This window comes from Tachypleus tridentatus, chromosome 6, assembly GCF_004210375.1.
Source record: "Tachypleus tridentatus isolate NWPU-2018 chromosome 6, ASM421037v1, whole genome shotgun sequence".
NCBI classification, from domain to species: Eukaryota; Metazoa; Arthropoda; class Merostomata; order Xiphosura; family Limulidae; genus Tachypleus; species Tachypleus tridentatus.
The window spans coordinates 157,724,514-157,868,692 of record NC_134830.1 but is presented as its reverse complement, the minus strand read 5'-3'; the positions used below and the strand labels follow the sequence as shown (position 1 = coordinate 157,868,692).

Genomic DNA, 144,179 nt, shown 5'->3' with positions numbered 1-144,179 from the left:
ACCAAACATGCTCACTCTTTCAGCCGTGGGGGCATTATAATATGACGATCAATCCCACTATTCGTTGGTAAAAAAGTAGCTCAAAAGTTGTCGGTGGTTGGTAATGATTAGCTGCCTTTCCTCTAATCTTATGCTGTTAAATTAGGGACGGCTAGCGCGGATAGCCCTCGTGTAGCTTTGCGTGAAATTCAAAAAAACAAGCAAACAATAACTTTGCTCCGAACTGGTCATGCACATCAATTACACTTCTCATAAATTAAAGAAAAGGGTGAGACAGCAATAAGTTTACGGATTTTTGACGCTACAATCCGGGATTCGATTATTTTAGATGGGCACAGCAGCTAGCTCAGTCTAGTTTTGCTGAAAAAAATGAAATTCTTAAAAAAAATAATGTATATTAGACTGATTCCTGTAACTTGGTTTTGATTTCGCTCATTGTAACACCAATAAGCCTTTTTTCTTTCTGTTTTATCTATTTAAACACATCGTGTGAATTTCAACATAGGGATGAACTATTTTTTATACGTACAGATGTCTTCATATGATGAGTGGACCAAGATCTATTTTTGTTTGCTTTTATTTCTTTATTTTGCGTACGAGGGAGAGTGATGGTGGTTGTTTCCATACTTAACCAATACGTTAACCCTTCTTAAGAAGTGAATTCCGCCTCCCCGGAAGTTAAAGCGAGCCCACCAGTTCCTACAGTCTTATCATTGATTCATCTTAACGAGGTCAGAACATTTCGCCGCCAATCGACCCAGAAATCATTGTTCGTCAGACCTGGTTCTGTTCATCACATCAGAGTTTAAGACTTTATTGACTAGTCTATTCAGACGACTTGGCATAGTTTTTCTCTGACTGCGGGCACAGAAACCTACTTTTGTTCTCCCATAAAGCGCCTTTTACTGTCTCTCCACACTTATTGTTTACTATTCGTCACTTTTCCTTGGCGAGTTGGTATAAATCGTAAGCTTACCAAGTTTCCTCTTCAAGTTTCATTTTGCATGTTAAGGTTAATTTCAAATAATTCCTAATGTATAAAAAGCAGGTAACATTTTTTACACTGTTTCAGTAAAGCGATAGAGGAATATTACAAACTGATGATGTTATCGAAAATTAATATTTTTATTGTTGTTTAACGTCCATGAAAATATTCAACAAGCCAGTCATAATTTTGTTTTGTTTTTCTTATAAGCAACGGCCCTCCAATGGTATGTCTCCAGACTAACAATGCTAGATATGGGCTATTCTTTTACCAACGAATAGTGGGATTGACCGTAAATTATAACGCCCCCAAGGCTGAAAGGGCGAGCATGTTTGTGGTGACGGGGATTTGAACTCTAGACCCTCGGATTATGAATCAAGTGCCTCAACCACCTGGCCATGCCGAGTCAGTCCATTTTATAGTTTTGTGCTTAGTTCTAAACTAACAAAAATATTTATAAAAATGATTCATTTTGTGTAGGTGGTAGGTTGGTTGGTCTTGTTTTAGAATTTTATACCGAGAAGACAGTTTAAAACACCTTTAAATAGTGTGTATTTTCACTTTTTATAAGCTCATAGTTTTGAATTTAAACACATAAGTAATTCAATTACTTTAAACAAAGCAGGGTATGTAATTAGCGTCTAGCTAATGACGTCATTATAGATTTAATGACAACAGAAAGGAAGGGTAACATTATCTCATGTTGTACTTGATTTCCTGAACTTGTATCCTACGTTAATATATGTCCAGTTTAAAACACGGATTTAATAATTGTTTTCAACTGTAAAATACGATTAGAAACAAATTTATTTGTTATACAAATTGTTATGAAAAACATCAGTTTATTCAAGTGATATATCTTACTTGATTGTAGTCTTTATTGTTATTCAACGGTTAACATCTGAATACAGATTTACTCTGGGTATTCACTTGTTAACAGAAAACCTGGCTACTCAGTTGTTAATGGTCAATAACTGGTTATTTTATAAATCTCGGAAGCTAATAACACTGGGGAACACTTTTTCAGTAACTTTGAGTTGCATTAGATATTTTAACTGATTCTGAAGGAGTTTTAGGCGCTGATTTCAAATCTGAAATTAGTTTTTCTCTACAAGCTCTAGTTTGTATGTAATTTGAGGTTAATGAAATTGTACAAATGTGAACTTGCGTAAACCATGTATAAGCATTTTCACGTCCATTTTTTGAACAGTCACCTTGATAAGTTCCCTGACAACCTGGGGGCTGTGAGTGACGAACAAGGAGAACGATTCCACCAAGACCTAAAGGTCATGGAAGAACGCTACCAAGGGCGCTGGGACAAAAGTATGATGGCTGACTACTGCTGGAGCATTAAACGAGATTGTCCAGATGAAGTGTACAAACGCAAAAGTTACAAACGCAAATTCCTACCTGAATAAAATACACAAACAAATTGATAAGCTATTCCTATAATTTCCTATAATAACGAAAAATTAAAAAATAAATAAAAATGTCAAATTGCATATAATCTGTAGCTTGCAGACAAAAACCGACTTCAGATTTGAAATCAACACACTCAAATTGACTATAGAAAGGTCTTTTTTAAATGCAACAAAATGAGGGTTCCCCTCTCTAATATTTTGGAGGAGCCGGGATTCGAACCCGAGACTTCTCACCTGCGAAGCGAGCGCTCTTCCTCTGAGCTACACCCCCACGATGACAATAACCTACGTTAATCCCAGCTACTATTGTTATAATAATAAGTTCGTTAATCCCAGCTGCTATTGTTGTAATAATAAGTTCGTTAATCCCATCTATTATTGTTGTAATAATAAGTTCGTTAATCCCAGCTACTATTGTTGTAATAATAAGTTCGTTAATCCCAGCTACTATTGTTATAATAATAAATACGTTAATCCCAGCTACTATTGTTATAATAATAAGTTCGTTAATCCCAGCTGCTATTGTTATCATGATAAGTACGTTAATCCCAGCTACTATTGTTATAATGATAAGTACGTTAATCCCAGCTGCTATTGTTATCATGATAAGTACGTTAATCCCAGCTGCTATTGTTATCATGATAAGTACGTTAATCCCAGCTACTATTGTTATCATGATAAGTACGTTAATCCCAGCTACTATTGTTATCATGATAAGTACGTTAATCCCAGCTACTATTGTTATAATGATAAGTACGTTAATCAAAGCTATTATTGTTATAATGATAAATACGTTAATCCCAGCTACTATTGTTATAATGATAAGTACGTTAATCCCAGCTACTATTGTTATAATAATAAGTACGTTAATCCCAGCTACTATTGTTATCATGATAAGTACGTTAATCCCAGCTACTATTGTTATAATGATAAGTACGTTAATCCCAGCTACTATTGTTTTAATGATAAGTACGTTAATCCCAGCTACTATTGTTATTATGATAAGTACGTTAATCCCAGGTACTATTGTTATAATAATAAGTACGTTAGTCCCAGCTACTATTGTTATAATAATAAGTACGTTAATCCCAGCTGCTATTGTTATAATGATAAGTACGTTAATCCCAGCTACTATTGTTATAATAATAAGTACGTTAATCCCAGCTACTATTGTTTTAATAATAAGTTCGTTAATCCCAGCTACTATTGTTATAATAATAAGTACGTTAATCCCAGCTGCTATTGTTATAATGATAAGTACGTTAATCCCAGCTACTATTGTTATAATGATAAGTACGTTAATCCCAGCTACTATTGTTATAATGATAAGTACGTTAATCCCAGCTACTATTGTTATAATAATAAGTACGTTAATCCCAGCTGCTATTGTTATAATAATAAGTACGTTAATCCCAGCTGCTATTGTTATCATGATAAGTACGTTAATCCCAGCTACTATTGTTATAATGATAAGTACGTTAATCCCAGCTGCTATTGTTATAATGATAAGTACGTTAATCCCAGCTACTATTGTTATAATAATAAGTACGTTAATCCCAGCTACTATTGTTTTAATGATAAGTACGATAATCCCAGCTAACATAACCACAATGAGTATATTAATAACAGCTAATATAACAAGCATTAGCGTTGTGAACATCTCCCACTGACATCTCCTGTGTTACATTGGATAAAAACATGGCAAAGGCTAAAACGTTGACAGAATTGAACTTGGCAGAATTGTCGAGCTGCAAAAGCAAGTTCTCTCTCAACGTGTCATGGCTGGTGAGATTGAGTGAAGTAAAACTGTGGTTGTAAATTTCTTAAAAGACCCTGAGAGATACGGAACGAGAATTTCAAGTGTTAGGCCCAAGAAAGTTTCGCCAGCGTTGAGCAGGAGGATTCGACGGGTTGCCCAGCAAAACAACAGCCGATCGTCGTACCAGTTTCAGGTCCTTACGGACGCAGAATACAGCTCAAGAACAATAAGACGCCCCCTTTCACATCACTAAATAGCTCGGTTAAACTTTGCTGAGAAGCACCAAACATGGGACGTAGAAAAGTGGAGGAAGGTTTTGTTTTCTGATGAGAAACAATTTAACCTGGATGGTCCAGTTGGTTTCCAACGTTACTGGCACGATAAGGATATCCCACCGGAGACATTTTCTATTCGACACAGTGGAGGAGGTTCCATTATGATCTGGGATGCTTTCTCCTTCCATGGAACAATTGAGCTTCAGGTTATACAGGGGCGTCAAACAGCATCTGGCTACATTGGCATGTTGGAGAGAGCATCCTTATTGACTGAAGGCCCTCGATTGTGTGGAAATGACTGGATTTTTCAGCAGGACAACGCTGCAATCCACAATGCCCGCAGAAGAAAGGATTTTTTCATGGCGAATAACGTGGTTCTTTTGGACCATTCAACGGGTTCGCCCGAACAAAAGTCCGTTGAAAATGTTTGGGGGTCGATAGAAATGGACGTCAATTCCGAACAGTGCATGATCTTCGTGAAGCCATCTTCACCACTTGAAATAACATTCTGCAAGCGTTTATATCGACCATGCCAAAGCGAATGTTTGAAGTTATTCACAATAATGGCTGTGCAGCTCACTACTGAGACCTCTTGTTGGGTATTTCCTACCCTGTTTAGGACTTCATTTTGGCATAGTCTTAAACTTTTGGTAGACACAAACACAGACGTAAATTTATTGGTAATGTTTACGGTTCCATCATTTAATTCGATGTTTTTTTGTCACTAAACAGAAAGCGACACAAAAGGTTGAATGTCACTATTTTGTAAGAAAATATGTTTTATAAAACGAAAGAAAGTTTATTAATAAACTAGTAAACAATAGTTTACTTTTTCTTCACAAAGGCAAATATTTGTAGGTGGAAACAATATGGAGGAGCCGGGGTTCGAACCCGGGACTTCTCACATGCGAAGCGAGCGCTCTTCCTCTGAGCTACACCCCCACGATGACAATAAAGTACGTTAATCCCATCTACTATTGTTATAATAATAAGTTCGTTAAACCCAGCTACTATTGTTGTAATAATAAGTTCGTTAATCCCAGCTACTATTGTTGTAATAATAAGTTCGTTAATCCCAGCTACTATTGTTATAATAATAAGTACGTTAATCCCAGCTGCTATTGTTATCATGATAAGTACGTTAATCCCAGCTACTATTGTTATAATGATAAGTACGTTAATCCCAGCTGCTATTGTTATAATGATAAGTACGTTAATCCCAGCTACTATTGTTATAATAATAAGTACGTTAATCCCAGCTGCTATTGTTATAATAATAAGTTCGTTAAACCCAGCTACTATTGTTGTAATAATAAGTACGTTAATCCCAGCTACTATTGTTATAATAATAAGTACGTTAATCCCAGCTGCTATTGTTATAATGATAATTACGTTAATCCCAGCTACTATTGTTGTAATAATAAGTTCGTTAATCCCAGCTACTATTGTTATAATAATAAGTACGTTAATCCCAGCTACTATTGTTATAATAATAAGTACGTTAATCCCAGCTGCTATTGTTATCATGATAAGTACGTTAATCCCAGCTACTATTGTTATAATGATAAGTACGTTAATCCCAGCTACTATTGTTATAATGATAAGTACGTTAATCCCAGCTGCTATTGTTATAATAATAAGTTCGTTAAACCCAGCTACTATTGTTATAATGATAAGTACGTTAATCCCAGCTACTATTGTTGTAATAATAAGTTCGTTAATCCCAGCTACTATTGTTATAATAATAAGTACGTTAATCCCAGCTACTATTGTTATAATAATAAGTACGTTAATCCCAGCTGCTATTGTTATCATGATAAGTACGTTAATCCCAGCTACTATTGTTATAATGATAAGTACGTTAATCCCAGCTGCTATTGTTATAATGATAAGTACGTTAATCCCAGCTACTATTGTTATCATGATAAGTACGTTAATCCCAGCTGCTATTGTTATCATGATAAGTACGTTAATCCCAGCTAGTATTGTTATAATGATAAGTACGTTAATCCCAGCTGCTATTGTTATAATGATAAGTACGTTAATCAAATCTATTATTGTTATAATGATAAGTACGTTAATCCCAGCTGTTATTGTTATCATGATAAGTACGTTAATCCCAGCTGCTATTGTTATCATGATAAGTACGTTAATCCCAGCTACTATTGTTATCATGATAAGTACGTTAATCCCAGCTACTATTGTTATCATGATAAGTACGTTAATCCCAGCTGCTATTGTTATCATGATAAGTACGTTAATCCCAGCTACTATTGTTATAATGATAAGTACGTTAATCCCAGCTGCTATTGTTATAATGATAAGTACGTTAATCAAATCTATTATTGTTATAATGATAAGTACGTTAATCCCAGCTACTATTGTTATAATGATAAGTACGTTAATCCCAGCTGCTATTGTTATCATGATAAGTACGTTAATCCCAGCTACTATTGTTATAATAATAAGTACGTTAATCCCAGCTACTATTGTTATCATGATAAGTACGTTAATCCCAGCTACTATTGTTATCATGATAAGTACGTTAATCCCAGCTGCTATTGTTATCATGATAAGTACGTTAATCCCAGCTAGTATTGTTATAATGATAAGTACGTTAATCCCAGCTGCTATTGTTATAATGATAAGTACGTTAATCAAATCTATTATTGTTATAATGATAAGTACGTTAATCCCAGCTGTTATTGTTATCATGATAAGTACGTTAATCCCAGCTGCTATTGTTATCATGATAAGTACGTTAATCCCAGCTACTATTGTTATCATGATAAGTACGTTAATCCCAGCTACTATTGTTATCATGATAAGTACGTTAATCCCAGCTGCTATTGTTATCATGATAAGTACGTTAATCCCAGCTACTATTGTTATAATGATAAGTACGTTAATCCCAGCTGCTATTGTTATAATGATAAGTACGTTAATCAAATCTATTATTGTTATAATGATAAGTACGTTAATCCCAGCTACTATTGTTATAATGATAAGTACGTTAATCCCAGCTGCTATTGTTATAATGATAAGTACGTTAATCCCAGCTACTAGTGTTATAATAATAAGTACGTTAATCCCAGCTGCTAGTGTTATAATAATAAGTTCGTTAAACCCAGCTACTATTGTTGTAATAATAAGTTCGTTAATCCCAGCTGCTATTGTTATCATGATAAGTACGTTAATCCCAGCTACTATTGTTATAATGATAAGTACGTTAATCCCAGCTGCTATTGTTATAATGATAAGTACGTTAATCAAATCTATTATTGTTATAATGATAAGTACGTTAATCCCAGCTACTATTGTTATAATGATAAGTACGTTAATCCCAGCTACTATTGTTATAATAATAAGTACGTTAATCCCAGCTGCTAGTGTTATAATAATAAGTTCGTTAATCAAATCTATTATTGTTATAATGATAAGTACGTTAATCCCAGCTACTATTGTTATAATGATAAGTACGTTAATCCCAGCTACTATTGTTGTAATAATAAGTTCGTTAATCCCAGCTACTATTGTTATAATAATAAGTACGTTAATCCCAGCTGCTATTGTTATCATGATAAGTACGTTAATCCCAGCTACTATTGTTATAATGATAAGTACTTTAATCCCAGCTACTATTGTTATAATGATAAGTACGTTAATCCCAGCTGCTAGTGTTATAATGATAAGTACGTTAACCCCAGGTACTATTGTTATAATAATAAGTACGTTAGTCCCAGCTACTATTGTTATAATAATAAGTTCATTAATCCCAGCTACTATTGTTGTAATAATAAGTTCGTTAATCCCAGCTACTATTGTTATAATAATAAGTACGTTAATCCCAGCTGCTATTGTTATCATGATAAGTACGTTAATCCCAGCTACTATTGTTATAATGATAAGTACGTTAATCCCAGCTACTATTGTTATAATGATAAGTACGTTAATCCCAGCTGCTATTGTTATAATGATAAGTACGTTAATCCCAGCTACTATTGTTATAATAATAAGTACGTTAATCCCAGCTGCTAGTGTTATAATAATAAGTTCGTTAATCAAATCTATTATTGTTATAATGATAAGTACGTTAATCCCAGCTACTATTGTTATAATGATAAGTACGTTAATCCCAGCTACTATTGTTGTAATAATAAGTTCGTTAATCCCAGCTACTATTGTTATAATAATAAGTACGTTAATCCCAGCTGCTATTGTTATCATGATAAGTACGTTAATCCCAGCTACTATTGTTATAATGATAAGTACGTTAATCCCAGCTACTATTGTTATAATGATAAGTACGTTAATCCCAGCTGCTATTGTTATAATGATAAGTACGTTAATCCCAGCTACTATTGTTATAATAATAAGTACGTTAATCCCAGCTACTATTGTTTTAATGATAAGTACGATAATTCCAGCTAACATAACCACAATGAGTATATTAATAACAGCTAATATAACAAGCATTAGCGTTGTGAACATCTCCCACTGACATCTCCTGTGTTACATTGGATAAAAACATGGCAAAGGCTAAAACGTTGACAGAATTGAACTTGGCAGAATTGTCGAGCTGCAAAAGCAAGTTCTCTCTCAACGTGTCATGGCTGGTGAGATTGAGTGAAGTAAAACTGTGGTTGTAAATTTCTTAAAAGACCCTGAGAGATACGGAAGGAGAATTTCAAGTGTTAGGCCCAAGAAAGTTTCGCCGGCGTTGAGCAGGAGGATTCGACGGGTTGCCCAGCAAAACAACAGCCGATCGTCGTACCAGTTTCAGGTCCTTACGGACGCAGAATACAGCTCAAGAACAATAAGACGCCCCCTTTCACATCACTAAATAGCTCGGTTAAACTTTGCTGAGAAGCACCAAACATGGGACGTAGAAAAGTGGAGGAAGGTTTTGTTTTCTGATGAGAAACAATTTAACCTGGATGGTCCAGTTGGTTTCCAACGTTACTGGCACGATAAGGATATCCCACCGGAGACATTTTCTATTCGACACAGTGGAGGAGGTTCCATTATGATCTGGGATGCTTTCTCCTTCCATGGAACAATTGAGCTTCAGGTTATACAGGGGCGTCAAACAGCATCTGGCTACATTGGCATGTTGGAGAGAGCATCCTTATTGACTGAAGGCCCTCGATTGTGTGGAAATGACTGGATCTTTCAGCAGGACAACGCTGCAATCCACAATGCCCGCAGAAGAAAGGATTTTTTCATGGCGAATAACGTGGTTCTTTTGGACCATTCAACGGGTTCGCCCGAACAAAAGTCCGTTGAAAATGTTTGGGGGTCGATAGAAATGGACGTCAATTCCAAACAGTGCATGATCTTCGTGAAGCCATCTTCACCACTTGAAATAACATTCTGCAAGCGTTTATATCGACCATGCCAAAGCGAATGTTTGAAGTTATTCACAATAATGGCTGTGCAGCTCACTACTGAGACCTCTTGTTGGGTATTTCCTACCCTGTTTAGGACTTCTTTTTGGCATAGTCTTAAACTTTTGGCAGACACAAACGATAACCTACACGTGAATTTATTGATATTGTTCACGGTTCCATCATTTAATTCGATGTTTTTTTGTTACTAAACAGAAAGCGACACAAAAGGTTGAATGTCACTATTTTGTAAGAAAATATGTTTTATAAAACGAAAGAAAGTTTATTAATAAACTAGTAAACAATAGTTTACTTTTTCTTCACAAAGGCAAATATTTGTAGGTGGAAACAATATGGAGGAGCCGGGGTTCGAACCCGGAACTTCTCACATGCGAAGCGAGCGCTCTTCCTCTGAGCTACACCCCAACGATGACAATAAAGTACGTTAATCCCAGCTACTATTGTTATGATAATAAGTTCGTTAAACCCAGCTACTATTGTTGTAATAATAAGTTCGTTAATCAAATCTATTATTGTTATAATGATAAGTACGTTAATCCCAGCTGCTATTGTTATCATGATAAGTACGTTAATCCCAGCTACTATTGTTATCATGATAAGTACGTTAATCCCAGCTACTATTGTTATCATGATAAGTACGTTAATCCCAGCTACTCTTGTTATCATGATAAGTACGTTAATCCCAGCTGCTATTGTTATCATGATAAGTACGTTAATCCCAGCTAGTATTGTTATAATGATAAGTCTGTTAATCCCAGCTGCTATTGTTATAATGATAAGTACGTTAATCAAATCTATTATTGTTATAATGATAAGTACGTTAATCCCAGCTGTTATTGTTATCATGATAAGTACGTTAATCCCAGCTGCTATTGTTATCATGATAAGTACGTTAATCCCAGCTACTATTTTTATCATGATAAGTACGTTAATCCCAGCTACTATTGTTATCATGATAAGTACGTTAATCCCAGCTGCTATTGTTATCATGATAAGTACGTTAATCCCAGCTACTATTGTTATAATGATAAGTACGTTAATCCCAGCTGCTATTGTTATAATGATAAGTACGTTAATCAAATCTATTATTGTTATAATGATAAGTACGTTAATCCCAGCTACTATTGTTATAATGATAAGTACGTTAATCCCAGCTGCTATTGTTATCATGATAAGTACGTTAATCCCAGCTACTATTGTTATCATGATAAGTACGTTAATCAAATCTACTATTGTTATCATGATAAGTACGTTAATCCCAGCTACTATTGTTATCATGATAAGTACGTTAATCCCAGCTGCTATTGTTATCATGATAAGTACGTTAATCCCAGCTAGTATTGTTATAATGATAAGTACGTTAATCCCAGCTGCTATTGTTATAATGATAAGTACGTTAATCAAATCTATTATTGTTATAATGATAAGTACGTTAATCCCAGCTGTTATTGTTATCATGATAAGTACGTTAATCCCAGCTGCTATTGTTATCATGATAAGTACGTTAATCCCAGCTACTATTGTTATCATGATAAGTACGTTAATCCCAGCTACTATTGTTATCATGATAAGTACGTTAATCCCAGCTGCTATTGTTATCATGATAAGTACGTTAATCCCAGCTACTATTGTTATAATGATAAGTACGTTAATCCCAGCTACTATTGTTATAATGATAAGTACGTTAATCAAATCTATTATTGTTATAATGATAAGTACGTTAATCCCAGCTACTATTGTTATAATGATAAGTACGTTAATCCCAGCTGCTATTGTTATAATGATAAGTATGTTAATCCCAGCTGCTATTGTTATAATGATAAGTACGTTAATCCCAGCTACTATTGTTATAATAATAAGTACGTTAATCCCAGCTGCTAGTGTTATAATAATAAGTTCGTTAAACCCAGCTACTATTGTTATAATGATAAGTACGTTAATCCCAGCTACTATTGTTGTAATAATAAGTTCGTTAATCCCAGCTACTATTGTTATAATAATAAGTACGTTAATCCCAGCTGCTATTGTTATCATGATAAGTACGTTAATCCCAGCTACTATTGTTATAATGATAAGTACGTTAATCCCAGCTACTATTGTTATAATGATAAGTACGTTAATCCCAGCTGCTAGTGTTATAATGATAAGTACGTTAACCCCAGGTACTATTGTTATAATAATAATTACGTTAGTCCCAGCTAATATTGTTATAATAATAAGTTCATTAATCCCAGCTACTATTGTTGTAATAATAAGTTCGTTAATCCCAGCTACTATTGTTATAATAATAAGTACGTTAATCCCAGCTGCTATTGTTATCATGATAAGTACGTTAATCCCAGCTACTATTGTTATAATGATAAGTACGTTAATCCCAGCTGCTATTGTTATAATGATAAGTACGTTAATCCCAGCTACTATTGTTATAATAATAAGTACGTTAATCCCAGCTACTATTGTTTTAATGATAAGTACGATAATTCCAGCTAACATAACCACAATGAGTATATTAATAACAGCTAATATAACAAGCATTAGCGTTGTGAACATCTCCCACTGACATCTCCTGTGTTACTTTGGATAAAAACATGGCAAAGGCTAAAACGTTGACAGAATTGAACTTGGCAGAATTGTCGAGCTGCAAAAGCAAGTTCTCTCTCAACGTGTCATGGCTGGTGAGATTGAGTGAAGTAAAACTGTGGTTGTAAATTTCTTAAAAGACCCTGAGAGATACGGAAGGAGAATTTCAAGTGTTAGGCCCAAGAAAGTTTCGCCGGCGTTGAGCAGGAGGATTCGACGGGTTGCCCAGCAAAACAACAGCCGATCGTCGTACCAGTTTCAGGTCCTTACGGACGCAGAATACAGCTCAAGAACAATAAGACGCCCCTTTCACATCACTAAATAGCTCGGTTAAACTTTGCTGAGAAGCACCAAACATGGGACGTAGAAAAGTGGAGGAAGGTTTTGTTTTCTGATGAGAAACAATTTAACCTGGATGGTCCAGTTGGTTTCCAACGTTACTGGCACGATAAGGATATCCCACCGGAGACATTTTCTATTCGACACAGTGGAGGAGGTTCCATTATGATCTGGGATGCTTTCTCCTTCCATGGAACAATTGAGCTTCAGGTTATACAGGGCGTCAAACAGCATCTGGCTACATTGGCATGTTGGAGAGAGCATCCTTATTGACTGAAGGCCCTCGATTGTGTGGAAATGACTGGATCTTTCAGCAGGACAACGCTTCAATCCACAATGCCCGCAGAAGAAAGGAATTTTTCATGGCGAATAACGTGGTTCTTTTGGACCATTCAACGGGTTCGCCCGAACAAAAGTCCGTTGAAAATGTTTGGGGGTCGATAGAAATGGACGTCAATTCCAAACAGTGCATGATCTTCGTGAAGCCATCTTCACCACTTGAAATAACATTCTGCAAGCGTTTATATCGACCATGCCAAAGCGAATGTTTGAAGTTATTCACAATAATGGCTGTGCAGCTCACTACTGAGACCTCTTGTTGGGTATTTCCTACCCTGTTTAGGACTTCTTTTGGCATAGTCTTAAACTTTTGGCAGACACAAACGATAACCTACACGTGAATTTATTGATATTGTTCACGGTTCCATCATTTAATTCGATGTTTTTTTGTTACTAAACAGAAAGCGACACAAAAGGTTGAATGTCACTATTTTGTAAGAAAATATGTTTTATAAAACGAAAGAAAGTTTATTAATAAACTAGTAAACAATAGTTTACTTTTTCTTCACAAAGGCAAATATTTGTAGGTGGAAACAATATGGAGGAGCCGGGGTTCGAACCGGACTTCTCACATGCGAAGCGAGCGCTCTTCCTCTGAGCTACACCCCACGATGACAATAAAGTACGTTAATCCCAGCTACTATTGTTATAATAATAAGTTCGTTAAACCCAGCTACTATTGTTGTAATAATAAGTTCGTTAAACCCAGCTACTATTGTTGTAATAATAAGTTCGTTAATCCCAGCTACTATTGTTATCATGATAAGTACGTTAATCCCAGCTACTATTGTTATAATGATAAGTACGTTAATCCCAGCTGCTATTGTTATAATGATAAGTACGTTAATCAAATCTATTATTGTTATAATGATAAGTACGTTAATCCCAGCTACTATTGTTATAATGATAAGTACGTTAATCCCAGCTGCTATTGTTATCATGATAAGTACGTTAATCCCAGCTACTATTGTTATCATGATAAGTACGTTAATCCCAGCTACTATTGTTATCATGATAAGTACGTTAATCCCAGCTACTATTGTTATCATGATAAGTACGTTAATCCCAGCTGCTATTGTTATCATGATAAGTACGTTAATCCCAGCTAGTATTGTTATAATGATAAGTACGTTAATCCCAGCTGCTATTGTTTTAATGATAAGTACGTTAATCCCGGCTGCTATTGTTATAATGATAAGTACGTTAATCAAATCTATTATTGTTATAATGATAAGTACGTTAATCCCAGCTGTTATTGTTATCATGATAAGTACGTTAATCCCAGCTGCTATTGTTATCATGATAAGTACGTTAATCCCAGCTACTATTGTTATCATGATAAGTACGTTAATCCCAGCTGCTATTGTTATCATGATAAGTACGTTAATCCCAGCTACTATTGTTATAATGATAAGTACGTTAATCCCAGCTGCTATTGTTATAATGATAAGTACGTTAATCAAATCTATTATTGTTATAATGATAAGTACGTTAATCCCAGCTACTATTGTTATAATGATAAGTACGTTAATCCCAGCTGCTATTGTTATAATGATAAGTACGTTAATCCCAGCTACTATTGTTATAATAATAAGTACGTTAATCCCAGCTGCTAGTGTTATAATAATAAGTTCGTTAAACCCAGCTACTATTGTTGTAATAATAAGTTCGTTAATCCCAGCTACTATTGTTATAATAATAAGTACGTTAATCCCAGCTGCTATTGTTATCATGATAAGTACGTTAATCCCAGCTACTATTGTTATAATGATAAGTACGTTAATCCCAGCTACTATTGTTATAATGATAAGTACGTTAATCCCAGCTGCTATTGTTATAATAATAAGTTCGTTAAACCCAGCTACTATTGTTGTAATAATAAGTTCGTTAATCCCAGCTACTATTGTTATAATAATAAGTACGTTAATCCCAGCTGCTATTGTTATCATGATAAGTACGTTAATCCCAGCTACTATTGTTATAATGATAAGTACGTTAATCCCAGCTGCTATTGTTATAATGATAAGTACGTTAATCCCAGCTACTATTGTTATAATAATAAGTACGTTAATCCCAGCTACTATTGTTTTAATGATAAGTACGATAATTCCAGCTAACATAACCACAATGAGTATATTAATAACAGCTAATATAACAAGCATTAGCGTTGTGAACATCTCCCACTGACATCTCCTGTGTTACATTGGATAAAAACATGGCAAAGGCTAAAACGTTGACAGAATTGAACTTGGCAGAATTGTCGAGCTGCAAAAGCAAGTTCTCTCTCAACGTGTCATGGCTGGTGAGATTGAGTGAAGTAAAACTGTGGTTGTAAATTTCTTAAAAGACCCTGAGAGATACGGAAGGAGAATTTCAAGTGTTAGGCCCAAGAAAGTTTCGCCGGCGTTGAGCAGGAGGATTCGACGGGTTGCCCAGCAAAACAACAGCCGATCGTCGTACCAGTTTCAGGTCCTTACGGACGCAGAATACAGCTCAAGAACAATAAGACGCCCCCTTTCACATCACTAAATAGCTCGGTTAAACTTTGCTGAGAAGCACCAAACATGGGACGTAGAAAAGTGGAGGAAGGTTTTGTTTTCTGATGAGAAACAATTTAACCTGGATGGTCCAGTTGGTTTCCAACGTTACTGGCACGATAAGGATATCCCACCGGAGACATTTTCTATTCGACACAGTGGAGGAGGTTCCATTATGATCTGGGATGCTTTCTCCTTCCATGGAACAATTGAGCTTCAGGTTATACAGGGGCGTCAAACAGCATCTGGCTACATTGGCATGTTGGAGAGAGCATCCTTATTGACTGAAGGCCCTCGATTGTGTGGAAATGACTGGATCTTTCAGCAGGACAACGCTTCAATCCACAATGCCCGCAGAAGAAAGAATTTTTCATGGCGAATAACGTGGTTCTTTTGGACCATTCAACGGGTTCGCCCGAACAAAAGTCCGTTGAAAATGTTTGGGGGTCGATAGAAATGGACGTCAATTCCAAACAGTGCATGATCTTCGTGAAGCCATCTTCACCACTTGAAATAACATTCTGCAAGCGTTTATATCGACCATGCCAAAGCGAATGTTTGAAGTTATTCACAATAATGGCTGTGCAGCTCACTACTGAGACCTCTTGTTGGGTATTTCCTACCCTGTTTAGGACTTCTTTTTGGCATAGTCTTAAACTTTTGGCAGACACAAACGATAACCTACACGTGAATTTATTGATATTGTTCACGGTTCCATCATTTAATTCGATGTTTTTTTGTTACTAAACAGAAAGCGACACAAAGGGTTGAATGTCACTATTTTGTAAGAAAATATGTTTTATAAAACGAAAGAAAGTTTATTAATAAACTAGTAAACAATAGTTTACTTTTTCTTCACAAAGGCAAATATTTGTAGGTGGAAACAATATGGAGGAGCCGGGGTTCGAACCCGGAACTTCTCACATGCGAAGCGAGCGCTCTTCCTCTGAGCTACACCCCCACGATGACAATAAAGTACGTTAATCCCAGCTACTATTGTTATAATAATAAGTACGTTAATCCCAGCTACTATTGTTGTAATAATAAGTACGTTAATCCCAGCTACTATTGTTATAATAATAAGTACGTTAATCAAATCTATTATTGTTATAATGATAAGTACGTTAATCCCAGCTACTATTGTTTTAATGATAAGTACGTTAATCCCAGCTACTATTGTTATAATAATAAGTACGTTTATCCCAGCTACTATTGTTGTAATAATAAGTTCGTTAATCAAATCTATTATTGTTATAATGATAAGTACGTTAATCAAATCTACTATTGTTATCATGATAAGTACGTTAATCCCAGCTACTATTGTTATCATGATAAGTACGTTAATCCCAGCTACTATTGTTATCATGATAAGTACGTTAATCCCAGCTGCTATTGTTATCATGATAAGTACGTTAATCCCAGCTAGTATTGTTATAATGATAAGTACGTTAATCCCAGCTGCTATTGTTATAATGATAAGTACGTTAATCAAATCTATTATTGTTATAATGATAAGTACGTTAATCCCAGCTGTTATTGTTATCATGATAAGTACGTTAATCCCAGCTGCTATTGTTATCATGATAAGTACGTTAATCCCAGCTACTATTGTTATCATGATAAGTACGTTAATCCCAGCTACTATTGTTATCATGATAAGTACGTTAATCCCAGCTGCTATTGTTATCATGATAAGTACGTTAATCCCAGCTACTATTGTTATAATGATAAGTACGTTAATCCCAGCTGCTATTGTTATAATGATAAGTACGTTAATCAAATCTATTATTGTTATAATGATAAGTACGTTAATCCCAGCTACTATTGTTATAATGATAAGTACGTTAATCCCAGCTGCTATTGTTATAATGATAAGTACGTTAATCCCAGCTACTATTGTTATAATAATAAGTACGTTAATCCCAGCTGCTAGTGTTATAATAATAAGTTCGTTAAACCCAGCTACTATTGTTGTAATAATAAGTTCGTTAATCCCAGCTACTATTGTTATAATAATAAGTACGTTAATCCCAGCTGCTATTGTTGTAATAATAAGTACGTTAATCCCAGCTACTATTGTTATAATAATAAGTACGTTAATTTCAGCTGCTATTGTTATCATGATAAGTTCGTTAATCCCAGCTACTATTGTTATAATAATAAGTACGTTAATCCCAGCTGCTATTGTTATCATGATAAGTACGTTAATCCCAGCTACTATTGTTATAATGATAAGTACGTTAATCCCAGCTGCTATTGTTATAATGATAAGTACGTTAATCCCAGCTACTATTGTTATAATAATAAGTACGTTAATCCCAGCTACTATTGTTTTAATGATAAGTACGATAATTCCAGCTAACATAACCACAATGAGTATATTAATAACAGCTAATATAACAAGCATTAGCGTTGTGAACATCTCCCACTGACATCTCCTGTGTTACTTTGGATAAAAACATGGCAAAGGCTAAAACGTTGACAGAATTGAACTTGGCAGAATTGTCGAGCTGCAAAAGCAAGTTCTCTCTCAACGTGTCATGGCTGGTGAGATTGAGTGAAGTAAAACTGTGGTTGTAAATTTCTTAAAAGACCCTGAGAGATACGGAAGGAGAATTTCAAGTGTTAGGCCCAAGAAAGTTTCGCCGGCGTTGAGCAGGAGGATTCGACGGGTTGCCCAGCAAAACAACAGCCGATCGTCGTACCAGTTTCAGGTCCTTACGGACGCAGAATACAGCTCAAGAACAATAAGACGCCCCTTTTCACATCACTAAATAGCTCGGTTAAACTTTGCTGAGAAGCACCAAACATGGGACGTAGAAAAGTGGAGGAAGGTTTTGTTTTCTGATGAGAAACAATTTAACCTGGATGGTCCAGTTGGTTTCCAACGTTACTGGCACGATAAGGATATCCCACCGGAGACATTTTCTATTCGACACAGTGGAGGAGGTTCCATTATGATCTGGGATGCTTTCTCCTTCCATGGAACAATTGAGCTTCAGGTTATACAGGGCGTCAAACAGCATCTGGCTACATTGGCATGTTGGAGAGAGCATCCTTATTGACTGAAGGCCCTCGATTGTGTGGAAATGACTGGATCTTTCAGCAGGACAACGCTTCAATCCACAATGCCCGCAGAAGAAAGAATTTTTTCATGGCGAATAACGTGGTTCTTTTGGACCATTCAACGGGTTCGCCCGAACAAAAGTCCGTTGAAAATGTTTGGGGGTCGATAGAAATGGACGTCAATTCCAAACAGTGCATGATCTTCGTGAAGCCATCTTCACCACTTGAAATAACATTCTGCAAGCGTTTATATCGACCATGCCAAAGCGAATGTTTGAAGTTATTCACAATAATGGCTGTGCAGCTCACTACTGAGACCTCTTGTTGGGTATTTCCTACCCTGTTTAGGACTTCTTTTTGGCATAGTCTTAAACTTTTGGCAGACACAAACGATAACCTACACGTGAATTTATTGATATTGTTCACGGTTCCATCATTTAATTCGATGTTTTTTGTTACTAAACAGAAAGCGACACAAAGGTTGAATGTCACTATTTTGTAAGAAAATATGTTTTATAAAACGAAAGAAAGTTTATTAATAAACTAGTAAACAATAGTTTACTTTTTCTTCACAAAGGCAAATATTTGTAGGTGGAAACAATATGGAGGAGCCGGGGTTCGAACCCGGACTTCTCACATGCGAAGCGAGCGCTCTTCCTCTGAGCTACACCCCCACGATGACAATAAAGTACGTTAATCCCAGCTACTATTGTTATAATAATAAGTTCGTTAAACCCAGCTACTATTGTTGTAATAATAAGTTCGTTAAACCCAGCTACTATTGTTGTAATAATAAGTTCGTTAATCCCAGCTACTATTGTTATCATGATAAGTACGTTAATCCCAGCTACTATTGTTATAATGATAAGTACGTTAATCCCAGCTGCTATTGTTATAATGATAAGTACGTTAATCAAATCTATTATTGTTATAATGATAAGTACGTTAATCCCAGCTACTATTGTTATAATGATAAGTACGTTAATCCCAGCTGCTATTGTTATCATGATAAGTACGTTAATCCCAGCTACTATTGTTATCATGATAAGTACGTTAATCCCAGCTACTATTGTTATCATGATAAGTACGTTAATCCCAGCTACTATTGTTATCATGATAAGTACGTTAATCCCAGCTGCTATTGTTATCATGATAAGTACGTTAATCCCAGCTAGTATTGTTATAATGATAAGTACGTTAATCCCAGCTGCTATTGTTTTAATGATAAGTACGTTAATCCCGGCTGCTATTGTTATAATGATAAGTACGTTAATCAAATCTATTATTGTTATAATGATAAGTACGTTAATCCCAGCTGTTATTGTTATCATGATAAGTACGTTAATCCCAGCTGCTATTGTTATCATGATAAGTACGTTAATCCCAGCTACTATTGTTATCATGATAAGTACGTTAATCCCAGCTGCTATTGTTATCATGATAAGTACGTTAATCCCAGCTACTATTGTTATAATGATAAGTACGTTAATCCCAGCTGCTATTGTTATAATGATAAGTACGTTAATCAAATCTATTATTGTTATAATGATAAGTACGTTAATCCCAGCTACTATTGTTATAATGATAAGTACGTTAATCCCAGCTGCTATTGTTATAATGATAAGTACGTTAATCCCAGCTACTATTGTTATAATAATAAGTACGTTAATCCCAGCTGCTAGTGTTATAATAATAAGTTCGTTAAACCCAGCTACTATTGTTGTAATAATAAGTTCGTTAATCCCAGCTACTATTGTTATAATAATAAGTACGTTAATCCCAGCTGCTATTGTTATCATGATAAGTACGTTAATCCCAGCTACTATTGTTATAATGATAAGTACGTTAATCCCAGCTACTATTGTTATAATGATAAGTACGTTAATCCCAGCTGCTATTGTTATAATAATAAGTTCGTTAAACCCAGCTACTATTGTTGTAATAATAAGTTCGTTAATCCCAGCTACTATTGTTATAATAATAAGTACGTTAATCCCAGCTGCTATTGTTATCATGATAAGTACGTTAATCCCAGCTACTATTGTTATAATGATAAGTACGTTAATCCCAGCTGCTATTGTTATAATGATAAGTACGTTAATCCCAGCTACTATTGTTATAATAATAAGTACGTTAATCCCAGCTACTATTGTTTTAATGATAAGTACGATAATTCCAGCTAACATAACCACAATGAGTATATTAATAACAGCTAATATAACAAGCATTAGCGTTGTGAACATCTCCCACTGACATCTCCTGTGTTACATTGGATAAAAACATGGCAAAGGCTAAAACGTTGACAGAATTGAACTTGGCAGAATTGTCGAGCTGCAAAAGCAAGTTCTCTCTCAACGTGTCATGGCTGGTGAGATTGAGTGAAGTAAAACTGTGGTTGTAAATTTCTTAAAAGACCCTGAGAGATACGGAAGGAGAATTTCAAGTGTTAGGCCCAAGAAAGTTTCGCCGGCGTTGAGCAGGAGGATTCGACGGGTTGCCCAGCAAAACAACAGCCGATCGTCGTACCAGTTTCAGGTCCTTACGGACGCAGAATACAGCTCAAGAACAATAAGACGCTTCTTTTCACATCACTAAATAGCTCGGTTAAACTTTGCTGAGAAGCACCAAACATGGGACGTAGAAAAGTGGAGGAAGGTTTTGTTTTCTGATGAGAAACAATTTAACCTGGATGGTCCAGTTGGTTTCCAACGTTACTGGCACGATAAGGATATCCCACCGGAGACATTTTCTATTCGACACAGTGGAGGAGGTTCCATTATGATCTGGGATGCTTTCTCCTTCCATGGAACAATTGAGCTTCAGGTTATACAGGGCGTCAAACAGCATCTGGCTACATTGGCATGTTGGAGAGAGCATCCTTATTGACTGAAGGCCCTCGATTGTGTGGAAATGACTGGATCTTTCAGCAGGACAACGCTTCAATCCACAATGCCCGCAGAAGAAAGAATTTTTTCATGGCGAATAACGTGGTTCTTTTGGACCATTCAACGGGTTCGCCCGAACAAAAGTCCGTTGAAAATGTTTGGGGGTCGATAGAAATGGACGTCAATTCCAAACAGTGCATGATCTTCGTGAAGCCATCTTCACCACTTGAAATAACATTCTGCAAGCGTTTATATCGACCATGCCAAAGCGAATGTTTGAAGTTATTCACAATAATGGCTGTGCAGCTCACTACTGAGACCTCTTGTTGGGTATTTCCTACCCTGTTTAGGACTTCTTTTTGGCATAGTCTTAAACTTTTGGCAGACACAAACGATAACCTACACGTGAATTTATTGATATTGTTCACGGTTCCATCATTTAATTCGATGTTTTTTTGTTACTAAACAGAAAGCGACACAAAGGGTTGAATGTCACTATTTTGTAAGAAAATATGTTTTATAAAACGAAAGAAAGTTTATTAATAAACTAGTAAACAATAGTTTACTTTTTTCTTCACAAAGGCAAATATTTGTAGGTGGAAACAATATGGAGGAGCCGGGGTTCGAACCGGAACTTCTCACATGCGAAGCGAGCGCTCTTCCTCTGAGCTACACCCCCACGATGACAATAAAGTACGTTAATCCCAGCTACTATTGTTATAATAATAAGTACGTTAATCCCAGCTACTATTGTTATAATAATAAGTACGTTAATCCCAGCTACTATTGTTATAATAATAAGTACGTTAATCAAATCTATTATTGTTATAATGATAAGTACGTTAATCCCAGCTACTATTGTTTTAATGATAAGTACGTTAATCCCAGCTACTATTGTTATAATAATAAGTACGTTTATCCCAGCTACTATTGTTGTAATAATAAGTTCGTTAATCAAATCTATTATTGTTATAATGATAAGTACGTTAATCAAATCTACTATTGTTATCATGATAAGTACGTTAATCCCAGCTACTATTGTTATCATGATAAGTACGTTAATCCCAGCTACTATTGTTATCATGATAAGTACGTTAATCCCAGCTGCTATTGTTATCATGATAAGTACGTTAATCCCAGCTAGTATTGTTATAATGATAAGTACGTTAATCCCAGCTGCTATTGTTATAATGATAAGTACGTTAATCAAATCTATTATTGTTATAATGATAAGTACGTTAATCCCAGCTGTTATTGTTATCATGATAAGTACGTTAATCCCAGCTGCTATTGTTATCATGATAAGTACGTTAATCCCAGCTACTATTGTTATCATGATAAGTACGTTAATCCCAGCTACTATTGTTATCATGATAAGTACGTTAATCCCAGCTGCTATTGTTATCATGATAAGTACGTTAATCCCAGCTACTATTGTTATAATGATAAGTACGTTAATCCCAGCTGCTATTGTTATAATGATAAGTACGTTAATCAAATCTATTATTGTTATAATGATAAGTACGTTAATCCCAGCTACTATTGTTATAATGATAAGTACGTTAATCCCAGCTGCTATTGTTATAATGATAAGTACGTTAATCCCAGCTACTATTGTTATAATAATAAGTACGTTAATCCCAGCTGCTAGTGTTATAATAATAAGTTCGTTAAACCCAGCTACTATTGTTGTAATAATAAGTTCGTTAATCCCAGCTACTATTGTTATAATAATAAGTACGTTAATCCCAGCTGCTATTGTTGTAATAATAAGTACGTTAATCCCAGCTACTATTGTTATAATAATAAGTACGTTAATTTCAGCTGCTATTGTTATCATGATAAGTTCGTTAATCCCAGCTACTATTGTTATAATAATAAGTACGTTAATCCCAGCTGCTATTGTTATCATGATAAGTACGTTAATCCCAGCTACTATTGTTATAATGATAAGTACGTTAATCCCAGCTGCTATTGTTATAATGATAAGTACGTTAATCCCAGCTACTATTGTTATAATAATAAGTACGTTAATCCCAGCTACTATTGTTTTAATGATAAGTACGATAATTCCAGCTAACATAACCACAATGAGTATATTAATAACAGCTAATATAACAAGCATTAGCGTTGTGAACATCTCCCACTGACATCTCCTGTGTTACATTGGATAAAAACATGGCAAAGGCTAAAACGTTGAGAGAATTGAACTTGGCAGAATTGTCGAGCTGCAAAAGCAAGTTATCTCTCAACGTGTCATGGCTGGTGAGATTGAGTGAAGTAAAACTGTGGTTGTAAATTTCTTAAAAGACCCTGAGAGATACGGAACGAGAATTTCAAGTGTTAGGCCCAAGAAAGTTTCGCCGGCGTTGAGCAGGAGGATTCGACGGTTGCCCAGCAAAACAACAGCCGATCGTCGTACCAGTTTCAGGTCCTTACGGACGCAGAATACAGCTCAAGAACAATAAGACGCCCCTTTTCACATCACTAAATAGCTCGGTTAAACTTTGCTGAGAAGCACCAAACATGGGACGTAGAAAAGTGGAGGAAGGTTTTGTTTTCTGATGAGAAACAATTTAACCTGGATGGTCCAGTTGGTTTCCAACGTTACTGGCACGATAAGGATATCCCACCGGAGACATTTTCTATTCGACACAGTGGAGGAGGTTCCATTATGATCTGGGATGCTTTCTCCTTCCATGGAACAATTGAGCTTCAGGTTATACAGGGGCGTCAAACAGCATCTGGCTACATTGGCATGTTGGATAGAGCATCCTTATTGACTGAAGGCCCTCGATTGTGTGGAAATGACTGGATCTTTCAGCAGGACAACGCTGCAATCCACAATGCCCGCAGAAGAAAGGATTTTTTCATGGCGAATAACGTGGTTCTTTTGGACCATTCAACGGGTTCGCCCGAACAAAAGTCCGTTGAAAATGTTTGGGGGTCGATAGAAATGGACGTCAATTCCAAACAGTGCATGATCTTCGTGAAGCCATCTTCACCACTTGAAATAACATTCTGCAAGCGTTTATATCGACCATGCCAAAGCGAATGTTTGAAGTTATTCACAATAATGGCTGTGCAGCTCACTACTGAGACCTCTTGTTGGGTATTTCCTACCCTGTTTAGGACTTCTTTTTGGCATAGTCTTAAACTTTTGGCAGACACAAACGATAACCTACACGTGAATTTATTGATATTGTTCACGGTTCCATCATTTAATTCGATGTTTTTTTGTTACTAAACAGAAAGCGACACAAAAGGTTGAATGTCACTATTTTGTAAGAAAATATGTTTTATAAAACGAAAGAAAGTTTATTAATAAACTAGTAAACAATAGTTTACTTTTTCTTCACAAAGGCAAATATTTGTAGGTGGAAACAATATGGAGGAGCCTGGGTTCGAACCCGGGACTTCTCACATGCGAAGCGAGCGCTCTTCATCTGAGCTACACCCCCACGATGACAATAAAGTACGTTAATCCCAGCTACTATTGTTATAATAATAAGTTCGTTAAACCCAGCTACTATTGTTGTAATAATAAGTTCGTTAAACCCAGCTACTATTGTTGTAATAATAAGTTCGTTAATCCCAGCTACTATTGTTATAATAATAAGTACGTTAATCCCAGCTGCTATTGTTATAATGATAAGTACGTTAATCAAATCTATTATTGTTATAATGATAAGTACGTTAATCCCAGCTACTATTGTTTTAATGATAAGTACGTTAATCCCAGCTACTATTGTTATAATAATAAGTACGTTAATCCCAGCTACTATTGTTTTAATGATAAGTACGATAATCCCAGCTAACATAACCACAATGAGTATATTAATAACAGCTAATATAACAAGCATTAGCGTTGTGAACATCTCCCACTGACATCTCCTGTGTTACATTGGATAAAAACATGGCAAAGGCTAAAACGTTGACAGATTTGAACTTGGCAGATTTGTCGAGCTGCAAAAGCAAGGTCTCTCTCAACGTGTCAAGGCTGGTGAGATTGAGTGAAGTAAAACTGTGGTTGTAAATTTCTTAAAAGACCCTGAGAGATACGGAACGAGAATTTCAAGTGCTAGGCCCAAGAAAGTTTCGCCGGCGTTGAGCAGGAGGATTCGACGGGTTGCCCAGCAAAACAACAGCCGATCGTCGTACCAGTTTCAGGTCCTTACGGACGCAGAATGCAGCTCAAGAACAATAAGACGCCCCCTTTCACATCACTAAATAGCTCGGTTAAACTTTGCTGAGAAGCACCAAACATGGGACGTAGAAAAGTGGAGGAAGGTTTTGTTTTCTGATGAGAAACAATTTAACCTGGATGGTCCAGTTGGTTTCCAACGTTACTGGCACGATAAGAATATCCCACCGGAGACATTTTCTATTCGACACAGTGGAGGAGATTCCATTACGATCTGGGATGCTTTCTCCCTTCATGGAACAATTGAGCTTCAGGTTATACAGGGGCGTCAAACAGCATCTGGCTACATTGGCATGTTGGAGAGAGCATCCTTATTGACTGAAGGCCCTCGATTGTGTGGAAATGACTGGATCTTTCAGCAGGACAACGCTGCAATCCACAATGCCCGCAGAAGAAAGGATTTTTTCATGGCGAATAACGTGGTTCTTTTGGACCATTCAACGGGTTCGCCCGAACAAAAGTCCGTTGAAAATGTTTGGGGGTCGATAGAAATGGACGTCAATTCCAAACAGTGCATGATCTTCGTGAAGCCATCTTCACCACTTGAAGTTTGAAGTTATTCACAATAATGGCTGTGCAGCTCATTACTGAGACCCCTTGTTGGGTATTTCCTACCCTGTTTAGGACTTCTTTTTGGCGTAGTCTTAAACTTTTGGCAGACACAAACGATAACCTACACGTGAATTTATTGATATTGTTCACGGTTCCATCATTTAATTCGATGTTTTTTTGTTACTAAACAGAGAGCGACATAAAAGGTTGAATGTCACTATCTTGTAAGAAAATATGTTTTATAAAACGGAAAGAAAACTTATTCAAACTAATAGATTACTTTTTCTTCACAAATGCAAATATTAGCAGATGGAAACAATATGGAGGAGCCGGGGTTCGAACCCGGGACTTCTCACATGCGAAGCGAGCGCTCTACCACTGAGTTACACCCCCACAGCCAAGTATATCCAAATATTAATTATTCTGTATACTTTGATTTAAAAGCTATATTTAAATATTAGTTCTTTACCTTTTCCTTATGACTACGTACGTTTTAGCCAACCCGCATTTGTGAATTTCTAAAGTTCAGTTCTTTTAACATTTCGTTTATTACTCTGTAAACAACTAAACTAATGTTGCTTTTGACAATCGGTGCAAAGTCGCACAGTGGTTGTCTACCCTCTGTTCTTTGTTTGGTATCGAACCCCGTATTTTAATTGTACGTCAATGAGCTTACCTCTGAGAAATATGTAAACTTGCTACGTCATTTGAGAAGAACACTATATTATATTTAACTAAATCAGTTGTTCAGATAAAGTCAGAATATTAGTTTCATTCTCTCACGTGCTTAAAGAAAAGAATTAGTCCACTGGTGGATAAGTGGGAATTATAGAAATTGTAACGCTAAAATCTGGAGTTCGATTTTTCTGCTGATAGACCAGTATATGTATTTAGACTAAAACAAACAAAGAAATTGTGTAAGTATCAGAGACATATTTGGACGTGGTTACTGGAAGAAATGTTTGTGTTTTTTTTTTTTTAATTTTGTGCAAAGCTACACGAGGGCTATCTGCGCTAGCCGTCCTTAATTTAGTAATGTAACACTAGAGGGAAGGCAGCTTCTCTTCACCACCCACCGCCAACACTTAAGCTTCTCTTTTACTAATAAATAGTGGGATAGAACGTCACATTACAATACCCCCACAGCTGAAAGGACGAGCATGTTTGGTCTGAAGGGAATTCGAACCCACGACTCTCAGATTTCGACTCGAGTTCCTTAATCACCTGGCCACGCCGAGCGCGGAAGAAACGTGAATAATTATACAGATTTCAAACATACAAACACCAGAGAATGACGAAATATTTTAAAACGTTGTTGAAAATAAATTGACTTCTGTAACAAGCTCTATTAATAACGTGTGTGTGTGGTAAAAAAATAAAATGATAAATGTATACAGTAACTTTCCGTGCCTTAGTAGAACGAGAGCCAAAAAAAGCAAAAAAAAACAACCTAGTTCAACCCACAAAAACACCACCACGAAAAATCAAATAAAAAGACATTTTTATAATATAAAAAAGTTTTTTAAGTCTAAAACACAATATTCCGACAATAAATAGTTATAAATATAATGGATCATTATAATTTAATATATTCTATAGGCGTGTTGTAATTTGATCCGGTTACAGAAATGGATGAAGAAGTTTGAGGATCATTGTTTTGGACTATAAACAGTTTCACGTATGTCATTACAGCCCAACGAATTTTCTAAGGCAGTAGTTTCTAAGTCCACATCTCCAGAGCTCAAGCCATAGAAACTTTAAATATCCTCGTATTTACATGTTGCCTATAAACAGTATGAAAATAATGGTGAATCTTTTAAGAAAACGAATTCAATTTTCTCAAAGGTTTCCTTAATGTTCTCCAGGAGAATGCTCCGTATAAAGTCTCTAACTTGAACAAATAGAGTAACGTCTCTTGCGTCTCTCGTTGGGTTTGTTTGTTTTTGAATTTAGCGCAAAGTTACATGAGGGCTATCTGCGCTAACTGTCTCTAATTATATATAAACACTAATATGTAAACATGAGACTTTATAAACATAAAACACGAAACTTTATTAAGATCAACAGAAAACATGATACTTTATAAGTATGGTGTTTAAGCAGAAGTAACATCTGAATGCTAGAACATTAAATAACAGCATTATAGAATGTGAAATTGTAATATATTAAGGATTTGTTTTACACACGAGTGTAATATTTATATATTGAAGATTCAACGTTTTCTAATACTGACTAAAATTTATAGTAATAATAAAACACATTTAATGTCGTAATTCTTTTAAGATTTGTTTTCATTTCTTTTAGTTTTAATATAACCATGAACACAAATTTCACTGTGTTTATAAATTCACACCCATTTCGACTCTTACCTTGTCGATATGTGGCGCATTATTTTTGTTGGATTTGTTTTGTTTGTTTTGGAATTTCGCACAAAGCTACTCGAGGGCCATCTGTGCTAGCCGTCCCTAATTTAGCAGTGTAAGACCAGAGGGAAGGCAGCTAGTCATCACCACCCACCGCCAACTCTTGGGCTACTCTTTTACCAACGAATAGTGGGATTGACCGTTACATTATAACGCCCCCACGGCTGGGAGGGCGAGCATGTTTGGCGCGACTCGGGCGATTTTGTTGGAATCATCACCTTTGTTACGAGTGTGCTACACTTTCGCCCTGGTGGAGTGTTAAGAAATCCTGTTATAAGTATTTCGTCATACACTAACTGAAATGTTGTGGCTTTGCAAACCTCATAATAATTACGTGGTATTTTAGCTTTGCTATTAGCGTTTTTTTCAGCAATTGTTTTATAAGTAAAAACAGAAAATTTAAGGTTCTTCTGTAGGATCCTATAAGATGGCGTTATAAACTTGTAGAAACACATAAACAGTAACCGAATCTCAGCTTCACATGTCTGATCTCGAGCATTGTGACATTTACCACATTCATTCCTTTACATCACGCAACTTACCTTTACAACATAACAACATGTAAATTCTTATAATGCTGACGGAGCATTTCTAACCTAAATCGATTTTTTTAGTATATAAATAAATAAATATATGTAGCTTAACATTTTATGTTAAATAGTTTGTGAATATAAAACAATTGAAATGCTTTCAACATTTTACTTTAATAATATTTTACTGTTTCAAGTTTTAAAGAAAAATATTAAATATTTTAAAGTCATAAAAAGGGACAATATGTGATGTGTTTAGTTTGTTTTTTTCATTAAAATTCCTTTTATATTACATGTGACTCAAAAATCCAAATTCGTCCTAAACTGTGATTGTTTACTGAATCAATGATTTTTTTTTTCAGTCATCAAGTGGAACACTGTTGAAATACAACACCAGAAAACTCCATTTCTTACAATCTAATGGACGTAAGTTATACATACATATATATTAAACTTGAGGGTTGCGGATCCGGGTCAGGCAGAGCTTTAAATTTTGGAGTTGAAGCGCTGGTTTCGATACTACAAAATATTTTCCACACTGTAAACTGTAAGTGCGTAATAGAAGTGACAGACAATCTCTTAACGTCGATGGTAATGACATTATGTGCGTTTTATTTATATAGTTTTTAAAGGTGACTCGACTATTGTTTCGGTTCTTTTGAATTTCGACAATTAAATTGAAATCATTCCGTGAATGCCCAATGTTAGTTGTTGCTTTGAGAAGACATGTGAAAAGCACACACACTGATAGATAGTTAAACTTTAAAAACAGTCAAACATTTAAAGAAAGGTCTATATCGCCATCTGTAATTCTAAACTGGAAGACTGCAGTAAAGGCAACTAGTCAAGAACAACCACCGCCAACATAAAGGATACTCTCGTCTGACGGAATAGTGGGTTTTGACAGTCATTCTTGTAACACACACTGACCTGAGAACGTGGGGCACGTGTTAGTGGTAACAAATTGCGAAACAGGAATCTTCGGATTTACAGTTTTCGTACGCAAAACAATAGGTTATCCCTGGCTCTTTAAAAGCAGTAAATAATATTATGGAAGGAACATATTACAAAAGCGTTCACAACTTGTAAACAATGAAATATACACCTCTGGATACGAGTTAAAATATCTTCCAGCAAAGAAACGGAAACAATCTATCGGAACTTTAGATAAAAATAATTTAACGAACATTTTTAAATAAAACCGTGAACTACAAACATTATTTGTTTTTAGACGGAATACACTTATAAGCATTATCCATGTTGTATAGCAGAGAGGTTGCTTGGCGGGCTCGAATACCGTGTTTATGGGCTGTCTTGTTTTAGGATTTTTAAGTAGAATAGGGTTAAAAATACCCTTAAATATGGTGTATTTTCACTTTTTATAAATCTTTAGTTTTAAATTTAAACATATATGTAATTTAATTACTTTAAACAAAACAGGGTATGTAACTAGGGTCTCGCTAATGACGTCATTAGAGATTTAATGACAACAGAAAGGAAGGGTAACATTATCTCATGTTGTACTTGATTTCCTTAATGTGTATCCTACGTTAGTATATGTCCAGTTGAAATACACGGATTTAAATAATTGTTTTCAACTGTAAAGTACGATTAGAAACAAATTACCTGTTATTTAAAATAAGACTATAATTAGTATTAGAAACGTCAGTTTCATCAAGTGATATTCCGATATATCTTATCTGAATACAGTTTTTATTGTTACTCAAGGGTTCGTTTTAACACGTCGAAAGAAAGTGTTTTTACTCAGCGGTTCGTTTTTAATGTCTGAATAAAACGTTTTTCTGGTTAGTCATTTGTTAACAGTACCCCGAGATAAAAACTTCTGGTTGTTTGATTGTTGATGGTTTGTTCCAGAATAAGAACTGTGACTCAACTGTAGGTGGTTAATAACTGAACAAGAATTCTAATATTAAGTGACTTGTTAACAGATAACATTCTAACATTCATTTGGTTACTCGAGCGGTAATAATTGAGTTAAGAATTATTTTTAACCCCGATATCGATAGTTAAAAAATTGAACAACATTGAGAAACTGATAGTATGTTGGAGAGGCCGGGGTTTGAGCCCGCGACTTCCCACACGCTAAGCGAGGGCTCTACCACTGAGCTTCACCCCCATGTAGAAATATGTACAATTAGTAAATATTCTGTAAAATGTGGTGTCAGAGACCTATAGGTGCTACATTGTTACAAAAAAAGGTTATCTTATTGTAATGTAATTTGAATCACATAAGTTGTTATAAAAGACAATAATTAGCTTAAGTTACTTTGATTTTAAAATTATATTTAAATATTAACTCTTTACCTTTCCCTTATGACTATTTTAGCCAACCCGCGTTTGTGAATTTCTAAAGTTCAGTTCTTTTAACATTTCTTTTGTTGCTCTGTAAACAACTAAGCTAATGTTGCTTTTGACTATCGGCGCAAAGTCGCGCAATGGTTGTCTACCCTCTGTTCTTTGTGTGGTATCGAACCCCGGATTTTAATTGTACGTCAATGAGCTTACCTCTGAGAAATATGTAAACTTGCTACGTCATTTGAGAAGAACACTATAATATATTTAACTAAATCAGTTGTTCAGATAAAGTCAGAATATTAGTTTCGTTCTCTCACGTGCTTAAAGAAAAGAGTTAGTCCACCGGTGGATAAGTGGGAATTATAGAAATTGTAACGCTAAAATCTGGAGTTCGATTTTTCTGCTGATAGACCAGTATATGTATTTAGACTAAAACAAACAAACAAAGAAATTGTGTAAGTAGCAGAGACATATTTGGACGTGGTTACTGGAAGAAGCGTTTGTTTGTTTTATTTCGCGCAAAGTTACGCGAGGGCTATCTGCGCTAGCCGTCCTTAATTTAGCAGTGTAGGACTAGAGGGAAGGCAGCTAGTCATCACCACCAACCGCCAACTATTAGGCTACTCTTTTACCAACGAATAGTGGGATTGACCGAAAAATTATAACGTCCCCACGGCTGAAAGGGCGAGCATGTTTGGTATGACGGGGATTCGAGTTCCTTAACCACCTGGTCATGCCGGGCGCGGAAGAAAGGTGACTAATTATACAGATTTCAAACATACAAACACCAGAGAATTACGAAATATTTTGAAACGTTGTTGAAAATAAACTGGTTTCTGTAACAATTTCTATTAATAGCGCACGTGTATGCGTGTTTGGTAAAATTAAAATGATAAATATATATACAGTAACTCTCCGTACCTTATTAGAACGAGAGCAAAACAAAACAAACAAGCATAAGGTTCAGGCACAAGCTGTCAGCTCAGTGACCCTAAGGTTCAGGCACAAGCTGTCAGCTCAGTGACCCTAAGGTTCATGCATAAGCTGTCAGCTCAGTGACCCTAAGGTTCAGGCACAGCCGCCCTTACACTTTAAGGTTGAAGATCCTTTCGTTCACAAGTTGTTTCCTTGGATATTTTTAACCAATAAAGAAGATATACAGGGCTTAGTGGTAACTTCACGTCCCCATAATGAACAGAGTGAAGACAGCTTACTGCATAGTTTTGCACTAAAACAAATAAATCAAAACCCTCTTAGGTCCGAACTACCAATGGCCAACTTGTCCGGTCTTTGAGTCCGACAACTGATGGCTAGCAACCTGTTACTGTAAAAGATATTCTGCACCCTGGGGCTGGGGGTACGCTTATATGAGTGACGATTAGAAAAGAGTAGCGTAAGAGATTATGATAGAAGCTACTGGTCAGTTGTCTTCCTTGTACACTACCATTTCAAAATTAGAGGCGGTTAAGCCCAAAGCTATACAATGAGCTGTCTGTGTTGTACCCACCACAGGTATCGAAAACAGGTTGTTTTTTTAGGATTATGAGCCGTCTAATTTTGCTTAAGGAAGACTTTGCGTGAGAAACAAAAATTGCAAAAAAAAAATTAAGAATTTCGTCCCTCTCAAAACTGTCGTTTAAAAAGTTGTGACAACATCTCTCTCTCTCACACACACACACAAAGAAGAGACGAGATTAAATAAAATAATTTTTACCACTTTCCCTTCTTCGTGTTGTTAAAATACGTTACGTCATGATGTAAGAGTCGTCAATAGGTACGCGTCATTAAACAGTAAACACTACTGAATTAGCATTCTCATTATACTAAAAAATGAAACTTAGAAAACAAAGAAAATGATATATTTGAGATGTTTAGACGATCCCGTTCTGCTAAATTACTCACTTGTGAATGTTTGAGAAGTACTATAACTAAGCCGGATTGAAAGCGATGCTATTTTCAACCACACCTGTCAAACTAGCTGATGCATTGGCAATGAAATAATAGAGTTTGGGTTTTGTCTCAAAAGAGAGCTTTGGGAGATGGGCAAACACGTGTTATTGATGCGAGCTGAAGAGTTTTTAGCGAGTAGAGGAACACGGACGTCTTAAGAAATTACGTTTGTTTTCGCGGAAGAAGAGGGGGCTTTAAGATGAATGCGAGGTGGACCATTGAGTTCCAGTTTTATAGTCTCTCAAACAAACAATGAAAAATAACGTAGAATAAAAAAACAATCGTAAATATTTAATGTCTTAACATTTCCACACAGTACGTAAAAAAGTGTTTGGAGACACCAATCCACAGTTACTGACGATAGAAACTCACTTTACAATGACAGCAAGAATACAACCCAAGAAACAAACATTGGAATATAAAAACAAAACCTTGAAAATAAACTTACTGGGAGAAGTTGTGTAGATTGAAAACTGTACACCCACTCAATGATAGCACTTTGTGTAGCTTTGCGCTCACCAGCAACAACCTGAAATTTGCAAGAAATCTCACTGAAATCATTTATAAGAAAGACTAAAATAATCTTAATTATTGGACTATTCACAAGATGCTGTGCACGTCTCTGTTTGTTTACTATTTGTACAAGTTTACGTGTTTAAGAAACCTTTCTCAAACAACTGAAGAACAAGCCACACAAAGAGGAATATTTAAAAAAATTCAACCTTTCATTCTTTTAACGTAAACACTTATTTGTTGTTAAGCCCAAATCTACACAATGGTCTGTCTATGATATACCCACCACGAGTATCGAAACTGGACTTTTAATGTTATAAGTCCGCAGCAGGCTGTGCCACTGGAGGGGGGGATGAAGCCTTAGTTAAAATAAACAAGTAAAAATATGCTATTCTTTAGCTTAATAAATCTTTTTAAAACCAATATTTTTGTATGTTTGCTAATTATGATTAATAGACTCAAGTAATTATTTTACAGCACCAGCCGTCAACTCTTACATTACATTTGTCTGCCCCAAAAGTGGTATTGACTCTTACTTTTATATTACATCTATGGCAGCAAAGTGTAGAGCCCCTTTTTTTATTGAAGGGTCGCAAACGATTAATTATCGAGTTCACAGATAGGGGTGGCGCGGACCATTAGGTCACTCCTGGCCCATTTAATAAATTATATGTAATATATAACATCAGTGACTAAACATTAAGTCTGAAGGCTTATAATTATGGTTAAAACTTGGGTTTTGATACCCGTTGGGGGGCAGAGCACAGAGAGGCCATTGTTTAGTTTGGGACTCAACAACAAACAAACATAAGGGGAGTTGAGCTATATAGGAGTTGGAAAATAATTAGAGATTAGACTCTAGCGTTTAAAATGCACTATTATCGAATTCACAAAATTAGTTTAACTTGCTTTGGGAAGGAAGAAAAAAACGTTGAATATTTATCTTTACTTTGTTATAGTAAAGTTAAAAACAAACAAACAGTAGATTAATTTGGATTTCTTAATCTCTGAAAACAAAGATTTCAGGTTTAGGTTTGTATATTTTATTAACAATCTCAGCCATGAGAAATACTTTAGGGAACTCAGACGAACATTCTTTCTGAAAAAAAATAACATTTAATTATAACATTCTTTACTTAATGCCACACTTGGGCATTATTATTAAGAAATGTAACACAGTGATTACGAAAGACTCTGGTCGAAACGTTCTGCATTTGTTATAGTAATTAACTTGTAGCACTAAGGTTTCTTCGCTACTTGTTCAAGACGTATCCAACTTTATTGTTTAAATTCGTTTGTTTGTTTTCAATTAAACAGAAACCTACAGGCAGAGCACAAAATATCGATTTTTTAGCGTTATAAGCCTTTCTTAGTTTGTTGAGCGCATAGTTATACAAAGGGCTCTCTGTGCTCTGCCCAGTTTCTAGCGTTGCAAATCCGTATATATACCGCTGTGCCACTGGGGGGGCATTCGAAATGCATTCCATGTTGAGCGTTTTTTCGAGAGCAAAACGAAATAAAAAGCGAGCGGTAAAAGTTTCTGTGTCTTATCGATATAAAGACCCTTACTTGAGGGACACAAACCTAATGAACTCGGGTGATTTAGAGGTTCAACCTATTCTTTACATGTCTGTATCTCTTCTTTTATATCGTTGTCGCTTTAGCGCAGATCTACAGAATAAAATATTTGTGCTTTCTCCACTACTCACTTAGTGGGGACTCTTGAATTATGACTTTAGTTTGTCTTTTTTTTACTGTTTACTAGAAACTATAATTTTTTTCACTATGGATATCAGTTCTCTATTTACAGACTTTCAACAGATAACTGAACGTGGCTTTGATTCTCTACACATTGACAGAAAAATACAAAAAGGGCGCAAACACTATTATTACCATCCAAACCTTTGTTTGTTTGTTTGTTAAATTTCGCGAAAAGCTACACGAGGGCTATCTGCGTTAGCCGTCCTCAATTTAGTAGTGTAAGACTAGAGGGAAGGCAGCTAGTCATCACCACACACCGCCAACTCTTGAGCTACTTTTTTTACTAACGAGTTGTGGCATTAATCGTAACATTGTAACGCTCCCACAGCTGAAAAAAATGGTCATGTTTTGTGGAACAGGGATACGAACCCGTGATTCTCAGATTATGAGTCGAACGCCCTAATCGCCTGGATATTCTGGAACGTTCTTGTCCTTTTGTTTTTAAACTACTTGGTGTTTTATTCTCAATAAATTCCATATTGTTAAAATCAAATGGTTTAACCTATCCTAATATTTGTTTCTCAGTTGGAAAACTACGAGTTGGCGGTGGGTGCCTTTCTCTAACTTCCCTCCCTCTTGTCATTGAATGTCATTACAGCTCTAGCTAACAAAAGGATTAGGGACCCTCGTGAATCTGTGAAACGTTATGAAATTGACACGGCGAAACGTAATTTTGAAGGAATATTTTAATGAATCCTGCTTATATTATAAGTAATGACCCAATAGATACAAAATACGATATGCAATATTTAATTTTATGAAAGCACGTGACGTGTCTTCTCATTTCATGAAAACACGTGACATGTTGTTATCACTCTACGAAAGCATGTGACGTGTCCGTCTCATCCTATTACGAATCTCGAGAATTGTTTGTTATATTCTGCCTTCATTCTTTTGATAACCTATATTATCTGCTCTCTTTTTTGTTTCAAATCACTGCGCCTTATTACGTGTAAATAGCTTTGGGAAATCACGTATTTCTGATTGGACTGTAGCGTTTCCCAGTTTGTGATGCGTTGCTTGTTCACCAGTTGAGATGAAATTAATTTCTTGTGGGAAATGGGCTAATGCGAAGTTTGGATGTTTGTGCTTGTTTGTATTAATAAGGTAGAATGGTACGACAAACAGATAACAGTTTCAAAAAAAAGTTATAACTGACTCTAGGGGCTACTCTAAGGGAACAGGGTCGTTAATTTTGCAATCTATCATCCCGTCGTTGCAACTTCATGAGTTATTCGATGTCTTAGTTGGCCCCGGTATGGCCAGGTGACTAGGGGGCGCTCGACTAGTCATCTGATGGTCGCGGGTTTGAATCCCCGTTACTCTAAATACCCTCAGCAGTGGGGCGTTATAATGTTCTCAGTCCCACCATTCGTTGATAAAAGAGTAGTCCAAGAACTGGCGGTAGGTGGTGATAACTATCCGCCTTCCTTCTTGTCTTCCACTGCTAAATTCAGGACGATAGACCTCGTGTAGCTTTGTGCGAAATTAAAAACAGACAAGGCTGAGAAATATAAATAATATTTTATACAGATATTTGAGGATATAAAGGACAGCTAACTCATTTTACATGCGCCAGTATTTCCGTTTTCCACTTACCAAAAACTTGCTTGTGTAACGGCCAATGACCCCAAAAGATTGAATGAACATTCAGGAGAACATTTCTAAACATGCAGGAAAACATTTCTAAACATTCAGAAGAACATTTCTAAACATTCAGAAGAACATTTCTAAACATTCAGAAGAACATTTCTAAACATGCAGGAGAACATTTCTAAACATGCAGGAGAACATTTCTAAACATTCAGAAGAACATTTCTAAACATGCAGGAAAACATTTCTAAACATTCAAAAGAACATTTCTAAACATGCAGGAAAACATTTCTAAACATTCAGAAGAACATTTCTAAACATGCAGGAGAACATTTCTAAACATGCAGGAGAACATTTCTAAACATGCAGGAAAACATTTCTAAACATGCAGGAAAACATTTCTAAACATTCAAAAGAACATTTCTGAACATTCACGAGAACATTTCTAAACATTCAGGAGAACATTTCTAAACATTCACGAGAACATTTCTAAACATGCAGGAAAACATTTCTAAACATTCAGAAGAACATTTCTAAACATTCAGAAGAACATTTCTAAACATTCAGAAGAACATTTCTAAACATGCAGGAGAACATTTCTAAACATGCAGGAGAACATTTCTAAACATTCAGAAGAACATTTCTAAACATGCAGGAAAACATTTCTAAACATTCAGAAGAACATTTCTAAACATGCAGGAGAACATTTCTAAACATGCAGGAAAACATTTCTAAACATGCAGGAAAACATTTCTAAACATTCAAAAGAACATTTCTGAACATTCACGAGAACATTTCTAAACATTCAGGAGAACATTTCTAAACATTCACGAGAACATTTCTAAACATGCAGGAAAACATTTCTAAACATTCAAAAGAACATTTCTGAACATTCACGAGAACATTTCTAAACATTCAGGAGAACATTTCTAAACATGCAGGAAAACATTTCTAAACATTCAAAAGAACATTTCTGAACATTCACGAGAACATTTCTAAACATTCAGGAGAACATTTCTAAACATTCACGAGAACATTTCTAAACATGCAGGAAAACATTTCTAAACATTCACGAGAACATTTCTAAACATGCAGGAGAACATTTCTTAACATTTCCCCTGATATCTCAAAATGAATAATGGAATAAAATCTTTCAAAGCCTGGCGCTTGTCGCTTTAAAATGTGTAATGTTTTCAGCTGCGCCTCTCGCATCGGCGTATCGACAGTGAGGTCTCATGTACTTGTATTATACCGTACACTTCTTCCTCATTAGAGGGCGTTTGGTCGCTATGATGGTTTGTTTGTTTGTTTTCGAATTTCGCGCAAAGCTACACGAGGGCTATCTGTGCTAGTCGTCGCTAATTTTACAGTGTAAGGCTAGAAGGAAGGCAGCTAGTCATCACCACCCACCGCAAACTCTTGGGCTACTCTTTTACCAACGAATAGTGGGATTGACCGTAGCTTTATAACGCCCCTACGGCTGAAATGGCGAGCATGTTTGGTGTAAAGGGAATACGAGCCCGCAACCCTCGGATTACGAGTATAACATCTTAACCCACCTGGCCAGGAAATGTGTCAATTCACTGACTGAATGTCTTTGAAAGGTTTTATATCAGTACCATACGGTTTATGTTTGTTAGCGGAGAGGAGTAAAACCCCGGATTTTAGTGTTGTAAGTCCGTCAACTTATCACTGACCTACCAGGGAACGTACGTACTGTTGGCTGATTGTTCACACGTTTTAAAAATTCAAAAAAGTTTTGAGATATGGGCTGAGATAAATCTCACATTTTATTTAACTTAAATAATAATATGTAAATTTGTTGTATGTGTGTAGTTTCTTATAGCAAAGTCACAGTGGGCTATCGGCCGAGCCCACCGCAGGGAATCGACCCCTGATTTTAGTGTTATAATTCCGTAGACTAACCACTATACTAGCGGGGAACATTATGGGGTAGAAAACAGGTTCTATTTTTATCCATATTAACGTATCTGTAAAGATAAGTAAATTTAAATGACTTGACAAATAAACTGAGTAATACGATTGTCAATGCTCACGATTTTAGTGATAAACTTACTACAAATTACGGAAATGAATTAGGGCAACAAATTATGTTTCTGTCACATTCAGTAATGATTTCCAACATCATCTGTTCATTCTTTTAACCCATCAGTCCTTTCTTTGTCAAAAAACAAAGACAAAAGAAAAAAAGAAGAAAGACAAATGCATTGTAATAACAGTTTCTGTTGGATTATTCATGTAAAATGCGTTGTAATAACAGTTTCTGTTGGATTAGTCATGTAAAATGCGTTGTAATAACAGTTTATGTTGGATTATTTATGTAAAATGCGTTGTAATAACAGTTTCTGTTGGATTATTCATGTAAAATGCATTGTAATAATAGTTTCTGTTGGATTATTCATGTAAAATGCGTTGTAATAACAGTTTCTGTTGGATTATTCATGTAAAATGCGTTGTAATAACAGTTTCTGTTGGATTATTCATGTAAAATGCGTTGTAATAACAGTTTCTGTTGGATTATTCATGTAAAATGCGTTGTAATAACAGTTTCTGTTGGATTATTCATGTAAAAACAAGAACCTGAAACGCAGCTTGCTTTACGAAAGCGAAAGGGTTTTATTTATTGAAATGCAAGTTAAAAACTTCAGTTTATTTAATGTTCTTTGATTGGCTTAAAAATCAGAATAGAGGCTAATACGTGAATTTCACGTGCTTGTTAACTTCCTTCTGGAATATTTGTGTTCTTTGGCGAAACACAAACTCAGTATTCCCAAAGTTGATATGTGGAATTGACTAGCAAACGGCCCGGCACGGGCAGGTGAGTTAAGGTGTTCGACTCGTAATCTGAGGGTCGCGGGTTCGAATCCCGGTCGCACCAAACATGTTCACCCTTTCAGCCGTGGGGGCGTTATAATGTTATGGTCAATACCACTATTCGTTGGTAAAAGAGTAGCCCAACAGTTGGCGGTGGATGGTGATGACTAGCTGCCTTCCCTCTAGTCTTACACTGCCAAATGACGGACGGCTGGCACAGATAGTCCTTGAGTAGCTTTGTGCGAAATTCAAAAAACAAACAAATAGACTAGCAAACTCAATAACTCAGCAATCAATTGACCGCGTTAATAGTCACAAATTAATAAATAATCTAATCTCGAATTTTTATACTTCAAACTTGCTTTTAGGCCTCAGTGAACAAGCAGTGGTTAGGTGACGTCAGGACTTCCGCTGGCTAACAACGTAAATATAACAAACGCCAACGATATAAAACACACTTCTGAAACTGCTTACACCTGCTCAAAAGGTTAGCTAAGTACAAAATCACAAAGAGAGCTATTAAACGAAACAACAAAGTAGCCGTGAGAAAAACATATTAAAAATTAAATTGAAGAACATTCTTAAACTATGAGATTCTAAAGACGGTCTGCAGAAATTCATTTGAAACAAACAAACACCCTAACATTAAGTCCATCTGTGAACAGGAAAAAACTAACCAAATAGCATTTCTTAACTTCAAGACCACCAGAACTGATACACAATTCAAAACAGAAATCCACAGAAAAATCACCCACACTTGATTATACATTCCTTGGAACTCAGCACATGAAACAAAACAAAAACTCGACATATTAAGAAACCAAATAAACACAGCCATAAAACTATGTTCACCTGATAAAAGTAACAATGAAACCAACAAAATAAAACAACACTTCATCAACATCAACAAAGTTCCTCAGAAAACCGTTGATAAAATTATACACACACACCTAGACAAACAACAACAAATTCCAAGATACAACAAATTCCAAGATACAACAAACTACAAACCCATATACTGTTTCATACCATATGTTCCCGACATCAACGAAAAAATTAACCAACATTTGGAAAAAAATTTAAAACACAACATTCCAGTAAACACCAAATTTATTCAAAAACCAGGTATAAAACTAAAGTCCATACTATGTAAAAACTACACTGACAAACACACCAACATTGTTTATAAAATACAATGCAATGACTTCTGTATTGGAGAAATAAGCAGAAAATGGAAACTAGATTCAAAGAAAATAAACACACACACAAACCTTCACATGTTTTTGAACACTGCAAATCAAATAAACACAACATAACCGTAGAAAACACCCAGATACTAAGTAGGGAAACAAATATAAACAAACGCAAAATCAAAGAAGCCCAACTTATGCAGCAATTAAAACCACTACAAAGGAACACCTTTATACTAATTAATAACCTAAAATCCAACTGCAACGACCCTACAATCACGTACCCGTTTATATTTTCTTCCCTGAGACGTGTGTCCGGCAACGGTCAGTTGCAAACTCTCTTTCTTAACCTTAAGATGACCTAGGAAGGTTGAAGCGTTGTTCTCTCCTTATCAATAAAAGTGTTAATACCAATATCAGTCGTTCTGAGATACAAATGATTGGATTGTTCCAAACAATGTGAAAAGAGACCATCAGGTGTAAAAATAAAGTTTCTGAGACGAACTAAAAATTATGAACTATTTTTAGGTTCTGTCGTGCGACGTCATACTTTGTTCTTTGTCTTGGTGGACTGTAGATTTCTTTTTATTTACCATTCACATGACTTAGAAGTTTTGGTTCATTGTTGTAAGTAACAGGACAAGACACAACAATACCCATGTTCTAGGACTTAGAAGTTCTGGTTCATTGTTACATGTAACAAAAGACAACAGTGTACGTGTTCTGGCCCATCTTTGTAGGTAACAAGAAACAACAATACACGTTTCTTAGAATTTTTCGTCCATTGTTGTTCCTAACAAGAGACAACAATTTTAAACAACAAATTTATGAACATATAAATTATCTCACATTATTCGTAAATATTACAGTAGAATAACTTAGAGTAAAGCAGAACATAGAAAATGGGTATTGAAGATTGTTTGTTTTCGAATTTCGCACAAAGCTACTCGAGGGCTATCTGTGCTAGCCGTCCCTAATTTAACAGTGTAAGACAAGAGGGAAGGCAGCTAGTCATCACCACCCACCGCCAACTCTTGAGCTGCTCTTTTACCAACGAATAGTGGGATTGACCGTCACATTATAACGCCCCCACGGCTGAAAGGGCGAACATGTTTGGCGCAACGGGGATGCGAACCCGCGACCCTAAGTCGCACGCCTTAACCCACCTGGCCATGCCGGGCCGGGTATTGAGGAATCAACTTATTTAACCGTATAATACTGTACCTTAAACTAGTGAATTATGAAAACTCAAAATGTATTAAATGTATATATCATTCATATTTTTATCCATTACCCACCGACCTATTTCTTTTACTTCCACTACCCAAGTATTAATGTTAATTTCCTATCAGTTCAAGGTACTTACTTAAAATCAACCTGCTAATGGATGTAGTTTTCTAAAAAAAAATACTTTTAAAAATTTGACTCTGTTATCTTATCAGTTGAGTATTCTTGCTGTTGAGGACATTTTCAGTTGTAAACCCAATAGTAACTATTGAGATATGGTCAGCTTAAGAAATTTAGATTATTCTTAAATCCATGCACTAAACCAACAACGATAAACAATATTTACAATGGAAGCAATTTGTTAACAAAAATAAGAATAATAAAAACTAGACATGTTAAAAATTCTAACAAATTCTGCTCAGTGAGTAAAATTAATGAAAGAATATGGAATATTACAAAATATATCAAGTGTATTAGAATTTGTACTCATTCACATCAAGTTCGTATGGTTCTTCATTGTTCCAAAAGTGTAAACAGTTTCTTAACCAAACACTTTCAATTTTGGATGTGTTATAAGAATCACAGTCAAACTCTTGCCTTGATTGGTGGATGGTAGGGTGCTTCTGATTGGGTACTTTCTCTCTGGTAAGCCCGGCATGGCCAAGCGTGTTAAGGCGTTCGATTCGTAATCCGAGGGTCGCGGGTTCGACATGATTGCCCTTTCAGCCGTGGGGGCGTTATAATGTTACGGTCAATCCAATTATTCGTTGCTAAAAGAGTAGCCCAAGAGTTGGCAGTGGGTGGTGATGACTAACTGCCTTCCCTCTAGTCTTACACTGCTGAATTAGGGACGGGTAGCGCAGATAGTCCTCGAGTAGCTTTGCGCGAAACTCAAAACAAAACAATCTCTCTGATAGGTAGTTGAGAATTAGGGATGACCGTAACAAAGTCAGTTCACTGTTAATGTCAATTAACTTTTGTCAAAATATGATAAAACACTAATTTGGTTCAACAATAATTTATAAGTCTTCGAACTTTTCCATATTAATGTCAGCCACTAAACAATAGATCTCCGAGCGTGTTCCATTTAGTGTTGAATGGAAAAATAAATAAACCTAAGTCGACATATCCTGTAAGCGAAGATGCAAGATTTGTTTTTATTTATCTGTGACAAGACTATAAATAATTCTTAAACCGACTTATTGAAATATTAAAAAAAATACTTCGCAAGTAACAGTGCTAACATCCAATTATCCAAAACTCTATTAAAAGCCCTTACTCGTTCGACCTTAGCAAAGTTTTAAACACAATTCAAGATTCATGCCTCACTTCATATACGTATAGATGTTTTTGTTTCTCTTTTATTTATTTTTTGGGGGGAGGAGGTGACGAGACCCAACTTTTAGCTTTATTTAAATTGTTACACTCAGGAAAATTTTGAAAACTTGTAAAAGTAATACAACCTAGTTTCCATTATCTTCTACTTGTTAAGTACCTTGTAAGTTTCGTAAGGTTATGAAGGCGACAAGGCCTAACTTTCAGCTTTGTTTAAATAATTAAACTCAAAAACTTGGAAAAATTATAAAAATAATACAGCCTAGTTTTCCGTTATTTCTGTTAAATACCTTGTAAGTTTCGTAAGGTTATGAAGGCGACAAGGCTTAACTCTCAGCTACATTTAAATGTGAAGCCTCACGCAAATTTTGGAAATTCATAAAGACAACATGCTCTAGTTTTCAATTATGATCAAGATGTTAATTAAGCCTTTTGTTATTTGGGACAAAAATGCCATTGAAGCATGAGCTGACATTCAATTTGAATTCATTAAAACATTAACATCAAGAAGTAAAATACGTATAAAAATATAATAAAATCTAGAAGCAAACCAATTAAACGAATGTTCACGACTTTATACTGGTTTAATCGAATATAAATAGCCAGGAACAATATTCTGTTTTTAGGATGAGTTATCTAACAAGCTATTTGCGCTTTATCTACACTGGAGAATGGTTTCTTTGTTTGTTTCTGAATTTCGCGCAATACTACACGAGGGCTATCTGCACTAGACGTCACTAATTTAGCATTGTAAGAATAGAGGGAAGACAGATAGTCATCACCACCCACCGCAAACTCTTGAGATACTCTTTTACCAACGAATAGTGTGATTGACCGTCGAATTATAACGCCCCCACGGCTGAAAGGGCGAGAATGTTTGATGCGAAGGAAATCGAGCCCGTGACCTTCGGATTACGAGTCGAGTGCCTTAACCAACTGGCCGTGCGGGACGCTTGAGAATGGAATCACGAAAAATATATTACTACATTTCTTTTATATATAATCAAGAGATGTATATTTTCGAACAGATTAAATTAAAGGTTTTTAATCAATCATATTTTCACAAAATGTTTGTACTTTTATTCTAAAACAAGGGCTTTAGCCTTGTATAAAACAATATTTTCTGTATAATATAAATTATATATGTACGTATTAGTGATAATTCATAACTTATTCTGCATGCAGACGGGTTGGACAGAACTTGCGAATCACGTTTCCATACAGCAATGTACGTTGCTGTTTGGACCGAAATGTCGAAATATACTTTTCTGTGTGTGTGTGTGTGTGTATATATATATACATATATACATACATATTATGTTTCAAACTGAATTGTAACGTCATACTAACTTTGTTTCTTAACATTAATTTTGTTCTAGATAATTAATCTTAAAATTATGGTACCATAAATGCTTTACAATAAATATGATACTAAACTTTATCCAATTAAAATAAACCGTAAATATTGTATTGAATATTAAACTGAACTTATTGCATAATTAAATAAACCTAGATAATTACTGAATTTTGGTTTAATAAACAAATTAATTAATCAATCTAATTAACTCGTCAACGACGTATTGTGTGTTCGATCTAGATTGCGTGCCATACTATTTTGTATCATATTTATATTGGGGGGGGGAGATCCTCCTGCAAGTTTACCATAAGCCTCTTCAAGGACTACCCTTCATGGGCGAGCTAATGAAATTAAATCTAAATATTTCTTATTCACGTTCGATAGTTGTTAACAGTGTTTTATTAATCCATTCATTTCTAAACTTATTTTACTTTTTTTTTGAAATTATTTAGTATTTCTTATTTTCCGACAGAGTTAACGGTTTCCCTTGGAAACGCTAGCTCATGCGCAATACGGTTACAGTTTTTTCGTGCTATCTTGTTCGGCTCTTCGTCTAAATTTAATAAGCGGCTAACGGTTCATTTTATTTTTTACGTGTACTTTTAACATTTTATTTTCAAAGCCAATGTGTATATTATACATATATATATAAAGAACCACTCTTATGAATAGCATTATTATCTTTCTTATATGAATGGTAATATGTGAGGATTAAAAAAACAACAATTGTTACGAGGATTTTTGTTTGTAGACCCTTCTATTACTTTAACAGTGTAGTTCAACCCGAAGAAGGCTAATGAGTTCTATAGAAACCAATTTTCTTTTAGTGTGTGGGTGTGTAAAAAAAAAAAGAAAATAAAAAGACGACCACAATAAAGTACCACAGAGAAAAAAAAAAAACATTTTAGAATCATGAAAACCAATATATTCACATACACGCGCATGTGGCCATCGTTACTGAGGATTTCGTACAATAATGTTTTAACCTAGAAACGAGAATATACTTCTGGCGGCAGTTGCTAAGCAACGGTTCGTCATTGTAATTGGAATATCTAGTTTATAAATATATATATCAACGGCTTTGCGTTTTGTTCTACTCTCTACAGTTTCCCATGTTAACATTTCTGGTGCATGTAGACGAATGTAATTCAAATAAACTAACTTTATTTTTGTAACGTCTTAGATATACAGGTTAATTCTATTGTGCTTCCTTTGTTTACATGTTATAAGACGTGACGGTAGAAAATAAAAAACTAATTCCATTTTTTAAAAGGCTTTTGTTTTGACAAAAACAAATTACACAACACTTTCTTAAAGTTTCTGGAATATTAACAAATAACTCACGGAAGTAGGTGATAATAACCTCTTAAATTAAACACTGTAAAAGACGGTAAGCATTCTCAGGTGGTAAATTTATATTCAGAAGACACATTATCTCAGGTCTCAACTTCTCAGGTGTCCAATTTCCCCAAGTCTGCGTTTTTGCAAGTGACGTATGTCGGAGGTTCGATAAACGTTGGTTTATTTTGTTTGAAACTAAAGCTAAAATAGCACCGATAATTATTTATCAATCATTTTATCCTGGTTTATCACCTCTCTTTAGTTTTCGTTACGAACGGACAATTCTCATGGTGATATCAGGTTAGCCTAAGGGCTTATGAGGCTAAATTTCTGGGTTAGATTCATGTAGAAGACACGGCACAGATAAGCTTACCGTGTAGGTTTGTGCTTGAGTAAAACAAACACGGCGCTTACAGGTGAACTAAAAAAAAAATATATAATATGTATCATAATATAAAGTTACCGAAAATAGTTTTGTTACACACCAGAATACATATATCCATGACGTACATGCCAGAGCTATATAGTTCTGAGAAATGACTGTATTAAATATGAAACGGAGAAGACAGATAAATGATGGATACTATCCATTACACTTTCCACCGAGTTTTAGTTTCACTCTGCTAATGAAAGTTATTTCCATGATCGTATTATAATTCATAATACCAATGGATTTCTCTTTCTAAGAACAGACCAGTATTTTGTGACTCAAAACTTTATGAGTGTTTGTGAAAAGGTAAACAAATACTTCATGACGTTGGGCGTCACAGGACTACGCAATCACATAGTGCAAACGGACGCCGCTAGGTGCACTGATTTTAAAATATTTCTTCTCGCGAACTAACCATTGCGGTGATCGATCAACTTCTGTTTTTCACCTAACTTTTTAGATTTGATTTATCTAATTTTTTTTACTTCGACCTCTATAGTCTGAAATGAAAGATAATGGTCACACACATAAAACACAGCGATTTGTTGATACTTATAAACACGCATATCTATCTATAGTCGATTTGTTCTTATGTTTATGTTCTTTCCTTTGTTTTAGTACAAATATTACAATGTGCTATCTGCGTTCTCTCCAACAAGGGGAATCCAACTCAGGATTTTAGTGTCATAAGTCCGTAAATTTACCGGAAGGGCTAGTTTTGTTTTCACAACTGATATAAAAATAGATTATGTTTCAATTTCAGTAACATATACTAGTTTTAACTGTTAAAACATTCATATGTTAGTTTGAAATATTTCTGTAAACGAGGTTTGTTGATTAATGGACACCTGTAAGATAACAAATTCAATTTCTTTATGACAATGGTTTTGATTATCATTCATTTATTATTTACTTCTATGGTTCACTTTGTCTGTGAATTTTTAGTTGTATTAACACGTTTACTTGCTTTCTAGCTAATTGTTCGTATTATGAGTAAACATGTATGTATGACGAAACTGATACTAGCTTCCCTGGCGGTGAGGCCCGGCATGGTCAGGTGGTTAAGGCACTCGACTCTGGTCAGTAGTTCAAAATTAAAGATGACGGATGACAGCCTTAGTAGCTGGTGCTTTCTGTTTAAATATATTTAGATTACGTTTGATAGATAATTAGGTTAAGGTTTTGGTTTCAGTAAACACTGTGTATCTTAACAACGAGACCCTTTTTCTGATACCGTTACTTATTTTGAATATTACATTATACAGACAAATATTACATTGTTTGTACACAGAAAAACGGGATACGTCAAACAAAATACAGCGACAGCTCTAGTTCCTTTTATTGTCGCTAGAGGTCTTATATAATATACATGCAAGTGTATATATTCACTTAAATAGAATGTTTGTTTGTTGTCATAGGATCTTCTCTTGTACTTCAAGAAAATTACATGACAAATATGATCAAACTGTGTCATTTTGATATGTTTTATATTTCAGTGTTTAGGAAAAACAACACAGGTAAAGTTTAGGGTATAAGTTTCTGTGTTAAAAGCTTCAATCACTTAAACAGACAGAACTAACATGTTTGCTCATTGCTAGATTTTAAGTCTCTCTGAACCAGCATGCTTAAATGCAATACATATCTCAAGCTATTAAAGATAGTCATATTGTATCATCATACAGGAATAAACATAATGTTATATCCTTAAACCTTTCTACCCTCTGATTCCATCTTTTATCATTCATATTGAAACGCACACTGTGTTTCATCACAAGGATCGAACGTTGAATTTGGGTGTTATAACTATCTTCCTTTTTTGTCTCTGAATGACGGAGCTAATTAGCAAACCGAATCTATTTTTTTATCATTTGTATTGAAATACACATTGGACAAGTTACGATGTGACAGAGATCGAACATTGGATTCGGTTTTTATAATACTTCAAACTTATTGCTCATTCACCATGGAGACAAAAAAGTCTTGTCAAGTAAAATTGTTTCTAAAGTGCCGATAATTACGAAAGTAATGTTATGTAATCTCTTAACACTACTTACCAAAATAAGTGGCTCTGCATGGCCAGGTGACCAAGGCAATCGACACGTAATCTGAGGGCCGCAGGTTCGAATCCCTGACACACCAAACATGCTCGCCCTTTCAGCCGTGGGGACGTTATAATGTGACGGTCAATCCCACTATTCGTTGGTAAAAGAGTAGCCCAAGAGTTGGCGGTGGGTGGTGATGACTAGCTGCCTTCCCTGTAGTCTTACACTGCTAAATTAGCGACGGCTAGCGCAGTTAGCCCTTGCGTAGCTTTGCGCGGAATTCAAAATAAGTAAAACAAAAAGGCTTTCACCCTATGTTCGCCTTTATAGAAAACAAAATAGGAAATGGTGGACGTAGAAGACATACATAATTTTAATTTCAGACAGTTGTCAGTGTTGACGTTTTATTATAATTACTTATTTCCCCATAAAAAGATATTAGGTACATTAGATTTATGTCTTCAAATGGATCATGATTCTTCTCGTAAAAACCTTCTAAGAAACTATATTATATTCCGTGAATAAAGCTTGTTATTTTTCGTACTTTTTGTGTAATCACTGAACTCTATTGTTCAAAGTATAAATGACACTTTCTAAGTATTATATATGACAAACAATCGAGCGAACTTGATGTCTATTGCATGTATCAACTGCGCACACAATACGTGTAAGATAATTAGATCGTCTTTTCGGAAACATTATGCATTTTGGTATAATGACTAGAAGAGGGAAAAAAAGGTTTTGGTTCTAATAGCTGAAATGTTATAATAACTAACGATTAGTAGATGCAGCGAATTTTGGTGAATATAGCTGGTTATATAGTAATAAAACATAAGGGTACAACACTAGCGAGCTGTGTACGAAGTGATGTGTTTTCTTATAGCAAAATCACATCGGGCTATCTGCTGAATCCACCGAAGGGAATCGAACCTTTCATGTTGGCGTTGCACATCCGTGGACTGTGCTACCAGGGGACGTACGAAGTGATAGAAGTTGTTTACAAAGCAGTGGAAAACTAGATGTAGTTCGTAAAGTAATATTAGCTGTTGGTAAAGCGAGGTCAAACAGAATGGACTACATGGTTCCACTTGTCCACAAATCAAGCTAAAATTCTGTGTGATCCACGAAACGACACCAGCTGTTTATACAACAGAGTAAAACAGTGTTAGTGAAAGTAGTGGTATCACTTAGTAACGTATTGGTCAGTTTAACAGAACAGAGAAATGTCCGGTGTCTTATATAGTGGGAGAAGGAAAACTAGTTTTATTTTAAGTAGAAAACAAGGGTCTGGGGTATAATAGTAAAAACAAGACGGTTTGTTTATTTTTTGAATTTCTCGAAAAGCTATACGAAGGTTATCTGCGTTATCCGTCCCTAATTTAGCAGTGTAAGACTAGAGAAAAGCCAGTTAGTTATCATCACCAACTCTTGGGCTACTCTTTTACCAACGAATAGTGGGATTAACCGTCATATTATGACGCCCCCATGGCTGAAAGGGCGAGCATATTTTGGTGTGACTGGGATTCGAACCCGCATATCTCAGATTACGAGTCGGGCGCCCTATTCACCTAGCCATGCCAGGTCGCATAAGATGGAACACAGTGACCAGGGTCCATCGATGATATAAAACTGGTTTACTCAAAGTAATCTCGTATTCGGATCTGCATGGCCAGATAAATAATGCATTCGACTAGTAACCTGAGGGTCGCGGGTTCGAATCCCTATCGCAACAAACATGCTCGACCCTTTCAGCCGTGGGGGCGTTATAAAGTGACAGTCAATCCCACTATTCGTTGGAAAAAGAGTAGCCCAAGAGTTGGCGGTAGGTGGTGATGACTAGCTGCCTTTCTGCTAGTCTTACACTGCTAAATTAGGGATGGCTAGCGCAGATAGCCCTCGTATAGCTCTGTGCGAAACTAAGAAAAACAAAACAAACGCCTCTAATCCAGAACAGATTTGGAGAAACGATAGTCGATTTATTTTCGTATACATATATATATATTGATCAATTTCACAAAGTTGTTGAAACGGGATTATTATGATGGAAAAAAACATAGCTGTTGATCACGTGAGTTCTTCCAATACTGATCATATCATGCTAAACTGGTAGCGTAGATTAACAACCAACCAACTATCTGTTCAATAAACTTACGATAGCTAAATACTATATCAATAAGTGTACAAACCACCGCTCTGATACAGAACAATAAGAATATTTAATATCATATAGAATTATCCAGAAACAACACACACTGCTGAGCCTAACGAATAATAAACACTGGTGGTTTGAACATACACACACGATCCGGCATGGCCAAGTTTGTTAAGGAGTTCGACTCGTAATCCGAGGGACCCGGGTTCGAATCCCGGTTGCACCAAGCATACTCGCCCTTTCAGCCGTGGGGGTGTTATAATGTTATGGTCAATCCAATTATTCGTTGCTAAAAGAGTAGCCCAAGAGTTGGCGATAGGTGGTGATGACTAGCTACTTTCCCTCTAGTCTTACACTGCTAAATTAGGGACGGCTAGCGCGGATAGCCCTCGAGTAGCTTTGCGCGAAATTCAAAAACAAAACAAACATACACAAAGCTATCGAAAGTCTACGCAGCGACATCTTCGTTGCATTACAACATCGAAAAAAACATTTGTTACCCTTCGCTTTCAGAGCAGAGCTGTTTCTGGGACAAATATAACATGTTTAAGTTTCAGGAAGTAAAAACATTTCAACATCTAAGAACAGAAAGCTTTAGATGCAAGAAATATTTCAATATATGATAAATGAATATTAGGTGATAAGAACGTTAAACACCCGAAAAAGAGAGCCTATCAAAGTTTCTAAAGAAGAAAGTTTTAAGTTTTAAAAATGTTTCAGTAGCTGAAAAAAATGGAGCTTTAAATGCTAAAAATCTTGAAACATCCAATAAACTGAGCTTTCGGTGCTAAAATGTTTCAGTTCCTGAATAATGGAGCCTTAGGTGTTAAAAACAACGTTTCAGGACCTGAAAGGGGAAGTCATGAGTGTTTACAATGTTTGAATGCTGAACACATTGCAGAATATTGATTGATTCCTGTTCGAAAAAAACACAGTGGAACTTCTAGCAATTTCCTTCTAGACGTCGCTGCTGAAAGTTTCATCGCAAAATGTGTTATTATGAAATAATTATTGTGAGTAGTCGTAAACATAAACATCTAGTTGGATTACTAACTAGGCGCGAGTGAACATTTACAACACAGGTGCAAATTACATATAGTAAAAAAACAACAACAACAAGAGGTTCTTGTTTGAAATGTTTGTTTGTTTGTTTCTAAATTTCGCGCAAAATTACACGAGAGTGATCTGCGCTAGCCGTCCCTAATTTAGCAGTGTAAGACTACAGGAAAGGCAGCTAGTCATCATCACCCACCGCCAAATCTTAGGCTACTTTTTTACCAACGAATAGTGAGATTGGTTACATATTATAACGTCTCCACGGCTGAAAGGGCGAGTATGTTTTGGTGTGATTGTGATTCGAACCCACGATCCTCAGATTACAAGTCGAGCACCCGATCCACCTGAAATGAGAGATCTTGAAGGATAACTTCATTGCTCTCAAGTTCCTTTCGAAAATAAATATGTTTTGGTTATCAATATGTTAGGACTACTTTGCTGCTCCCATAACCTTTCTATTAAAATACCTCAGCTTTGAAGACCTGCGTTGCAGGATCACTCTGTTACCTTTTATGTTACTGTTTAAAGAACAATATTCAAGGTTGGGTATGTCAGCTCATTTTGTCACCTATCACGTTTTTTTTTTTAATTTCGCACAATAGTACTTGGGAGCTATCCGTGCTAGCCGTCCCTAATTTAGCAGTGTAAGACTAGAGGGAAGGCAGCTAGTCATCACCACCCACCGCCAACTCTTGGGGTACTCTTTTACCAACGAATAGTGGGATTGACTGTCACATTATAACGCCCCCTTGACTGAAAGGGCGAGCATGTTTGGTGCGACCGGGATTCGAACCCGCGACTCTCAGATTACGAGTCGAACGCCTTAACTCCTCTGGCTATGCCGGGCCATATCACATCTTCGTTTAAAGAACAGTATTCAAAGTTGAGTATACTGGGTCACTTTGTTGCCTTTCAAGTCTTTGTTTATAGAACAATATTTAAGGTTGGGTCATGTTGTTACCTTTCAAGTCTTTGTTTAAAGAAAAGTATTCAAAGTTGGGTATGCTGGATCACTTTGTTACCTATCAAGTCTTGTTTAAGGAACAATATTCAACGTTGAGTGTGCTGAGTCATTTTGTTGTCCTCGGAACCGTTTTTAACCTTACAACTCATAATCACTTCGCTATTCTTAGATTCCCTTTAAACAAACAGTAAACTTTGAAAATTTATATATGAAGATTATTTTACTGTAATTATATCAGTTTGTGGAAGTATAGACTTTGAAGATCTTAATCTCACAATCCCATTACTGTCCTCTTCTGTTAAAGTTTATGACCTTTTGAAGCTCCCTCCATATTTTACGATCACTTTACTTCCAAGGTCATTGGAAAAACTTTTATTTTTCATTAGTAGTTTTTGAAATGTTTAGTATTGATGTAGTAGGATCATTTTCTAGATATCTGTTTAAAGTACTAAATTTGAAGATTTATATTTCGGGATTACTTTCTAGGCCTATGTTTTAAGGACTAAATTTGAAGATTTATATTTCGGGATTACTTTCTAGGCCTATGTTTCAAGCATTAAATTTGAATAGTTATATTTCGGGATTACTTTCTAGGCCTATGTTTCAAGCACTAAATTTGAAGATTTATATTTCGGGATTACTTTCTAGGCCTATGTTTCAAGCACTAAATTTGAAGATTTATATTTCGGGATTACTTTCTAGGCCTATGTTTCAAGCACTAAATTTGAAGATTTATATTTCGGGATTACTTTCTAGGCCTATGTTTCAAGCACTAAATTTGAAGATTTATATTTCGGGATTACTTTCTAGGCCTATGTTTCAAGCACTAAATTTGAAGATTTATATTTGGGGATGACTTTCGACGTTCTTGTTTAAAGTACTAACTTCTGGATCACTTTCTTATTACTTTTCGCACAGCGTGAAGTTTGAAACAGGTATATCAAAGAAACACCTTGTTCTTAATGTTTCGAGGTGAGTCACATATATTTCCATCTTAACAATTTACTCTCCCCTCCTCAGTGGGTGGAACAAAGTGACAACATTTATTGAGTGTCATATTTGACTTCATGTATTTTCTGAAAGGTTGAGTTAATACACAGGTTATATGTAAAGTTCCGATCGAGTAAAGGGCATTTTCTAAACCACACGTGTATCTGTGTTCGCGAGTGAGGTGCGTTTCATTAACTTACCACATAAACTGTACCTGTAAATAAGGTTGCGAATAAAATCATTTTATCACCTACAACGTATAAAACACACCTCTAGGTACATTTGTAAACAAAGGGTACTGCATGAACTTCGCCACATAAAACACACCTCTAGGTACGTTCGAGAACAAAGAACGCTTTACTACCCGCATCGTATAAAACACACCTTTAAAGCACGTGTTTTAACAAGTACGTGCAAGAGACCCTGGTCAATGTGGATGTTGAATTACAGTCGAGTTTCCTTTACATATTTAACAACTTAAAATCTGTTTTATGATATTGTTTATTACGTCTAGATTTATATTAATAGATAAGCTTAGTTAATGTATTTCTTAGTCGTTTTCGAACGATATTCTATAGTTTATTACAGATTATCGATTTTCGAAAGAAATATTAAACCTTGTTGTTGGAGCTACTGTATCGCGTACGTCATATGTATGTGTGTGTATTAAAAGCAAAGCTGAGTAATAGGTTATCTGCGCTGTACTCACAGTGGAGATCAATTCTCGAATTTTAATATCATAAGTCCTGGAGAATCCGCTGGTAGAGGGATATATAGATTAATAATATGGGTTAGTTTTCACAAAATTGTTGAATGAAAAGAAATCGTCTCACTAAGTGGTACAGAAAATTAAAATACTTTGATAAATCCGAAGTTTAAAATGTTATTAGACAAGTGCACTATTTATGTCAATGGAAGTTTAGTAATAGTTCAGAAGTCCGTTATTTTCGCACTAGGGGCATCAGCAAATAAAGTTAAGTCAGACAATGGGTGACACCACTGCAAATTCTGTAGTGTAGGTTTAGCAAACAGTTTATTCTTTATTCATTAACAAAATGAGACCTTTCGTACAACACCAAGACTCACTCAACCGGCTGCGATAAATGGGCGCTGCACGAACAAGTGTTAAGGTACGATTGTTTGTTTATTTGGGATTAAGCACAAAGCTGCACAAAGGGTTATGTATGCTCTGCTCATGAAAGGTATCGAAATCCATTTTCTAGCGGTGCGAGCCCGCAGATATGCCGCTGTGCCACCAGGGGGCGTTACGGTGGATTGAGAAAATGAGGAAAATTGTTTGGTTTTCTTGTAGCAAAGCCACCTCGGGCTATCTGCTGAGCCCACCGAGAGGAATCGAACCCCTAATTTTAGCGTTGTAATTCCGTAGACTTACTGCTGTACTAGCGGGGGCCATGAAGGTAATTACTATCGGTACGATGTAGGTGAGTTAGACAGCACAATAAGGGCAAAAAATATTATTATTGGATAATATACATTGTTTCCATAAAATGTATTTAAAATGAACTCTTGATTGTCTCCCAATAGATATTTTTAAATATTTTTGTAAAAAAACAACTAACGTGTTAAAATATATATTAGAAAAATTCAAATTAATGTACATAACACACCGAGACCGATATTACGTGTAAAATATGTAATATTAAAATTCTTCTGTTTAAAATTTCTTGAATATATGTTGACCTGATGTTATCACAGAAATACGTGGAGTTGTTTAGGTGTTTGTCCTCTCCCTAATCATTTCTTCGTTTTACTTCATTCACTGATATTATAAGCTTGGATGGAACTAGCATGTGACAAGCTCTCGTGTTTCATGCACTCTCGTGACGTTAAAATAATATTTTTAATATTAAATCAAGCCTTTCCGATATGTATGAATTTAAAACTCGGCACATGTAATATTATGTTATAGATTTTATTTCTACTCATAGGAAAAAGAAACAAAGAAATATTTGGTTTTTATCTTGAGAAATAATAATCTAAGCACTTTTTTTTATATTTTCCTTTTCTTTAAAGAAACATAAAACTTTAGGGAAATTCGATTTCACAACACAACAAAAGTGAGAGAATAGAAAACTGGTTGTTTGTTAACATTTGCTCTTTTAGATTATGTAGTAATGAAGTATTGCGCAATATTATTTAACGATAAAATTAATAAACTCTAATTAATTCCAATTAGCGGGAAATTAATGTACAGAAGCAGTTAATAATCCATTTATTACATCGGTTAGACGCTTTTGTTTTCAGAAATTATTGACAAACCAACAATTATAAAGTAAATATAATTTATCTTCTACTCGCACTTGTCTTTGAATCGCAAGGCTTATATAGGCTTGTTCCTTTGGAACATTTATTTTTACTGGAGTATTTATGTTTCAAAGATCTCTAGTACATCATAGACGAAGAAACCATGTAGATGCGAGGGTGAAGGCCATCATTATGTACCTTTGGTTAGTGAGATGAACATCTCCTATACGTCCGCGTTTTACCTTATATTTTTGAAATTACTTCAGGTATAGTTTAGCAATTGCACATTTTATGGGGACCATAACCCTTGATTCTATTAGTTCTCCTACGCATTTTACTTCCCCCTCTTCTTTGCTTCCTTCTCCACCTGTGTGTAGTATCAAAAATAAAACATTTTTGATACTTTGTTCTTGGTAAAATAGTATATTGTCTCAATACGTCCAATCAGAGATTTTTTTCACGATAGCTCGTGAAATTCTGACGCATATGAAATGATCTTAATTCAGTTTATTGTTAAAGGGTTACAGTAGTTAAATCACGGGATAGTTATTAGTTAATAACAATGTTCAGTTAGTTTCTAAACAAACAAAAACGAATTATTCGATCAGTTGAAAGAATTTTGAATATCTCTGAAACTGAACAATTAAAGGTGAAACAAAACTGATAAAGGTACATGATAGATGGTTCTGTGTCATCGTCGAAGAACCCAAACACTAAATTAACAAAATACGTTGCTACGTGAAAAGTCAGCCAAGAATGCATCTACGCTACACGTACAAACACGTAAAGAACGAGTTATAGACCGTACAACCATATTATACATCAGTAGGAATGTACTGGCAAACATTAAAGACGGCTTACAATCTATGTCTAACACAGAGAGCTGGGGCTGGCACAAACACAGGGGCACAGACCGTCTAGAATAGAGAATTAATATCAATGGGGGTTTCTGAAGAATGGATTATATGATATATATTTATACATATAAATTATTTGTTACTTTCTAGACAAATATCGGATTGCTTATTTAACTAATCTCAAAATATAAGCACTTTTTTTCACGATGACGTGAAGCCCACTTGATGTAAAAACGTATTCTGAAGATGGCTGATATAGGTATTAAAACGTCAATTAGAATGAAAGCATAGGACAACGTTTCGACCTTTTCAGGTCATCTTCAGGCTAACAAAGACAGTTTGAAACCGTTCAGCAACGGTAAATTTCAAACCTTCTTTTGTTAATCTGGAAATGATCAAAGAAGGTCGAAACGTAGTTTTGTACTTTCATTCTAATTGAAGTTTTAATACCCATAACAGCCATCTTTAGAACTCATAAATACCTTCTTCAAAGCGTGAACCGTTCTTGGCACTCTCTGAAAGTTAGAGCTCAATTCTATCTCCTTCTAACAGTCAATTAGAAGTAAAAATCGGATAATTTTATTTTTGAATCGTAAGGCTAACTCCTCACTAGTGTTACTATGTGTTTAAACACAGCTTCAAATGATAAGTTGTTACATGTGTGTTTGATCTTGATGCTAAAATTAAACAAATGTCTGTCATTGTAGGTGGCGCTATCCGCGCTTTGCTGGCTGGTTTTAGTTACAAATATAGAAGATAGGAGAGAACGCACTGATTGCACCCAGTGTTTAAGCGCCAGCTGCTACGTATAAGCCTTTGTAAAAGTGTCTGTGCAGTCACTTCTCGCGAGAAGATGATGTTATATTTTACTTTAGTTGGTTCTCAAATTAGGTAATAATCACATTCAGCTAATTTCTTTTACCACTCTCAACTACTCAATGGCTGCTTCTAAATGTGTATTTCAAAGCGGTACAAAAGTTGTTAGCCCATAGGAGGGTGGTCAACTAATTCTTCACCCACTATTTAGAGAGCTGTGGTTCGTAAACGCTGGTCATTTATTTGTACAACAAGAGACTTGATATCTTCTGCGCTTTTGACCTTGCGTGGAATGCCTTGTTCGACGAACAAAGATGACCGATTATACTGGTTTCCAACGAACACCGAATTCTGTCTTGGCCTGGACCGTTGCGTCGAATATCCGGGGACAGAACTCATCCACGGAAGTTCTCGTTCCAAGAAGGACGACGTCTCCGCCATATTCATCCGTGGGGGTTTTGGGATGGTGGAGTTGTAGGGCGGGCTTCTGTATTCTGGCTGGTACGGCTCTAACATTCGTATCTTACCCCACTTGTTGAAAAACAGAAGAATAACGGCCACCCACACCACGAGGACCAGGACGACGATCACTATTTCTTCTTCATGGACCTCAAAACTTCCGTTATACACTGCTTTCGATTGATCTTCCGTTTGGGGGACTTCCGGTTTACTCTCATTTCCTGCGAAAGAAAGTTACAAAATAAAAACTAAATAATAATATATTTTTAAAATACATTTTTCTGAAGCAGTTATGCACACACACACACACACACACACACACACTCAGTTGTTTACGAGACTGTGACTTTGTTGGTTATAGATCCTTACATGATTCACGTAAAACATATCAAGCATGCAAAAGTATTTTCTGACTACAATAATATCCCCTCGGACGAAAAGCAAACGTTCGCCATTCTGTTTCTGTCGACCCCACTGATCTGAAATTTATATCTCAAAATTAAATATACTTTTTTCATGTATTTCAATGGTATGTTACTGACCGTTAGGGTCAGGTGGTTAGGACTACTCGAATCTCCGTCCCCACAAACACCCTTTTAGCCATGAGGGCGTCATAATGTGACGGTAAAAGAGTATCCCAAGAGTTGAGGGTGGGTAGTGATGACTAGTTGCGTTCCCTCTAGTCTTTCACTGCTAAATTAGGACGGCTAGCGAAGATAGCTCTCGTGTATTTTCGCGCGAAATTCAAAACAAATCAAACTGACCGGTGGTTAATAAGCTAGCTTGTCCTTCTGACGTAACATGGTAAAATATGTTGACGCTACCTCAAGCGAATAAATCGGTAATTTGAAAGTTAAATAAAGGACCAAAACTGTCTCAATAAAACAGAGTGAACAACAGTTACAACCACGATTGTAAAAAATCAGGGTTGAACTAAAATACGTCCAAACTCACAGGGTATAATATTATACTTACTTTTGTGAACTTATAAAACAAAATCGTCTCATTGTAAAAGTGGTTATAGTCAGTATCCATGTTGCAGGAGGAATAAAATGACCAAACCTACTCGATATCCGAGAATGTGGATGGCTAACCAGAAGCAGAATTCCTTTTGCAAAGTTGCCCAATCCACAAGATACCCAAGGAAGACACTGGTTAATCAAAAGCGGCATGGCATCCTAAGTTAAAGGCTGTCTGAACCTTTCGACATCTGAGAAGAGACCTAAATCATTAAAAGTATGATATAATACCCTACTTTTAAATTAAAAGATGACCAAATGAAGTCCAAACCGGACACCAGTAAAAAGTTTATCTACAAAACGGAAAAAGTACGTTGGAAAATACGGTGCTTCCATCCAGAGGGCGAAGGACATGTTTTTGAAGAATGGGCAATTCCACCTACAGGACGAAAGATATAGGCTGGAAAGATAGATAATTCCATCCATAGGTCATAAATCTAACAATTATATAAAGGTTTTCGTGTTCACCAAATGGATGTCTCCAAGTCAGATATAATACGCAAATCACGCGCAAAAATGACGTAAAATAAAAAACAACAAAACATTATAATACTAAAGGAAACTATCGAAAACAACAACAACATTGTTTCGAACCCCTCCTGACTGCTACTTTAAATTCTTAGTTACTGACAAGTGACTGTAGTTATGCAGTATACTGGTATACTATACAGGTTTTCATGGTGGTTTCTTTTTCTCGCAAGAAGAACAAATTCAGGGAGATTAACCCAAAAGTATAGTATTGGAGAAATATCAGTTAGTGAATTAAACAATAATAAAACGTCAGCAGAAGGTTAACCGAAATGTGTTTGTTGCTGTTCCAGACCTTTCAGCCATCTTGGGCCCGGCATGGCCAAGCGTGTTAAGGCGTTCGACTCGTAATCCGAGGGTCGCGGGTTCGATTCCCGGTCGCGCCAAAATGCTCGCCCTTTCAGCCGTGGGGGCGTTATAATGTTACATTCAATCCCACTATTCGAGGGTAAAAAGAGTAGCCCAAGAGTTGGCGGTGGGTGGTGATGACTTGCTGCTTTCCCTCTAGTGCTACACTGCTAAATTAGGGACGGCTAGCACAGATAGCCCCCGAGTCAAAACAAACAAACAAACAAACAAACAATTCAACCATCTTTCTTTCGGAAAAAAAACTGTTTTTTTTATTATTTTTTTAAGCGTGGCTATAATGCTGTAAAGCTTTGACTCATGAACTTTTTTTCATTTAACAAAAACTGAAGTTAAAGAAACGTGGTCAGGATAAAAGAACTTACAGTAGCATCAGATACAAAGTATTAACAATAAATAACTCTAACATACCCTCGTTAAATACCAGTTTAAGGAAAAAAAAACCAACGGTTTAAAGTTATCATGACAAACAAAAAATTAACACATTCTTTAATTTATGTTGTGCATAATGGTGCATAAAATACATTTTAATACTAGTAATAAATACCCTTATAATGTCAAATTTGTTATTTTTCTTTAATTGGTGTGTGTGTGTGTTTTTTTTTTCTTTTAGCAAAGCCACAAAGGCTATCTGCTCAGCCCACCGAGGGGAATCGAACCCCTGATTTTAGCGTTGTAATCCTTAATTGGACACGAAACGTTTCACAATACAATTCTTTCAACAATAAACTTTACTACTTAATATATCAATGGTTCACCATATAAATGGACGTTATAGATTCGATTGGAATTTATTACCGAAGTTATTTGAAGATTTGTACTGTCAGTAACGGTTTTATTAAATAAAATAAAGATACATGTGGTATTATAAGACCGTTTATTTCTAGTTAAAAACAAACCCAACAAAAACATGGTTTATAAAGCAGGTAATCCTCTTGCGTTTAGGTTTCTATTTATTCATCGTTTAAACTGGTTACTAAAATAACGTCTTTCTTGAGAATAAATGACAGAGACACGTCATGGAACAAAGACAACAACGTGCCCAGGTTTTAGTTAAACGAAGCAGTGTAGCTTTATTCAACAAAGATAGGGGTGGTCAATTAGTGAAGATAAGAACTACTTCCCTTATCTAAGACATCTTGAAGTGATTGGATGTGTCGAGAGTTTAATCACCAGCTGTAAATGACACGATGATCGCCAGTTTCTGCTGAGCCACTCAGTATGCACATGCTAGATTATAGGCTTGAAGCCTTGTTACGTCACGCAAGTGTTTTTTAAGAGAGTCACTTACTGAACAGTACACTCTTGTGGCAGTCTCAGAAGTTATAGAATCCAAAACTCTGTGTGTGGTAAGTAAGCAGAATCACGCCTTTCTTTAAATAAGAAGCTCATATGAGATTGGTGGTATCAGATGAGGTTCGAATATCCATATTGTCCGTCAAGTCGTTAAAAAGTTACTGAAAAGTTAACCATCCAACATGTTCGTTAGGTTTAGAGCCAAACCACCGTAGGTGAAATATAGCGCTCGGAATAAGCATTGAAACACTGTCGTAGAGTTTACATTTAGTCTAACCAAATATAGTCTGAGGATGAATACACACACACACGTATTTCTTAATATCTTCATTTAGCGACTTTTTAGAATAATTCTCACACAAAATCGACGTGATTTAAGTTTCGAGTTTCAACAACAGAGAATGCGGTTTTGAGAGAACGAATGTTTACTGTGACCGAAGTTAAAGCCAACAAATCATGTTGCAGTCACGTGACATAACACATCAAGTAAAACTGAAGGAAGTATAAGAAACAGACGACGTTTCCTTCTGCTAAGTTTCCTGGCTCGTGATGTAAGTTACTTTCCCATTCTGTTGTGAGTGAGGGCTAGCAGTCGCTGCTAAGTATTGTCGTTGCTTCCTGCTGCTCCCGAAAAAGCCTTCACAACAAATTACTATTGATCATAATGACACAGCGGGACAAGTTTGAAACCGTAACTTACATACATTCGCGTAATCCAGTTATGCGTGTAGCTTCCGAAAATATCAAAAGTATGCTATTAGTAAGAATTTACGGTAATATAAATCTTCCGCTAAGAGGATAAATATGAAAGAAATTAATTACGCAGGAAACGACAGTGAAAATGCACTCTTCCAAATAGAACGAATAATTTTAAATCAGTAGAAAATAATGAGGTTTTTACGTTTCGGTCCAATAAACCGTACTGTAATGTGTTTGGAACATAGTGTACAGCATCAAGAGTCTCCATAGTTTTAGAGAAAGTTTAGGTTGAAACATATAAGAGTGTGCAGTAGAGGACGTCCAACGAAAATAAATGTTTCTTTCAAATGCATGTCCCATAACTATTCACTTGAATACTGTAAGTAACATCTACAGTTAAACATCTGTGAATGTGTTCGGATAGAAAACCCTACATTATTACGATCCTTTATATGTTAACCCTTTCACGGTTCTTTATACGTTAACCCTTTCATGGTTCTTTATACACGTTAACCCTTTCACGGTTCTTTATACGTTAACCCTTTCATGGTTCTTTATACACGTTAACCCTTTCACGGTTCTTTATACGCTAACCCTTTCATGGTTCTTTATACGTTAACCCTTTCATGGATCTTTATACGTTAACCCTTTCATGGTTCTTTATACACGTTAACCCTTTCACGGTTCTTTATACGTTAACCCTTTCACGGTTCTTTATATGTTAACCCTTTCACGGTTCTTTATACGTTAACCCTTTCACGGTTCTTTATACACGTTAACCCTTTCACGGTTCTTTATACGTTAACCCTTTCATGGTTCTTTATACACGTTAACCCTTTCATACGTTAACCCTTTCATGGTTTTATACGTTAACCCTTTCACGGTTCTTTATACACGTTAACCCTTTCACGGTTCTTTATACGTTAACCCTTTCACGGTTCTTTATACACGTTAACCCTTTCACGGTTCTTTATACGTTAACCCTTTCATGGTTCTTTATACACGTTAACCCTTTCACGGTTCTTTATACGTTAACCCTTTCATGGTTCTTTATACGTTAACCCTTTCACGGTTCTTTATATGTTAACCCTTTCACGGTTCTTTATACGTTAACCCTTTCATGGTTCTTTATACACGTTAACCCTTTCACGGTTCTTTATACATTAAAAGGTTTGAAACTTAAATAATTTAACTGAATAAATAAATTTCGTTTTCCATTGAACACAAATCTAGGCAAGGGGTTAGTTATCTATGCGCTCACCAGGGGTTTAGAAACAAAGTTTGTTTTGACCCCCCAGTGGCTCAGCGGTATGTTTGCGGACTTACAATACTAAAAACCGGGTTTCGATACCCGTGGAAGGTAGAACACAGATAGCCCATTGTGTAGCTTTGTGCTTATTTCAAAACAACAACAACAACCAAGTGTTTAACGTCATAAGCGCGCGCACACACACACTAATAGCTAAGTCACAGGAAGGCAAATAAGTGAAAACTTTAACTACTGTCAGTAATAATCGAAATTTACCAGTTATATATATTATAAAAAAAACAAAATATAAACACATTTATTTTTAAAATGTTTACAGTGACGTCATATTATTTTCACATGGCGTGGAACTACGCTAAAATGAAGTAATGTTAAGCCAACATAGAATAATGTTAGTCAGTCAACAGTATCCTCTGCCAACTGTTGGGCTACTATTGTCATACCGAATAGTGGGATTTGACCGTCATTCTTATAACGCAACACAGGCCTAAACTACGCAGAATTTTTTTTTTGGGGGGAGGGTACACAGACAACATTACTTCAACTCCTCTGTGCGGCCACTAGGTCACACTTATACATACAGTTATCACGTGTTAACCTCTTAGTTACCGTTTTGTATACCGTAATAATATGAAGTACTCGAACCCAGATAATATAATCTCATCTTTAACATCATCTTTGTCAATGTCATTAAGAACCAGAAAGTACTGAATTCTGGGTAACACAAACCAATCAAAGTAAAACTAACACGTTACCGTTTATTAGCTATGCCATTCTCACCACTAAATAACAGTTTAGATGTCACCAACACGACGAAACTGAATTCTGGGTTGGTTAATTTTTTTTTTAGATTGAGTACATTTTTTTGTATCATAAATTAATTTTTGGTGCCCTCTCCTACTTGATGAGATATGAACACATTTTACCAATACCTCTAATATTATCAAACCTTGAAACGTCCACAACTCTTGAGCTATTCTTATCCGAGTAATTAACGAGATTCAATTGTCACTCGACTCGTAATCCGAGGGTCGCGGGTTCGAATCCCTGTCAAACCAAACATGCTCGCCCTTTCAGCCGTGGGGGAGTTATAATGTGACGATCAATCCCACTATTCGTTGGTAAAAGAGTAGTCCAATAGTTGGCGGTGGGTGGTGATGACTAGCTGCCTTTCCTCTAGTCTTGCACTACTAAATTAGGACGGTTAGCACTAGCGCAGATAGCCCTCGTGTAGCTTTGCGCGAAATTCAAAACAATCAAACAAACTCACAGCGTATAAACGGCCCTCAAGCACGGAATGCGTTTTTACGGTAATGAAATGCGGATTTAGAATTATCGGATTCTTACTCCGGGCCAGACAACAAATTAACCACGGCCCTCCATTTTTTAATAACATTTTACATGTTATATTAAAATTACGTTATAATTTGAAATAAACATAACATAGCACAATGTTTAAGGACAAAAAGGACTTGTTTGTCCATCTCGACTGTCCCATCCTATAAGCCAAACTAAAAACTATTAAATTAATTCATTAAAAAAAATTAAAGCCAGATCTTATTATGATATATCTATCAAGCTTTCTAAAACTCACTCAAATTCACTGCTTCCACAACATCCAGAGGCAACGCATTCCAAAGATCAACCATCCTGTTAAAAGAAAATAACTGTCTTAGCTGAAGATAACTTCTACCCTGCCAAAATTTATACTTGTGTGTCCTAGTCCCACTGTTCTCACTGTTAAGTATCAAACAATGTGATTAATCGACATCATCAATTCCATTTACAATCTTAAACACTTTAATCGGACCTGCTCTAACTCATCTTGTTTCATTCTAGTAACCCTTTTCTGAGACCTTTCCAAACATTCAATGTAAAGAACCGAAGACTGAACACAATATGCAAAATGTGGCTTAACCAGTGTCCTATACAACTAAATTATAACCTCTTTATACTTTTATCCAATATTTCTGTGGACACAACATAAAATCCTAGGTAGCCTGTCTCTAGCAACAACACTCTACTTGGATGGTTTAAAGTTTGATCGAGTATTAGATCAAGATCCTTTCCTCTCATGACACCATCCAAGTTATAATTCAAATTATGATAACCCATATGCATTATCTTACATTAAGACTCATCTGCCATTTATTTTTCCAACTCACTGAATGAACTAAATCCTTTTTGTAAATTAGTAGCATCCTCTTCACAACCAGCAACACTCAAGACCTTAAATCATCAGCAAACTTATTAATCATTCTGGCATCTACGTCATTAATGTAAATCAAAAAGAGCAAAGGTCCTAAGATTGAGCCCTGAGGTACCCCACTTGTGACATTGATCAAGTTTGACTGAACTTCATTTATACCTTCTGCTTTCTTCCATCAAGCCACTCTTCTATCCAATTATTTAAATTATCCAAGACACACACACATATAGAGATAAGTTTCTTGTGTGTGTAGGACTGTATCATTGTATTCACGTTTGTTATGTAGTAATGATTCCATGTTGATGTTTAGTTATCTGGAAAATTAAGGGTCTTTGGTGTTGTTCTTCAGAGAGGGGTCCCGAACTAAAAGCACATGACAAATCTGTTCTAAGGACCCATAACTAAATCTTAAGATTGAGATTTTGATAAGAAGGATTTGAAGTTCCGTTACAAAAGCAATATCTAATGCTACAAAATTGGAGAAACTGGTACAGACCTTTTAATATTTCGGGCCGGGTGTTCCCGCAATATGAAACCGTAGTCTTATTATTCACTCCCACCTTACCGCAAAAACGTGTTCTACATTTTGGGTACTTTATACAATTGACTGTCAAATCTCACTATTTGGTCAGACAAAGGTGGCTCAAGACTCGGCAGTTTGCGTTGTTGACTAGTTGCATTCCCTCTGGTTAATTACTTGAAAACTAGAGACTGCTATGCGCAGATGTTCCTTTGCATAGCTTTACCAAACACACACACACAAAAAACGAAAATAAAACGAACTGTTCTTCCCCCGCTGACGAAGCCTTATCGACGAAATGACATATATAATACTAATTGTAAGTTCTTAGCACTTTCCGGAGCCATTTGTCACGACTTTCTTCAACCATCATTAGCCACGGAATGGTTTCTATGTCATCTTTACCACAAGCGAAACGTCTGTCAAAATCCCAGAATGAATGCAGACGAAACTAAAGAGTTTTCACAGATTCCCTTCCCGCTACGCCATTACAAGGATTAAGAAATTCCAAGTTCTCATTACCTTCTTTTAGTTATTGGTCGTTACCTGGATTAACGTACGAAGAACAGTTTGTCAATGTTAAAGCACTTTAAGAAAACCACACGTTTTTTGCTTGCTAATTAACTGCACAGCAGAACCACGTTTCATTTTGTATATAGAGCTTAGCTTTATCTACGTAAGTTGTACGTAATAAATGACTCCCCCATAAACATACACATATATACAAACATATACATGCTTATGGTGGAGAATTTTTAGTTACTGGATAACGTTTGACAGAGAAAGTTGTTCTGTTTTAATAACGCGAAGCCGCTATCTATTTGGTTGTACCATTAGCAAAGGTCAAATTCATAATCGAGACGAATCAGTGCTATAGCCTAGACTGATTAACATTATGACCTAGACAGACCAGTATTATACCTTAGATAAGTCAGTATTATGAGTTAGATCAGTATTATACCGCACAGATAAGTCAATATTATAACTTAGATTGGTCAATATTATTAACTAGACTTATAACTTAGACCACTGTTATAACGAAATGGATATGTATTACACCTCGTATTGATAAATATTATGACCTATATATGTTACAATCTAGATTGACCAACGTTATATGTTAAATGTATCAATATTATAATCAAATGCCTCATTATTATAACTCGGATTAATATTATACCCTGAGTGTATCAGTACTAAAATCATGATGGATCAATACTATAATATAGAAGGATTTAGGGCATAATCTAAATAGTTCTATAAAAATAAATGACGTATCATGGATGAATATTATAATAAAGTTAGGCCTACAATATAATTTAAAAAATCTACACTATAATTTAGAGGAACATGTAGTTAAATCTTGATGAATCTGTTTGAAAAATAGAGAAAAACATTCTCATTTATTTTTGAATATTTTGGGTGCACTTTTTGTACCCTGTCTCTTAGCAACAGAATTTTGGTTCAAACAACAGTTAATAAGCATAAGAAATACGTGATGAACACTTTTAAAACTTAAGCTTTAAACAGTGGCCATCACCGACTGATGCCGCTATCTACAACACTCCCGCTGTTTAAGGGCTGAGATTAGAAAGGAGTTTGTTTTTGAATTTCGCACAAAGCTACTCGAGGGCTATCTGTGCTAGCCGTTCCTAATTTAGCAGTGTAAGACTAGAGGGAAGGCAGCTAGTCATCACCACCCACCGCCAACTCTTGGGCTACTCTTTTACCAACGAATAGTGGGATTAACCGTCACATTATAACACCCCCACTGCTGGGAGGGCGAGCATGTTTGGCGCGACTCGGGCGCGAACCCGCGACCCTCAGATTACGAAGCGCACGCCTCAACGCGCTAGGCCATGCCAGGCCCTTTTTAGAAAGGAACCAATGTATTTAACTTGTTATTAACACTTCTAGCAGCCCCACCCCCAGGAAGTGAAATATTTGTTAATTGTAAATAATTATAAGTTTCACAAGATCTTGTCTTTGTTTGGTGATTTTTTGTTTGTTTCACGTACGTTGTCAGCTGCTAGAATCTTCATTATAGTTTCATGGATACAAAATGTATATCATTCAAATATGTATTTTGTTTGTTTTATTTAGCCATTAAATGTCGACTCCTTTTGTAGTTTGGCTGAAGAGCAGTTACAAAGCTGCAAAAATACAATAACCAATAAAAAAATTAATCAACCAAAAACACGAAAACTAATCAAAAATAAAATAATTAATCAATCAAAAACAAAATAACCAATCAAAAATAAAATAATTAATCTACCTAAAACACTATAGCCAATCAAAACTAAAATAACCAATTGAAAAAAACAATGAAAAATAATATATTTAGTAAAAAACGATATAACCAATATAAAACTATAACCAATCGAAAACACAAAAGTTAGCTTTAGTTTTTGAAAAATACAATATACACATGTACACACCTCTTCTTTTAGAGGCATTTCCTGCAGTGTTCTCACAAACACCACGGTTAGATTTTTGTGTATATTTTAACAAAGAAACACAGTGATGGTGCATGCTATTTTGTGTTGTTTAATACATTGTTTACCCACATAAACTCAATGCCGAGGTAGAACACAAAGACATAAATACCTAAATCCTCGTGTTTCGTCAAAACGGCAACACTTGGGAATAATCGCAAACCAGCTTTGTTTTATTTTTTATGGTTATGCGGTGCGCACGAAGCCTAACCTTTGATCTCAGTGTACGTTGTAGGAAATACTTGTTATTTGTTAATAGGACGAAACGTTCTTAGCAAACCGAGGCAGTTTTACGAGTAATCCACGAGAATCACCGCGCTCTTTCCGGTATCATTTGCGATAACTACCCACAAAAAGCAAATTTATCGGACGAGTTTAAGGAGAGAAGACGTATACCATAGCGAGCAAAAACATTAACGAAACATAACATTGCGGGCGAGTCACTGAACGTGTAGTTGTTGTGGACAGCGGTAAGGTTTTAATGGCAAGTGGCGAATAACAAAGAAATCAACCAATAACCGTTAACAGGCGCGCGATCATCACAACTGCCACATTTGAGCGATTTACAGAAATCTGTTTGGACCGAATAATTTGGAACTCTCGGACTGCTGTCTCTGATTCTGGATCTTTGTAGCTGGGATGTTAAACGATGATTAATTATATTCTCGTGACAATCGCTCACTGGACCTTTTCTAGAAATCACAATGTTCTGGTTGTTGTTGTGTTACAACTGAAGGTTTATCTACTGATTCAAAGTAGCGAACACATCTTCAAAGTTAAAACTGTCTCCCGCACCTGTATAAATATATATAGATTTCGGTTTGTTTGTTTGTATGTTAAGCACAAAGCAATACTATGGGCTGTCTGTTCTGTCCACCACGGGTATTCAATCCCAGATTCTAGCTTTGTAAGTCCGCAGACGTACTGCTGTGCCATTGGAGGGAGGGTTGGGTTTTGTACGACAACATAAAAAAATCCCCGTACTTTAAGCTATGTATGCGTTATAAGAGTGACAGTCAACCTCTTCCTTCCTCCCAGTAATTCGAATTTAGGGACGGCAGGAGTAGTCTTGCTATTAATACAAATACTCTACGATTAAAAGTTTACAGTGTTTTCGATTTGTACTATTGTTTCAATTGGTTATAGTGTTTTTGGTTGGTTATATTCTCTTTTACTGGTTATGGTGTTTTTTGGATGCTTATTTCGTTTTTGATGGTTATAGTGTTTTTAATTTATTATAATGTTTTCTATTGGTTATTTTCTTTTTGAATGGTTATGGTATTTTTGCAGCTTAGTAACTGCTCTTCAAACTACAAAACGAGTCGGCACTTAATGACTAAGGAAAACAAACAAAATAAATATTTGAATGATATACATTTTGTATCCATGAAACTATAATGAAGATTCTAGCAGCTGACAACGTACGTGAAACAAACAAAAAGTCATCAAACAAAGACAAGATCTTGTGAAACTTATAATTATTTACAATTTAAAAATATTTAACTGCCTGAGGGTGGGGCTGCTAGAAGTGTTTATAACAAGTTAAATACATTGGCTTCTTCGAGTTTGCTTTGTTGAGGCCCGGCATGGCCAAGCGCGTAAGGCGTGCGACTCGTAATTCGCGGGTTCGCGCCAGCGTTGCGCTAAACATGCTCGCCCTCCCAGCCGTGGGGGCGTATAATGTGACGGTCAATCCCACTATTCGTTGGTAAAAGAGTAGCCCAAGAGTTGGCGGTAGGTGGTGATGACTAGCTGCCTTCCCTCTAGACTTACACTGCTAAATGAGGGACGGCTAGCACAGATAACCTTCGAGTAGCTTTGTGCGAAATTCCAAAACAAACAAGTGCAGAGCACAATGTTGCAGTAAGAGGACTCAAACCATGGACTCTCGGATTTAAATTCCGGCACATCGTCTGCTAACCTATGCCCGGTCTAAAATCAAATGTATAATTAAAGTGAACTTATAATTAACTTTTTATAATTACATTCACTGGCTGCAACACAAAGCGAATAAATATTAACATAGTCTGTTGTCTCTTTCTTCATCAAAATTCCTGTTTCAGTGAACCTAATCCACTAACAGAAGATAATTATAATACTCAACGTTACCTGCTAATCCTACGAAAATCTGTTTCCGTTCTAGTTTGTCAGTTGAATATCTCTTGTGTAGTCTTGCAGAAACATTTTAAAGCAATAATCAACGAAACAAATAATTTGAGTCTTATGAATTTAATCCATCTGAGTATTAAACTTAATATTTATTAACGGTTATGAATTCGAAATGTGAAATTTTAAAATATTTTCCATGATTAAAAGATGTGAAATAAACAATATTCATGTAGCCAAGGAAAGAGCTATCTCATTAAGATCGCAAAATATCTCGAACGCAAAGTTTGTTTGTTTGTTATTAAGCACAAAACTATGCAGGGGGCTATCGGTGATGTGCCCACCACGAGCTTATCGAAACCCGGATTTTAGCGATGTGAGCTCTAAGGTTTTCCGTTTGAGTGTAGGGCGGAGAAAAGGACCTCCGAATTCAAAGAGAATCTGAGAAAATTTAGATACAGACAAATTTTTGCAGGACAAACAGGTATAGAACCTTGTATTTTGGTGGCATAAACTCCGTTCTTATGGCTCAGTCATCGGATTTGGGGCGCTTCATTCATTAACCAGAACAGTTAAACGTGACGACATAACTAGCCAATAGAAAGCACTAAGAAAACTACAGAATCGTTGAATAAATGTTAAGGCATTACAACTTTTTCACTAAGTTTTGTTCATTTCCCCTAATAGTCCTCAACAAACTGTGTTTCCGCCATTTTGTGAATTCCTGCGAATTACGTCAGCTTCTACAGTGCTGTATGTGTGTTTTCTTACAGCAAAGCCACGTCGAGCTGAGCCCACCGAGGGGAATCGAAACCTTGATTTTAGCGTTGTAAATCCGTAGACATACTGCTGTACCAGCGGGGGGCTGCAGTGCTGTTTGCACGTGCAAGCGGAATTTATAGATCACATACACCTTATTATAAATAAAGATATAAAAACTAACAACAATCGTTACAGTTAATTGTACTCGTGTTATGTCGTCCTTATCCGTTTAAAGTAAGTACTTCAGGTGTAAAAAAAATATGTGGCTATATTTATTTAAAAATGAGATTTCAAGATAAGGGTTGTACTCATGACAAGCTGTTGAATTACTCTCACGTATAATGTCTGGGTTAATATCTGATGTAATAAGATAGAAATATTGACAAACCTGAAGCTGGAAACATGTCATAACAGAAAGGAATCAGATATTCAAAACACGCGTGTTTTAACAGTTAGTCCTAACACCACTTAAAGCAGTTAAAACCAAACAAAGGACAGACGTGAAAAGTTTAGTAATGTAGTTTCCGTTACTTCACATTGTTTAGTTGATAGTCACTTCACATTGTTTAGTTCCTAGTCACTTCACATTGTTTAGTTGATAGTCGCTTCACACTAGCGCAGATAGCCCTCGTGTAGCTTTGCGCGAAATTCCAAAAACAAACAACAAAACACTTCACACTATTGAGTTCCTAGTCACTTCACACTGTTAAGTTTCTAGTCACTTCACATTGTTTAGTTCCTAGTCACTTCACATTGTTTAGTTGATAGTCGCTTCACACTAGCGCAGATAGCCCTCGTGTAGCTTTGCGCGAAATTCCAAAAACAAACAACAAAACACTTCACACTATTGAGTTCCTAGTCACTTCACACTGTTAAGTTTCTAGTCATTTCACATGTTTCTTTTCTAATGATTTCACATTGTCTCGTTACCAATCACTTCACATTATCTAGAAACCTCCATAACATCCAACATCTAGGCTCAGGGATTGACTGTTATTTTTATAACGCACCCTTACCTTCATATTAGTGTAAAAATATTTTATGGCGTCGAATGTATTTTATTCCAGAGCCGCCAGCTCTACCATAGGGCCAAACAGCGCCCTCTTAATCATGATTATTTGCATGTTATACAGGGTGTTCGGAAAGTCTCTCTGCAGTTTTGTAATCATATTTTATTCAGTCTATTTCAAGCCAGCAACTGATAGCAGTGTTTAGAAACAAAATAAGAAGGATCCAGGCCTGTATTGATGCCAACGGGAGTCACTTTCAACATTGTTTATAATTGTCATTCATATTTACCTCCTGTATTCTATATTGAAACATGTCTGTTAATAAATATATAAGTGCACAGTGACTTTCCGAACACCCTGTATAACGTTTAGAGATAATAAAATTAGTCCGAGAAAGGTAGGGGCAAAAAAAGATATTTCCTTCCACCTGATTTTTACTGGACAAATCTTGAATAAAACCTTATATCTTAAATCATTCTGTTACTTCTAAGGCCCCTTTCCCCGTGACAATGGGTTTCTTACTCCCAAACTACTTGAGCCTTAATATGTAATCCAACAGACTTGCCCAGTTAGAGCGGTTTTTAATTTCTACACTATTTAAATAGCTAGTAAACTCTGTCGTTTTACAGCATCTTAAACGCAACTTGTGATAATGTTAGTTGCTAGGTGACGAAATAGCAAAATGCTGGTGTGGGTCTCGTTTGTGCAAGTTAAAAATGGAGTTCTAGCGAATTGTACTCACGAAATGACTTACGGTATACCTTATCAAAATACCTCGGTAAATATCTTATACTGAGTGTTCGGTAAATACCATATACACTTTACGTGAATCAACTTTGTGGTAAGTAAGTATTTTATTCAAGTAGGTGCATTGTCTCGAGTCACGTGCTTCAACAACGAGATGTGTGTTTTATAATTTTAAAATTTTTAATAATACAAGTTGATGCCTCCCATACCCTTCATGTACACATACATACTGAAAAAAAGAGAGATATGCTGAATTCTAAAGGATACGTTTAGCCAATGTCTGGTTGAGAATTATCACCAGAAGCTGAAACATTAGATTTAATTCTCCAAAGTTCCTCCAGGGTATGACATTCCGCTAGAGATTTCTTGGATTAAAACAAAGCTTTACAAGCAATAATAAAATCCGTTAAAAACATTTCACATTATTAATTTTGTCAACAATGCTCCTATTGTGGCAGAAATTATTTCAGCTTTACGTTTGTTTATCTGGTGACTAGAGGACGCTTTAATATTATATAGAACAAAATCATTTAACAAACTTTGTTGTTGAGTGCAAAGCCATACAACAGGCTATCTGTTCTCTGTCCACAACGAGTATCGAAGCCCAAGTTCTAAAATTACCGCTGAAGATTAATTATAAGCTTTTTTCATGTTTTCTTTTCCCTTCTTAAGCACAACGTATTACCCACATTTCTTTTCGTCGCGGGTATCTAAACCCGAAATTTTGAGTTACAAGCTCTGAGACTTGCCTCTGAGCCACCTGTAGGCTATTTAAAAGACTAAATAAAGTGTTTATTGAAAACCACTTTCGCAGATTTAATAGTCGACTAAAAATCAAACTTTTCTTTTTATACTGTTTTAAATAACTTATTGAAGTCGTAAACGGTTTCCACAGCACACTCCACATGTACATTGTTTGGGCGACCTCTACTTTTTGAAACTGTGTAAATAAAAAAATTTTGATTTTAAATAATACACACGTGCCAATAATACATATTTAACTTTCGCAGATGTTACGGACACGAAAAAATAATTTAGTTCATCAACAAATAATTTTAGAAATTCATCAAAATTTTCGCAGATGTTAAAGACATCAAAGGGTAATTTAGTTCACAGACAAAAAAGTAGCTATTGACTTGACTGAATGTCTGATTTAAAAGCTATTTTAAGTTAAACGAAAATTAACCCACTCTCTCACTCGAATCATATTCACGTAAAATTGAAACAGAATTAACAATCAGCGATGTCGAGAAAACCCACTTGTAGAGAAATCTATATATATGTAAAAACGGCTCGTATGGGTTGAGAAAATATTTTACGTAAAATATTTTCTCAACCGAAACGAGCCGTTTTTACACATATAGAATTAACAATGAATTTATTTGTACAGGACACAGAATTGTTACGAGGAAAGTTGGAAATTCCAGTGTTGGCAGAGCGTGTGATAAACAAAAGAAGTGTCCAAGAAAATTATATTTCTGCAAGGAAACGCCATTATTAATGCTTCAATGAATGACACTTAAATAACGACTGCTAAGTAGTGGTTTCTATCAAGATGAATTGAATGCTAGAAATTGGAGAAAAGAAAGCATATTCTTTCTCATTGGGTAAGATAGTTAATCCAAAGATCAATAATTACCAAATCAATCATCGTTTGTTGTATTGTAGCAACGTATTAATTTCAGGTGGCCCGACGTAGCCGGGTGGTTAGGGCGCTCGACTGGTAATTTGATGGTCGCGAGTTCGAATCTCCGTTATCCCAAACATACTCGCCCTATCAGCCGTGGGGCGTTATAAAGTTACGGTCAATCCCACTAATCGTTGGTAAAAGATTAGCCCAAGAGTTGGCGGTGGGTGGTGATGACTAGTTCCTTTCTTTTAGTCTTACACTGCTAAATTAGGGACGGCTGGAGCAGGTAGCCCTCGTGAAGCTTTGCAAAAAATTCGAAAAACAAACAAAAATTGATTTTAGGCTTAATACAGCTACGCTTCATTGTGCTGTAAGCTAGGCAGTATCGTCATAAAGACAGTGATTCATAATCCACGCTCTATCTTCATATAACCGTTTTACGATTATTTGTATAGCCCAGGAATTTTATAGGGAGAAATAATAGCAGAAGAATCCTAAATTACGACTCACTTTTGTTTTACTAATTAACACCAAGCAACGATCAAACTCGAAGTAACAATAATATTACTCTATAACAACATTCAACAATACAGTTTTGTCTTGTAAAACTAACAATATTACTCTATAACAACATTCAACAATACAGTTTTGTCTTGTAAAACTAACAATATTACTCTATAACAACATTCAACAATACAGTTTTGTCTTGTAAAACTAACAATATTACTCTATAACAACATTCAACAATACAGTTTTGTCTTGTAAAACTAACAATATTACTCTATAACAACATTCAACAATACAGTTTTGTCTTGTAAAACTAACAATATTATTCTATAACAACATTCAACAATACAGTTTTGTCTTGTAAAACTAACAATATTACTCTATAACAACATTCAACAATACAGTTTTGTCTTGTAAAACTAACAATATTACTCTATAACAACATTCAACAATACAGTTTTGTCTTGTAAAACTAATAATATTACCCTATAACAACATTCAACAATATAGTTTTGTCTTGTAAAACTAACAATATTACTCTATAAAAACATTCAACAATACAGTTTTGTCTTGTAAAACTAACAATATTACTCTATAACAACATTCAACAATACAGTTTTGTCTTGTAAAACTAACAATATTACTCTATAACAACATTCAACAATACAGTTTTGTCTTGTAAAACTAACAATATTACTCTATAACAACATTCAACAATACAGTTTTGTCTTGTAAAACTAACAATATTACTCTATAACAACATTCAACAATGCAGTTTTGTCTTGTAAAACTAACAATATTACTCTATAACAACATTCAACAATACAGTTTTGTCTTGTAAAACTAACAATATTACTCTATAACAACATTCAACAATACAGTTTTGTCTTGTAAAACTAACAATATTACTCTATAACAACATTCAACAATACAGTTTTGTCTCCTAAAACTAATAATATTACCCTATAACAACATTCAACAATATAGTTTTGTCTCGTAAAACTAATAATATTACCCTATAACAACATTCAACAATATAGTTTTGTCTCGTAAAACTAATAATATTACTCTATAACAACCTTCAACAATAGTTTTGTCTTGTAAAACTAAGAATATTACTGTATGACAACATTCAACAATATAGTTTTGTCTTGTAAAAAATAATATTACCCGATGACAACATTCAACAACATAGTTTTGTCTTTTAAAACTAATAATATTACTGTATAACAACATTCAACAATAGTTTTGTCTTGTAAAAAATAATATTACCCGATGACAACATTCAACAACATAGTTTTGTCTTTTAAAACTAATAATATTACTCTATAACAACATTCAACAATATAATTTTGTCTTGTAAAACTAATAATATTACTCTATAACAATATTCAACAATACAGTTTTGTCTTGTAAAAAAATAATATTACTGTATGACAACATTCAACAATACAGTTTTGTCTTGTAAAACTAATAATATTACTCTATAACAACATTCAACAATACAGTTTTGTCTCGTAAAATTAACAATATTACTCTATAACAACATTCAACAATATAGTTTTGTCTCGTAAAACTAATAATATTACCCTATAACAACATTCAACAATATAGTTTTGTCTCGTAAAACTAATAATATTACTCTATAACAACATTCAACAATAGTTTTGTCTTGTAAAACTAAGAATATTACTGTATGACAACATTCAACAATATAGTTTTGTCTTGTAAAAAATAATATTACCCGATGACAACATTCAACAACATAGTTTTGTCTTGTAAAACTAATAATATTACTCTATAACAACATTCAACAATAGTTTTGTCTTGTAAAACTAAGAATATTACTGCATGACAACATTCAACAATATAGTTTTGTCTTGTAAATCTAATAATATTACTGTATGACAACATTCAACAATATAGTTTTGTCTTGTAAAACTAATAATATTACTGTATGACAACATTCAACAATATAGTTTTGTCTTGTAAAACTAATAATATTACTGCATGACAACATTCAACAATATAGTTTTGTCTTGTAAAACCAATAATACGTTATTCATTCTTCATTTCATTGTCCAGCCGAGTTTGGCCGTAAAACGTGTAGCCAGAGATGTGTTATGAACCATAACAGAAAAACGTAACGCGAAGAAATTACACAGTTAATAGCATCGTACTTACTTTGTTTTGAATATCGCGCAAAGCTACACGAGGGCTATCTGCGTTATCCGCCTCTGATTTAGCAGTGAAAGACTAGAGGGAAGGCAACTAGTCATCACCATTCACCGCCAACTTTTGGGCTACTCTTTTACCAACGAATAGTGGGATTGACCGTCACATTATAATGCCTTCACGGTTGAAAAAACGAGCATGTATGGTGTGACGGGGATTCGAACCCGCGACCCTTAGATTAGGAGTAGAATGTCATAACCATATAGTGATGCCAGGCTATTAAATTGTATTGATTGTCACCAGTCCTACTTTTATTTATTATGGGGAGTTTGGTATTCACATTTGCAAATTGCTAACTATCCTTACACTAACGAACATGGACGCTTGCAGAATTTATTCCAGGCGAGGACAGGCTGTCACCTCGAAGTTTAAATGTAATACCCCGGCATAGCCAAATGGTTAAGGCACTCGACTCGTAATCCGAGGGTTCGTATCCCCGTCACACCAAACATGCTCGCCCTTTAAGCCGTGTGGGAGTTATAATGTCACGGTCAATCCTATTATTCGTTGTAAAAGAGTAGCCCAAGAGTTGGCGGTGGGTGGTGATGACTAGCTGCCTTCCTTCTAGTCTTACACTGCTAAATTAGGGACGACTAGCGCAGATAGCCCTCGTGTAACTTTGTGCGAAATTCAAAACAAACAAACAAACCTTCTTGTTTGTAGTCATGCACAAAATTACACAAAGTGCTACTTGTATTCTGTCTACCACGGGTATCAAAACCCGTTTTTTAGATTTGTAAGTCCGCAGACATGCCACTGTGCCATTGAGGGGGTTATTTGTACCTGTTTTCGTCATTTATATTTAATTAGTATTATTTTTAATGCATTTTTCTAAATCAATTTCCTTCTGAAATTCCATAGAGGGGTGAATGCCCCTCCTTGCCCTATCACGCAGATACCTGCGCTACTGAATGCGATAAAACATCACCTGTCCATTGCGAAGTTTTGTCATTTTGTGTTTAAGTTTGATGGAACACACCCGCTTACCATAAAGTTTCGTCATGTTGCTTTTGAGTGTGAGTAAAAAAGACCCGTACGTTGCCAGATTTCGTAACTTTGTGTTTGATTGTGAAGCTGTCAAACTTTATGTCCATAATTTCTAACAACGCCTGTGTTGGTCAACCGTCCCTAACTGTTAAGTTATGTACTAGAGGGAAACCATCACAAACATTAAAATTTTAATGTCGAACGGTAGCAGTTGATAGCGATTTGTGTAGCAATTCCACTCAAAACTGTTTTCACAAACCTCCAAACTACAACTAAAGCTTTTTCTAATATGAAGGATATACGTACATACATATTTCTAATATAACTATTCTGACTTTAATGTATATAGCTATAAATACATTGCATAAGGATCTCCGCTTGAGAAAAAGAAGAAGAAAAAACGAATGGAGAAAAATACACCTGGGCAGATCACGTATGTCCAAGAAAAATACACCTGGGCAGATCACGTATGGCCAAGAAAAATACACCTAGGCAGATCACGTATGGCCAAGAAAAATACACCTGGGCAGATCACGTATGACCATTTATGTTGCTTTGTGTTTAGCTTCAAATAAACAAACACCAGCCAAAAACATACATTCAGCACTGTTGTTAGAGGTTTCTCGTCTGTCAAATAAAAAACAAAGCCGACTACAAAGAAGTAGTTTTAATGTTAAAAAACTTGGTAACTCTTGAGATGGTGGAGGCTACATGAAAAAAACTCGTAATATAATCGTATGGTTCTATGCTCTAAAATAAAATCTTTAAAATTATACTTTGATATATATGTATATGTTATATTTCCACAGGAAAAAAAACCAACTTATTATGGTTATTTACGTTATTATATTTATCTATTACCTAAACAAAATATTGCAAAAATAACATCACATGTGAAAATTAGAGAAGATATAACTCGGTTTACTGGAAATAAAGTACAGAAAGACATAGAAGTTCAGATAACAATACATCAAATATACTACGTTATTATCATAGGAGATCAACTGATAATAGATCAAAGTTACTACGTTATTATCATAGGAGATCAACTGATAATAGATCAAAGTTACTACGTTATTATCATAGGAGATCAACTGATAATAGATTAAAGTTACTATACTATTATCGTAGGTGATCAACTCACAATAAAACAAATATACTGCATTATTATCACAGGAGATCAACTGATAATAAAACAATTATACTGCATTATTATCACAGGAGATCAACTGATAATAAAACAATTATACTGCATTAATATCACAGGAGATCAACTGATAATAAAACAAATATACTACATTATTATCACAGGAGATTAACTGATAATAAAACAAATATTCTGCATTATTATCACAGGAGATCAACTGATAATAAAACAAATATACTGCATTATTATCACAGGAGATCAACTGATAATAAAACAAATATTCTGCATTATTATCACAGAGATTTTTGCGATAGTTGTCCCTCGTTTGAATCTCACGGGCTTGATAAAAGCCAGTAAATAGCGTCACTTTATGGGTAGCTGCTGTTGTCTCGTGGAGGAATTTACTGTCACTCCTATAGCGCTCATGAAGTGTGATTTTACATCTAGGGGACACAAACCACAAGTTCTCAGATTTACATTCTGACCACACAAAAATATAAGAATATAACAGTCACTCCTATAAAGATGAAGGAGAGCGGCTTCGCAGAAATAGGACTCGAACCATTAATCCCAGATTCACATTCTGATCTCGTTAACACTAAGTCACGCGCAACCCATCTTTTGGAGGAGTTTGTTTTATTTGAATATTTTTTTAATCCAAGATAAACTTTAATGATATATTAATTCGTACATAGAGTCCCCCGCTAGTACAGCGGTTAGTCTACGGATTTACAACACTAAAATCAGGGTTTCGATTCCTAGAGATAACTTTGGTGTTACAAATCCATCCATGTTCGAGTGTGTGTATAAGTTTTCTTATAACAAAACCACATTGGGCTGAGGTGTACCGTGCCAGATCTACAAACTAACACATTTCAGTCAATGATGACGTTCTAGCGGCAATGTTCACAAGCTTGGCAAACTCGTTTGTATTTGCAAAACCAATGAGAGAACGTATGTACTATATCCAATCACTAGCTCTTTTACTTTGTCTGAAACGACTTGTCGACTATATTTCGGAATCAATTATCGATTAATCTCCAATATATATTATAGCTGAGGTTTTAGGTTTCCATGACACCTTTTATTAGCAGTTGCCTAAACAAAAACGTGAGAAAAAACTTAATAAATAAGTATAATCGTAAACCACATTCTGCTTATTGAAAAGTGTATTACCTATTATAACATTATGATTCAGTTAAATAATGAAAGATACGGTAAACAAGTTAATTATATTAGAAAATACTACATATGTGTACATGTTTACTGTTATGTGCACGTCATTAAAGGATAGATCTACATTTTGACTATTATATAAAGATAAGTAAATGAATAGAACATAGAATTTAAATGTTCTAACCCCCTTGTCGCCCACAATCCCATATCTCAGCCGTGGATAAGTTTCTAGGGCTCATAACGCTAATAACCGGGTTTCGATTTCAGGCCAAATTAGCCAGCTTGATGGGCATATCTTGAATGGACTTTTCCTAATAACCACTCTGTACCAACACAAAGCCGAACATCAGTTTTTAACTTTTCCTAATAACCACTCTGTTTCAACACAAAGCCGAACTTCTGTTTTTAACTTTTCCTAATAACCACTCTGTACCAACACAAAGTCGAACTTCAGTTTTTAACTTTTTCTAATAACCACTCTGTACCAACACAAAGCCGAACTTCAGTTTTTAACTTTTCCTAATAACCACTCTGTACCAACACAAAGCCGAACTTCAGTTTTTAACTTTTCCTAATAACCACTCTGTACCAACACAAAGCCGAACTTCAGTTTTTAACTTTACCTAATAACCACTCTGTACCAACACAAAGCCGAACTCCAGTTTTTAACTTTTCCTAATAACCACTCTGTACCAACACAAAGCCGAACTTCAGTTTTTAACTTTTCCTAATAACCACTCTGTACCAACACAAAGCCGAACTTCAGTTTTTAACTTTTCCTAATAACCACTCTGTACCAACACAAAGCTGAACTTCAGTTTTAAATTTTCCTAATAACCACTCTGTACCAACACAAAGCTGAACTTCAGTTTTAACTTTTCCTAATAACCACTCTGTACCAACACAAAGCCGAACTTCAGTTTTTAAATTTTCATAATAACCACTCTGTACCAACACAAAGCCGAACTTCAGTTTTTAACTTTTCCTAATAACCACTCTGTACCAACACAAAGCCGAACTTCGGTTTTTAACTTTACCTAATAACCACTCTGTACCAACACAAAGCCTTGAACTTCAGTTTTAACTTTTCCTAATAACCACTCTGTACCAACACAAAGCTGAACTTCAGTTTTTAACTTTTCCTAATAACCACTCTGTACCAACACAAAGCCGAACTTCAGTTTTTAACTTTTCCTAATAACCACTCTGTACCAACACAAAGCCGAACTTCAGTTTTTAACTTTTCCTAATAACCACTCTGTACCAACACAAAGCCGAACTTCAGTTTTTAACTTTTCCTAATAACCACTCTGTACCAACACAAAGCCGAACTTCAGTTTTTAAATTTTCCTAATAACCACTCTGTACCAACACAAAGCCGAACTTCAGTTTTTAACTTTTCCTAATAACCACTCTGTACCAACACAAAGCCGAACTTCAGTTTTTAAATTTTCCTAATAACCACTCTGTACCAACACAAAGCCGAACTTCAGTTTTTAACTTTTCCTAATAACCACTCTGTACCAACACAAAGCCGAACTTCAGTTTTTAACTTTACCTAATAACCACTCTGTACCAACACAAAGCCGAACTTCAGTTTTTAACTTTACCTAATAACCACTCTGTACCAACACAAAGCCGAACTTCAGTTTTTAAATTTTCCTAATAACCACTCTGTACCAACACAAAGCCGAACTTCAGTTTTTAACTTTACCTAATAACCACTCTGTACCAACACAAAGCCGAACTTCAGTTTTTAACTTTACCTAATAACCACTCTGTACCAACACAAAGCCTGAACTTCAGTTTTAACTTTACCTAATAACCACTCTGTACCAACACAAAGCTGAACTTCAGTTTTAACTTTTCCTAATAACCACTCTGTACCAACACAAAGCTGAACTTCAGTTTTAACTTTTCCTAATAACCACTCTGTACCAACACAAAGCTGAACTTCAGTTTTAACTTTTCCTAATAACCACTCTGTACCAACACAAAGCTGAACTTCAGTTTTAACTTTTCCTAATAACCACTCTGTACCAACACAAAGCCGAACTTCAGTTTTTAACTTTTCCTAATAACCACTCTGTACCAACACAAAGCCGAACTTCAGTTTTTAACTTTTCCTAATAACCACTCTGTACCAACACAAAGCCGAACTTCAGTTTTTAAATTTTCCTAATAACCACTCTGTACCAACACAAAGCCGAACTTCAGTTTTTAACTTTACCTAATAACCACTCTGTACCAACACAAAGCCGAACTTCAGTTTTTAACTTTTCCTAATAACCACTCTGTACCAACACAAAGCCGAACTTCAGTTTTTAACTTTTCCTAATAACCACTCTGTACCAACACAAAGCCGAACTTCAGTTTTTAACTTTTCCTAATAACCACTCTGTACCAACACAAAGCCGAACTTCAGTTTTTAACTTTACCTAATAACCACTCTGTACCAACACAAAGCCGAACTTCAGTTTTTAACTTTTCCTAATAACCACTCTGTACCAACACAAAGCCGAACTTCAGTTTTTAACTTTTCCTAATAACCACTCTGTACCAACACAAAGCCGAACTTCAGTTTTTAACTTTTCCTAATAACCACTCTGTACCAACACAAAGCTGAACTTCAGTTTTAACTTTACCTAATAACCACTCTGTACCAACACAAAGCTGAACTTCAGTTTTAACTTTTCCTAATAACCACTCTGTACCAACACAAAGCTGAACTTCAGTTTTAACTTTTCCTAATAACCACTCTGTACCAACACAAAGCTGAACTTCAGTTTTAAATTTTCCTAATAACCACTCTGTACCAACACAAAGCTGAACTTCAGTTTTAACTTTACCTAATAACCACTCTGTACCAACACAAAGCTGAACTTCAGTTTTAACTTTTCCTAATAACCACTCTGTACCAACACAAAGCTGAACTTCAGTTTTAACTTTACCTAATAACCACTCTGTACCAACACAAAGCCGAACTTCAGTTTTTAACTTTTCCTAATAACCACTCTGTACCAACACAAAGCCGAACTTCAGTTTTTAACTTTACCTAATAACCACTCTGTACCAACACAAAGCCGAACTTCACTTTTTAAATTTTCCTAATAACCACTCTGTACCAACACAAAGCCGAACTTCAGTTTTTAACTTTACCTAATAACCACTCTGTACCAACACAAAGCCGAACTTCAGTTTTTAACTTTTCCTAATAACCACTCTGTACCAACACAAAGCCGAACTTCAGTTTTTAACTTTTCCTAATAACCACTCTGTACCAACACAAAGCCGAACATCAGTTTTTAACTTTTCCTAATAACCACTCTGTACCAACACAAAGCCGAACATCAGTTTTTAACTTTTCCTAATAACCACTCTGTACCAACACAAAGCCGAATTTCAGTTTTTAACTTTCACTTCGTTGGCAACTTATTTTGAGATCTCACTCAATGGTTAACGATATAACCACACAGCAGGTGAATGGAGTAATATGTCGCATAGCACGTGCTTGTCACGCCATCGCCGACGTGAAATTACTTTTCTAGTGATATGTGATAAAACACGTATACACCGGATTATGGAGTGCTACACCACCTTGGAGGCTAACATTTGTAAATGGTTAATTGAAATATGGAAGATAAGAAACATAAAAGGAAAAAAAAAACGAATAAGGTTATTGGTAGATCGTGATTAGCCAATAAGTATTATTGGAAGTCGAATGACAAGGCTGTCATCACCATGGTGACACTTGAAAATCAATGTCTAGTATAAAACTAATATATCATGTTTGACCTTTGAAGATGAATATTCTTTTCTTTAGGGATCTTGAACGATCTTATTGTATTGTTCAAACAATACATTATAGTATCAAGAATATTAAATCAATTAAAGATATAATAACTAAAATTATATCAAATAATATCCAGATCAATTGTAACAAATGATACACCATCCCACACGTGACACGGAATCCTTCCTCTTAAATGAATGACAGTTTGTTTAAACTTTGTTTTCATCGTATTTTTCTCGAATTTCGATAGGTATGAATTGGATTTTATTCTAACTTTCAAACACACTAAGTCTTACTTGGCATTGACAGGACGGTCTTGACACCAGAGGGAGTGACTAAATAGATTTTGTTAGGATCTAACCCTCCAGCAGCACTGATGTATTGGAGAGGAACATCCACTAATTAGGATGATGTTAATACTTCTCTGGCACGTTGTTACCTCTACCTGGATATAAAATAAAGTATATAAATATCCCCTGGTTTCTTCGAGCAACCGTTTCATGTACGACACTGAGTGTTACGAAAGATATTAATTCGAAGTTACAAAAATAAACAAATAAATAGCCTAAATCTAGGTATATTATAAAAAAGTAAAAAGTACCCCGTCATTTAAAAAAAAATCGAGATATTTTCGACATTATAATGAATTATTGCAACTAATCGTTTCAATTCAACTCTTTTTTTCAGATTTTAAATTATATTGTTTAAAAAAGTATTAAATCAATTATCATATTATTGTAGGTGGCGCTGTTTGCTGACGTAGAGAGGGAGAGCAAGGGAATTGAAACACTGTTTATTTTTTCTCGAGGTACATTTAACATCTAAAAGTGTTCTGGGATCATAAAAAATAACGGCGCCATCTGACGGAGGACTGACGTACAAGATCTACTTTCCGAAAACTCTCGAGTCGTGGGTCTTTTTGTTTTTCAGAGTTCTCTACAAGATGTTTGAAGTAATAGAATAAAACACGAATCAGGCTGAATTGCAATAGTATGTTATCAGTTGACTTCATTTTGTGTTAAATCTCGTAAGAACAAGTTGTACCAAAAAACCTTCAAGCTTAAGTGACATGAGGTTAGTCACTCCTTATTCTCTTAGTGTAGAAATAAAATCGATTTTTACAGTAAAGGTTCTATACAGTGTTGTGTTGTTGAAGATAAATGTATATGTTTTTGTTGTTGTTTTTTTTCATCTTTCAAAGTTAAATTTTCAACACTATTTCCAGTATCGAAATTATTATAAAAACACGTTGGGTGTGAATACATACTTGAGTTTTTTTTTCAAAGTGTAAAGTTCTGGGCGTTTAATGTACTTCCATTTCTTGTATCGGCGTATAAGACGGCCACCTTAACTGAGAAGCTTTTAGGCAGCATTTAGTTCAAAGTAGACACATAAAAGGTTTAGGGGGAGAAAGACCGTTACGTTTTTTACTGCTCTTGTGAAATGGGCATATAAAACTCGACGGGCTGTAACGAGGAGAAACGTAACAAAGGTTGTATAGGGGTTTTGAATGTTTATGTCTTCGCTCAAGCCGAAAGTGCGCATGCGTGTGTCTCTTTGCAAACAACCACAGGGTGCGTAGTGAAATTGACACGTGAAATTGTTTCAAAACCGAAACTAATCAACAAAGCTGAAGATTAAAACAAACATGAGCCAAAGTAGATGCCGAGTACAATATTCATCATTTATATACACAAAGTTTAACATATGTTAAATTGTCTGCATAAAAATCATAGCATTCAATATATTGAAACAAAAATAACCTTTAACTTCTTTTTTTTTTGACAATGAACAAGCAAGCAACACGCGGTCTTCTTCGGGAGAGAAGTTTCTTCCAAATAAGGGGTCTCCCCCTAGTGGCACAGCGGTGCGTCTAAGGACTTACAACTACAGAAATCGGATTTCGATATCCTTAGTGGGCAGTGCAAAGATAGCCAATAGCGTAGCTTTGTGCTTAACTTCAAACAAGCAAAGATGACTCACGAGATCGCTTGTTACAACAAAAAATGACGTCACTAAAACTTTAACAGGAAAAAAAAACACCAGGAATTCGTCTGCTTCGTTTGTTTGTTTTGAATTTCGCACAAAGCTGCTCGAGGGCTATCTGTGCTAGCCGTCCCTAATTTAGCAGTGTAAGACTAGAGGGAAGGCAGTTAGTCATCACCACCCACTACTATTCTACCAACGAATAGTGGGATTGATCGCAACATTATAACGCCCCCACGGGTGAAAGGGCGGGCATGTTTGGCGCGACGGGGATGCGAACCCGCGAATCTCAGATTACGAGTCTTCGTCTGCTTCAATAGATATATGACCTAACGAAGTCTATTACATCAGTAAAGTGACATACGAATTGTATTTTCATGTGTTTTCTATTTTCTATAACTACCAGTGGAAGCGCAGTTCCACCGCAAATACACATAAGTATTATTTTTTATATAACCTATGTTCAACTGCTCCGACTGACAAAACAAAACACGAAAAACAATCTTTGAAGGGTTAAAAATTAAGCAAATACAATGAAATCATTAGCAGCAACAGCGGCGACGAAAACCAATATAAATGTTCACACTCACGTTCTGTTTCCAATGGTTAAATCAGTTAGTTGAGATTATAACTCATAAACCCGTGAGAATAGCACCAGAAAAATGCCCGGATGCTGCAAGACCAGCAGTAATACCAGCAGGAAAGGGACAGTCTCATTCGTCATGCTGGGGACTAAGAGATAATAATCAGCTGTGTCAGCTTCTTGAACTCTCTTTCGTCATGGCTGTTACACTTTGTCCACTTGCTCTTCTTGTTTGACTTCTTGAACTATCTTTCGTCATGGCTGTTACACTTTGTCCACTTGCTCTTCTTGTTTGACTTCTTGAACTATCTTTTGTCATGGCTGTTACACTTTGTCCACTTGCTCTTCTTGTTTGACTTCTTATACTATCTTTCGTCATGGTTGTTACACTTTTTGTCCACTTGCTCTTCTTGTTTGACTGACCGCTTTAACCAATACATGTGATCTTGCTTTGAAACCTCAAGCTAACCAAAGTTTTATTTGGATTACTTTTAACCAACAAAGATCCCCAAACAGTTTTTGGAGTATTTCATTTAAAAAGAAGTTTGTAATGAAGTACAAGGCTACAAATGGGCTATCTATGCTTTGCCACACCACGAGTATCGAAACCCGGATTCTAGCATTGTAAGTCCGCAGACATGCCGCTGTGGCACTGGGTGGCTTAAAAAGAAAAGTATTCCGTTTTTAATTGCGGATAAAGGATGAATAACTGAAGAAACATCTGACGCAAAAATTCTATAAGAATAAAACTCCAGAAATGTATATATTTAGGTTTTATTATACTTTCAACGTTATTCTACACTGTTTGTTTGTTTTGAATTTCGCGTAAAGCTACACAAAGACTATCTGCGCTATCCGTCCCTAATGTAGCAGTGTAAGACTAGAGGGAAAGCATCTAGTCATCACTGCCCACTGGCAACTCTTGGGCTACTCTTTCATCAACGAATAGTGGGATTGACCGTCACATTACATTGCCCCCCACGGCTGAAAGGGCGAGCATGTTTGGTGTGACGGGGATTCGAACCCGCGAGTTTTGTGGGTGTGTGTATGTCTGTGAAAGGTAGGTAGAAGTAGCAACAAAGACAGATTTCTAGTCCGGTAACGTATGTTGAACATTATGTGTGACATTCCTAAATCATACGGTTCATGCGCAGCAAAAGTTCTCAAGCGAATCAGTTTGTCACAATTCTGAGGATTTTATTTTTTTAACGCAGTTTCTCACTACCCACCACCTCTCTGTTACACGAGAAATTGAGCGAGATAACTTCTCCTTAAGTCGTTACGTTTGATAACTTTTCTCGCCAGCAAAGAGAACTCCATATTCAATGTGTGGTGTGCCTTATATTGCTTGATGACAGTATATCCTTATGATAATATCATGTGGTATTCAACAGGGGGAGGGTCATAAGGTACAGCAATACGGTTCTTCTCTGAGATATCAGGTAATTAATTGGAAGTATGAGAGATGTTAATATATCAAAGAGTATTAAACAGTGTAGAGAGGCCCAGTATGGTCAGGTGGGTTAAGGCGTTCGACTCGTAATTTGAAGGTCGCGGGTTCGAATCCTGGTCTCATCAAACATGCTCGCCCTTTCAGCCGTGGAGGCGTTATAATGTTACAGTCAATCCAATTATTCGTTGCTAAAAGAGTAGCCCAAGAATTGGCAGTGGGTGTCAGGTGGGTTAAGGTGTTCGACTCGTAATATGAAGGTCACGGGTTCGAATTCTGGTCTCACCAAACATGCTCGCCATTTCAGCCGTGGAGGCGTTATAATGTTACAGTCAATCCAATTATTCGTTGCTAAAAGAGTAGCCCAAGAATTGGCAGTGGGTGTCAGGTGGGTTAAGGTGTTCGACTCGTAATATGAAGGTCACGGGTTCGAATTCTGGTCTCACCAAACATGCTCGCCTTTTCAGCCGTGGGGGCGTTATAATGTTACAGTCAATCCAATTATTCGTTGGTAAAAGAGTAGCCCAAGAGTTGGCGGTGGATGGTGATGACTAGCTGCCTTCCCTCTAGTCTTACACTGCTAAATTAGGGACGGCTAGCGCAGATAGCCCTCGTGTAGCTTTGCACGAAATTCAGACAAACAGTTTCGGAGCGTTTATACAAATATTTAACCATCATCCAATCCAGACGCTATACACCCCCTACAGGAAAATTAATTGATCCTTATCAGGTAATATGTTATCCTGTTCTACGTTAGTAACGAGGAAAATCCGCATTTACAGGGTAAATCATCAAGAGTATAAAGGACATATATAGAAACATAATGGATGGCTTCGTAATAGAGTTAACAATTTATGTCGTTAATTGAAATGTTTTGGTTACAGTAATACAGTCAAGAAATGAGGTCCCTTATAATATGGCTTTTAGTGGCTGCTTCTATAAATTAAGGCCCGTCATTCAAAAACGCTGGTACTTTGAACTTTCACACCGCTTTAACAGCCATCTTTTCTGTTTTCTCGAGAGTCATTGATGAAATAAAGTAATGGTAGCAAATTGTTTTATAAGCCAATGACCTTTCTTTCCTCTTCTGACAACTACATTAAGTATATTACTATATTAAGTAAAGTATACATTAACTTTCAGTATAACTGGGTTTGACCCGGTGATTAACGTTCCCGGAAAATGAACTCAAGGGTTCACGGTTCGTGATTCTTTGTCGCAAAAACGAGTTCTGCCCTTTAAGGCCGTGTGTGCGTTATCGGAGTGACACTAAAATCCCAGTCAGACGTCAGTAGCCCAAGAGTTGGCGATTGGCAGTAATGACTGGCTGCTTTTCCACTAGTCCTTCCGTTCAAAATTAGGGACGGTTATGGGCAAGCAACCCTTGTGTTCCTTTGGTGTGAAAATTCCAAACACGCATACATACTTTGCGTAATTTGCATTATTTAAACTTTTACTTATTCTGTTTTTTTTGTTTTTTTTACTGTGACTCAGCGGTAAGTCAGAAAATTCATATCGCTTAAACACTTGGTTTGAATACCTGTGGTGAGCACAGCACAGATAGCCCATCGTGTAGCTTTGCGCTTAACAACAAACAAATAACTTTAAACTTAACGAGTGTTTAAACCTTACTATAAAACAACTTTTTCAAAAATATATTCGAAGGATCAAAAGTCAGATTTCAAAGCATTTTTCGAAATGAATTTTGAGATTTCCCAACTTTGTGTCTGCGAAACATTTCTTCGTCTGGAACAACGGATTTTTTTTTCTCTAAAAATTCGTCCTGATTTCTTTTCAAGCAAAAAACAAAAACAAAAAACACAGTGCTTGTTATCTTTCAAAAATCGTATTTTCTTTCGACAAAAAATCATTCTATTCTTATAAAGTTCTGAAGAGAAGACATGAAAAAGTTCTGAAGAGAACACATGAGAGGTTTTGTTTACGATCTTTCTTCCATGAGAGAAAACCACTGGAGTAAGAACATTCTCTCTGAATTCTCGTATTATTTATTTTCTTCTCTTTCAAGAAGAAAATGTCTAAGATCTTACTCTAATTTCATATGAGCCAAATCAGAACTTCTCAGCGTAAGAACTTCTTGTTTGAAGACTTAACTCCAGACCTTGTTCTCTTGACTTTTGTAGCCTCTAGTACACTTGTTCTCTTGACCTTTGTAACCTCTAGTACACATTTTTACATTCGCCGATTTTTGTCTCTCTAGTTTGAATTTTAAAATTATATTTTTTATTTTTCCATTTTTAATATTTATGTTCTTTCTTTCATTTATATTTTTCTATATTTTTCCTCGATGTCTACTGTGAGAAGTTTGATACAAGATAGGGTGAACTGTAAGTCGTCGATAAAATATTTATACTTCTTTTCGTATCTGGTGAGCTAAAAAAAGAAATTATTTCAAACTCTAAATATAAAAATTACTGGCTATGTAAATAATTGCGAATCAAATATATTACCACTATTTCAGGCTCGGCATGGCCAAGTGGTTAAGACACTCGTAATCTGAGGGTCGAGCGTTCGAATCCTCGTTACACCAAACATACTCGCCCTTTCAGCCGTGGGGGCGATATAATGTGACGGTCAATCTCACTATTCGTTGGTGAAAGAGTAGCCCAAGAGTTAGTGGTGGGTGGTGATGACTAGCTGCCTTCCCTCTAGTCTTACACTGCTAAATTAGGGATGGCTAGCGCAGATAGCCCTCGTGTAGCTTTGCGCGATATTCAAAAACAAATAAACCATTATTTCAGGCCCTCCAGCGGCACAGCAGTATGTTTGTTGACTTACAATGCTACAATCCGGGTTTCGATACCCGTGATGAGTACAGCACAAATAGCTCATTGTGTAAGTTTGTGCTTAATTATAAACAAAAACATAAACAACCTTATTTATGGAGAAAACGTACGCTCGAATGTTGTAATATTGGATAATAACCTCACTAGATGTAAGACAATATACTCCTAGTGTTTCTGTTTATGTTTTTCTGTATATGTTTAGTGTTTCTGTTTATTATTATATGTCTATGTTTTTCGACGAAATACTGAAACTTTTTAAAACATGTTCCTGATGCCAAGAGTATTTCCAAGTGTTGGTAGGGGGTGCTTCTCGCTAGCTCTTGTTTGTCAGATTCAAATGTGGGGACGGCTAGGAGCAGATAGGCCTAGATATGAATCTCTGAAACAGACAATCTTGGTAGATCTTTAAAACTATATTTGATAAGGATAAGCCTAATATATGACACAACCAGTAGATTAAACGTCTGTTTCCGGATATTTTTCCGTTGTTCTTTTATCTTATCATCTGTCTACATCTTCCGGATTACCGGCTCTTCCGCGTTACGAATTCTGATTTCGCCTTTTACCTTCATTTATGAGATTATTGTAGAAAATAGTTTATTTTGTTTGTAGAGTTTATTCTATTTTGTGTTTCATTCAGTGATATGTAGCCCCCTACCAATGGCTGAATAGTAATCGTAAAGCCTGGCATGGCCAAGCGCGTAAGGCGTGCGACTCGTAATCCGAGGGTCGCGGGTTCGCGCCCGAGTCGCGCTAAACATGCTCGCCCTCCCAGCCGTGGGGGTGTATAATGTGACGGTCAATCCCGCTATTCGTTGGTAAAAGAGTAGCCCAAGAGTTGGCGGTGGGTGGTGATGACTAGCTGCCTTCCCTCTAGTCTTACACTGCTAAATTAGGGACGGCTAGCACAGATAGCCCTCGAGTAGTTTTGTGCGAAATTCCAAAACAAGTAATCGTAAAGGCTTATAACTCTCAAGATTTAGGGTTAAGAATGTTTCGGTTTACGTTTATTACATAAATGTTTTTTCTTTTCTGGAATGTTCGAAAGTATTCATCAAGAATCATGTGCGGTCGATCATAAATATCGCAAAGTTTTAACAGAAAATAAAATAAGAGAACAAAATCGAAGTGAAAACGTAAACCAATAAATTTATATAAATTCTCAGAGTCCTTTCGTTAATATACGTTAAAAGGCTTAATCTTTTATGATGTAGGTAAGCCTGAAATTTTAATTCATTTCTAAACTAGCCAATTAAAAATAAACTCGTTAGTAAGACTGGATCTCTCGAGATATTAAGTGACATCAACATGTCATAAAGTAACATTTACAAAATGTTTAAATGTGTCGAGACACTACTGTCGTTCACTATTATTTTCTGATAATCGCGCAAAACTACATAAGTCATTACCTGCATTAGCAGTCCCTGATTTTGAAATGAGAGATTAGAGGAAAGGTAGTTAGTCAACAGTATCCGCCGCCAACCCTCGAGCTACTCTAATCGAATAATGGGACTGGACCATCACTCTTATAACGCAACTACACCACCAAAGTTTGGAGCACGGTTTTGTGGAAGCGGGATGCGCAAACCATGGATCCTTAGATTCACAGTGCGATACGTTAACTACTAAGCAACACCTGGTAATAACGAGATCAGATTATAGAACACTTTCGTTTGATTCAGCCGTCACGTTCTTAAGGTAGCATGCAACTTTAATATCAAATACATTATACATGCCAAGCAATATTTTCATGTAAATTATCAAAAACATTATACCTGCCGAGCATTATATCAAATACACTATATTGACCGATAAATATCTTGATGGAAATTATCAAGTACATTATGTATACCGAGCAATATTTGAACGTGAACCTTCGTGCCTGTTATGTTGTTTATAGTGAGCATGTGATATCTCTCTAAGATAATCCGTTTCGTTACGTCAGAGTTACGTGAAATGTCACGATATCTAGACCTGAATCTTTGTGACCTAACTCTTGCAAAAAAGCGATGGTTTAAATAAAGTATGGACAAAACTTAAATAATTTATAATTCAACCACGAGTTACTAGTGTCTCCAATGGGTTAATAACTTTACGTAACCATATCGTATTATTAAAGCTGTTCACACGCTGAGGAACATCGGCACAAAATGCAGTTGTTGGCCCTAAAGCGTTTTCATCTTCTAATTTGCACACTTAAGCGTTCAAGTATGAGAATACTTCTCAAGTAATAATAAAGGTCGTCACTTGTTCATGTGGGTGTTCGAGAGAAGCGCTTCTGATGTGGTTTTCTCTTCACTATGGGAGGCTCAGAATGCTTGTTTTGTTGCGTTACGAGCACAAACTGCTGCAGTTGTTACTAACTTTGAGGCGGTGAGCTAAATAGAAGACAGCAGCCACGCCGAAAACTCTTGATGGAAGATAACAACCATGCCGACAACTCTTGATGGAAGACAGCAACCACGCTGACAACTCTTGATGGAAGACAACAACCACGCCGACAACTCTTGATGGAAGACAGCAACCACGCTGACAACTTTTGATGGAAGACATCAACCACGCTGACAACTCTTGGTCATCAAGGAGTTGGATGGGGCCATAACGATACCCACGAATGAAAAGGCGAGAATGTTCGGTAACGAGTTTCCATCCCGTAACCCACAGATGATACTTAGTCCAACGTCTTCATCTTCAGGCCATGCCAGGCCCTCTATTAGCAATTAACTGTAGACACTTAACACGGCTATTTTATTATCAGACAACTGTCATAAGTTGTTTTTGGATCCACTATAATCCATCAGTTCATCTTCTTTCCAATTTCCTCCTATTTATTTTTTAAGACACCACTGGGTAAAATATTTTGCCAGAAATGTCTTAATCTGTGGTTTTCATAGTGCACAACATTCGCTTATTGCGTCTGTACAACAAACGTGGTGCTTTTGTTGTTGTTTTGTTTCCTCTCCCAAATTTTCAGTTATCGTTTCACAATTGATAAAATTAAAAATTATTTATCTATTTCCATTTATTTTCTGTTAAACACAATTAATAGCACCAGGTGTCACCCGCTTTTCAAACACTTGTAACCAGAGGTTCACTCTTGTCTTCAAATCCTTTGTAACCATAGGTTCACTCTGTTTTCAAATCCTTTGTAACCACATATTCACTCTGTCTTCAAAATCTTGTGACCATAGATTCACTCTGTCGGGTAAAGGACATTTCAAAACATCAAACACACAATCGTTTGTTTGCTTTTTCGAATTTCGTGCAAAACTATACAAGGACTATCTGCGCTCACACAATCGTTAAGATTATTTCATGTCAACGTCAGTCCTAACTGGTTTTCTTTAATTAGTGTATTTTTTTTATAATTACCGACTTTTTATGGCGTGTAATGATTAACAGAACAATAAGCATGACTTTACAAAACAAACTGGACCCAGCATGGCCAAGCGTGTTAAGGTGCTAGACTCGTAATCTGATGGTCGTGGATTCGAATCCCAGTCGCACCAAATATGCTTGCCCTTTCAGACGTGTGGACGTTATAATTTTACGATCAATCCCACTATTCGTTGGTAAAAGAATAGCCTAAGAGTTGGCGGTGGATAGTGATGACTAGCTGGCTTCCCTCTAGTCTTACACTGGTAAATTAGGGACGGCTAGCGCAGATAGCCCTCGTGTAGCTTTGCGCGAAATTCAAAAACAAACAAACAAAGAAACTTGGTAGAATTACCGAAAACCTTCGATGTGTCACGTGAGGAACTTGCGTAGTCGATTATTTGGTTTCTCGCGTGTCACGTGACTTACACAATCCACTGAGCGATAAGAGCAGAGAACCAATAAAACACTTATTTCATCGTTGCTTTTATGTATAAACATGCATACATTTTGTTTTGTACCGTTTTCCAATGTTCCTAAAAATCCTTATAAACGTCCTGTAAATCAGTGAAGATTTTGGTTTCCAAATTTTTGCGTTTTGGATTCAAAATCAGAGATTCGCAGAAATGAAAATTTCATCATTTCTTGTATTCTCATTTTAGTCTCCCTTAAGTCACTACCCACTGACCGTTTCGTTCAAAAACCATAAAAAAAATTCAACTATGTTCACGTGTTTCATAAGTGATAAAGTATTTACCATACTGTACCAAATACACTATATAACACAAGTTTTGTTCCTGGATAGTGTGTGTTATTTCTTAATTGTTTATGTTGTAAAAGTACAGAAAATGGCCATTATTCCTTTCAAACTTTGCTTTTGTGACCTGGATAATGAAATTTAGAAATTAACCTATTTTCTGTGTAAAAACGGGCAAATTTGCACATTTTCATTTACATAAGGTCTGAATAAAACAACATATGAATCAAGATTTACATGTATTTATACTAAAGTTATACAAAAATGTTTAGAAGTGAGTAGTTTTTCGAGACTTGCGGCTGTAATGTAAATCACTTTCACGTATCAGCCCCCAAATATAGTCTCCCATCATGTTTTCGCTATACGCTCCTTGGTAGCGGCGTTCAAAGTCCAGTATATCTTGGTGGAAGCGCTCGCCTTGCTCCTCTGAGTATGCTCCCATGTTCTCCTTGAATTTATCAAGATGAGCGTCAAGGATACGGACTTTCAGGGACATCCTACAGCCCATTTTACCGTAGTTCTTCACCAGAGCCTCAACCAGTTCCACATAATTTTCGGCCTTGTGATTGCCCAAGAATCCCCGAACTACTTCGACAAAGCTGCCCCAAGCTTTTTCCCTTCCTACTGAGCTTCTTCAGGAATTTTGTGCACTCCAGGAACTTCTCTATGTGTGGTCCAATAGAGACACCAGCTTTGACCTTTGCCTCAGACAGCTTAGGGAAGAAGTCTCGAAGGTACTTGAAGGCTGCAGACTCCTTATCAAGAGCTGTGACAAATTGTTTCATAAGACCCCGGCCCGGCATGGCCAAGCATGTTAAGGTGTGCGACTCGTAATCTGAGGGTGGCGGGTTCGCATCCCTATCGCGCCAAACATGCTCGCCCTTTCAGCCATGGGGGCGTTATGATGTGACGGTCAATCCCACTATTCGTTGGTAAAAGTGTAGCCCAAGAGTTGGCGGTGGGTGGTGATGACTGGCTGCCTTCCCTCTAGTCTTACACTACTAAATTAGGGACGGCTAGCACAGATAACCCTCGAGTAGCTTTGTGCGAAATTAAAAAACAAACAAACATAAGACCCAATTTTATGTGCAATGGTGAGAACAACACCTTCTGGAGGTCCACTAGTGGCTCACACTTGACGTTGTGCCTCCCCACAGAGAACTCGGTCCGTTGTGGCCAGCTCTTCCTGTTGTAGTGCGCTGCGGTGTCCCTGCTGTCCCAAGGGCAAAGATAACAGGGAAACTTGGTAAAGTCTCCTTGAAGACCCACCAGGAATGCTACCATTTTGAAGTCTCTGATAACCTTCCAGCTATCATACTTCAAGGCTTCTAGTTAGGTCTTAACGCTGTTGTATTCCTATTTGAGGTGCACCAAAAGATATTTAAATTTTAAATTTTGTATAATATAAAATATTACTATTCAAGCAAGCAAAATTGTTCGTCTTACTTTCCACAGTTGTTTTGCAGTGCTTGCAGGTAAAATACCCGGGGTTTGTCTTGATTTGGCATGCCGAAATATGCCTTGTCGGCTTCACACATTTTAGCAGATGCTGTCACAGAGTACTTTTTCGCTCTTGTCTTGATAAATTGGCCACATACATAGCAGAATGCGTCTGAAGAATGCTTGCAGCTTCTTCATGCTATCTCTGATAAACTTAGATAGGTCTATGTGTTTACTTAGGCAGCTAGAACTAAACTGAAGTGGTGAGTGGTGAGCCCCAGAACCTTTTAGAATTTTCTAGAAAATTCTCGTAAGTTCTACAATATTCTAGAAAGTTCTTGAAAATTCTCTGTCAGCTACTCAACACTGAATCTACCTGGAATGTTCTGGAAAATTGGTAAATTTGAAAGTTTCATTACCCAGGTCACAAAAGCAAAGTTTGAAGAGAAAAATAGGTCTTTTACATTTACTTTAGGCATAAGCAATTGGGAAATAACACTTTCTGTCCAGGAACAAGAAAAAGTAAAAATTTTGTTATATAGTGATATCAACGAAATGTTTTATAAAAATTATATGTATGTGTTTTGATATAGTTAAATTATATGTATATGTTTTCATATAGTTAAATTATATGTATGTGTTTTCATATAGTTAAATTATATGTATATGTTTTCATATAGTTAAATTATATGTATGTGTTTTCATATAGTTAAATTATATGTATATGTTTTCATATAGTTAAATTATATGTATGTGTTTTCATATAGTTAAATTATATGTATGTGTGTGATATAGCAAAGCGACATCGGGCTATCTGCTGAGTCCACCGAAGGGAATCGAACCCCTGATTTTAACGTTGATAAAAACTACAAAAAATAACGTGACAATTGAAACGTGAACTGAGGACTTCAGTCCTGATAACTTAAACGATCGAATATTGTTCTCGATGTATTAATTTGATCACGGTGGGGTCGGAGGTTTGATAAGCCGATCTGTGATTAATTATAATTAGTAAGATAGCTAAACCTTAAACCTCTCTTTGCCAAGTTTGTTTCCTGTGTGTGGTTTAACTCAACTATGGACAATAAGTTATTTGCAATGTGTCCGTCGCTGGGATTGAGCTCGAAATCTTAGCCTTATAAGCCCTAGAGCTTTGCGCATTGTCAGCAGAAGACTGTTATATAACCCTGTAAAAGAATAATTAGTTTGAGGGTCTCTGAAGCTTTGTGTCCTGTCACCAGGGGGGTTATTATATAGCCTTGGAGAAAAAAATTACTTTAAAGTAACGTCAACGCAATAGAGTAATTGTTTTCTCCACATGTATAGATAGTACGGCCCTCTAAGCTAGAGATGTTTCCAAATATCGAGACTGCTTCCATATGGTTGAGGTGACGGTTAGAGTTGTGTTTTGTTTCCTTGCTCGTGCTGTTAAAGTATTCCAGCCACTGGCTTTGAGTGAAAGGTTGAGTTAGTAATAGGTCAAATAAAAACAGTTTCGTATTATTCTCTTAAGTTTCTGGCAGAAAATCCGCATTGCACGTGCTAAGGTTCACGTGCTAAAACATTAAACAAAAGAACCAGGGTATTGTGATTTGTTTCTAGGTTTTATCGATTGTCTTCGTAATAAACTTCAATAAAACTTTGGTTTCCACGTCAACAACAAGATGAGTCTTTATTGTAGTCTGATGTGAGGAATTATGACAAGATGCGATACCATTTATGAAACTTAGAGAGAGTTTATTTTGCTAATAAAATATACAAGAAATAATTGAGTGATTTATCAGATCTCAATATTTTGCATGCAGTAAGTATTGAGAACACAATCCAATTTTAAAATCATGTAGTATATTTTCCACGCTTAGTGTCTTAATGTGACATGGATTCTCGCTGATCCATTAATGTCTGTTAATTGTTAGCTTTATTTCGCGATCTATTAATTTATAAAAACAATTTTTTTACACGATCCATTAACTTAGATAAATTGTTAACATTTTTATACGATCCATTAATTTCAATAAATGGTTAATGTTTTTATACGATCCATTAATTTTAATAAATGGTTAATGTTTTTTACGATCCATTAATTTTAATAAATGGTTAATGTTTTTATACGATCCATTAATTTTAATAAATGGTTAATGTTTTTATACGATGCATTAATTTTAATAAATGGTTAATGTTTTTATACGATCCATTAATTTTAATAAATGGTTAATGTTTTTATACGATCCATTAATTTTAATAAATAATATAAAAAATTCAATACATTAATTTTAATAAATGGCTAACAGTTTTTATACAATCCATTAGTTTCTGTAAACCATGGGTTGTACGTATGGTTAACCTTTTTTATACGGTTTCACGTACTTCACTCCAGATTTAAGAAATGGGTTAAAGTTCAAAACTACTGGATCATCGCGAGACAGAACATCAGTTCGCGTTTAACTATTAAATTAAAATCCGTAAGAAGTTAGCATAAAAACAGGTGGTAAATGTTAGTTCGTTACAAAAACAGTTTCTTTGCTTTGACTCTCCTGTCGACACACACACACAAACAATATAGAACTGTGCCAAAACATGACTTCCAGCTGCTAAGTTAAACTGAACTTTGTTTTATAGCTTGAAAATAATGTACGGCTTGGTTCTCTGCTTGAATTTCGGTATTTCATGTTCTCACTTACTTGTTCATAGTTATCTGACGAGAATGCGTAATCATAAGATGATAGACAAAATTATTTCGAATAAAAATGCTCTTCTGCACTTTAAATGATGTGAGGGGTTAGAAACTTTATGTTGGTAGAGTAGAATACATTATGTTGTTCCCCAGTAGTTCCTGACCGTTTGTTTTGTATATTCCTACGTATATGTTGTTGAAGCTCAGTTTCGAATAACGATTAGGTTTTTGAATCCATCAAATGGACCCAAGTTGAAACGAAACGACCAAACTAAGAAAGAAAGCGAACGAAAACCGTTCTCATTCTTGTAGTTCCTTATTGTCCTGGAGTTTTACAACTAAATACAGAACCGCCTACAACCTAATTTTTAGAAAGAAGGACAAGCTAACTTTTCATTCCAACACGCGCTCTTCCTTCTTGAAAATGCTAGCGGGTCTTTCGAACAAAGAGAGCTTGTTGTTTGTACTTTAAAGTTTTCCGGACTTTTTATTTCCAAAGATTTCAAGTTAAAAAAGTTTAATAACCGTGCATAAGACGGTCACCCTACCCTATTCACACGTTTTCTACATTAACGTTAAAACTTCTTCCTTACTTGGGAATTGGCCATAGTTATGAAACCCTGCTTTGCTTTGCTTGTTCGTGTTTTACAAACTTCGTGCGAAGGACTGTCTATACATAGCCTTCCATAATTGTGTACTTGTATTTTGTATTTGTAGCAAAGGTGCGGTGATTATTCGTCGTAGTCCCAAATTTTAAACATCTAACCAGACTGAAGGCTGCCAATAAACACCACCCTACCACCCACCACTCACGTTTTGTAAGAGAAAAAAAAAATCGGAGAAACTTAACGGTGTATAATAAAGAAATATTAAATTCAAGTTTAATTAATATATTCCCTGTACATCCGGGGTACATGAAATATATTTTTAGAAAAATGTAGTCACAAACACTAATAGACTATTATTTTTATATTTCTACAGCTTCATTTCAGCTACGCCATCTGGAGGTTTCAAATATAAAAAAATAGTTTTTTTGTGTGTACGTATAACATTTCAGTTGCAATGTTCATTTGTTCGTCACAGAAAAGAAAGGACGTCGTCAGACAAATGGTCCAGACAAAATTTTCTGGATTACTAATTACTCAAAAACAAAATTTTCTACATCCATTTTTGATGAACTAATTTTAGCTATGTTGATATGACACAAAATACAGTGATCTAAATGTTTTCGTAAAGACACAGCTTAATGATTTAAGATTTATTATTTTTGAATAAAAAGCCAAACGATAAAGTTTTCCGACTAGTATCGGGTGTTTAAACGATAATAAATTCATTTCATACCTAAAGGGAAACTTACAATACACAAAACAGAATACATATTATGTACATTCTCTAACGTAACAATAATATAAGATACAAAAATATTCCATTCATTGTATATAAGTTACATTTCGAAGTGTAATAATTACAGAAGATACAACAACATTCTACACAGTGTGTTTTCAGGCTTAACAGCCAACGGTATGTAATATTTTATCCTACATTCAAGCAGATAGAAACTTTCTCAACTCATACATTGAGTTATCCTCCAGGAAAACCGCTTATCTTCTACTAATACAATAAAATATGTCTAAAAGTACTTCTCTGACAGCACATCTAACAATATGTTGTCTATTACACAAAGAATTATTTTTGTTTTTTTCACTTTTAGTTAGGACACTCATATGTTTCAGACAACGCCTCTAATAAATAACTCACTCCTTTAACAACTCACCTCCTCCTGGGGGAGGAGGTCTGGAGTATCGAGGTAAAGTGTAGTCACCACAGTCTGTGGGGGGAGAGCGTCTGGAGTACAAGGTAAAGTGTAGTTACTACAGTCTGTGGGGGAGAGCGTCTGAAGTATCAAGGTAAAGTGTAGTCACCACAGTCTGTGGGGGGAAGGCTTTTCGAATATCAAGGTAAAATGTGGTCATCACTCTCCTAAAAACTCCCTACTCCGTCGAATTTCTAAGTCCAACTAGAATTCCCAAGAATGAGGTTGGGGGTCCAGAAACTGTTTCACGTGAAACGTTTTCGTGCGACTGCCAGTGACAGAAAACAGCAGGGAGATCAGAGTCGTGATAAACCCACGTTTCAAAAGAAACGTTTTACGTGTAGATTTTTCAAGAAATAATTCCCCATATTAAGTAAAACCTAAGAAACTTAAAATAATAACAGATAGTTACATCACCTTAACAAGTAATATTAATTTGAAAAATGGAACACATACCCCGTAACGTTTCTTTTTTCTTATGTTTAACCCTTAAACAACAAGAATGTTGTACGAAGTAGTATCAGCTAATGACAGCCGATGTTAAAGGGTTAACAGCTACTATATGGGTGAAGATAGTCTGTTTGTCGAACCACTTTCTAGTGAGGTAAGTAAAAATAAAACCCTGAATTTTAGGGTTGTAAGTCCACAGACCTGCCGCTTTCCTGCTAGAGGAACATTCAAGTGTGAGTATTGAACGCTGCTTTGAATTTCGCACAAATCTACACGAGGACTATCTGCACTAGCCGTCTCTAATTTAACAGTGTAAAACAAGAGGGAAGGCAGTTAGTCATCACCACCCACTATTGAGCTACTCTTTTACCAACGAATATTAGGATTGACCATCAGATTATAACGTCTGAAAGAGTGACCATGTTTGGTGGTGGAACGGGGGATCGAAGTCGCGACCCTGAGATTTCGAGTCAAGCGCCCTAACCATCTAACCATTCCGGACCCTTAAACATTTCTCTGCTAGAGTTTCGTGTTTCTAAATATGTCAAATGTTTCGATATTTTGCAGTGTTTTAAACCTACTACTCGTTTGGTTGGCTTTTTGTCACGTGTTTTATGGAGTTATTTTTTTCATTAATAAACACAACTAAAGAGCTCGGAAGTACAAAATAGAAGTTATAATTACTTCGATTAACGGTCGTTTTATATTCCCCCCCCTCCCCAATGGCACAGCAGTACGTTTGCGGACTTACAACGTTTTAAACCGACTTTCGATACCCGTAGCGGGGAGAGCACAGATCGTCCATTACGTAACTTTGTGCTTAACTTCAAATAAACTACCAAACTGTTATTCCTAGTTTAGAATAAATCAAAAAATCTGTCATCGAAGTTAAAGAAAAACTGTAGAATTTTGAAACGTCATATCGATTAGTCAAAAATGAACATTCCTTGATTTAAACCTAAATGCTAAAACCTTTAACGTTGCATTTACAACAATAATCTAGCGCGACGTCAGATCGGCTTAGAAAGACGCAGCCAAGCATTCATGACTTCCCATTCAACAAAGCCTTTAATATGTTTGATTAAATAAATAATACGAGGGAAGCCCAAGCTTACAAAGACATGTTAGCTCTTTAAAAACAATACCTTCCAATACCTAATCAAAATACATGAAGGTTTTGACATGCTTGTCTGTTGCTAGGTGACTAGGAGAACGAGCACCCATATTCATTAGTTTAGTTTCGAATACGAAATACAGTAATAAACAAAAACTTGCTGTGCTTTATTTTCCAGAAAATTGTTAATAACGAAGTTTGATAATCACTATTTGTGCGTTAATTAAAACATGGCGTTTTTTTAACTGTTTAAATGATACAACAGAAAGTTATTGACGATTTGAATAATTGGGGTTTATTTTTATAGGAAACGTATGAATGGAAAGAGAGATAATTTATTGTACCTTCTATATTAGGAGGTTAATACGTTTGTTTGAAATTAAGCACAAAGCTACACAATGGGCTTTCTGTGCTCTGCCCACCACGAGTATCGAAACCTGATTTCTTAACTGTGTAAGTCCACAGATATTCCGTTGTGCCACTAGGGGGTAAGAGGTTAAAGTTAAACGCATTCGCCTATTTCTTTTTTTTTTCTCTCTCTCTCTCTCTTTCTGTGTATCTATCTACGTGTGTACATTATTGCAAAATTAGAACTTTACGCCACCATGTGAAGGTGTCAGCAACCACAAAACAATGAATTAAAAACACCATACTTTAAAATGTAATCAAAAAGCGCGCGAAAACAAAACATACAAATAATAAATGTAAATATGTATATATATATTACATTCAGGAACTTATCAGAAATCCCCTTAAGAAAAGAAAATGCATATTTTTTCAGTAGTAATATTCCTACCGATTTCTTTGTCTTCCACAGTTCTATTGTAAAGATATGCAAATAAACTAATCGTTTCTTCAAACGTACTACATGTACGAGATTTTTAAAATATATATATCAACCGTAGTTTCGTTCCAATTGATCTAAGAACGCGCAGTTAAATTTGTGATTTTGGTAGAACGTTTGATTTCCTCCATTGGCACAGCGCAAGTCTGCGGACTAGAACCTAAACCAGGCTTCGATAGCCGTGGTGGGCAGAGTAAAAACAGCTCTTTGTGAAGCTTTGTGCTTAACCATAAACAAACAGAGACGTTTCTACAGAGTCGAAAAAAATATTTGTTATCATATTTTGAGATGTAACTTTTTTTTTTATTTACTGTGAAAGATTTAACATCGTTTTTCAGTTAAATATTGTTTAACAAAAGTGTTTGTTTTCTAACCACAATGAACTGTCAATGTCGTGCCCACTGCAGGGACCGAACTCCGAATTTACTGTTAAAATATTACTGTTCGGCTGTCGGATGGGGGGGAACATGTTAGATATTTTAATAGTTTCTTCGATTGTTTTGTTATTAACTATCGTAAAGGTACACAGCAGACCGTGTATCAATCTTCAAGCTTACTGCTAAATCAATGCTGCACAGTTAGTGCTCACTTCTGAAATGTTCTGGAGTATCACGTTAGATTTAAAAGGAAATAGAATATCCTTTATATACAAAGTCACCAATGTTAGGGTTCTCAGAAAGTGGGCCATCCGTTTTCTTCTTCATTATTTCTACTTATTTCTTTAAAGGAAAAAAAAACAGTAGTAAAACGTAATCGAAAATACCAGAAAAATCTGGGTCATATATTTTAATGTATTTTTATACATATATATATATATATTAGGAAAATGTAAAAAAACAACAACAAAAAACACGTCAGTAGTATTCTCAAACAACTGTTATCTGAGTCTAAAGACCACCAGTTGGCTCATAAAAAGTTAAAATTTGGGTTAGATGCCTGCGGTGGTTACAGATAGTCCATTGAAATGCTATGTGGTAAAAAGACAAATATTCTAGAGGAAACAGGAAAGAAAGATGCACTACCTCAACCAATCTGATGTATTCCATCTTGTTTAGGGTAATAAGTTTGATTCTCCACGTATAATTCCAATGTTTTATTGAAATGTATAAACTTTCGTCATCAAACCTTCACCAAATTAGTACGTCCGTGTGTGAGCTTGATGGTGTGTGACCTTAAAACTACAAAATAACATAATGGTAACAAACGATGAGCTAAGCCTACTTTTTAATTTAACACTAAAATTAAATCGAAACCGAAGAATAATAGTTTTCTGCATACTACAGTAAATATGGGAAAGAGAAACGAACTCATTTCTCCGGATTCGGGTTTGAAACTGTATACAATTCCTCATGACAAACCCTTGAAAATGGTTAAAAACATAACCTAAGCGACATATTAAAAACAAAACAAAAATTGATATACATGCAAAGCTACACGAGGACTATTTGCTCTAGCTGTCCTCAGTTTTAAAATGATAGACTAGAGTCCAAGCAAGCTAGTCAACAGCAGCCACCAATAAATACTGGGCTAATCGTGGCAGGCTTGAATAGTAAGATTTGACTGGCACTCTTATGAACACAAAGTGCGAACGCGATCTTTTTTTTTTACGACAACAGGACACGAGTTACGGATCCCTAGATCCTCAGTGTAACACGCTACCCTCTCTCATAAATCTAATGTTTAACGGAGAAGCAAAGCTGAATTCAATATTAATAAACTAATTTATAAAACACCTTCGTTTAAAAGTGTTCAGAGATTGGTGACATCAAGTCCTGATTAAGGCGAAAATGTCGTCGATTTTTAACTCCAGCTTCAAGAATGATGCAAGTTACTTCACCTAAATTATCTTTAAATACGTACAGGGAGTTATAGGGAACTCGGCTGCATTTCGCACAACGTTACTCGAGGGCTATCTGCGCTAGCCGTCCCTAATTTAGAAGTGTAAGACTAGAGGGAAGACATTACCACCCATCGCCAAGTCTTGGGCTACTCTTTTACCAACGAATAGTGGACTGATTGTGACATTATAACATCCTCACGGCTGAAAGATCGAGCACGTTTTGTGTAACGGGGATTCGAACCCGCGAGTCGAGTGGTTTTACCACCTAGCCATCCAGGGCCCTGAACCCTCTGTTTTTGTGGAGTGAAAAAAATTATTATATTGTTATAGTGCAACTGTTTACAATATTTCACGTTTTCTACTTATTCTACATTCTTCTAATGAGGCATTAGTTTTTTTTTTTTTTTTTTAAGACTTGAAAGAGTCACATGTAATGGTTTATGTTGATAATTTGTAACTGGAAGTCTGAAGCCGTGTTGCTACTGTAAGATTTTGTAGGCCGTATTCTATACACTAGGTGTCTGTGACTTGCTGGTGATAAATTTTAACAATAAACAAACAGCAACACAGTCCACTTGTTTTACAAGAACGTATTGAAACAAGTCAAACACATGCCAAACACAAGTAAAAAAAAAATTACTTTCAGATTTAATCTCATTGCACCGATTTTTTACAAGTGTTTTTGGGGAGCATATCCTCAGATACTCCGTAACATTAGCATGCTTTGCATGCTGACTGTACTTTTCACAACATACGTTGCTTTTTGATGTTATAAATTCTGACTACCATTGGTATATCTGTAAAACGACGAGGAGGTATTGTTAATATACAGTTATTCTAAGGTCGTACATGGTGTTCTCTGTCATTTAATGTTTCAACTGTGCTAATGATCATTTTAAAAATTGTTTCATGCGTATGAAATTTTCTTTCTCTCATTTGATATTTTACTGTGCTAATAATGAATTTAACAATCGATTTATATGTGTGGAAAGTTTTTATCTGTAGCTCACAATGACAAAAAATGTGGCGTCATGTACAGTACAAATGTTGATTAGTATTAAGTGCAATTCCTTACGTCACACATAACAACAATACAATTCTTAAACCGATATATATTTGCATATTTGGAAAATCTGTTTCATAAATTTCGCGCCAACCTAATCTGCGACAGCCCTCCACAGTGTAGCATCTATTGACTAGAGGGAAGGCAGTCAATAATACCCATCGCCAAACTTTTGGATTACTCTTTTGTCAACCAACAGTGGGATTGAGCGTCACATATAACACTCCCACGAATGAGAAGGCGAGCATGTTCGACGAAGGGGGATTTAAACTCGCGACCTGTACACGGCAAGTCGAGCACTGCTAAACCATGGACGGTTGTCGCAGATTGCCCTCGACGAGTAGGTTAGCGCGAAATTTACGAAACAAATTTTCCAGAATTTTTGTACTCGATTACTCTTTGAACAGCGGAACACGTTTAGCTGATATGACTAAAGAGGGCGCTCATAAGGAATGACACAATAAGGTTTTATTGTTGTAAACGGAAACTTCTTGTTTTTTTTTTATGTTGTTGGGAAAAGATCTGCCGTTCTAGAATGGCAGAAAGTTCTAAAACAGCTTTAACCATGACTCTTTCGCAGCAACAACATGAAATAACTTATTCATAGAAACACAGTAAATTACGGCACTAGATAACCGCGGGATTTGCGTCACTGGCTCATGTGGAAAGAGAGAATTGTTTCGTAATCTCTACGTGCTGGGAAAATTTTTGCGTTACGTTGTCTGTCTGTATGTTTCAACATATCCAACAGCTAGCTTGAGCAAGACGTTTAGAATTCCAAAAATAGTTTTTCTGTTAAATAATACATAATTACACGCTGATATGTTAGCAACCGCTCCGACAAAGGTAACTACTGCATTATCAGGTGGATAAACAGTATTATTTGCTTATTTTAAATTTCGCGCAAAGCTACGCGAGAGCTATCTGCGCTAGCCGTTCCTAATTTAGCAGTGTAAGACTATAAGTAAGGCAACTAGTCATCACCATCCACCGCCAACTCTTGGGCTACTCTTTTACCAACGAATAATGTGATTGATCGTAACATTATAACGCCCTCACGGCTAAAAGGGCGAGCATATTTGGTGTGAAGGGGATTCGAACCCACGACTATCGAATCACGAGTCAAGTGTCTTAACCACCTGGCCATGGCGAGTCTGAAAATAAATAAGTCCTTCGGTGATACGATGATAAGTCTACAGACTTATGATGCTAAAATTTGAGCTTCGATTCCGGGCGCTGGAAAAAGCAGATAACCCGATGTGGCTTTTCTGTAAACACAAACAAAGCATCTTCAGTTAATTAACTTAGACCCGTACTAACCGAATCCGCATGACTAAATATAGGTTGGATCTATTATGGAAGCTTGCCATGTTCTACGAATTTCAACAAATAAATAAAAGTTCCCCATTAGAGGCGGATGTTTAAAAGTGTCCAGGTGACCATAATATCCACAAACACCGTAAAGTGAACAAAACTTAAAGATAACAAATAAGACAAGCCGAAAATAGAACCTAAAAATACCGTATGTATCGTATCGGTGGGCTTATTAGTGTAAGTATGGTAAACACACGATATAATGTCCACAGCAAACGTGTGCACAAGAAACGATAAAATCAAATGGTTTTAGGCTTAAGTATTGGATGAAATTCTAAGGTTCGTAATATCTGTTAAAGGAAAACAACATACACCCTGTTGCTACTTGAAGCAAACTGAGCTAAATGAACTCTAACTGAATTGCGTTTTTTGTGTGTTTTATATTATATTTGCCATGAAATGCGGGAAAATGTCCGTGTCTTATCGCAGTTATCATGCAGAATTCTTGTGAACTCTGGTATAAAACTGATATGAGCCGGTTCCTATTACATAACTTAAAATAACTCACCATTTCTCTCTTCTTGTTTTTTTTTGTTTTTTTTTAGATTGAATGTATTATATTAAAACGAATTTAGAGGCGCATCATGTCGCCACGCCAGATCGAATTCTATTTGTTAGCTATGTAGTCCTGTAGGATAGTTTCCCTTGCAAAAGATTTCGCCGTGAAGTTGTCAGGTCAAAAGCAAACTACACCTTCGTGCAGGCTTTCCACAAGCTGTCCAGTGTGCGTAGACGACAGTTTACCGTGATCTGTTTCAACAGTCTAATACAGAAACCTGTAGGCTCTGGGTCAATCAACTCCATTGGTATGTCTGTGTGTGGAATAGAAAGAATACCTGTTTGGGGTATGCGACGGTTAAACTACATGCATTAACTAGTGTCACTTTCACTGACGGATATCTTCTAGGTTATATTGATATCTTCATCGTTTCATTCGGAGTGGGGAGACGTTATAAAGTCACGATCAATCCCTCTATATGATGGTGAAGAGAAACTCAAGAACTGACGATGTTTTATGTTAATTATAGTCTATAACTTCAAAACTATGGATCGAATAAGACAGCTATACCTTGATAAGCTTTACGCGAAATTCAATAAACCAACCAAGCAAAGCAAAAGTCAATTGGATTCAAGTGGATCCAACCAGCAGTTCTAAGAGTAAATACATATGCACAAATTTCTTTGTTAATCCACCCGTAATTTCTTTGGTTTCAGCGTACGACTAGCACTCGTGTCACATACAAAAGTATCAGTTATTCTTACATTAACTTAGTTCTGGGACTTTATATATATATATAAATTAATTATTTCACCTGATATGATTTGATCAGTTCCCTAGATGAAATATTATAAATCACCATGGAATTTACAGAAGTTGATTATTTGGAAGTTATATGAATCCTACTTTTTCAGCCCAACAGTTTCAAAGTGAGTCATGTTTGAGGGTTAAACAAATACTACTTACAAGGCTTAGCAGTTTTATATGTAAATAAGTCGTTAAATCCGAGGGTTAAACAAACACTTCTTCTAAGGCCTAGCAGTTTTATATCAAAACAAGTCGTAAATCCTAGGGTTAAGCAAACACTTCTTCTCAGGCCTAGCAGTTTTATACGAAAAAAGTCATAAATCCGAAAGTTAAACAAACACCTCTTCTAAGGCCTAGTAGTATTAAATGAAAACAAGTAATAAATCTGATGGTTAAGCAAACACTTTTTCTAAAGTCTAGCAGTTTTATATGAAAACAAGTCGTAAATTCTAGGGTTAAGCAAACACCTCTTCTCAGGCCTAGCAGTTTTATACGAAAAAAGTCATAAATCCGAAAGTTAAACAAACACCTCTTCTAAGGCCTAGTAGTATTAAATGAAAACAAGTAATAAATTTGATGGTTAAGCAAACACTTTTTCTAAAGTCTAGCAGTTTTATATGAAAACAAGTCGTAAATTCTAGGGTTAAGCAAACACCTCTTCTCAGGCCTAGCAGTTTTATACGAAAACAAGTCATAAATACGAAAGTTAAACAAACACCTCTTCTAAGGCCTAGTAGTATTATATGAAAACAAGTAATAAATCTGATGGTTAAGCAAACACTTCTTCTTAAGCCTAGCAGTTTTATATTAAAACAAGTCATAAATCTGAGGGTTAAACAAACACTTCTTCTAAGGCCTAGCAGTTTTATCTGATAACAAGTCGTAAATTCGAGGGTTATACAAACACTACCTCTGGGGCCTAGTAGTCGTAAATCTGAGGGTTGAACAAACAATACCTTTGAAACCCAGTAGTTTTAAATAAAATCATGTCTTAGCTTACTTTATACAAACTCACTATTTCTGTAATAATTGTTTTCCTTTAACGAATTAAGTATTCATAAGTTGTTAAGAATGTCTGAATAATGGTTTATTATTTTTCTTAGCGTAAATACAAAATGAATATCTTCTTGTTAGCTATAATAACAGCAAGGTAAGAATCAGTGGTTTAAAACTTATTTGATTATTTCACAGGTACTGTTAGAGAACGGCAGTCCGGCAAATCTTCTTAGTAGAGAGTCCTAGTGTCGTGTAGTTTGACTGTCTGAAATGATAACAATGTTCGTGACTGTTAATCGAAAATTAAATGACTTATTGGAACACGTACTATAGTGGAACGTGCTCCTTATATCTGGGGAAACAAATATTAACAATAGTTTTTCTAAGTTAGTGCACTTTATTTTATATTTGTGATGGTCACTGAGGGGTAGAGCAAAAGGAATCTGAGACGTTCCAATAAGTTAATAAGTAACCTGAATAACCAGAGGATCGAAAACTATACAGTGTACGAAATAAACAAGTTTGATTCCGTAACGGACATGATCTACAGTTTAAAAATGCAAATAATTTTTCAGCGGAATATGTTACTAATGGCAACATTACTTCTTTCAGGATCAGTGCCATTTCTGGCGTTGCGTTGGCACACCGCGTCGCGTCAAGACGCACCACACGAACGATGCAACTCGCTCAACGTAGGCCTGATTTTCTAACGATTTTAAACTTTAATACAGAAGTATTCGATACGCTCAACATTCCAAAACTGGGTCGACGAATTGTTAAAAGTGGAGGTAAGAAGTAAAAACGACTGCATATTGCATTTATCGATTTACAATAAACTTTAAAACGTTTTTTTCTGTCTTTCGTAATGGAGTCTCTCCGTTCAATATTATTTACTTTCGACGCTACTGGAGTGTAGTTCTGATAACGATAGAGCAAACGTTAAGAGTTATTAGTTTAAAAATGTTGACAGTAAGGAATATTACCTGCCTGGATGTGTTCCAGATAACTGACAAATTACTCCGATATCCTTTGAAACTTAGACTTGTCGACCCTTTCGTTGGTGCCATGAGGCCTACAGCCTGAACTAAACGATTATTCCTAAACCCTCAGAGATGAATTTATCTTGGCTAGGCATATAACACGTCCCAGAGAAACTCCCTTGGTTTCTAGTGATACTGAAGATCACGTGACAAAGTTCATGTATACAGCAGGATAAATTACTTTCCCAGAATCTTCACAATAATTCCTGAAGTTTCTCCTGTGTTCACTGATTAATTTCTGCAAAGGTTTAGCTATGATAAACTTGAAAAACAAAAACGAGACAGAAGCAGTTGTGGTTTCAGTTTTCAAACAGGCTACACTCCCTATCGTATAAAAAAAAATCAAAGTACTGAATGGAAAAAAAAGGCCTAACATTTGCCACGAGTTAGTTTCGTAAAATTAAGTCTGTAACTCATGCGCTGCGTGTAGGTAAATAAAAGGAACAATCTTCATAATTGAAAGTACTAGGCCTAAAATTGTCTCGTCAAACTACGTAACTGGAAGCAGTAAGCCTAAAATTGTTGCGTAATTATTGTTTTAGGTACTACTAAAAACATAAACGAATAAGACGACACACAACAAAGGATTTTAACGCGGCAAAAGGAACAACCTGTTTCGGTTGCTTAAAAATTACTTAAAGAAAAGTGTAAATATTATCACAGAATTACAAAAAAAAGTCGTACAAGGAGAAAACATTGAGGCCACTGTGTAAAGAAGTTAGAAGTGATAAAAAAAAAAAAAACTACGAAGAAACGCCTGGTTAACTGGATGCTCTATAGTTAAAGATGGGTGATTTCATCCGTGTTGTGGAGGGTTGTCGGAGGTTGAGAGGGGCTGGAACAAAAGCCAAAAAAAGAAAAAAAAATCACAAAGGATAGGAAAAATAAGCAAGCCGTACTTAAAGTCCTTAGCTTTTGAAATCCTAGTAACACTAAAGAGAATTTAAAAACGTGTGTGAGATTTAAAAATGACAATCTGAATTTAGGAATCCCTGTTATAATATAAAAACACAAGTGGTACAAATTGTGATTACAATTTTAAAATCTAAATCTTATAAACTCTAATTAGTATTGAAAACCTCAAATCAAATCTGTAAAGCCTACAAAACCTAGTTGGAATTCTAAAACCTAACCTAAACAGTATTTGAACATCTAAGTCTTACAAACCCTAGTTTAGTCAGTTAATCTACTATTACATGCCATAATTAATGATACTTTGAGTCCTTGATGAATTCTTATTTTCTAAAATGTTAAAATGAGGTCTTTACAAACATTATCCAAAACACTTGGCTTCATTTAGCAAGGCCCGGCATGGCCAGGTGGGATAGGGCGTTCGACTAGTAATCTAAGATTCGCGGCTACGAATTCCCGTCGCACCAAACATACTCGCCCTTTCAAACATGGGGGCGTTATAATGTTACGGTCAGTCCCACTATTCGTTGGTAAAAGAGTAGCCCAAGAGTTGGCGGTGGGTGGTGATGACTAGCTGCCTTTCCTCTAGTCTTATACTACTAAATTGGGAACGACTAGCGCAGATAGCCCTTGAGTAGCTTTGCACAAAATTGAAAACAAACAACCATCTACCAAAACAGAGGTAACTATTGGAAAATTTACCTTTAAACTTACGTACTAACCCTATCTGCTGCTGTCCCTAATTTTGAACTACTGACCAGAAAGAGAGCAGCTAGTCAGAAACATCCTACCACCAAACAACCACGCCTATGAATTCATTATCGCTCGTATAATGCACCCACATGTTAAAAAATGTAGATACTATTTTGTGGCATTACGCGGATTCGAACCCGCCTCGCCAATTCCGCAAGGTAGATCAACACACGCTCATTATGAGTAAGTACAAACTATGCAGTGCGGAACCTCATTACGTGCACTGTTATTCATTCTGATCTAGTTTAGCAAGATGGCTGAAGAGTTTCTCTTTCTATGATGGTAATATCCATTTTCACCATGATTAGTTAGCCTTCGGGTTATCAGAACAAGCGTGATGTTTGTGTGATTGCACAAAATTATCAATGTGGAACATTTTCATCAGCAACTTCAAACCTTCTGCCATAATGACGTCATAATACCAACTTCTCATTGCTTATGAAAATATATTGTTTGCTTTTTGTTTACCACTAAGTTGCACAATAGATTATTTGTGCTTTGCCCACTGCGGATATCAAAAGCCATTTTTCGTTGAAGACCATCAGAGTTCCCGCTAAGGCTTCTGGGAATGATTAGGCAAGAAGTCAAAAGAAACAGACTTACCGACAGTAACGGGTAGATCACCCTTCTCACCAGTACTTAGTACTTGTATAAATATAAAATAAAAGTAAACCAGGATAATCGATACTGTAACAAAGAATATATTTGTTTTTAACTACAATAAAGTTAGTTTGTGTGGCTCACAATACAGTGTTGGTTACAAACATTGTATCCAAAGTGTCGTTCACAATACAGGGTTGGTTACAAACATTGTATCCAAAGTGTCGTTACAATACAGGGTTGGTTACAAACATTGTATCGAATGTGTCGTTACAATACAATGTTGGTAACCACTATATTTCAAGTTACAACTTTCTTATTCAAAGTGTTGTTTGTAACAGCAGAGGAGTGTTACTCATGTTGTATCACAACAAATACTTTCACACTAAATACTGCTATAAACTGTTTATTATTAGCGCTAGGGAGCTAGGCTTAACAAAGCAAAACTTTAACTTTCATTATCTCTGTCGTTGATACAAACCCCAATATATGTCGCCACCGATAACAGAGTGGTTTTAAAGTTATTCGTCTTAAGATTCCGTTGTTATTTTTCACAAACAGTTTGGACAATGAAATTAACCGGTTTGAAACCCTAACGTTAATTTAGGGACATTTCAAAGGAGAACAGGCCATTCGATGCAATTATAAAAAAAGAAAGAAAGAAAATAAAAAACAAAGACATTCAATTAAAACTACCGAAACTGATTGACACGAACAACACAAAGCAGTTTATTTTTTACCATAATTTAATTAACGCGTTAGAGCGCGAGCAGTGTACGTTTATCCTAATCCCTTTAAAAAAAAACATAACAAAAAACAAAATTAAAATGACACAATTTATCACTAAAATTTCTTTTACGTTACACACTGAACAATTTTTTAACACAGCACAACTGCTGAATTAGAAAACACTAAAATAGTTAGTGAAACTTGAACATGAAAAACACTATTTTTGTTATGTCTGCATTTACTGTTTTGTTTTCTTTTTGACGGGAAAATCTTCTAAATCTTTTCTAAACACTCTTCATTACCTAAACGTTGGTTTTTATGTGTTTGTTTTAAATCGCATGACGTAATCATTTTTGTTCAGCTCCAAACTAAGATAAGTCAATAACTTGAACTTTCTATGTCATTGCGAGATATTTTTTTTTCTTTACTGATTTATAAATGTTACAAACCGATGAGGATATAAAACGTAACAAAAAGAGTTTGTTTGTGTTTTTTAATTTTGCGTAAGGCTACTCGAGAGCTATCCGTCCCTAATTAAGCAGTGTAAGACTAGAGGGAAGGCAGCTACTCTTGGGCTACTGCTTTTACCAACGAATAGTGGGACTGACCATCACACCCCACGGCTGGGAGGGCGAGCATGTTTGGTGCGACCGGAATTCGAACCCGTGACCCTCGAATTAAGAGTCGAACACTTTACCCACCTGGCCATGCCGGGCCCTACAAAAAGAGTGAATGTAATACTCAAAAAAAAAACAATAAAAAACTTGAGGCAATATCCGTTACAAGAAACAGTAAACCAAACTTAGAACTACAAAACTTTAATTCAAACTCAGAACAACAAAACTTTAATTCAAACTTAGAACTACAAAACCGTAACTCAAACTTAGAGCTACAAAACCTTAACTCAAACTTAGAACTACAAAATCTTAACTCAAACTTAGAACTACAAAACTTTAACTCAAAGTTAGAACTACGAAACTTTAACTCAAACTTAGAACTACAAAACCTTAACTCAAACTTAGAACTACAAAACTTTAACTCAAACTTAAAACTACGAAACTTTAACTCAAACTTAGAACTACAAAACCTTAACTCGAACTTAGAACTACAAAACTTTAACTCAAACTTAGGGAACTGCTTAGAACTACCTTTAACTCAAACTTAGAACTCAACTCTTAGAACTCAAACAGAACTACTTTAACTCAAGGTTTGAACTACTTTAACTCAAACTTAGAACTTAACTCAAACTTAGAGCTACAAAACCTTAACTCAAACTTAGAACTACAAAACTTTAACTCAAACTTAGAACTACAAAACATTAACTCAAACTTAGAACTACGAAACTTTAACTCAAACTTAGAACTACAAAATCTTAACTCAAACTTAGAACTACAAAACTTTAACTCAAACTTAGAACTACGAAACCTTAACTCAATCTTAGAACTACGAAACTTTAACTCAAACTTAGAACTACGAAACCTTAACTCAGTCTTAGAACTACGAAACTTTAACTCAAACTTAGAACTACAAAACCTCAACACAACTCTAATAACTTACTGCTACATAACACTTAAATCGAAAAGTTTAAGTAACTAAAACATATACAATTAATAATCGCCCATTAAATGAATGGAATGTTTAAATGTAAACTTGTTTACTTGTCTTCTGTTAGACGTGTCTGCGGGGTTTCTTGTGTAATGCTAATGGTTCTAGCTCAGCATAGCTGTGTATCTTCGTTAAGCTTTCAATCAGCTACGATGGGGCTTATACATTTCCACTTGATGAGTGACTTAAGGCCTTGAATATTAATATTTACACGAATTGTGGAACAAGGGTTTTTGTATGGAATGTAAAACATCCGTGTCATGTATTAGAAGGGAACGGGTATCTAATTCTTTCTTACAGAGGTAGAGGGAGTTTCATTGACGCCACCTTCGCGATGTTTGGTGCGAAAAAAGATATATTTAATTCAAGTAATACAAACAAAAATCTCAAATCATATCAAAAGTACTTAAGAACTTTGCAGGACCATCTGCTAACGACTTTTGTTTTTCTTTTGCCAAGAAATACTAGCATCGTTCGAGCATTAGATTCAATCTATACAAAGGAGAATGTGGAAACATAAAGAACTTAAAGAACGCGTGTTTTGTGTGTGACAGACATTTTTAATACATGAACGGTGTTACACAGACCCGATGAAAATTCTGTACGCGTTAAACCTGTGACATTCTTTCTGGACCAATCAGAACATAACGTTTGAAATGTCCATTCTGTTTTTACTTCTGTTTCAAACAGGTTTACGTGTTACAACACTATTTGTATTTCATTCAAATAACTTATGTTCTCTAAGTTGTTTGTATTTACCACATTTCATATTTTCTCTTCTTATTCTGATTAAGAACTTGTGCGACAGGCATGGTGGTTAATCTGCTCAATCTCAGGGTCGCGGGTTTGAATCCCCCTTATCGAAAATACTCGTTCTTTCAGCCGTGGTGGAGTTATAATGTTATGGTCAATGCCACTAATTGTTGATACAAGAGTAGTCCAAACGTTGGCGGTGGGTGTTGATTAGCTGCTTTTCCTCTGTTCTATAACTACTAAATTAAGAACGGCTAGCTTTGCGCAAACTTCGAAACCAACTGAACCTTCTACAATACCTAGTCAGGCCAGAGAACATTAGATTTCACGTGTAACCATATTTTGAATGTAATAGTACTTAATAATGGGGATCGATATGGATTCCAAATAATTCACGCGCTGAAAAACTACCCTATTGAATTCCTAAGCGAAAACCGACCATTCAGTGTATTGCCCATGGTATATTATGCGCATATATAGTAATGACAGGCTAAAATGAATAAACTACAGTACAAACCTCAGTGAATAAAGGTATTTTAGTCATTTTTTATACAGTTAGAATTATGAAACGAACGTCACCTCACACAACACACAGGTTAAACGGCCAGGTCAGGAAACCCATAGGGTTCTGGTATAACAGTTTTTAATTTTGAGCTGCTGGCCAGAGGAGAGGCAGTTCACAAATAGTATCCACCGCCAACAGGCTTTCTTCCGGCTCGTCAAACCAAAATTGTAACTCACAGATTTTCAGTAGAATCGAGTCTTAAACCTTACACCCTTCAATCCGCAGCGCGATAAGCTAGCTACTGATAGAGTTTGTATCACATCTAAGGTTCTCCAACATTAAACTTATATTGTTATTCGTCTTCTGTTTACATTTTACGTTTGTTTGTTTTTGAATTTCGCGCAAAGCTACATGAGGGCTATCTGTGCTAGCCGTCCCTAAGTTAGCACTGTAAGACTAGAGGGAAGGTAGCTAGTCATCACCACCCACTGCCAACTCTTGGGCTACTCTTTTACCAACGAATAGTGGGACTGACCGTCACATTATAACGCCCCCACGGCTAAAAGGGCGAGCATGTTTGGTGCGATGGGGATTCGAACTCGCGACCCTCATACATTTTACGTTGAAACGAGAAATTGTCCCTTCAACACGCAATCTGTCACGCGCACTTAAACTCTGTTATGTAGGTTAATACGTGATACTACTTTGCCGGATTACTTTCCAAATACAGATAAGAATTCTTAAGCCATAGTTTCAAGCCTTGTTAATTTACAAGTACAGAGATGCCAGGACAGAGCTTTGTGTTAGCTACAATTAAATCGGTCAAAAAGATATCAATTATGTTGTTGACTTGCAGTTACTGCTACTGTACTACATAATAGTTCAGCTTGTACTCTCTAGAGGGATGATGAGACAATAAGAATTAATATTCTAAATTAAATATTAGAAAATAATAATTAGGGTTATGTTCATTCTACCGGATAGTTTATTTTTTACTCTTGGGGCCAGCATGTCTAGATGGTTAGAGAACTCTACTCTTAATCTGAGGGCCACGAGTTCGTATCCCCGTCACTTTAAACATGCTTGCTCTTTCAGCCGCATGGGTGTTATAATGTTACTGTCAATCTCACTACTCGTTGGTAAAAGTGTAGCCCAAGAGGTGGCGCTGGGTGGTGATGACTAACTCCTTTCCTCTAGTCTTACACTGTTAAATTAGGGACGACTAGAGTAGATAGCCCTCATTTTGCTTTGTGAGAAATTCAAAACAAACAAACAAACAGTTTTTCACTTTCGTCACTACAGTTTCCAACTTTAGTCACTAAGTGTCGCCAGTAGATGTCCGTAAACAAACTGCTAGTGCAATGGAACCTGGAGTGGCCCTGACGTTATGATGACCGATCGGAGAATCCACATTTCACGTTTCGTTACCGCGAAACATTGCGCTCCAAAGTTTAGAGTTTTAAGCACGTTGTAGATCCAAATTTTCGATTAGAGTAGCCCAAAATTATGAGTGGGTGGCGAAGATAATCGTATTATATTTCAACACGAATGTTCGAAAAAACACAAACCAGCCGAACGTATTCACAAGTATGGGTATTAAAACTTTAATTAAAACAAAGTACAGAATAGCGTTGTGACCTTAGGTCATCTTCAGGTTAACAAAGAGCGTCTGCGAACATTTTTACTTCAAGTGGGTTTCTCGTCTTCAAAAACCATCCGAACGTTTAATATCATGACAACATAAGGTTTATTAACCGGCTCCCCGAAACACAATAACGCATGAAGAAATGCTCTCTGGTATCTCAGTGGTAATTATAATGATTTATAATGCTAAAAATCGAGTTTCAATACCTGTGACGTGAGGAACACAGATATCTCATTATGTAGCTTTGTGTTTGACATCAACCAAAAACACGAAGACATACATATATATATATATTAAACACTAGTTACCTGTTTAATATGACAGCAATCGATGGTAACCAAGAAATAATTATCTAAATGATTCACAAGGGGGCGTCACAGTTGAGGGCTTAATGATGTCAACATGTAATTTACGAATAATTGCTTCAACACGTTCGTTATTTCAATAACAGAGGCATCGCTAGCAGTTAAAAATAAGTTTATTTTAGCTCTTTACGTCATCCATTTCGAAACAGTAGATAAATGTGATTGATTAATAAATGAAATCGATAAGGCCTTGGTCTAGTGATTAACGTGCCTGGACGGTAGATTTGTTTGTTTGTTTGTTTTGGAATTTCGCACAAAGCTACTCGAGGGCTATCTGTGCTAGCCGTCCCTAATTTAGCAGTGTAAAACTAGAGGGAAGGCAGCTAGTCATCACCACCCACCGCCAACTCTTGGGCTACTCTTTTACCAACGAATAGTGGGATTGACCGTCACATTATAACGCCCCCACGGCTGGGAGGGCGAGCATGTTTGGCGCAACTCGGGCGCGAACCCGCGACCCTCAGATTACGAAGCGCAAGCCTTAACGCGCTAGGCCATGCCCGGCCCTGGACGGTAGATCCGAGAATACGTGGTTGGCGACTCGTTGAAGCAAAAGGGCGCTTCGTACGTTGGATACATCGATGTGTTATAACAGTGACAGTCACATCATATTATTCAGTTGAACAACAGTTGTCCAAGAGTGATTCATGGGCGTTTTTAGACAGTTGCCTTTAGTTCTAGTCTGGCAGTTACAATAATTATGGGTGGCTATTTGTGTAATTTGCACGAAAATTCTTAACATACAAACAGTTTCACGAACACTTTTCTTATGTATGTTATCTGCTATTATATGTGTCTTTTATAACCAATTATGTATTTTTCGTTTATGATAATTATAGCCAACCATATACGTACTCTTTATATCATTTATTGCTAATTAAATATTTACCTTTATGTCATTCACAGCCAATCAGATATTTAACATTTATTTCATTTATAGCCAATCAGGTGCTTCCCCTTTATGTAATTTATAACCAATCATAATAACTAAGCAGATATTTAGAGTTTGCTTTATTCATTGCCAATCAAATATTTACCCTTTATGTCTGTTGTAACCGATCAGATATTCACTATTCATTCTATATTTCCAACCAATCATACATTTACTCTTTATTCTATTCCTAACCAATTAAACACTTACCCTTCACGTTTCTTCTAGTCTCTCTCGCGCTCCCTCACCCAATCACAAATCGTTTATAAGTCTAACGCAGAGGTACCATTTTTAAATTTTCGCCGAACTCATATTTCTGTTATCAAAACTTCACTTACTTCCAGCTTTGATAATTAATAAATCTATTGTGTTTTGAACGAGTAGTGTTATGTTATGTGACAATATTTTTAAAGTAAATGCAACATATTGTTTACGATTTTTATATTGCAAGTTTGTAAATAACACTTTACCAAAACATGTAACCAGGTATGAGTCATCGTTCGTATTTTACCGAAACCGACAGACAGGCCGGATGTGTTTGTTTGTAAGCACACAGCTACACAATGGGCTATCTGTGCTCTGCTCACTACGAGTATCGAGACCCGGTTTCTAGTGTTGTAAGTCTGCACCAGTTTTTGGGTATTTTATTGAAACATGTAAGAATGTCAAGTGCGAGTCAATCCCATTGTTCAGAAGTGATTATCATGTTCAACTTTTCAGGGCTAACAATGTGTCGCTTCAAAAATACAATTTATTTATATTAATAAGTTATTTTAATAAATCGGAAGTTTATTTACATCTGTTCACCAAGTAATACTAGCAGGCGTGTTTACATGTTAGGTGTTTATTATATGTATAAGTTAATCTCCTTAACTAAAGTTAGAAGTATTCACACTATTTAGGCTACTAGACTATTATTTAGATAAATGGTTTAGGGTTGAAAATGGTATATTTTTAAACTACGAATAGTTTTAAAGTTATAAAACTAAGGTGTTTTCTGAAAATTTTGTAACGGGAGATAAAACTCGTAACCATTTGTTTATTTATTTAAGTTTTCGCTTTCGAAACTGCACAAAGTTATAGCTGCATATATCCATCCCTAATTATTAACTAATGGGCTAAATGGAAGGCAACTAATTAACAGTACCCACCGCCAACTCGTGGGCTACTCCATAACACCAAAGTGCGGAACGAGTGTTTCAGCAATTGGATGAAAACTATTAATTTTCTGATTTTCAGTCTGGACACGCCAACCTCTGGATCCCAACCGAATGATACTGCTGTAAACTGGCATAGACCTAAATCTTTAACTTTCAAACACAATCTTTCAGAGATACCCATCACAGTTCTTGTCCACGTGTAATACCAGCTAGGTAAATAAGGATTTCAATTAATAGATATCTTACAGGACAAGGTTCGAACCGTATTCCTGGAAATGACGATGAGACTCAAAGATTGAAGGTACGATACACGTTGTATGCACTAATAACAACATGCTTGAAACTATATAGAATGGACGACAACTGACTGTCTTGGAGACACAAGTGTAGAGGACGACGTTTCGAAAGTCTTCCGCCTTTCTTCATGAATACTCTGCCTAAACAATCTATCAAAGAACAACATACCTACAAGCACTTAAACACCTATTTAAGTGGAGTGGAATCTGACCACCAATAATGTTTGAATATGGTTAATTTGTTTGTTTGGTTGTTGAAGTTAACTACAAAGCTAGACAATGGGCAATCTGTGGTCTACCCAGCGTGGGTATCGAAACCCGAATGTTAACGTTGTAATCTGTCAGACTTATCACTGAGGAATTTAGGCATTTCGAATCTATCTACACACACTAACTGACGTGCCTATTCAATGCACTAGAGAGAATTAGGGACTCCTGGGGAGGGGTCAGATGCCTATCTCCTATGTCAGTCTAAAGGGAGATATCAAAGTACATACCAGGTTTGTTGACAATGGATCCAGTTATAAGGAGACAAACACATACACTTTTATCAATTGTCAGTAATGGTTTAGACGCCAAACTCACGTACACTATATATGTACGGGAAAAAACTGTATTACAAGTGTTAAGTTATAAAAAGAATAACAACAAGTCATAATTATCTAATGTTGTGTTTAAGCTTATAAATATCAAGGGAAGAGGTAAGGTCGCCATTTTAGCCGTTTACCCAACTGAGCTTTATTTTAATTAAAGTTTTAATACCCATACCAGCCGTATTTAAAATACATAAATACCTCAAGTGGATTTCTCGTCATCACGAATTAAATGGCAAATATATATACATCGGGTCAAGCGATGTACGCGTAAGAAAATCTATACATGCAACGAAAATATCGGCGAATATTGTCCAGGGGTCAGAACTGCCGGATGTTGGATGTCCCATGTTTCGCGTCCTGTTGTTAGATAAAATAAAAAATCGCTCTTCGCGCTCTTTGGGACTGATGTGTGTTATAAAAGTAACAGTGAAATCTCACTATTCGATTACAGTTGCGCAATTTTTGGCAGTGATTTCTGTTGACTTCCTGCCTTTACCTTAGTTCGAAACTGGGGACAATTTTCCCTGTTTAACTCTGTGCCATCATCCAAAACAAACAGGCGATAAACCGAGTTTCAATACCCTGAGTGGCCAGAACACAGATTGCCCATTGCGTAGCTTTGTGATTAACTTCAAGCAAACAAAAATTCAAGACATTACTAGGTTCGAAACATGGTTTCATTGTTTATGTTGTCTGGACAGTGTGGTAACGCTTTCACAGTTTTAATACCAGTCTTCAGCCAAGCTGTCGTATTACGTATAGTCTTTAATAAGGTTGAAATATACATTTATATGTTAATACTAACATCACAGTAAAAATATTATGTGTTAAACACGCCAGATAATATAACACCCATATGTATACATACATGGAACGTTCTGAAGCGCAAAGCTACACAATGGACTATATGTGTTGTGTCCACTGAGGGTATTGAATCACGATTTCTACCGTTGTAGGCCCACAGGCTTACACTGAGCGGCTTGTGGACAACATAGGATGTTGGGACAATTTTTCAAAGCGCTCAACGGTTTTTTTTTTACTAAGATTATATATGAACAACATATAGATTGCTAGAAATTTAATAAATGTTTTGTAGACCCAGTAAACGTTATCTTATTGTGTGCCCAAACACTTATGAACGTATGAGAAAAACCAGTTATAAAGCCAATGTTGTTTGATCTAATATCTTTTTGTGGTTCTCTGATGAAATGGTAAGTTGTCAGTTTGCATTACATATCTTTCGAATTATAATTATTAATTATTATTGTTTTTTTTAATATACGTTTCACTTCTCAGCTATTTAACTTCGCTGAATTGTACTGTGTGAAAAATTCGCCTTCTTAAATTTCTAACGACAAAGATAAAACATGTCTATTTTGAAAATGGACAATATAATATACTTTATTATCCAACAAATTAAAGTTCGACATGCTATCGACAGACGGCGTAAAATATCATTACACTGGTGACTATAATTGTTAGCTCATCTGGTTGATAAAACTGACATTGTTTTCCGATAACTTTCAGGGTTAGCGGTGATGTCGCTCCAAAAGAACAGCGACACCTTTACATTGTAAAACTGTTATAGTTTTCTAAGTTCCAAGCTTTAATATGAGTTTTATTTAAATAACATGCTACAAAACTTTCTGGCCAGATAAAAAAATTAATCATTCTTAAATATTTTAAATTTAACAACAAAAAAATACACAAAAAACACTTACCAGAGTAGCAAAAATGCGCTACTCGTAGCTCAGCACTGAGTTAGACCCAGCACGCGTGTTTCGCATATACGTTGGGCTTCTAAGATGAACAACAGCCTACATCAGTTGCTTCCCGAGCTAAAACTGCTCAGCGTCAGAGGCGGTAACAACTTTCTTGTTGCTATTGAAACAGGCGAGTTGATTCTCTCTTCAAAAGGGGTGAATTAAAGCAAAAGAGAGACTAAGTCACAATATTAATGTCATTAAAAGTCTGATGTACTTTGAGATCTCGTTTATAAAGCTTATGAACATAATTTCTCGCTCAAAGTAATGGCTCATTGTCTATGAATAACATTCTGTCGGAACCGTCAATATCATTTATCGGCCTAAGCGATAAGCGCGAAAAACGCGCGAGAACGACAGAATATATGGAGAGAGAGAGGGAAAAGTCTTTAGAATAGAAAAAAGATTTTCTTGTCGTTAGGAAGATGTCTGTTTGATATTTTCACACAAGGAAGACCTCGTGCCAACAATAAATAACAAATTGTTAAGATTGTTTGTTTTTGAATTTCGCCTGCACGAGGGCGATCTGTGCTAGCCGTCCATAATTTAGCAGTGTAAGACTAGAGGGAAGGCAGCTAGTCATCACCACCCACCGCCAACTCTTGGGCTACTCTTTTATCAACGAATAGTGGGATTGACCTAACATTATAACGCCCCCACGGCTGAAAGGGCGAGCATGTTTAGTGGGACGGGGACTCGAACCGGCGACCCTCGGATTAAGAGTCGAACGTCTTAACCGCCTAATCCTGCCCTGGCCTGATAATAATAATAACACACTGCTTTGTAAACACACCTTGCAAGGTAACTAACGCAACACTTGCACATCTTTTTGGGAGTCTAATAAATTTGCGTTTGTTTTTTTTTTATTTACTTGTCCACACAAAATATCTTTAAGCTCGTTAATTTACAAGACCAGTCAATTACTTCGCAAAAGCTAGTAGACTTTCAAATAATATTTTTCAGGATCACTCAGAGGAAATGGAAGTCAGTTTTTTTTTCTGTTCTAGTTAGATATTCCTTCTTGTTCATTCGTTACGAACTCTTAACGACTGAATCAAAGTGTAATTACAATCCGAGCGACCTATTTTTTAATTTTTTTTTTACATGCAATCATGGACCGTCGGATTTTGATAATGTAAAATAGAGAACCATCCGCCTCCGGCAGTTGAATGCCAAAATGATGTAATACGGTATATGTGCGACTTGCAGAAATTTTGCGCAGTCGCAGTCGGTGGGTTAAAGCTGACGTTGGTCTGTAGCTGGTTAAAAAGGACTATATGCAAGAATTTACGGTTTGGTTTGTTTTGAATTTCGCGCAAAGCTACACGAGGGCTATCTGCGCTAGCCGTCCCTAATTTAGCAGAGGGAAGGGAGCTAGTCATCACCACCCACCGCCAGCTCTTGGGCTACTCTTTTACCAACGAATAGTGGGACTGGCCGTCACATTATAACGCCCCCACTGTTGAAAGGGCGAGCATGATTTGAACCCCGATACTCGGATTACGAGTCGAATGACTTAACCACCTGGCCATGCCGGGCTTACCGTAAAGTTTTATATCTTTTGTGTATGTGTGTTTACTTATAGCGAAGCCACATCGGGCTATCTTCTGTGTTCACCAAGGGGAATGGAACCCCAAATTTTAGAGTTGTAAATCCTTTGACTTACCGTTGTCTCAGCAGGGACATTTGATATCTTCCATTAATAATAATAATAAAAAACATTTGGAATTTTAAATGCAGAGAGAGAAAATAAAAGGCCACATGGATGAGCGAATCTGTATTATAGTGTTTATTTCATGATAGGTTTGGAAGTTTGATAACAAAAAACTTAAAACAAAAACAGCTCACTTGAAATTCTCCACTTGATAAATACCAATATATGAAATGCTTAATAAATATCTCGATTAAATATCGAGATGGTCCCCAAATTACGGTTTATTTTCTAAATTCGTTCAGCACTAAGAGTTGAGGCCTTTTTACACTACAATTCGATCTACAAAGTAGACATAACTGCGCAGTCAGTCAATCCATTCTTCTGCTTGCTCTACACCGTAGAAGAAACGTAAAATTCTAAGACAGCGGAAAGAAGGGAGCATTTAAAGGTTTAAAGTTTTGGACGATGGAGTGCGCACACGATTTGAAACAAAAATATTAACTTCAGAAACCTTCATGGTTCTTGATGTTGAACTGGTAGTGGGAGAAACGCAATCATAGAAACAAACGAACGAAAGTTTCAGGGTTGTTAAAGGACTGCCTTTCGTGGGTATTGATTGTTACGTGCTGAATGATTGTCACGTGGGTATTGATTGACCGTAATATTATAACGCTCCCCACAGTTGAAAGGGCGAGCATGTTTGGATGTGACAGAGATTCGAACCCGTGATCCTCGGATTACGAGTCGTGTGTTTTACCCACCTGGCCATGCCGGGTCACTCGATAATAAACAGCTACAAGTGAAATACTATTATCTGTTTGTTATTAATCAACACTAAACTCTAATTCGCAAAATACAAGCTATCGATTTAGAGTTAAAATTAAAAAATAAAAGGCTAAAAATGAAACTGTTTTGTCTCAGTGTTAATTAGGCCTTATAATATTTAGAAACCGAAGAAGTAATAAGTAATAATTAACGAAAAAAAAGACACTTTTGAAATAAAATATTAACACAAAGACCAGGAAGCTAGTTTAGTCCGCTTTATACCTTTAGAATTACAAAAAAAAAAAAGTTTTTCTTCCACCCACATGAATCAATACTGGGTGGCGTTAATTGTAGAGAAGTTGGCCAAGATAAGATATCTCTTCTTCCACCCACATGAACTTATGCAGGGTGGCATTAATTGCAGAGAAGTTGGCTAAGATAAAATATCTCTTCTTCCATCCACATGAACCTATGCTGGGTGGTATTAACTGCAGAGAAGTTGGCTAAGATAAAATATCTCTTCTTCCACCCACATGAACTTATGCAGGGTGACATTAATTGTGGAGAAGTTGGCCAAGATAAAATATCTCTTCTTCCACCCACATGAACTTATGCAGGGTGACATTAATTGTGGAGAAGTTGGCCAAGATAAAATATCTCTTCTTCCACCCACATGAACTTATGCAGGGTGACATTAATTGTGGAGAAGTTGGCCAAGATAAAATATCTCTTCTTCCACCCACATGAACTTATGCAGGGTGACATTAATTGTGGAGAAGTTGGCCAAGATAAAATATCTCTTCTTCCACCCACATGAACTTATGCAGGGTGACATTAATTGTGGAGAAGTTGGCCAAGATAAAATATCTCTTCTTCCACCCACATGAACTTATGCAGGGTGACATTAATTGTGGAGAAGTTGGCCAAGATAAAATATCTCTTCTTCCACCCACATGAACTTATGCAGGGTGACATTAATTGTGGAGAAGTTGGCCAAGATAAAATATCTCTTCTTCCACCCACATGAACTTATGCAGGGTGACATTAATTGTGGAGAAGTTGGCCAAGATAAAATATCTCTTCTTCCACCCACATGAACCTATGCTGGGTGGTATTAACTGCAGAGAAGTTGGCTAAGATAAAATATCTCTTCTTCCACCCACATGAACTTACGCAGGGTGACATTAATTGTGGAGAAGTTGGCAAAGATAAAATATCTCTTCTTCTTTTCAAGAAAATCTTTAAAAACGAGACTGTGATGGGTGGGATTCAGTCTAGAGGAAATTAAAACCTTCAATGACATGTCGTAAGAGAAGACTGTGAACAAATGTATTGACGTTACAAGAATTTAAAAACACGTCGAGCAGGAAAGTTAATTTGTCGCTCCACCTTAAATTTGTGAGTCTGTTTATCGAAGGGGAAATAATATGTTTGTACTGTTAAACACAGAGAGAGAACATGGAAAAGTCACCAGATGTGAATCACGAAATACATGTTGACTCTGTGGAAAGGACATCTTAAAAATCCATGTTGACTAAACCATGTGAAAACCTCAGACACGTTCAATGTCTTCGTGTGTATTCGATAGAATGAGCTTGATGGAGAAGGACTCTCAGTTTGTGTTTAGTTTCTTACAATGGTAATCAAGGCTCTTCTTGTGGAAGATGCGATTTGTTAACATTAATGTAACTTCTGGACGAACGAAACTGTTAACGATCTCCAGGCTCTTATTTATGTTTGATTGTAGAGGGAATTATAAGAAAAAAAACTGGTTAACATAATGAACAAAGGACGAAAAATATATATATTTTTTGTTTTATTTACGCATGACAACTGAGAATTCGGTAATATTTTACGAAACCGTTAAAAAGAGCAATCAGTCAAACATTCTTTCTTCAAATATTAGAAGCAGGTGTTGTTGTTTGGTATTTAGCACAAAGCTAAATAAAGGGCTATTTGGACTATGCCCACCAGGGGTGTCGAAACCCGATTTCTAGCAGTATAAGTCCTCAGACATATCGCTGTTGCAACGGGGGTATTTTGTAATTAGGAAGATCTACTGAGGGTCTCAGGTTCGAATCCTCTTCATCGAAAAACATCCTCGCCATTTATCAAACGTACAGGTGTTATAAAGTTACGGTCAATCCCACTATTCGTTAGGAAAAAGAGTTGTCCAATAGTTGGTGATGGGTAGTGATGACTAGCTGCCTTCTCTCTAGTCTTACACTGCTAAATTAGGGACGGCTAGCGCAAATAACCCTCATGTAGCTTTGCGCGAAATTCAAAAAAACAAATAAACAAATAAAATTTATTTAAGACGACACGTGCTTTAATATTGTTTTATTGAAACTTATTCTGCCATATTACTCTAACTTCCTTTTTATTTATTTCACAAATTTTTTTTACTCAGAGATACGTGATATTTACTGATTTTGAGCTAATGGACCAGAAGAAAGGTAATACCAACCGCCAACGCTTGGAATACTATTGTCAGACCCAAAAGTTGAATTTGTCTATTACTCTTATAAAGCACTCCCCGCATCACGGTGCGGAGCGTGTTTTTATGGCAACTGGTCACGAACTTTGAATCCTGAAATTTACAGTTGGTGCACGTTTGCCAGCCACTAGGAATTAAAACGTTTTTTACACAAATTTATGGAATACAATGTTCCAAAATATAAATAATTTTGATAACAGAGAAAATTAGTCGCACATTGGTTTGGTTTGTTTCGAAATGCCACCCAGTGACTCAGCGGTATGTTTGTGGACTTACAACGCTAAAAACCGGGTTTCGATACCCATGGTGAGCAGAGCACAGATAGCCCATTGTGTAGCTTTGTGCTTAATTCAAAACAACAACAACAATGTTTCGAAATAATCCACAAAGGTACACAATGGGCTATTTGTGCTCTGCCCACCACAAGTATTGAAACCCGGTTTCTAGCAGTGTCAGTCCGCAGACCAACCGCTCTGCCAATGAGGGGGAAGGGGCAATCGTACATTGAAAGGGATACAATTACGCACTATTTGAATATGCACATTTGTATTTTTCGAACGACATCATGTAACTCAAAGTCACAGAGCAAAGCCCCACGCTAGCTCAGCAGATAGCCCGGTGCGGCTTTGCTATAAGAAAAACACACACACATATAGAATAAAATATTTTCCCAGGGTGACATTTTTTTTCTCACATCCATTCTTCGGCTTAAAGCAGTTTAGGAAGTTTTATTAAAAATATGGAGATTATACTTCCCACGTGGTTGTAACTGTCAGAAGTGACGTCGGTTCACAGCTCAGTGGTACAATATAAATACAAATTTTGTCATCTCTGCTGACTGTAGTTTAGCACGCGCGTTTCTACGAGTCACCCACATGCACGTGTGTATGTGTGTGGCGTGAGCAGGAAACTTAATCTAATTTCCATAATTTTACTTTTCTTTTTTTTTAATCTTTACAAAATAACTATTTTATCCATAATGGGGTTTAAAGAAAGCATTAAAAAAGTACCGTCCTAAAATGGAGTTGACTGAGAAAACTATACATATATATATCCTATAGTTTTACCATGTATTTCTTCTCCTTATATTTACACATTTTCCATGAACTGACGCACACATCACGACTGATATAAGTTCATTAAGGGCGTTCGACTAGCCGTTTGTGGATCGCGGGTTCGAACCCCACCACCAAAAATGCTCGCCCATTCAGCCGTTGAGGCACTATAATATTTCGGTCAATTTCACTGTTCGTTGACAAAGAGTAGCCCTAGAGCTGACAATAGGTGGCGATGATTAGCTGCTTTCCTTTCAGTCTATCTCTTCAAACATTAGGAAGGGATAGCGCAGATAGCCCTCGAGCAGATTTGCGTGAAATTCAACAAACAAACAAAACATTATAAAAGAAATGTGCTCCCTTCAACATCCGAATAAAAAAAGTGATTTCAGTGAGTTCACATTCTGTCTGTTATCTGATACACTTAGCAAAAACAAGTGTACGATAACGTGACGAAAGTTATCAGATTTAAAACTTAAGAAATTATTTAATTCTAGAATTATTTATTGCTAATGGAGGATTTGGTTTTTGGAAATAAGGTTAGAGTCCCTAATTTTAAACTACTGTCTTGAGAAAGTCATGTGCACCAATGGGCTCTGAACAGAATAACATGACTGACTGTTGATCTTATAACGCACCCACAGCTGAAAGCAGCCATACAATACCCCCTCACACACACACACACACACACACACACACACACACGACTCTTGAAATCGACCGTCACGTTATAATAGCTGAAGTGACGAGCATGTTCGGCGGAGGGTTTCGAACCCGTCACTCACAAATTGCGAGTCGAGGATCATAACTGCTACACCGTGCCAGGCCGCCTAACATGAAGACTAAAATTAAGGTTACATGTGTCCTGGTTTGTCCATTTCTGTGGGACAGTAAAATATAAAGGCTTGGACAGAGACTACTGATTCTGTGATCAAATTCATTTACATGTAAGGATTTTAAGACGTTCAGCAAGCATAAGGATCGTAAAATATCAAAGAAGAAGAGACTGTTAAATTTGTTTGTTTCAGAATTTTCGCGCCAAGCATTTGTTTGTTTTCGGATATTCGCACAAATTTAATGAACGAATATCCGTAGTCCGTAATTTTAAACTGATTGACTAGAGGGAAGGTACCTAGTCAGCAACGTCCATCAATAAATCTTAGGCTACTCTCGTCAGATCGAATAGTTAGATTTGATTGTCACGCTTTTAACGCACCCAAAACTCAAAAGTGTGGATACAGGATGCGAACCATAAATCCTCAGGTTAACAGTCCAAGCATGTTAAACACTAATCAGCGTTCGGCTTGTGAGGAAATTAGGAATCTGGGATAATTTTCTACAATGTACTTCGTATTTTTAATGCACACTTTTGTATAGTATTTGAGATTGCGTTTTCAGAACTGCTCATGTGTACCATTTGCGCAACGTCCATAATAGCCACCATTTTTTTTATTTAAATAAAAAAACAACATTTCTCATACTAAGATGAAAACCTTGTAATAGATTTAAACCAGAAAATAAACGAAGTAGTGGGATAAAGTAAACTGATATAATTCACGAAATAAAATACTTGGTGAAATATTACTTTTCATTTCTCTATAAACCAATTACGAAAGCATTTCGCGTGTAACTGAAACCAAAACCGAACCCGTTCGTAACAGCTTTTAGCTACCATAGTAACCTAATCCAACGAGAAAATAATTAGATTTTTGTTTGTGCTGTATAACTCGCAGAAAGAATATGGAAAACATTTTAATTAAAGTTAAACACGACACGTATATTAAATAAAGTTACTTTGAACTTGTGCATTAACAAAGCGCACCCTGGCGGATATTTATGACATAAGTCTAAAAGCTTTTTTTTTTTTTCTTGTGCTGTCGCTGTGGGAACGACTGGCGAAAGCGTTTTTCACTGACCTGGTACATCGAAGATTGGAAGCAACGTGACTGTCACATAGTGGATCCAACTTCAATGTAAGCGTGATTAGTACATATAGTAGTTTAATATTATTAAGCGTGACTGTAAACGTTTCAAATCGGTTTTCGATGCCAGTGGTGGACAGAGCACAGATAACCCATTGCGTAGTCTTGTGTTTAATAACAAACAAACAAAACTATTTTTTAACCATCTTATGGCACATTTACAGTAGCCCGTACACACATTTATTTTACTGTTTTGTTACCTTCCGATCTAAGTCTATACCTGAAAGGAGAAAATATATAAATTTATTGTGCTTTAGATGTGAAATCTTCAGAGTGACCAGTAGTAAGCGCAAAACAACAATAACAACCAATCACATTGCAAATCTGTGTCAACGTCGACACCTTTGGGACGTCATCTATCGTTAAGTATGTATTTTAAAAATTAAGCTCGAGTCCAGTCTGCTAATCCTCACGAGCCTTCAGAATTTGTTACACGTGTTATTTTGTCTTAAGGAAATCAACTCGCGAAACAATTCTTTTATTGTTGTTGTTTGTTTTAATGGCTTTCACAAGTACAGTTAAAGTTATTTATACTGAAAACGAATAGAAAAACATCTGTCTTTTTTTTACCCTTGTTGCTAACCGAACAGACTATCTCTAGTTATCGTTTAAATCGATCGTATTTATTATAAAAAAACAGGACACCGCATTCCCAAGGTTCTTTTCGTATGAAATCGAACCAGAAGATCCACAACAGTTAATTTACTGACTGGTTTGACGTAAAGTCATATTCAGATGTCTGCTGCCTCATTTACCCCGTTGGGACTTACAACGCTAAAATCAAGGGCTTGATTTCCCTCGGTGGACACATCAGATGGCTCTATATGTCTTTGCTGTATATACCGCTGGGATCTAACCCCGGATGTTAGCGTTATAAATATGTAGTCTTATTATTGTCCCACTGGGGGCTGATTTGTAAGAAAGGGAGGAAAAAGGTATATAATGTAAATCGATACAATATCCTGGACTACTCTTGTAACACCGAATGGTGGATTTCACTGTCGTTCTTATAACGCACATACAAACCGAAAAGTAGCAGTTGGTTTTTGTAACAACGAAGTGCGAACCATAAACCCTCTGACTGACCTCCCGAACACGCTAACCAGGAGACCACACCGCTCGACATCTTGCAAACGTTGAACAAACATCGCCTGTTCTCGTGAAAAGAAATGTCTTACCAATTGTCAACATGTTGTAACATTTACAGAAAAAAATATCTTACCAATTGTCAACATGTTGTAACATTTACAGAAAAAAATATCTTACCAATTGTTAATATGTTGTAACATTTACAGAAAAAATATCTTACCAATTGTCAATATGTTGTAACATTTACAGAAAAAAAATATCTTACCAACTGTCAATATGTTGTAACATTTACAGAAAAAAATATTTTACCAATTATCAATATGTTGTAACATTTACAGAAAAAATATCTTACCAACTGTCAATATGTTGTAACATTTACAGAAAAAATATTTTACCAATTATCAATATGTTGTAACATTTACAGAAAAAATATCTTACCAACTGTCAATATGTTGTAACATTTACAGAAAAGAATATTTTACCAATTATCGATATGTTGTAACTTTTACAGAAAAAAAATAACTTACCAACTGTCAATATGTTGTAACATTTACAGAAAAGAATATTTTACCAATTATCAATATGTTGTAACATTTACAGAAAAAATATCTTACCAACTGTCAATATGTTGTAACATTTACAGAAAAAGTAAATTATCAATATTCGTAAATACGAAAAAAAACAGACTGTCAATTTTGTAACAAACCTTGTTTCAAAATATACCATTGTTTTCTATCTTCTGTTAACAGTGACTTTACAGAAACAAAAAAAAAAAACTAGTTTTAAAATATACCAATTGTTCTCTATCTTCTGTTAACAGCGACTTTACAGAAACAAAAACTAGTTTTAAAATATACCAGTGTTCTCTATTTTCTGTTAACAGCGACTTTACAGAAACAAAAACAGGTTTTAAAATATACCATTGTTCAATATTTACTGTGAACAAATCAGAGAAAAAAACTTATTATTATTTCGTTTATTACACGGAACATATTTTTATTATCATGTTTGTTATGTTTTGGTTCTAGAACAATAGATAAGACTCTTACTTCAAGAATGGTTCAGAGAAATCTACACTTAGTGGTTGTCAACATTTTAAGCATTACAAAAAGTTACCAAATTTAAACGTCATGTGAAAATACATATGACGTTTTATGAAAATTCTGTACGTGATAGAGAAAAATGAATATCATTTTCGGATTCAGCGCACAGAACTTATTGTAAGAACTTCAAGACAACAAATTCATCGTAGGCCTAATTATGTTAACCAATTTAGTTAGATCTTTCACCGCCATGTTTGTAGACTAAATAAATCCTACCTGTGCAAGATTTATTTTAAATACTTAATAAAAACGATACGTTTTAACATTCATAGCTTATCTGAAACTTGAAACTGGTGCACTTTGAGTAGTGTCAAAAGAATTTCATTTCTCCACGGTGATAAAAACAATTCAAACATTACATGTCAGTGCTCTGTAGGAGGACTTATGTGCCCAAAGAAGCGAAGAATTTAAGGCCGTGTCGAAAACCATTTGGGTTTTGGATATTGTAAAAAACTTGTATCTGGAATGTTGTGGGTAAGTTAAACCAAATACGGTTTAATACGTCCAATTTTCATAGATATAAACAATGTAATTAACTATTTAAAAAAAATATTTTCTAGGTATAAGGCTTAAATTGTATCACCTTTGCGTTAGTGTTAGCTATGCTAAGAGCTGGAATTTCGTTAGGATTGATTACGCATATACGACACACGATAGTAATTATGTATACTATAGCATAGATATTCCACGATGTTAGTTGTTCTTATCATTTCACTACAGTTTTTATTTAACTACACATTTCTATTAGAGTATATTAATTGCGTGCACAAGAAATTATAGAGGGCAGCACGATCGGATCAATGTGCTCTTGTCGTGAGGTACGGATGATTTTACAGTGAACTGCGCTGACTAGTAATGGTAGTGATGAAAGATAGAACTTGGTTAAATTTCCTGTAAACGTATCACCTTACTACATCTTTCTGTGTCGTTTTCATTCAGGCTTCTTTACTTCTTTCATTTCCGCCTGGAACTAAAATTAATTTATCAAAACAGCGGAAGGATGTATTTTCAGGTGGCAGTGTCCTTCTCGGACGAGTTGAAGTACTTTAAAACAACAGTATTCTTATAAGGGTAGTGATGTATTTTGAGATTACAGAGTTCCCTTCTCAGACTAATAATGTATTTTAAGCCGGCATTATTCTTTTAAGACAAGTGACGTTTTTGAAACACTAACGTTCTTCTCAAATCAGTGATGTATTTTGAAACACAAGTGTCTTCCTCAGACTAGTGGTTTATTTTGATATTGCAATGTTCTTTTCAGACTAGTGATGTATTTTGATATTGCAATGTCCTTCTGAGACTAGTGATGCATTTTGATATTGCAATGTCCTTCTGAGACTAGTGATGTATTTTGAACTACCAATGTCCTTCTCAGACTAATGATGTATTTTGAAACACAAGTGTCTTCCTCAAACTAGTGGTTTATTTTGATATTGCAATGCCCTTCTCAGACTAGTGATGTATTTTGAACTACTAATGTCCTTCTCAGACTAGTGATGTATTTTGAACTACCAATGTCCTTCTCAGACTAGTGATGTATTTCGAAACACAAGTTTCTTCCTCAAACTAGTGGCTTATTTTGATGTTGCAATGTCCTTTTCAGACTAGCGATGTATTTTGAAACATCAATGTGCTTCTCAGACTTGTGATTATTTTGAACCATCGATGTCCTTGTCAGATTAACAATTAAAATAAAAAAAATATTTAATTTCGAAACGTATTAAAGAAGATTTATTAAATGATATACAATTATTTGTCGAAGTAATAGACTTCAGACCCAGGAAGAACATGGAGACAAACGTGATTTCAGTTAGAGATTTACCAAACTTTCAGAACAGGATGTAACTTATGAATACATTCAACATATTGACAACTTTGTTGTATTTTAACTTTTGACCGGGAATACACAAATACTTACAGTCAAAGTTGTCTTTCTTCGACGAATTACTTTTCATCTTCTCCTTACCTACTTCTTAATCCATACCGGAACTGTAATGCCCATAACATTGTTCAACCGAACACCGCTAGAGGGCAGATTATTCGTTTATTCTTGCGAATACGTCGAATCAGTTGTTAAACTTTTCATCAGCGTCTAATAAAAAAAAAGAACATTTAGTGAAGAAAACTTTCAAAACATAATACAAATGGTGCCCACAAAAATAATATTTTGTTTAAAATTTCACGCAAAACTGCATGAGGGCTATCTGCGCTAGCCGTCCCTAATGTAGCAGTGTAAGACTAGAAGGAAGGCAACTAATCATTACAACCCACTGCTAACTCTGAGGCTACTCTTTTTACCAACGAATAGTGGGATTTACCATCACATTATAACGCCTTCACGGCTGAAAGGGGAAGCATATTTGGTGTGACGGGGATTTGAATCCGCGACCCTCGGATTACGAGCCGAGCGCCTTAACCACCTGGCCATGCCGGGCCCGCAAAAGTAATATTCTAACAGCAAAATTTAACAAACAGTTGTTAATTAGAGTCGACTTGTTAACTTCGCTGAGCGACCATTTAATAGCTTAAGAAAAGTTATCTAGAACACAGCGGTTAAGTATGAGGGCTTGAACGTTAAAAATGGGGTTCGATATTCATGGTAGACATAGTACAGATGTCTACTGTGTAACTTTCCGCTTAACAAAAAAAAAATCTAGAATATTCAATCTTACGTTTGAAGTGATTACCTCGGAATTACTCTTACTGTACGAATTATTCGTGCCTCGATTTGTTTTCCTGGTAAAATAACATTTTATACAGTTGTTGATTCGATATATTTCCTTTGAAAGAAGACTCCTGGTGGCTCAAAGGTAAAATAATGGCTTATGACACTAAAAATCGAGTTCCATTGCCCGCTTTGTGTGAAGCACGGATAGCGTTTCGTGTAATACTGTGTTAGAAATACAAATAGCTAAACAGGAACTTTCAGAGATATAGATTATATTTGATCACCATTTAACTTCTTCCTGGCTCTTTCCTCTACCCTATTCGTTGGTAAAAGAGTAGCCCAGAGTTGGCGGGGGGTGGTGATGACTAGCTGCCTTCCCTCTAGTCTTACACTAGAAAATTAGGGACGGCTAGCACAGATAGCCCTCGTGTAGCTTTGCGCAAAATTCGAAACAAAACCAACTTTCCTTTGTCACAGAAATGTTCATTTCATCTGTACCTTCTGGAGAGACATAATACCAGACTGAAATTTGTTCTATTGCTTTTTGTGGTTTAATCGTCAATCGTTTATTGGTTAAACAGAAACGAAAACGCACGTATGTTTCAAAACAAATATATGATCAGTTTCTGTTCAAAATATCGATACACCGATAGACAAACGGGTTTTTCTTTCTCATTTCTAATCAATACTATTTATACACTGACCGTGCCGTATAATCAAGCTATCTCCTCCCTCTGATTTAATCTTAGAATATACTCTAAAAAGAAAAAAAAAACCACTAACTCTAGAGGCAAACTTTGTTTTCTTTTCAGGGTGTTTCTGCAGGCTGCTTTATTAACGCATTGAGTCAGACCCTAAATCAAAGAATTCGCCCGGCACGTGATAGAAGTCGCGATGTTTACCAAGTTACAAATGCCGAATCTGAAGTGTGAAACCTTTTAGACTAGAAAGTGTTGTGGTGAAACGTAACTGTTTTATACAGCTATAACCCAGCTAGTCTAATGAACTCTAGTATTGATCGAGCAGGAGACGCTTTTGTTGAAATGCTAGTAATATCGTTATCTTACAGAAGAACCGTTACTAATCCAAGATTAAAAAGCGAATATTTTAGAGCAAATTTGAATTTGAGGGTGGGCGGATGGGGCGCTACCGACTGGGGGCACCTTATTTACTCTGTTTAAACAGCGACTTTTCATGATAAATATACACAAAAATCTGTTTTCCACTAAAAGGACCACCTTACTGCTGGATTGATAGTTGGGGGCACTTTCCCCCCGATTATATTATCCATGTATTGGGAATGTTCGTTTTCATTTCATTGTTGAGGTGATAAGGCTAAAATGTTTCTTGGTACACGGATGCATGCTGACGTCAGAGAGCCGCGTTTCTATTAACCAATAATAACATATAAAAATAGATGAAGTAAAAAGTCATGCCTTTATTAAGCGATAACGACGTATAGAAATAGATCTCTTCACGTGTCATGGTGTTTGGTTGTAGCTTAACAGATATTGATATAAAGATACATTTAACTTCGATTAAATGCATGTCTGTTTACTTGATGTACAAAAGAAACAACAGTTTATAAACAGGAAAACGTGGGTTGTTTGTATGTTAAATTTTACATTTCACAAAAAGTAGTCGAGATCTATCTGCGTAGGCTGTTCCCAATTTTGGAGTGACAAACAGCTAATCAACAAGACCCACCAATACCTGTTGGGACACTCTTTTAACAACATATTGGGGAATTGGCCGTACAACTGTAACTCCCTCACTACTGAAAGGTTGAGCATGTTACACGTTGAGCTATCACAACAAAGATATTATCAAGGTCGTAACAACTTCCAACTAGTTTTCATAGTAAAGACTTTGTCAAGGTCGTTACAAGTTCCGGCTAGGTATCATAACAAAGACATTATAAAGGTCGTAAGAACTTCCGGATAGCTATCATAACAAATACATCATCAAGATCGTAATAACTTCCGGATAGCTATCATAACAGATACATCATCAAGATCGTAATAACTTCCGGATAGCTATCATAACAAAGGCACTAATTTTCGACTCGCATTCATAGCACTTAAAGTATTGCCAAATTTCATGTATTATCTTAATGCATCAGTTGTATCTTTGTTTACATCAGCAGTAATCTCCTTTAGTGTTTCTAATATACTAGAATGAAGAACAAGGTAACAAGTTTAGTCGCTGCAGTGCGGAAATTCCATCATGAAACGTGGCGTTTTATTTATTTAATACATTGGTCGGGTTGATGCATCTTTCCTTCTTAAAAGACAGCAGTAATTCTATCCAGCTAGACGTGAATAGGATAAAGGAAAAAGTTAATGTCTTTTTTTAAATTTCAGTATCGTATTGTATTTTTAAAACTTATTTTGTTAAGAAGGAATGTTGTATTTATTATATGTCTTAGTCTCTGTGTCCGATGCAGACATTTAACTCTGAATGTAACAAAACTTTTGTCAAGTTTCGTGTGGCTGCACTTTATTATCTTCTTGTTTGTCATCATTTTATTTTTGTATTTATAACAACTCGAGTTTATGAAATCATAAGCACGCGCATGGCGACAGTATACCTACTGCAGCAAAACAGGCACAATAAAATATTTCTACAGAGATGTTGAAAATCAGTTATATTAACGAAAGTAAGGTTTCATTTTTATCAAGTTTAATAAGAATCTAATCATTGAAGCAGCAAAATATCTTAAAACTTAGGCCCCAAGCGATGGTTTTGTTTTCACTATAATTGTGAAGGTTTTCATTACAATCGTTGCTTCCAACGGCTGAATTATCATAAAAAAGATGTCGGATATCTACAAGTGATTCTCTATCCAGCACAGACAGTTCTGTTGTGGTATTGGATCACCTACACTACATCAGACAAAAGTACTGTTACAGTTTTTAATATGCAGCTTCATTAAATCAAGTGTAATGAAAAGAATAACACAGCACGATAAGTAATTTGTTTACCAATAAGAATATGGATATATTTATAAAGCACTTGTTTTCCTGGCATGTTAACCAACAAGTCCAGTGACTTTTGAAACGCAGTATCTATATCTATTTTACACAAGTCATGAGCTTCCACATTTCACAAGGAAATACGAACCTCCAACAGTGTATATTACACTGTGAACTCGACCGCAAAGTTACACTTTAGGTCGCATATAAAGTGCATGTTTCTGAACACATCTCACCAGCTGCATGACGTGGATATGTTTCGATAGAAAGACGAAAATTAGCTTGTAAGAAAAATATGTGGGCGAATGAAGCTATGCAATATATCATAAGTTAGTTTAGGGTTTGACAGATAGTTAAAACTAATGACAAAAATTGGTATGGGTAACAAAAAACAAACATTGTCGCTGTAAAGAAACGATAAGTTCTTTAAAAAAAACCAGACGAACCACGTAAAGTTGAGATATCAGACACGCGACACAAGTTAAAAGAAACAACTGAGGCAACCTGTTACTTTTATTAGTAATAGTAGTAGCAATATTATAGAATGTTCGACAACTATTTGAGATGGCTGGTGGCGGTGTCGCTGAAAGGGAAGAGATCGAATAAAAATATTCTTTGTTTGTTTGTTTTTCAATTTTGCGCAAAGCTGCTCGAGGGATATCTGCACTAGCTGTACCTAATTTAGTAGTGTAAGACTAGAGGGAAGGCAGCTAGTCATTGTCACCCGCCGCCAACTCTTGGGCTACACTTTTACCATCGATTAGTGTCAGATTATAACGCCCCAACGGCTGAAATGGCGAGCATGTTTGGTGCGACCGAGATTCGAACTCGTGACCCTCAGATTACGAGTTGAGCGCCTTAACCTCCTGGCCATGTCGGGCCTAAAAATTAAGGAAATGAAAAGCGGCTGAGGTGGTTCAGTCGTGTGAAAAGAAAAGAAGAAATAAGGAGAGAATTAAGAGCTGCCAGTAGCCGGTAAGAGAAGACAGAGAGGACAGAGACAGAGAGGACGAAGAAGACAGAGAGGACAGAGAGGACGGAGAAGACAGAGAGGACAGAGAACACAGAGAGGACGGAGAAGACAGAGAGGACAGAGAAGACAGAGAGAACAGAGAAGACAGAGAAGGCAAAGAAGACAGAGAAGACAGAGAGAGACAGAGAAGACAGAGAAGACAGAGAGGACGGAGAAGACAGAGAGGACAGAGAAGACAGAGAGGACAGAGAGGACAGAGAAGACAGGGAGGAGAGAGAGGACAGAGAAGACAGAGAGGACGAAGAAGACAGAGAGGACAGAGAAGACAGAGAGGACGAAGAAGACAGAGAGGACAGAGAAGGCCTATAAAGCGTTGAAAAGATGGGATTAAATAAGGTGATAACGAGAAGGGATTTGTAAAAGATCTGATAATAAACAGTGGTGATTGGTGGAAAACAACATGTATGAAGAACAGCGACCTCTGTTAAAGGGAAAAATCGAAGAAGAAAAAGATGTGCGACTAAAGCTCTTGTGCTCTTCCGTCCGCTGACATCAGTTACAGGAGACTAAACAGAAGAATTAAAAGTAAACGAGACTAAATGCGATAAACAATTCATCACTGTCATCTTTTAAACTATGTTGTTGACACATTAATAGATAAACAATTCATCACTGTCATCTTTTAAACTCTGTTGTTGACACATTAATAGATAAACAATTCATCACTCTCATCTTTTAAACTCTGTTGTTGACACATTAATAGATAACCAATTCATCACTGTCATCTTTTAAACTGTGTTGTTGCCACATTAATAGATAAACAATTCATCACTGTCATCTTTTAAACTGTGTTGTTGCCACATTAATAGATAACCAATTCATCACTGTCATCTTTTAAACTCTTTTGTTGCCACATTAATAGATAAACAATTCATCACTGTCATATTTTAAACTCTGTTGTTGACACATTAATAGATAACCAATTCATCACTGTCATCTTTTAAACTCTTTTGTTGCCACATTAATAGATAAACAATTCATCACTGTCATATTTTAAACTCTGTTGTTGACACATTAATAGATAAACAATTCATCACTGTCATATTTTAAACTCTGTTGTTGACACATTAATAGATAAACAATTCATCACTGTCATCTTTTAAACTGTGTTGTTGCCACATTAATAGATAAACAATTCATCACTGTCATCTTTTAAACTGTGTTGTTGACACATTAATAGATAACCAATTCATCACTGTCATCTTTTAAACTCTGTTATTGCCACATTAATAGATAACCAATTCATCACTGTCATCTTTTAAACTGTGTTGTTGACACATTAATAGATAACAAATTCATCACTGTCATCTTTTAAACTCTGTTGTTGCCACATTAATAGATAAACAATTCATCACTGTCATCTTTTAAACTCTGTTGTTGACACATTAATAGATAAACAATTCATCACTGTCATCTTTTAAACTCTGTTGTTGCCCCATTAATAGATAACCAATTCATCACTGTCATCTTTTAAACTGTGTTGTTGACACATTAATAGATAACCAATTCATCACTGTCATCTTTTAAACTCTGTTGTTGCCACATTAATAGATAAACAATTCATCACTGTCGTATTTTAAACTCTGTTGTTGCCACATTAATAGATAAACAATTTATCACTGTCATATTTTAAACTCTGTTGTTGCCACATTAATAGATAAACAATTCATCACTGTCATCTTTTAAACTGTGTTGTTGCCACATTAATAGATAAACAATTCATCACTGTCATCTTTTAAACTGTGTTGTTGACACATTAATACATAACCAATTCATCACTGTCATCTTTTAAACTCTGTTGTTGCCACATTAATAGATAAACAATTCATCACTGTCATATTTTAAACTATGTTGTTGCCACATTAATAGATAAACAATTCATCACTGTCATCTATTAAACTGTGTTGTTGACACATTAATAGATAACCAATTCATCACTGTCATCTTTTAAACTATGCTGTTGCCACATTAATAGATAAACAATTCATCACTGTCATCTATTAAACTCTGTTGTTACCACTTTAATAGATAAACAATTCATCACTGTCGTATTTTAAACTCTGTTGTTGCCACATTAATAGATAAACAATTTATCACTGTCATATTTTAAACTGTGTTGTTGACACATTAATACATAACCAATTCATCACTGTCATCTTTTAAACTCTGTTGTTGCCACATTAATAGATAAACAATTCATCACTGTCATCTTTTAAACTCTGTTGTTGCCACATTAATAGATAAAAAATTCATCACTGTCATCTTTAAAACTGTGTTGTTGACACATTAATAGATAACCAATTCATCACTGTCATCTTTTAAACTCTGTTGTTGCCATGTTAATAGATAAACAATTCATCACTGTCGTATTTTAAACTCTGTTGTTGCCACATTAATAGATAAACAATTCATGATTGTCATCTTTTAAACTCTGTTGTTACCACATTAATAGATAAACAATTCATCACTGTCATCTTTTAAACTCTGTTGTTGCCACATTAATAGATAAACAATTCATCACTGTCATCTTTGAAACTCTGTTGTTGACACATTAATAGTTAAACAATTCATCCCTGTCATCTTTG

General features: G+C 35.9%; 1 protein-coding gene and 4 non-coding genes across 7 annotated transcripts; all 5 read right to left on the bottom strand.

Annotated features, from left to right (window-relative positions):
* Positions 1-5,310: 5,310 nt before the first annotated feature.
* TRNAA-CGC (transfer RNA alanine (anticodon CGC)) lies at positions 5,311-5,382 on the bottom strand. The gene has a single exon. It is a non-coding gene; the product is annotated as a tRNA-Ala (tRNA).
* An 11,150-nt stretch (positions 5,383-16,532) lies between these two features.
* Positions 16,533-16,604, bottom strand: TRNAA-CGC (transfer RNA alanine (anticodon CGC)). Its single transcript has one exon. It is a non-coding gene; the product is annotated as a tRNA-Ala (tRNA).
* A 2,708-nt stretch (positions 16,605-19,312) lies between these two features.
* Positions 19,313-19,383, bottom strand: TRNAA-CGC (transfer RNA alanine (anticodon CGC)). The gene has a single exon. It is a non-coding gene; the product is annotated as a tRNA-Ala (tRNA).
* A 7,288-nt stretch (positions 19,384-26,671) lies between these two features.
* TRNAA-CGC (transfer RNA alanine (anticodon CGC)) lies at positions 26,672-26,743 on the bottom strand. Its single transcript has one exon. It is a non-coding gene; the product is annotated as a tRNA-Ala (tRNA).
* A 31,290-nt stretch (positions 26,744-58,033) lies between these two features.
* On the bottom strand, positions 58,034-124,887 carry LOC143254229 (uncharacterized). Of its 3 annotated transcripts, none has more exons than XM_076509030.1 (4): positions 124,732-124,887; positions 85,548-85,696; positions 65,522-65,577; positions 58,034-58,973 (listed from the first exon to the last, which is right to left on the bottom strand). In XM_076509030.1, the coding sequence occupies exons 3-4, from the start codon at positions 65,574-65,576 to the stop codon at positions 58,501-58,503; spliced, it is 528 nt and encodes a 175-aa protein (XP_076365145.1). In that variant the 5' UTR covers position 65,577; positions 85,548-85,696; positions 124,732-124,887; the 3' UTR covers positions 58,034-58,500. The 3 variants fall into 3 exon arrangements, with proteins under 3 accessions (XP_076365145.1, XP_076365146.1, XP_076365147.1); XM_076509031.1 differs by lacking the exon at positions 124,732-124,887 and adding an exon at positions 112,104-112,741; XM_076509032.1 differs by lacking the exon at positions 65,522-65,577.
* Positions 124,888-144,179: the final 19,292 nt, after the last annotated feature.

What these genes read in the sequence shown, in the direction of transcription:
- LOC143254229 (XM_076509030.1), bottom strand. Translation starts at nt 65,576, where the DNA reads ATGGTTGATCTTTGGAATGCGTTGCCTCTGGATGTTGTGGAAGCAGTG. An exon ending in TGTGGAAGCAGTGAATTTGA is followed by an intron (nt 58,974 to 65,521) that starts GTGAGTTTTAGA and finishes TTTCTTTCGCAG; the next exon opens with GAAATGAGAGTAAACCGGAA.